Genomic DNA, 143,623 nt, shown 5'->3' on the forward strand with positions numbered 1-143,623 from the left:
TCCATGATTTCTTCTGAGGAATCGCTTTTGATTTGCGGTGGTTTTCCCAACTTAGTGTTTACAGTGTGAATATTTAAAATGCTAAAGATTTTATGTGCTATATTAGCAAGGCAGGATCAATTGATTTATACCAAGTGTTTGAAAGAAAGTAACAGAACAGTCAGAAAGTCAGCTGTGCTTTTCATATGGCTTTTATTCTTTGCATTGGTAAAAATTGAATCAGAATGACTGGAAGGAAATATGTCACAAATGAGATAATAATAAAAAAATCCCATTCATTAATGGATTATCTTGTTCTTTTTCAGCTTGGGAATCGTTCTGTGGGAAATTGCCACTCGTAAGAAGCCTTTTGAAGGTTTGAAAATAATCTTTGTTAAATCTGTTAGATTTAGATTTACTTGTATTTTCATCAACCAAGAAGTTTGCTTCAGTTTTGTTCACTGGAAAAGACAGGACCATGTAAAAAGGTTTAATTTTTTTATTTTTTAGAAATACAGATTTTTATAAAAACTTTTGAAAAGTATTTATACTGTCTTCAATATCCAGTAGAAAAGCTTTTACTTGAATCATGGTAGTTCAGCCTTTTTTATGTAATTGCTGAGAAACTTCTGACATGTTCCTGACAAATCATCTGTGTTTGAGTTTGGAAGGACAAACTTTACAGGTTCTTAAGCAGATCTGAGTCATGGCTGAGTCATTCCTTGGTCTTTATTGAAAAGTTTTTCTTTCTTCTTCCAGACTGCGGTGACAATGACAGAATCCTTTCTAAAAAAGTGTGTGAGGAGAAATATCAAGAGCCGCTCCCTGCTGATTGTCCTGAATCCCTGGGGGAGATGATCAATGCCTGCAGGGCTTATCAAAGCTCTCACAGGCCATCTGCTGGCGGTATGGAGCTGCTGTTTTTGCTCACTTCCTCTGTGGAGCCAATTTTTATAGCTGAACATTTAAAAGAGAGCAGAATAGCCTTGAACGTCTCTGTCTTTGTCTCTCTTGTCCTCTGCAGTGTTGGTGGATAAACTGCGAAGTGTGCTGGTCCAGTTCGAGAAACAGTGAAAGCCTTCAACAATGATCACTTTCTACAATGTTGTTCATGTGTTGTGTCATAATGATGTTCTTCTATTTCGACTGTAACTTAGTTTTTTGTTTTGTACTTTCCCTGTAGTTTTTAGTAGTTTTGTTTATTTTGTCTTGTAACTCTCAGTCAAATGTTTTTCTTTCTTCCACAGCGCCAACATGAGCATGTCATTGTAACTACATAACTGGTCACTTTAAATACTCTTTGGTTCTGAGGTTGACTAAAGCTTTTAACTCGATACTCGTGCAAAGAAAAACACTATGATACCACAGCAAAATCAAAATCAAATCAAATTTATTTGTATAGCACATTTCAGCAGCCAGGCACTCCATTCTATCAAAAAGGCTTTCCCACCTTTGCTTGCTCCTTCATCTGATTAATAATAAGTTAGTCAACTCTTGTTGATTTCGGTGGAGTTTTGGGGGGATTGGTGTTTGTCATCACTGCAGCTCTTTTCCCAGGAAAAGCTTTTTTAAGGATGACCTCTGCCTTTTTTCTCTCCTTCTCCAAACTCCTGAACTGCTCGTAACACTCATCCAGGTAGAAGTGAATCTGGAAAGCAGGTCATTCTTGATTCATCATCAGTGAAGCCGTCAGAGCTGAGGCCATGCCATGATAGGTGCTCTCCCCTCTGTGGTTCTTCATGTCGCTGATGAAGGAGCTGAATGCTGCAGCATCATTTAGTGGGCCTCATGCCGTTCATGTCCATGTGCGGCCCTCGGTTTTCACAGGGCAATGTGGATCTGGAGCTGAGGTTTGAGTTCATGGCCATGCTGGAGTATCTTCTGAAGTCATTCAGAGAATACGGAAGAGGCGTAAACTGCTGCATGTTTCCTGCACTGATCATGATGTTCTCTCCGTCACGTCTCTGGGACTGCATGTTTCCCTGGAAATCAAAGTATGGATTTTGTGAGAAGCGCTGTTTCTCTCCCTCTGCCATGTGTGTATTGGTTTGCTGCCTTCTAGAGAAGCCTTCTCCTGTAAATCCAAAGTGCTTTACATCAAATCAAACATAGAAACACAATGCAACATAGAATCAACAATCAAAACACAACATTACGTCAAGTACCATCAATAAATTGTAATTGATTACATTTCAAAGACAATCCTAATTCTAAACAGGTGGATTTTTAGTCGAGATTTAAAACAAGTCAGTGTTTCAGCTGTTTTACAGTTTTCTGGAAGTTTGTTCCAAATTTGTGGTGCATAGATGCTAAATACCGCTTCTCCTTGTTTGGTTCTGGTTCTGGGGATGCAGAGCAGAACCAGAACCAGAAGACCTGAGAGTTCTGGAAGGTTGATACAACAGCAGCAGATCTTTAATGTATTGTGGTGCTAAACCTTTCAGTGATTTATAAACTAACAACAGTATTTTAAAATCTATTCTTTGAGCTGTAGGGAGCCAGTGGAGGGACTTTGAAACTGGTGTTATGTGCTCTATCTTCCTGGTTTTAGTGAGAACGGCAGCAGCAGCATTCTGGATCAGCTGCAGCTGTTTGATTGATTTGTTGGCCAGACCTGTGAAGACGCCGTTACAATAATCAATGCGACTGAAGATAAACGCATGGATGAGTTTCTCTAGATCTGGCTGAGACATTAGTCCTTTAATCCTGGAAATGTTCTCAGGTGATAGAAGGCCGACTCTTTACCTTAAAGAAGCAACCTTTCTGTAAGGCAGAGAGTTACATTATGATATTTCTGTATTGGCAGATCAAGACTGAAATTCGTTGCTCTTTACAGACGTTTCAAACATTATTAAAATAGAACTATTTCCACTGCGCTATTATGGCCACAACCGAGAAGCAGAAGTGCAGCACTCATTAGAAAAAATAGTATTTAAAATGTGCTGCTTCTCGTTATTGCAAAGCAAGAGAAGAGGTTAAACTTAGAAGGTGTTTATGTCTCTGATTTAGTTGTAGTTATTATTATTTTTTTATATCTGTAGTGTGTTCATGTGTTCTTCCATTTTTGTGTCACTGTACTAAATTGTCTCACTAATGAACAAATAAAAGATTCTTCTATTCTAAACATAGATGTAATTCATGAAAAAATATTTCAAAGTGTAGACAAGGATCAGACGGCTGCTTCACTAAACCAGGATAGTGGATTAAGTTAGGATTTTCCAGATATCTTGGCTTAATTCATTCTTGATTCAGTTTCACAAAAGCAGTAACAAATAAGTTACCATGGCGATTTATCCTGAACAGCAAGCCTGCTTGCTGTACAGCTGCTCCAGACCAGGCTAGGTAGTTAGCCTGCTCCAGACCAGCTTTATTATGAAAGGATGAGGTTGATTTATCAACCAGTGATTTGTAGAACATGGTTAGTTGTGGTTCATAAAAGGCATTCAGACGTTCAGTTTTAATTTTCTGCATCAATCTTTATTTAGCTTTTTTAGTTGACCTTCCTATGTGACAATAATTTGAAGACAGAATTTGTGTTCCAATCTTCACCCCTGGTCTCCTTTGGAGTTTTATTGGAAAAATAGCATGATGGTAGGTTATGTGGTTTCTAATATGACATGGGCAAAAACCCAGGGCAGGATATTGTGGGGGGCAGCTTCCACCCCCATAATCTGTTCCTTAATAGGCCCCCATATGTTCAGGGGATTGGACAAATGGGTTGTAAAGAAACAAAGATAGGCAATCAAGTCAAGCCATGCAGGTAGCATAATTTACTTACTTTACGGATTAATTTTAATCTAACTTAAAATAACGTTCACAATGTAAATTAATTTTATTTTTGACATATAATTAAGTTTCAATTACACAACACTAGTTAAAACAAGATCTTATTTACATCACAAACATCCGATTTGTTGCCATCGTTTTATAAGCTCAGTTATAGTTTATTCTTTGTCTTTTGATTGCTGTTAACCGTTTTGTTTTGATTGACGGCCCTGGACAGGTCACTAATCCATCCCAGTGAGAAGCAACTCATTCTTTCTAATGCAGATTTCAAAGACAAACAGAGGTGGAACTGAAAAGCAAGTTGAAGGGACAAAACTCTTCCTGCTTCAGGTATCTTGCCTCTGGATGCGTCTTACTGTATATGTGGTTACCGAAGAGAAAGCTGACTTTTGTCCTGTTTGTCTTTTGTAACTTCGGCATTAGATTTGTTCTAATTATAAGCAGCTCGAATGTTTTCACCTGGTTTAGAGCCACCGGTGGACTGAACAAATTCTCTGGACAGGAAGACCTCATTTCCTCCGCAGACTTAAATGAATTATATGGCTGCAAGTTTCAACGCATCTGCGTCATTTATTTTAGCAATTACATTTTCTCGAGGGATGACAATATTCTTATTTCTCAAGACGTAGAGTCAAGGCAGCTGGGCAGACATTGAATTATGAACGACTAATTATTATGCAGCTGTTTAGTCTCTGGTCTTTTCGGTCAAAGACAAAAATCTAGAAGATGTTTATGGTTCATAAAAGGCATTCAGGCATTCAGTCTTCATTTTTCACGGTAGCTGACCTTGACCTTGAGGGGGGCGGCATGAGCATCACCCCCTCTATCTGGCCCTCTGAATGTCAGCAGTGCCTAATGTTTTGTATGTATCAGGAGGAAAAAGCCAGAAGTGAAGATATCGTGGTTTCTTTCCTACATGGTGATCCACTAGATACCTGCTGATTTATGTTATCAATGCATTTATTTAATTGTGTTTACCTGCCAACTTTCTTTTTAATGTTGGGTTTGTTTGTACTGTGATTTATGTTGCAAAAAATATATTTTAAAAAATTTATAATTTTGAATTAAAAAAAAAAATTCTTGCACTCTTAAGAGCTTTACTCTGAAAGGATGAGGTTGATTTATTAGCCAGTGATGTGACTCATAACAGTCTGTTGATGTTACCTAGAGCTTCACATTAAAGAGCATGCCAGTGTTACTTCAAGTAAATGCTCCATTAAAGCACTTCAGTCATTTTAGTGCAAACCACGCTGTATTACTGGTAAAAGCTCAGCTTGACATTTTTGAAATGAGGTTCTCTGAAGTTTTTGTGGAAAAAACTACACCAGTAGTGTCACACTTATTTTTGTTTTGGGCCAAATTAAGATCATGATTGCTCTTAAAGGGCCGATTGCGCCAGAATGTGTTGATAAAATCTTACAACTAAATAATATTAAACATCTTTTCAGTTTCTCCAGGATTTTGTGATTCTTTTTGTGATTTTTTTTCCAACAAAAATCAAAGTCTTTGTGGTACTAATTTGGAAACATTTGTGATATTTCTGCTTATTTATGACAGTAAATGCAACTTTTTATTACTCGCTGTATAGATCATGGATTATAATTTTTCATCAATTAAGACTAAAGCAGCTGTTTAGTACAAGTAAGAAATTTTTTGACAATTTTGATAAAAATCTGTAATAAACTCCCAATTATAAGTGCAAGAAAGGGTGGGGATTTGTTGATTTTACATAAATTTCCACAGTAATTCTCAAGAAACTGGAGGGACTGATTGTTATCATTTGGCAGTAAATAGTTAAAAACTGCGTTAATTTGATTGATAACATATTTAAGCACAGTTAGTGTGTAGTCTAGAATCTAGAAGGCCACATAAAAAGCTGTAGCGGGCCAGATTTGGCCCACAGGCCTTGAGTTTAACACATATGATCTACAGTGAACAGATGTACGTGTCTGTAGGTAAGTAAATTAAAAAGGAAAGACTGTGAATTGATATCAAACAAAGTGAAGAAGGACTACAGAAGCGCTGCAAATTTACCACCTATTAGAAATAAACAGAACCACTGTGGTGCAGATGATTTTTTTCTAATTTGCTGCGCAACATGAAAACAGGACACAATATTCCATCATTTGATTTGCATCTCATATAAATAGTTCCTCGGAAATGATTCAGTAAATTGATTTTAAATGTAAAAATAGGGACAGGCTTATGTAATCAGTCTGAAGCAGGTTTATTTTCAGGCCTCACCTTCAGTTCTCACCGCTCTCAGGAAACTATACTAACATGGTTTTCTCAACAACATTTGCCAGTCCCATTTTTTTTTTAATCACTGGTGTAAGACACAAACACCATTCATTATGTTATTGGTGTGCTCTGCATCCTACAGTGTCATTAATGCGGCAAACAACAAGTTATAAAACATGTAGATTTTTCTCATCTACATGTCACCGTCAAAATGAGGAACATTTAGAATTATGGAAAAACAGTCACATTCTATTCTATTCTATTCTATTCTATTCTATTCTATTCTATTCTATTCTATTCTATTCTATTCTATTCTATTCTATTCTATTCTATTCTGTTTCACTGTTATATGTTATTTTTTGAGATACAAGCCTAGTTGATGTTGTTGGTCATGTTCTATATATTCTGGATTTCTTGATCCCACAGATCAGATAATACCAGTGAACAGGTCTTGGTGTGGCTAATGAAGAGGAATTCACCTGTGCAAAACTTGCACAAAGAAAATTACTCTTTCTGATAAAGAGTAATTTATGCTATCAAATTATTTCTGTCAATCTTTTAAAAAAACATAATATGTGAATAGGAACCTTTAGTAGTGCTCAGTGTTTGTATGGATATAATGTAATATAGTCTTATTAGCCATAATTCAGAAGATGAAAACTAAAACACAGAAATGAGCTTTCTACCAAGTTCACCCTGAGATCAGAGTGCAATGCTCAGAAAAACAGCAACATTTTTCCATATCCTAATGGGCTGCATGGTCATGGTGCCGTAGGTGATTGCACTGTTGCCATGCAGCGAAACGCTCCTGAATTTAAAACCCTGGCAGGTTTGTTTTTGATTGAAGTTTGCATGTTCTCCGATTAAAAACATTTCACAAATTTAATACAGAGTAAAGCACGGAGCTCGATGAATAACTTAAAATGCAAGCTGACAAGAGCAACATAGAAACTAGAACATTTCTGAAGAGATATGCCAAACCTCCACACAAACATGGAGGTGTGAGGAAAGACAGGCGTCCATGCGACCAACCTCCACTGATTGCATGGAGGGCCTTCACGTTGGCAATGGCATGAAGGCCAATCTATGCCCGGCTCGGCCTTTGAGCCGACCCACACCCAGGTGGTACTAACCTGGGTCACTATCCAAACCCAGGTTTTGCTAAAACCTTTAGCATTAATTACTTGATTAATTGGTCTCTCTAAATTGTCCTAAGGTGTGAATGGGTGTGTGCAAGGATACGTGTGTTAGATGATGGATGGATGAATATTTGTTAAAAGTGTCTGACAGTAGAATATGAAACAGAGAATCTGTAAAAAGACCTCTGGCTCTGCTACTGTCCAGAAACAACCAATCAGAACCAAAAGATAAACTTTTGGTTCTGATTGGTTTCTAATGCACAGAATGTGTCTCAGCACATTCAACACATTAGACCACTAATGTACTGCAGCTACGCAATTGGCAGAAAAACACCCTAATATTACATCATCATCATTGTTTATAATGATGTAGAAAACAAAACGTTGTGGCGCGCTGAGAGTGTCTAGCGTGGCGCAATTTGAACTGTTTGGAGTGTTTGACACATCTAGCGCATCCAACACTCCACATAGACTTTGAATATCAACCAGACTCGCCTGACGCTCAAAATGTATTTGGTGTGAATGCACCAGTAGAATGTTCAGTTCCACTGGTAACCATGACATAAGCAGTGATGACATCACTCTTTGATGCATCAAACAAATCTCTCTCTTAAGTGCAGCACACAGACTGTTTTTTTTTTCAGACCTGTTCCTGTTTCAGACTTATAAGTTATAAGTTATGAATCTTCTACAGGAGCATTGTTAAAATTATTTGAAGCAGCCCAGTACAGCTGAGAGAGACTCACCTGGTATAAAGTTAATTTTTCGCTACTGGAATTACATTTATTAATTTAATTAAAGTATATCATGAATATGTGTGTATGTACTCCATCTTAAGTTCAGAGCATACCAGTTTTTTGTTGCTTTTGCCACCACTAGATGATATACATATAAGATATAACATAAACAGCACCATTCAGAGATGCAATGAGTTTATAGCAGTTGTTCCACCATTTCTGTAGTTCTGACTTTCTGCCATCACTGTGGTTCTTTAGAGCAGCTCAGATAGACAGACTAAATCATATGTCTATTTTGAGTCTAATTGACACTGTTTTGTGTCAGACTTTTGATTTGAGTTGAATTTGGCTCATTTTTGGTTAATTATGTCACCACAGTTACTGGAAATGCCAACAAAAGTAATAGCTCCCCTCATGGGATTGAGCTGCTTGCTTTGATATGTACAGTATATTGTGAGGGGTCACGCAGCGGTACGAGCTGCATTAATGGTAGTAGAAAGTGGCAGTTATTTTGTGATGTAGAAGAATAGGTGTCTGCCATAGCAATGCATAGGGAGAGCAGTGACTGACTTGCTACGCATTTAGATGAATTTTAGTGCAATTCATTGTGTTTTCTTTTTTCTCTAGCGGATCCTTTGTATTTGCGGGTTTCTGGTACACCTGTAATTTCCTACGCACAAACAACAACAAAGCCTCTTCTTTTGAACCCAGGAGGGGTTCATTTTTGTTTACAAAAGCAAGACGATTTGATGGAAAGCTGGAAAGGACGGTTATTGTGTTCAGATTGAGCTAAAAGGAGTTTAGCACTATTAAACAGCTTTAACAGTAAAGCTGTTCAAACTTAAAATAGCATCTTGATGCTAAACGTGTCACAGCAGCACAGACGTCCCCGACGCTGATGTCAGGGTCCACATTTCTAAAACATTTGTTCAAAGGAGTTCCTGAAACACATGAGAGCTGATGTCAAGCACACTGCATCAATCTGATGGATGAATAACCTAAATAACAGATTTAAAACAATATTTATCCAATAATTTCCTTATGCATTGCTATGGGCAGGCCCCAATAAAAGATCCATAAAATATTAACCATACATTTGTCATTGTTGGCTCAGCTTACCTGAGAGTTATAATATAAATTCAGAAAACATGTAGTAACTGTCATACCTAGGATTGAGATTAGCTATCTAGACAGAATGATATCAACATGGCTCAACAATGGAGATGGAGATAAGCACTGCAATTCACAAAACCCCTTAAAGTTACGTCAGAGTTCCTGATCATCCTTTGACATTTCCTATTTTCTCTTTATTACCTTGTTGTTTTGCCCCTCTGCAGTGAGTATACATCACTGGGTTAATTAACAAACACAGATAAGACAAAGAGCAGGCCTGTTAACACCTGCCATTGGAAATTGTGCTTATCTGCCCTGCATTTGACTCAATCCTAGATAAGAACTTGACAGAGTTCAGTGTGGCCCATAAAAACATGGCCACCAGGTTGAAGATCCAAATTAACCCCGTCAGACAAACCTCATTGAGGGCCAATAAAGCAGGGCGTTTGCTGGTGCATTACAACTATGGATCCTGCTTGGTGGACTGACTTTATGTTTATCTAAAAGTTATTTCATCTGTTCATTTATATTAATCTGCATGAATGTCTATTAAGCTCTGATGTGTTTTATAAGAGCAAAATATGTATCTGTAGGAGTACTGATATATGTGTTGGTATGCATTCATTTATAGTTGTTTTTTATATATGGATTTGTGTGTAAGAGATAAAGAAGGAAAGAAAGGAAAAAGAAAGAAAGAAGGAAAGAAAGGAAGAAAGAAAGAAAGAAGATAGATTATATTGAAGGAGGATTATCTTGTTCAAGGTTGAATTATTGAAGTGGAGTGAGGTTGTTAAAAGCTGAGCAAAAGCAGCTTGTGTGTTCCATCCCACCTCTTCAAAGAAGCCCACTAATCCAAGGAATGATAGGAGTGAGGATTCAGTTTGTAAAATGTCCTAAAGTTGAGCAGCAGTAGTCACTCGTTTCCAAAGTGGACTAAGAGTGGAAATATTGTTCAGTTTTAACTGGAAACCTCTTAAGAAGTTCCTTATGCTCTCACTCTGGAGAAATTCTGCTGGGTTCATCTGGCTGGTTCCTTCTGTCATGTCAGAGAGACGGAGGTGGCAAGTGAATTTGAAATTACATATATATATATATATATATATATATATATATATTAAAAAAAACAACTTACAAAAACCAAAGGGCGCCAGGGCAGAAGAAAAAGTAATCCACAACGAAATAGCCAATAAGGAGAAATGAGGAGTACCTATTAAACGGGAATGTAACGGAAGGATCCAGCGAAAGGTAAATGAAAGAGGTGTGATTAAATACTGGGAGAGTAAATGTTAGAACAATAGACCTGAACTGATGAGGTTGCAGGTGTGAGGAGAGAGAGAGAGAGAGAGAGAGAGAGAACCTAACAGGGACAAAAACACAACAATAGAGCAGACTAATCACCAGCAATCTAAGATGCTTAATGGAAATTTACTCTTGGTGATATGAGCATTTCATTTAATTTATTGTTTATTTAATATGAACATATACAGAAATATAGATCAAAACAATCTAATGTCTGCATCACAGTGTGTATGGTTAGTTCACAACACTCATCCCTAGATGGACCTTTATTAAATTAGAGGGCAACTGACCATATTGTTTTTTGTATTTGTTATCAGTGCTTGATGTTAAATGTGTTAATGGGAAACATTTAAGTTTGACTAAAAATAAAACAGAAGAAAAACCATAGAGGGGCAAGAACCTTTTCAAAACACTGTAAATCTCTTGACTTTATTGTTTCCCTCAAACCTTACTATTATTTGTGAGCAATAAAAAGGTTTGTTCAGAAAGGTTAAGCAGTAGAAAGGTTTTATTCTGGGTTACAAATACTGAGGGTAATGCTGAAGGATCACCTAATGAGCTGTGTAATACAGATGGAAACAATCTGGAAAATATCCCTATCATTATACATGGCACAATGAGAGAGTACAATGATATAAGTATTATGTTTAGCACACACATTGTAATTTAATCACATATGTCAGAAATAATCTTATTTTTATTTCTCAGAATATTTATAAGGACTTTTCCATTCCAAGCGATGACTTTTTCCAGAGTTGCACTTAGTAAATCACTGCAATAAACCAAATCCTCTTATCTGAGAGGCGGTAGTTGTCTTTTGCTTCCTTTTATCTCCTCTCTGTTTTCATTTCATTATGACACTTAGATAAACTACCAGTCCCAATATTTAGAAAAGGGACATTTAGATCATCATATCACAGAGCCACAGCTGGAACCTGGGAGGTCTTTTGTAAGAACCGCTCTGTTACAGTCCTACAGCTACAGCCAAAAGCATTTTCACTGACACAAATGATGTGTTTTGTACCATCGATTTGTATTTAACATTTTTACTGTATCCAAAAACCAAAATATTTTATGTATTGTTATCTGTAAAATATAAAGTTGATATGAAGAGTCAATATTTACGGTTTCATTTCGGAATGTTCCATTCAGGCTTTTCTCATCCTCTATTTCGGTTCAAGCCATTTAAGCATTTGCGCTTTTTACAGCTCAGATTTGCACACTATCTGTTAGAAACAAATTAAACGCACTCCCATGTATGAATGAAATGTCAGTAGCTCTACAGATGTTTGAAGTCCGGAGAAGAAGCAGCTGCAGCCTTTGGTAGCCATTGTTTCCTTGATGCCGCACCATTAGAGGAGACCCTCCAGAATGAACCCCAGAAGCATTGTGAAGCAGCTCCTGCTGTTTTTTTTTTTTCATATTTCTGGTATTGTATGTAATTTAAAATGCTGAGGACAGATATTTTGGTGATCTACCATCTTTTTAGCGTCTGTTTGAATACCTGCTTTACTGCATTGTTGAATAACTTCTATGAAACTGTTGGCATACACCATATTATTTCCCCCAATCTATCTTGTGTATCTTGAGGCTAGCAGTGCCATCAAGCAAACCTCCAAACTCCAAACATCTACAGTAAAGTCAACAGAAATCACAACAAATCACTAAAAGTGCAGAAAACCATGAACTGCTAATCAGTTCACTAGTTAATGTTGGTAAAACATATGTAGGCCAGTTGTGACTCACTGGGAAGAGGAGGAGTTGTTTTGCATTCATAAATTTAGTCAACCACAACTTTATGCAGTGTCAACACAGACATGTGTGACCGGTGATGTGATCTATCTTCTCCAACACAGCGGTGTATTGGCTCCAGAGCAGTAAAGTCAATCATCCAGTCTGTAATTCTTTTAACCTTATCACTGTTTCTCAGAAGCAGTTTATCCTGGAAAACGAGACTTTACCTTACTTGCTTTCATAGTTAGCGAGGTCTATGCAGAACTTTAGTCATTTTGGCGCCCTCGTCAAGATTGTGGTTTGGCGTCCTCATCCCCCCACAACCTTAATGTCAGAGGATGGGGGGGAAGCAGCTTTATGTACTAAAGATTTTATTTTGAGTTGCAGAGGTTTGATGATGTTGGAAACTGCTGCGGGAAAAAAAAGCAACAGCATCTTTCAGTAGTTTTCCAGAGCTCCAAATGTTTTTCTTTTAATTCCGAAGAAGATTTTTACCAGTTGTCAGTTTCTGGCAGCAAGATCACAGCATCAGCCGTCCAGGCAGGGACGCACCTTTTTACAACCCCTCCCCAAAAACTGGCCCATTTCACAACTCCTGGGCAAATGTTAGTGATTTGGTAAAATTTAAAACTTCAACTGAGTCCACGCCTCAGGAAGCAATCGTTTCTCACCAGCTGAGAATCCAGACATCCTGGTTCTCACCAGGATGTTGGATTCTGTTGCTCCACCAGCTTTTTAGGAATTGGCAACAAAGGATAGAGCATTAGAAATACTGTTTGCATCATTTATGATTTACAGGTATAGAGCAGTTTCTAGCTCTATTCTTCACTGTCCTGCTTCAAATCTTGAAACGGGACCTTCTATGTCCTTCTGCATGGAATTTCTTGTTTTCTCAGAGCATATGTGGGTTTTCACTGGATATTCAGGCAGCCCAAAAACTTGGGTCAATTAATCATTCTCAACAGCTCTTAGCAGTGACTCTGTTCTTGTTTGCCTTGTGTGTCTCTGTGAGGCCCAGTGACAGCAGCAGCAGGACGTAGTCAGCTTTTCTGGTAATGCACTTAAAAAAGAAACCAGGGTGAGTCAACTAAAAAAATGGAGCTAATTTGTTACAAGTAATCAAATTAAATATATAAAGTAAATATACAAAGTTTCTTAAGTTGTTGTGTTAAACAAAAGTACGGTAAGTAGATTAAATTTGACAAATTTGATGTGAAATTAACTCAATTTTTTTAAGTTGAAGCACCATTCTCTTTTTGATTCATTGATCCATTATTGTGTTTTACCAAATAAGAAATTAGTGTCACATAATTCGGCCCATCTTAGAGGACCATATCCTTTCATTTTTTAAAGCTGAGAGGATCCTGAGTAATGTATGTAACATGGGTAGAGATTAAACAAATGTTCTCAAACAGGCTGCAAAAATAAAACTACAAAGGTCTTAGATATACAGAAAAAAGTGTTTATTTAGAAACTGAGTAATCAAATACTGCAACTATAGGGAGAATGAATTTATAATCATCTGTAAATGTTTCAGGAATTCAAGAAGACGTGAGAACAGTTAACTATGACTGAAGGCCATGTTTCAGACAAATTAGTTATTGAAAGTTTGTCTAATTTATTCTCAGTTATTTTTCTTTTTTTTTTTTAACAAAGTAAGGAACACTATTTACACCTTTTCTAACATGCAATTTGTAGCGTGTGATAGCAACTGCGTTGAATCTCTTTTCTCAGTAAGTTTGACAGAATTTTTAAAATGTGTTTAACATATTATTACTCCTCAGCACAGCTCAGAGCAGACAGACAAGTTGCGTCTGAACCTTTCCAATTCAGACGCAACTTTGTCTTGACACGTCAGTCTCCCATCGTGCACTTGCCTCCTCGGGAACGCGCAGCGCCTGGATCAAGGCGTGCGTCCAGGCTCATTAGTCAGGTACAGACTGGAAACAAAGTGTCTCCCTGCGAAGCTCCTCCTGAGTGGAGAACCCCAAGCACGGCGGGAGATGTGCCATCGAGGTCTCTGTTCACCTGACCACGCAGACAGAGTGTGCTCTGTGGGGGCGCAGGAGGTGAGGCTCACAGCTGTTACCGGACAGAATGGCAGCGCTGCGAAATCACAACAACACGACTTTATGGAACGGATCCTCGGTGGAGCAGAATGATGTTGACGTGCCAGCGGATGGGTCTCCGACTTTGCGCATCCTCATCTCCGCCGTCTACTCGGTCGTGTGCGCCGCGGGACTCCTGGGGAACCTGCTGGTGTTCTTCCTGATGAAAGCGCGCAGGGGCCGGAGAAAGAGACCCAGTATCAACCTGTTCATCCTGAACCTGGCGGTGACGGACTTCCAGTTTGTGCTCACTTTGCCGTTCTGGGCGGTGGACATAGCTCTGGATTTCAGCTGGCCGTTTGGAAACGCCATGTGCAAAATCGTTCTCACAGTGACGGTGATGAACATGTACGCCAGCGTGTTTTTCCTCACAGCCATGAGCGTCACTCGGTACTGGTCCGTGGCTTCGGCCCTGAAGGACAGGACCCGGCAGCGGGTGTGCCCAGTGCACTGGGTGATTCCCGGACTGTGGCTCTGCGCCATGACGGCCTCTTTGCCAACCGCCGTGTTCTCCACGGTAAGAAGGGTGGCAGGGGTGAGACTCTGTCTCATGGGCTTCCCGGACGGCAAACCCTGGCTTTTGCTTCACCACCTTCAAAAGGTTTTGGTAGGTTTTGTGTTCCCCATGCTGATAGTGACGGTGTGCTACCTGTTGCTGCTGCGCTTCGTACGTCTGCACAGCATGAACAACAACAATCAGGTGAAGCGGAGCGCCAAGGTGACCCGTTCGGTCACCATCGTGGTCCTCTCCTTCTTCATCTGCTGGATGCCGAACCACGCCATCACCTTCTGGGGCGTTCTGGTGAAACTGAATGTGGTCAACTGGGATAGAGCTTATTACATGGTGCACACGTACCTCCATCCAGTCACCGTGTGCCTGGCGCACACCAACAGCTGCCTGAACCCGGTTTTGTACTGCCTCATGCGCAGGGAGTTCAGGAAGAAGATAAAAGATATGTTCTGGAGAATTTCCTCTCCCTCGGGGAGGAACGCATGTCATCTGCAGCCGTTCTCCAGAACAACCAGAGAGCCGGACGACACACAGACTGCCATCCCGCTGAACAACCTAGAGACGGCTTTTACGGACCAGTGCGACACGGATGCGTTATAACAGGAAAACAGCACCAGACGTTATTTTCACTGTCCGATTTATAGAGATCCCAATTCCTCTACGAGTATTAGTGTGTGTTCAACAAACTGTGTATAAATGCTGTAGTTTGTAATGTCCTTATGTTTGAAGCGTCTGTGCTCTTCCTAATGTAAATGTAGCTCAGTGCTGCTCTGCATGGTGTATTTTGATCAACTTGGATTAATTATATAGAGGATTCTTTAACCGCCTGTCTTTGTTTTCTCCGGTCCACTGATGGAACTGAGTTGCTCATGTTGTCTGATTTTAAAGAGCTGTATGAGTTAAGGCTCTTTCTTACGAAAACCACATTCATTCTGCAGCATTCGTAATAAATCTATATCATCTCTCTCTCTCTACCTGTTGCTGCTGCTGCGCTTTGTACGTCTGCTCAGCAGACTCTATCTATCTATCTATCTATCTATCTATCTATCTATCTATCTATCTATCTATCTATCTATCTATCTATCTATCTATCTATCTATCTATCTATCTATCTATCTATCTATCTATCTATCTATCTATCTATCTATCTATCTATCTATCTATCTATCTATCTATCTATCTCTCTCTCTCTCTCTCTCTCTCTCTATATATATATATATATATATATATATATATATATATATATATATATATATATATATATATATATATATATATATATATATATATAGTCTATCTTGATAAAATCTATAGTATCTTCCATATCTTTCTGCTCCTGTACAATGTTGTCCAGCATTTACCATAAGTTTTTTGATCTAATGATCTAATGATCTAAGATAAAGTTAACTTGTCACCTCCACATGCTAAACTGGTATTTATGGGTTACATAATTAACTCTACCACATTAGTCTGAGATGGCAAACAGAACACATAACAGAAACAATATGATTAGGTGAAATAACCTGCCTGATTTTATCCTTTAGTTGTCTCCTGTGATTTGTCTCTCTCCTTAGGTAAGCAGAGCAATGACTGCAATTTTCTTTTCTCTTTGGAGAAACAAAAGTGTAACTCAGACCAACATGCATGTAGCAAGAGCAGAAAGGAAATCTCTTCTTTACGCAGAACCTGGAACCATTCAAACAGCGACCGCCTTGGGGGTTTGAGGAAACAGAGCATCAAAGCCCCCAACCCCTTAAAATAAAAGACCCAAAAAAACAGGAGAATGGAGCCAGCGGTATGTTCAAGGTTAAATAAAGTTTTTTCAAGCAGTTGACTTAAACTTGGAGATAAACATCTCTTTACAGAGAAGCTTGAAAGAACATTACATATGAAAGAACTCATGCAGTTACTCACGTCAAAAGCTCAGCCAATAGCTTTCTGTTAGAGAGGGACAGTTAATAAACAGTGAAGATTTTTGGTACATGACTAAATTTAAATACCAAAATACTTTATTGATCCAAAAAGGAAATTAAATTGCACAGTAACTCCTATTAATTCAAATTCTTCATAGAGTTATTGTAGATAGTGATAGCTGTTGGCAGGAGAGCTCTCCTGTAGCAGTCTGTATTACGGTGAATTTGAAGAAGCCTCTGACTGAAGACACTCTGTTGTCCTAAGGTAGTCTCATGAAGAAGATAGTCAGTGTTGTCCATAATTTTCTTGATTTTATGAAGAATCCTTCTTTGCATCATCATCTCCAGAGGTTCTACAGTCGTCTCCAGAACAAAACCAGAACAGAACCAGCGTTCTTTATCAGGCTGTTGAGCCTTTTTAGGTCCCTGGTTCTGATGCTGCTGCCCCATCAGAAGGCAGCAGTAGAGACGTCGCTCTCAACTACAGACTGATAGAAGGGCTGCATCAACTTGGTGTAAACATTTAAGGGTCTTAGCAAGAAGTCCAGTCTGCTCTGAACCTTCTTATAGATCAGCGGTCTCAAACTCCAGTCCTCGAGGGCCGCAGTCCTGCAACTTTTAGATGTGCCTCTGCTGCACCACACCTGAATAGAATAATTAGGTCATTATCAAGGCTCTGGAGAACTGACCTACACAATGAGGAGGTAATTAAGCCATTTCATTCCAGCGTTTTGTACCTGTGGCACATCTAAAAACTGCAGGACAGCGGCCCTCGAGGACTGGCGTTCGAGACCAGTCCTCGAGGACTGCTTCACTGTTGCATCTCCAGTCTGTTGTCCAGATGAACACCGAAGTATTTATTCATTCAGCATCTATGCACCACAAATTTGGAACAAACTTCCAGAAAACTGTAAAACAGCTGAAACACTGACTTTCTTTAAATCTCGACTAAAACCCCACTTGTTTAGGATTGTATAATCAATTACAAATTTAATGATGGAACTTGACTTAATGTAATGTTTTGATTGTTGATTCTATGTTGCATTGTGTTTCTATGTTTGATATGATGTAAAGCACTTTGAAATGCCTTGCTGCTGAAATGTGCTATACCAGTGTTTCTCAATTCCAGTCCTGGGGGCCCCCCTGCCCTGCATGTTTTAGGTGTTTCCTTCTGCCACACACCTGGATTGAATCTTGTGGGTGATTAACAGGCTCCTGCAGTTCTTGGTGGCTGCAGAAGATGTCATGCAATCATTTGAATCAGCTGTTCTGGTGTAGAGGCACATCTAAAACATGCAGAGCAGGGGGGCCCCGAGGACTGGAATTGAGAAGCACTGTGCTATACAAATAAAATTTTATTTGATTCGAAGTATTTAGGAACCTCAACCGCCTTTACTCCTTCTCTCATGATGGCGATAGGATTTGATCTAATCCTATTCCTTCTGAAATCTGTAATACTCTCATTTGTTTTGTTCACATTCAAGATGAGATGGCTGTTGCCATATGCTGCTCTTTGGTCCAGTATTTTAGCTCTTGAAATACCAATCAGCTGCTCCTAGTTGTAAAAACAACTATTGTCGCCATGATTATGCATAAGCTGTCGGGAAGTATCCTTCCAGCCGAACATCATCCAGAACCAGAGGTAATAACTGTTCAAACACACAATGCCTCAACCAAAAGATCTACAACAAAAGTCTACAATAGGAACAAATCAAAAGCAATTTAATAGAACTACTCCAACATGAGCGGCACAATTCTAGAAATTAATAGGTAACTACAAAACAACCAATTGCCTTCAAAGATTCAATGAAGGCAATTGAATCTTTTGTTATCTCATAAATACCTCATCCCCAAAAAGCTTACTTTGTTCTGAAACTCGAGTTGGAAGTATCAAGCTTATAAGATATAATTAGAAATAATCAGACTAATAGAAGAACTCACAAACAAAGAAATTATCACTAATGAGGCCACTAAGTTAACATAAAACACTGGCCCTACTGTCTATTCAGTCCCCTGCACTGCAAATGTTGCTGACATTGGCAATCCTATCAAGTCTCCAATAATGTAAACATGCAATGTTTAGGGCTCTAGGTGTGAGTATCTGTGTAACTGCTAGGGGAGACGAGTCAAGGCAGCATTGTAGATGTTGAGAAGCTGGAAGATTAGGTAATGCCCCTGTTACTAGAGTTAAGATGTACCAGATGTTCTGCTTCACACCATTTCCTCCTCCTTCCTCTCGGAACAATCAACGGTAGAAAACCGTTCCTGTCGGACCTATTTTTGCGTCGAACTCTTACTTCCGGCAGATCACTTAGTCGCAAAGGTGAAAGTAGCAGTTTTACTTGTTTAATTTTTTCTCCTTGTTTAAATTTTCTGACTGACACCGCAGGGCATGGATCCTCTGGGAGTGCAGAACTCGGGAACTAACTTTAAACAACCAAAGCCCTATCCTGGACGGGTTTTTAAGCAGTTGGCTATTATTAAACAGAGGAGCTAACCGGTTGGCTAGCAATTAAAGACACTCGTTGCCTAGAATCACCAACCCTGTGGCGGTTCGCTCTCTGTGGGCTACTTAAGTTTTAGAATCTTTACTAAGTAAACGTCTCTCTGTAAAGAAGGAGCAAGCAATTCCATGTGGTCGCATTGGTTTATTATGATATTTTAATGGGAGGCGGCTTCCTTTGGAGGACTTCACACCAGGGGCGCGAGCTGAGAAGAGGAAGGCGAACTTCGCTGTCTGTTGGGCTCCCATGGAGTCTTTGGCCGGCTACGTTTATAAGGCAGCCAGCGAGGGTCGGGTCCTGACACTGGCCGCACTTCTACTCAACCACTCTGAGGTGGAGATTCGGTTCCTCCTGAGCTATGTGTCTCATCTGGCCGGCCAAAGGTCCACTCCTCTTATCATCGCAGCACGGAACGGACACGACAATGTGGTGCGTCTTCTCCTGGACCACTACAGAGTGGACACGGAACAGACCGGCACCGTCCGGTTCGACGGGTAGGTCCGTCAGACCAGGAACACATTTACAATTTATTTAAAACAGGGACAATGTACAATATACATGCATTACTGTATACAGGTTGTAGCTGTGATGGTATTTTGTAATGTTAGGAAAGATTAGATGTGATTTTTTTAAAAAGCATCCATATTTTCATTTGAGATCCCGAAGTTGACATTGAATGGCAGAACAGAAACCATGAGGACAAAGGACTTGTCAACAGTGGAGAGGAAAAACTGTCTTTTAACAGGTCATGACTGACTAGGGGTTTGAGAAGAAAGAGCAGATACACAAAAAAGTGATAGAAGAGCTGATTCAGAACTAAAAGATCTGCCTTCTGCTCTACTTTTAGAGCAATAGGCCACTGTGGTGGGTTGGCCAATAAATCTTTGAGTAAAGCCAGTTGAGTCTAAAATAACGTTTAAAACTACATTTAGCTTATCTCAGTGTCAACATGAATGTTAAAATCCCTCACTGTGATGCCCTTATTAGTATTTAACACTAAATCAGATAAAATCATCTAAGCTTTGATATAAAGATTAGTTTGAGATTACTACACTACTGAGACCCACTGTTGCTTCTCTGGAAGCTGAAACCCAGCTGGCTCATCCAGCTGACCACACCCACTATGTCACATGTGCCAAAGACTCTGTCGTGTATTATGTGACTTCTTCTGCTTCCTTTAATTCAGGGGTCTCAAACTCCAGTCCTGCAGTTTTTAGATGTGCCACAGGTACAAAACACTGGAATGAAATGGCTTACTTACCTCCACCTTGTGTAGACCAGTTCTCCAGAGCCTTAATTATTCTATTCAGGTGTGGTGCAGCAGAGACACATCTAAAAGTTGCAGGACTGCGGCCCTCGAGGACTGGAGTTTGAGACCCCTGCTTTAATTCTATTTATGTTGAGCCAGTTTGCCAGGAAGATGACAGGAATGCATATTAAATAGTCAACAATTTAAATGTTCAACAATTTAGTTTAGTCAATTTCAGTTTGACTAAACTAATTCACATACTGCATGGTTGCCAGTGTCCAGCCTAAGAAACCTTCAGGTCACATAAAAGCCTGGGTACATTAACAACATCCTGAGTTAGTGACGGTTTGTGGGGATAAGTTGTTAGAAATCCAAGATGTACGGCAGTGATATTCCAAACACATTTAGACCAAGCTTCTATATAAATCTGGAGCAGTAATATTTTGTATAGTTAAAAAAAAACAGCTACCGAAATAAAATGTTTCTCTGATGTAATTGTTGTGGAAATTATTCAGATAATTTATTCAGTACTAAATTGATCAATTTAAAACCATAAATAAAGTTACATTGAATTCTTACTAAGACATAACACACATATATCCACAGGATTCTTTTCATTGAACTATTTGAGCAGCAATGTTGGTTTTGATGCCAAACAAATAGTTTTTTTTTTTTTGTTTTATAAGATTTGTTTTGTTTTGAAAAAATGGAAGGAAAACCTTAAACTCCCACATTACATCTGCACCTCTTTAGTACTTTGGTTCATTCAGCAAAAAATATTTCTAAGTAACATGCAAGACTGCCTGTAAACATGAATGGGAAAAGGATCCATGATCGAGAGGAAAATGTTATTTAAAGCTTCAGTGTGTAACAAAAAATATATTTTTTTACAGATTTGGTAAAACTATTACTACATCTTGACACTTTGATATAAATATAATGTAATAATACTATGAAAGAGCTGCACAGTGGCGTAGTTGGTCACACTATTGCCTTGCAGCAGGAGGTCCTGGGTTCAATTCCCGGCCCAGGATCTTTCTGCGTGGTATTTGGTTGTTCTCCCTGTGCGTGTTTTTGGACTTCCTCCCACAAGTCCAAAAACACGACTGTCAGGTTAATTCGTCTCTTATAGTTCTAGACTCAGAAATTGGGATTGGCATCCCCAGGTACAAAAACACAAGGATAAAAATGGCTAACAGCAGCTAATAACTTTGACTACCAGAGTACGGAAACTATTATAATCCCAATTATTCAACAATGTTTTGTGTTGAAGGAACAGTAAATATGATTAGGACATGAATTTTCCTGTGATACTTTGTTGTTGAATATTTGTCTTACCATTAAAATGCAAAACGTTAGATACAAAATAAACAAGTAGAAAAAAATGCAGCAATTTCTGAATAACAAAATAGTAAAAGGTATTAAAAAGTACTGAACGTGGGTGCGGCGATGGCACAGGGTGCAGAGTGATCAGTCCATGTACGGAGGCCGGAGTCCTGGACGCGGCCGTCACAGGTTCCAGTTCCGGCCCCAGGAGTGTGGCTGCATGTCTTCCCCCACTGTCACAACCTGCTTTTCTTTCAATCTACAGTAAGATAAAGACCACTAGAGCCAAAAAAACAAAAACAACTTCAAAAAACTTAAAGAAATGAACTTAAAGTACAAACTAAATTAATTGTAAATATTAAATAACAAGAATTAATAATTATCATGAATTAGTTATTTTGAACAAACAAATTTACTCATATTTTAGTCCAGCTCCTAAAAGACTTTTCACATTCAATCACATGTTAGCAAATGTATTAATTTGAGACTCCCTGTATATTATTTGATGATAAATCACCCAGACTTTGAATTTGAAGAGGATGCACAGATTTGTCGTAAATCATCTGACTCTGTGCTGTTGGAGATGCTGCCACTTTTTTTTATCAGCCACCTGTTAATTCGTACCTGCCAGGCTGCCCTTCTCCTGATAGTTGATTGGGCTATAAAAAGGCACAATATGCCTGGAAAAGACATAACACTGCCCCTTTAAATGATGCTGCTCAGAAAGCCTTCTGCTGGGACCAGGCCTGTCATGATATTTAATCCAGTCTCTTATGTGTTTCAGCTACATCATTGATGGGGCCACAGCGCTGTGGTGTGCAGCCGGAGCCGGACACTTTGTGGTGGTTCACCTCCTGGTGAGCCATGGCGCTAACGTCAACCACACAACCATTACCAACTCCACGCCCCTCCGGGCTGCCTGCTTTGATGGCCGACTGGACATCGTCCGGTACCTGGTGGAACACAACGCCGACATCAGCATCACCAACAAGTTCAACAACACCTGCTTGATGATCGCTTCCTACAGGGGCCATGTGGACGTGGTTAAGTTCTTGTTGGAGCGGGGTGCCGATGTCAATGCCAAAGCTCACTGCGGGGCCACGGCCCTGCACTTCGCAGCAGAGGCAGGCCATCTAGAAATTGTGAAAGCGCTGATGGACTCGCAGGCTGCCATGGCGATGAATGGACATGGCATGACGCCGTTAAAGGTAGCTGCAGAGAGCTGTAAAGCTGATGTGGTGGAGCTGTTGATGGGTCATGATGACTGCGACGCTCCCAGTCGCATCGAAGCCTTGGAGCTGCTGGGGGCGTCTTTTGCCAATGACCGGGAGAACTATGACATCCAGAAAACATACCACTACCTTCACATGGCCATGACAGAGCGCTACCATGACCCTGACAACATCATTGTGAAGGACTTGATGCCACCCATTGAAGCTTACGGGGGGCGTAGTGAGTGTAGAACGCTCCAGCAGCTGGAAGCCATCCGGGTGGACAGGGATGCCTTGCACATGGAGGGGCTCATGATTCGGGAACGCATCATGGGCTCAGACAACATTGACTTGTCACATCCCATCATTTACCGAGGAGCGGTCTGTGCAGACAACATGGAGTTTGATCAGTGTATCAAACTGTGGCTTCATGCCCTTCGACTCCGGCAAAAGGGGAACCGCAACACGCACAAAGATTTGCTGCGCTTCGCCCAGGTATTCTCCCAGATGGTGCACCTGAAGGAGGTGGTGTTGGCCTCGGCAGTGGAGCAGGTCCTCAGCTGCAGTGTTCTGGAGATTCAGCGCAGCATGGCTCGAGTTGACACAGCGGCTGAATCCGAGCTGACGCAGGCCATGGAAAATTATGAATCCAATATTTTTACTTTTCTTTATTTGGCCTGCATCTCCACTAAGACGAACTGCAGTGATGAGGAGCAAGCCAAGATTAACAAGCACATTTACGACCTGATCCAGCTGGATCCACGGACAAGTGAAGGCTCCTCGCTGCTCCACCTGGCCATCAGCTCCAGCACACCTGTTGATGATTTTCACACCAATGACGTGTGCAGCTTCCCTAATGCCAAGGTGACCAAGCTGTTGCTGGACTGTGGTGCTCAGGTAAATGCAGTGGATAATGAAGGAAACACTCCCCTCCACGTTATTGTCCAGTACAATCGACCAATCAGTGACTTCCTCACTCTACACGCCATCATCATCAACTTGGTGGAGGCCGGGGCCCACACAGATATGACCAACAAGCAGAAGAAGACTCCGCTGGACAAAAGTACCACAGGTGTGTCTGAGATCCTGCTGAAGACCCAGATGAAAATGAGCCTTAAGTGCCTGGCAGCGCGTGCTGTCCGACAGCACCAGATCACTTATCGCAACCAGATTCCCAAAACTCTGGAAGAGTTTGTGGAGTTCCACTGAACTCGGATCAGAAAACTCCACAGAGTTAGGGCCACATCTGTTGTTTCTTTCAAAGAATTGATTCACAAGGTGCTGAAAGCAGTTCACCAGTAAAGCTTTTTAAAGCATTTATATGTTGATTAAAAAAATATTTTTTATAAAGGTTTTTGCAGACTTACACCTGCAGAAACAGGCTGTCCTGGTTGATGTGCGTAGATTTGCTTCTACGGCTCTTTTTTTTTTTTTTTGCAATAAACCAGAGAAATTCCCTTTAAGTTCTGCAGAGATTTTCTGACGGTTTTGGTGAATGTGTATTTTTAAAATTCAGAGAAGACAGCGGTAGTCTGTTTTATGCTTTCATCCTTTGCGTTATGTCGTATATGCCAGGTTACTGTGAAAAGGTTGTCAGACAAAATGAACGAGTGCCTGTGAAGAAATGCACAGCCAGCCTAGCTTGGATTCCCTGTATTCATCTAATGAATTGTATTTTTTAGAATGAAAACCATTTTATTGGATTTATTTAAAGAACTTTCTTAATCTGCTCAGAAAAAAGAAACTTGAACAGAATTAGGCCGTTTGGTCAAACTATTGGACATGTTCAAGAAAATGGTTTTTTTTTTTTTTTTTTTTTTTTTTTACACCTATTTGCACGATTTTAGATATTTCATTTAAATGTCATTTGAAACAAAGTTTTTGGTTTTCTATTTCTCTGACTCATCAATGCATTGAACAGAATTTTAAAGATTTTTAAGGGGTCATTCTGTGGGGTGGCATGAGCCAGGGGTCAGGTTTATGACCCGGTTATGTTTTGTATTCTGCTCTATGAGTGGATGTGTGTATTCTCTGTAAAATCATCCACACACACACAATGCACCTTCTGGATATGCCCTGGTTATGCATTTATGAGGCATGTTGTCTCTAAAGACTTTCTCAAAGTTTTGACTGTGTTGGAAATGTCAGACACTCCCAACCACTGTCTAAAAACACTATTGGCAATGACCAAATGCCCCCTGGTGGCCATTTTAGAATTAGCAGCTCCTTGCAAATGAAATCCTTAACTTGCTGCTCTGCATGTTTGGCAAATTATGGCCATTTTTTTTATCTTGCTAACTTTTATGTTTGTAAATTATTGCATGAGGGTGATTGGTGCTGTAATATTTTTTCCCCTTGGTATTATTGGTAAATTATCAATAAAAACCAGTTTAAGTTGATCATGTTTTGAATGTGGCCTAATTCTTGGTACTGGATTTGTTCTGATTCCTTTCATATTGAGTGTATTTATTCTAATCTTTATTATGTGGCAAAATGAACGTCAAAGTTTTCTAAAAGTTACTGATACACAGCAAAGACGCAAACAATCAACCCCTGGTTTCTATAATAGCTCAGAACTAGAATGTTGTCTTTGGTGGGACAACCTTTGGTTTAGAAGTTCCTCTACTGGAATAATATCTTTAGTGATTAAAAATAAAACAAATAAGTTATTCTTACTGTATTTTCTTTAACAGATAAAAGTGAATTCCATGTGTATTATAATATAGAAACAAGAAATTTTTTCCACCTGCACTGTGAATGAATAGTTTTACTTGAAAGTGATCAAAGGTCAGAGTGATGAAGAAATAAATATTTTCTTGGCAGCTATAAAACTATTAAGTGCTGTTTAATGCAGTCAAGTTTTTCTTCCCAGATGGGTTGCATGTTGAGGAATTCTTGTTGCTTTCAGCCTGGGAGGCCTGACAGAACAGCAAAAAAAAGTTCAACGTTGTAAATGGTTTTATAGGAGTACCTTGCAAATTTTTCCGTAAAGTTTCATGAAAATATATTCAATTATTTATTATTTTTGCACTTTCCACAAGTGTTGCACAAAAATTCCACATGTTCTACACATTGTAATGATCACCCAAACAATTTGAAAAGACTTGACTTGTATTTTGAAGTAAAAAGGAAGGAGAGAGTTGGGTTGGGAAGGGGTGCTCATATGCACATTTCTGATCCAGTAGCATTCCAAGACTCAACCACAGGGATCAATCTTTACGTTGGGTTAAAAAAACAGAAAAGAAATCAACATGTGTACTTCTTTTGTTGTTTGGATGAACGCTCTCATGTCATTCCTGCTGCTGTCTGTTGTTTGGTGGACATTGTGAATCGCCTTCATAGGAGCTGATGGGCCAATAGATTTTTCTTTGTAGTCCAGTATAAAGCTTGTGGTGGAAAACTGAATCGCATTTTGAGTAAGCTGACGGCAGTATGCTGTTTGAGATTAGATATGAAGTGTGGGACTTGGCTGTTTAGTTCTCTGTCTGTACTGTACATGCACATGTACTACTTACATGTTCCAATGTAAGTAGTCTGGCCAAAGCTTTTTGAATAGCTTGGAGGTGTGAAGGAGATGATTTATCCAAGCCAGTAGACATGGCATTGTAATAATCTAAACACAATGACATGTATGGATTACTCATCATTATGATGTGACTGTGTGTTGTAACTGTTTTTAAATGTCTTCCCTCTGTCTGTATGCTGCTGGTTTCAGACATGTCTCTCTTGGAAAAGAGGTTTTTTGATCTCAATGGGACAAACCTGGTTTACTGATCTAATTATTATTAGATCAGTAAACAGTGAAAAATCATATAAGGATCAAATTTTGAACCAAAATCTATCTCATATCTCAAAATCTCATGTTTTGTTCATCTAGTTGCGCTGAAAAAAGGAAACTTATGCCTCATCAACCTATAACGCTGTTTGATAAGACTGATATTTTATTGACAAATTATTTTCCTGCAACGTGAAACAACAAACATCTGAAGTGATTCCATACTTGTTGGGGTGTGCACTACCACACTGAGGACTGTCATGGTTTTATAGTTTTCTGCATGTCTGCTAAACAGACTAAGAATCTTCAGCGTCAAAGACAAGAATAAAACACACACATTTAACATGTTTTTTTATTCAATCAACTGCTTTATATCCAGGAGTAATGCCCCGATCCTTGCTGTTCATTAAGGTTTGTACTTTATACAGATAAAATGAATAATAAAAATAGTTTTAAACAATATTCAATATTTAATGCCTTGATGATTTGCTTTGGTTTAAATAGCAGTGGGTAATGACAGGAATCCTAAGTTCAGGAGGAGAGCGCTTCAGTTTCCAACAAAACTCAAGTCAACATCCAAACAAGCCTCCAAATAGTACATGTAGTCAAATAGATTTGGGGTTTAGCTCATATAATACAATTCTTTACACATTCCTGGCAGCTATTAAATAAAATACAAATAAATATGCTTTTAGACATTCATTTAGATTTAGAGCCATGTAAAAACAGCAAAGAATACCTGGACAGAGTGTTATACAGAGTGGTGTGAGATGACCTGACATGGAGAAAAAAAGTCCAAATTATCCATGATATTTTGACTTTTACCATAATTTAGGAGTAAATTTAGTTTGTTTTACATATAGATCAGTAGGAACATGTCTTGTATATTGAGCTCTGTCAATGACTCTACCTGTGTATAATGCAAGCTGTGTTAAAGAAACCTGCATACCTCTGTCTAACTGCAGTAGTTTCTCTCAAAATGAGAATAGTGCATCAGTCTTATGAAATATACATCACTATTTCCATTGACTGGCTGAGGTGCTGGTAAATGAATAGTTATACTCAATATGAACTGAGTACTTTATGTCTTCAACTGCAAGCAGAATCTTAATTGTTTCACCTCAGTTTGATGGAAACAGTTTGCAGCGTTCGTCAGCGATGAACAGAACATCAGGGTCCGTCAGTAACAGGTCAAAGTTCGGTTTGAAGTGCAGACTGAAACTCATCAAACTGCCTTATAGCTGCTTCTCTGCATTCCCGTTGGTGACGGGCTGCTCCTCCTCTTCCTGACGTCTCCGTCTTTTGAAGAATCCAAGCTGTCAAAAAAATCATGGTAAGTTGTTAATGTGTACCCTAACCACAGGCGGTGGCAACCTGTTTGGAGCCCTGGGCGATCAGCCCTACTGGCGCTTTACACTAGAGCCACAGCCACCCATTCACACTCAAATGCCCACAGATTAATACACCAGTATGCAGATCAGTAGGCAACTTGGGGTTAAGTGCCTTGCCCAGCGGCACATCAACATGTGACAGGAAGAAACTGGAATCAAAACCTCCTTGACGACCACTCTACCACAGTCACCCTGGAATAAAAACTTTGGAATCGTAACTTTGTGAAATTAGACAAATGAGTAATTTTTCACTTTTTGTTAATATTTCACAGATGCTTTAGATAATCTTATTTGCTACTTTGTATAATAGAGCCCAGATAAAGTGGTGTGGGCTGACAGTAGGTTTGTGTACCTTCCATAAGCCCAGAATGACGAAGCAGAGCAGCAGCAGACCTCCCAGGGAGCTGCCCAGGATGATCCAGATGGGGATGGAACTGGGTCCCTCTTTTCTCAGATCCAGGACGGTCTACATTAAAGCAACAGTCACAAATCATTTCCCGGCTGAATCTGATCGTCCTTGTGCTGTTTCTGATATTGACATCTGAAGAGGCACACATGCATGTGTGTCTTAAGACACAACAGATGTTTTTGCAGGAGAAGCTAACGTGCACTTCTTTTAATCTTAGACTTGACTAAATTACACCTTCCTTTTCAGTTTAAATATAACATGAGCTGAATCTTCATGCTCTAAGAATCTAAGCTGTATCTGTTTGCTGCTGTTAACAGTAAAAGTTTCTACACACAGCAGATACAGATAAAGGAATAGTTGTGGTTTAGTGTCGTTACTTCTAACTTTGTTCTCAAAAGAGTAGAAATAGCAGCAAAGATTGTGCCATTCAATTATTTAAATGCAATTTTATCAGCTGACATGTGTAAAAAGAATCAAGATTTTAAAATATTGTCTTAATGGAAAATGTTTCTGTCATATTCACATTGTTTAGCTTGAAAGCAGCTTTTATGAGAGTTTAGACCACGAAAGGGTTTGTGACAGAAACAGAGAATTAAACAGAAGAACAAAGGAAAGGTTTACAAAAAGATATTCATAGTGCATGATCTCATGATTCACAGACAATTGTTTTTAATGTCATTAATTGTTTTGATAAATGAATGAGAGCTAATTTGTAGTTGTGTTGAGCTTAGATAAGAATATTTAGGTGCTAAACTTTGAACATAAGTTCATTCATTTTGGAACTAGTTCAAGAAATGTGAACATGCATGATTTAAATATATATGTAGGTCAACTAGTTAGTTAGTAGAAGTCAGCACAGTGTTGTACCTGTCGAACAAGGACATCCTCCTGAAGAAACATTGGATTGGTTTTCTCTAGCTGTATTCTGGTAACAGTCAGCAGCTCTAAGGATCTGAAACTCACCTGTAATTTAAGTGGATGTCAAACACAGAAAGTTAGTTTGTTAGAGAGGAGAATGTTTTGTGTCTGTAAATTCTCAAACTGGTTCATGAAGCTGGCAGTGACTTTATGGTACTTCGATGAACTCTAAAGTTACCACATAAACTCCAACAGAGCACCCATGGAATTTGACTGAAAAAGCGATTCACATCATTCAAAAGAACTTTACCAATCCCAAATGGAATGAATGGATGCACAGCCAATGAATGAATGCAACTTTTAGGTGCTATCATGCTATCAAGATCTCAGAGATGCGTCCAACATTTTTTTTGTTGAATCAAAACACGAAGAACCTCGGCATTTCAAGGTAAAGAGAGACTTGACTCATACCTGCCAAGTCTCCCATTTTGGCCAAATAACTACAGTATTTTAGGCCTGTTTCCCACTGTGCTCCCATATTTGTATTTTCCCTGAAAACCTCTCACCCTCCACAAGGTACACAGTACATTAAGATTCTGACAATTTGGGTTCTTGAAAGGACGTCCTGTTGTACCTTAGAATATCTGCATCACCCTTCTTAACTTTAAAATGAAGGTTAGAGTGACATCTCTTGGTAACTCTAGGGAACTGCAATTCCTTCAGAATTCTTAAAAATCATCACACAAACATTTGCAGGAAATCTCCACCCAGGTTCAGCACTAATAACTGAGAGTGAATGTAGAAGTTCCTTGTTTTGTTATTTTTCAAATCATTTGTTTTGATGGACCTGTAGGTAATTTTAAAAAACAAGTCCTGCCAGGACATTCATTTATTCTGCCTCAATAAGCAGTGAACCAACTTCAGTTGTATGAGAGTAAAACAAACATGGTAACTTACAGCCTGCAGAGTCGGTAGCTGAAGTCTCCCTCTGAATGTGAGCTTCAGCGCCTTGGAGGGCGACAGGCTGAGCATGCAGTGAAGCGGTATGCTCACACTGTTACTGGAGTTCTGCACAAAATGCACACAGAAGCAAATACAGAAAGAATAAAAACTATTTCATGGATGGTTTCTCCATTTATAAGGAAATAAACAAGAAATGTTCACTCTTACCAGCTGAGACAGATGAGTCAGATCCTCTGGTTTATGCAGAGCAGTGGTTTTAATAAGAGGCAGCATGCAGCTGGAATTAGTTCCCTGCTGAGAAAACAAAAAACATCAAATGTCACCAGTAAAGTGTAAGCAGTGTTTCAACTATAACTAAATTTGCTTTTCTGGACAATTTTTTTTAAAGGTTTTATTGGCTCTATTGGCCTTTATTTGATTGACAGGAAAGTCGATAATGAGAGAAGGGGGAAGGCATGCGACAAAGACCACCAGGCTGGGAATCGAACCTACGACAGCTGCGTTAGGGACTGAGGCCTGCTTGTGTGGGTTGTGCTTAACCGCTGCCCTGCGGAGACCCATTCCGGATATTTTTAATTATACTCTTTCTTGATGTTGATGCTTCTTTATTCTTGTATTTATTGTAAAAGTTCATCTTTAATGAATGTAAATGCTTGTATGAAAAGATCTCCACTCTTCTGATTGTTATTTTGATCGAAGAGAAAAAGATTTTGGCACTGGAAGTTCTTTTATCATTTAGAACAGGGAGAATGTCTTCCTATATGTGAAAAAATCTGCCAGACAGACTACTACTTTTTAAAATTCTATATTCAGAAATTATTGACTTAAAACATTTGTCTCGCTGAAAAATTACTCTGGAGTTAAGTTTCAAGTGTGTTAAGACTTACTACGCTTTTTGTGTTTTAGCAGTGCAGGTGTTATAATGACACAAAGCAGTGAAATATATATTAAATATATAACATAAATTACCTCTTCGATGCTGTAATCTGTAATGTCCACCAACTGGTTGCCCTCCTGGGTCACAGCCCAGATATCAGTTTGTAACATGATGTTCTTTACAAAGAAAATTCCCAGGTTCTGAACCTGTGAAGAGTAAATTATACATAATGTACATTTATACAAAAGAGGTTGCCATTCCACAAGTGAGCATTAATGTCATATTCAATTTGAGTGATTTATCTTAACTAGTTTATATTATACAACAAATAACTCTAAAGTGCACTCAAATTCTTCAAAAATATTGGGTGCATAAGTTTTATTTATGTGAATTTCTGCTTAAGGCTTAAACTCAGACACACTTACTCACTAATATTTGACTTAATTTTCCTTGGCAACTAGGACGATGATGACAGAAACAAGCTTCTTGTATGATGTTAGCCAGCCTATTGCTGGCAGAACTTGTAGCGTTCATCAAAACTGATTGGTCTGTTTTCAGGTACGTGGCTTTTGAGAACTCCTAAGCGATTTTTGTTGTGTTTGCTGTTATTCTTATTAATTTTCATGTCCAAGATTTTGAAGGTAGTTCTGTTCAGTGTTCCACGCGGCCATTCGTCAGTCACACTGATGTTTAAACAGACATTCAACACAGTGCTACCACCATGCTTGATTGTTAACATGGTATTCTAAGGTTTAAAAGCTTCAGGTTGAAACCCACAAACATACTTAATCTTTGCTCTTAAGTCGAGTTTGAAAGTTATTTACTTTTTCAGCGACAATGACCTTCCAGCAGTTGCGACTTCATGTCCTGAGGGTGACCGTTTTGATTTCCTTCCAAACTTTGGAGAAGTTCTTAATAGGTTTTAGATATATTACTTATATCTAGGGACAAGTGCTGCAAAGTAACTTATGCTATAAGAAGCATGACACAAGCATGGGATTGCTGTTTTATTCAGTTTAGTTATGTTAAAGTGTGTCTGTCCCTTTCAAATAAACCTAATTAAACGTAAAAGTGCTGACACATCTAAATACCTTGAAAATTGAAAATACCAATTATTCAATTCAGTGAACATAGAACCAACAGTTACTTAGAAATGGTTTCAAAAGACCATTAAAACTTAACAAAACCTAAAAAACTTTTGTTTCTTCAATTCAAAGAGTGCAGTCAAAGTAATACTCCTGTTGCTGACAAAGAGCTTCGTCTTACCAGCTTCAGTCAATCATGATAGTTTAGGGAACATGCCGGCTCTGCCCGACTCAACAGTAAAAGGATTTGGAGACTGTGAAGCAGATAGTTTTTAGTGTCTGTTTCAATGTTCTGTTGCTCACAAGTCACTGATTTTATTTTCACATTTCCAGTAATTCTGGATAATTTGGTGTTAGACACATGGCCACAATGAACATGAACAATGCAAACATCCAAACCTCATGAATTTACACTAAAAAACTATGAGAGCTCTTTGTTCAACTGCATAAATATTTTCTCTTCATAGCTCATTAATCAGCATTAACTTGCATTAAATGTGAGGTTGAAGGTCGGGAAGGTGGAGTCTGGTTCTTCTCTGGAAGAGTAAAACCCAGATCTGATCTCAAAACGGTGAGGATTGGGGTCTCTGTCAGTAGAAACAAAGGAATTCAGCCTTAACAATGCGTTATTATGCCAGTACACACACACACACGCCCGCACGCACACCCACACACCTACACACACACACACGCACACACACACATGCACACACGCAAACACACATAACTTTAGTTTCATACGGTGAAAGAGCTTTTAAATGACATTTTCAAATGGGTAGAATTTTTTTTTCCAAAATACTATTTAAATAAATTACCTGATAAACTAACATTCATGTCAGGTTCACCATTCTTTTACTTTTAAATGGCTAAATTCCAAAAGACCCACCTAGTGAAGAGAAGGTCAGCTTGATATTTTAAAGGGAGGATGATGTTATTGGTGTTGTCATCTGGGTATCCATCGTCTCCCTCGCTGATTGACACATGGAAACATTTCAAAACATTTGAGATGAGTTAGCCTTCACGTTGTGGTGTAAAGGTTTATGTAATTAATTTCAGTTTATTCATTAAACTCAGCTTATTTATGTAGCGCCAATTCACATCTCAAGGCACTTTACCGAGAAAAAAAAAAAAAAAAGTCAAGTCAATTCAACAATAATTCTAGTTATCAAAAAATTCAGTCAAATTCAGTTTAACATTCAAACTGGAGAAAAGAAGTTTTCCATCTAAGGAAGTTCAGTGGACTGCATCAAGTCATTGGGCTGCAGCATTTACTCTTCCTGGATGAGGATGTAGCGATAACAAATATACACTTGCATTGTGTTGATGACTTTATAGCGATCAGTCATTGGTGCAAAGAATGCATGTGACAGGAAAAACTCCCCTTATGGGAAGAATCAGAACATGGGGAAAGAAGGCGGTGAATAGACATAATATAAAGTCAGGTAAGCAGAGCGGCTGAATATTGAGTGTAAGTTGCTGAACTACAAGGCAATTCTTTTATGAATATAATATACAATAATTCTGGAATCAGTAATGTGACTCAGGTTTTGAGCAATTCATTCAGGACTCGCACAACCTGCTAGTTAGAGGTTGCTCTAACCTCTAACTAGCAGGTTAGAGCAACTGAATATATTCCTTCATTAAACATCCTTTTACAGCCTTGATCAACATCTGGCCACCTCGGAATTAAACTCTAGATTTATGACAGGATGGAGCAACATTCAGCTATTTCTATATCAATCCTAGTGTATAGTTTCTCTAGCAAAACTAGATCACTAAATGTTTAAACTGTTGTATTAACATTTAGCCAAAAATACCTAATACAAAGGGGTTTGTATGATGGGATGTAGACTTTCAATAAAATATTAACAATTATTAGAATTATAATATAAATATTGCATTTTTTTAAATAATGCAAATTTACTTTTGATAAGTAAAACTAACATATTGCTACAATGATAAACATCAGAAATAACAAGTTTCTCACCTAGTCGTTACCATGGTGACTTGTGCCGAATGAAGAAAGATGGAACGGCTGAACTCCAACTCCAGATGAAACGTTACCTGGATCACAGCAGGAAAACAAAACTGTCACAACCTGCACAGCCCATCGTCCCATCTCCCTTACAGACATTTACTGAGCCAACATGTGAAGGTGACTTAGATAATAGGTAATATACAGATGCTAATCTGTATCTGGCCAAAAGATGTCTCACTTGATATGTAGATTGTATATTATTACTCTAGACCAATGGAAAAAGGTGGTGTAACAAATCAATCAAATAATCTTCTACATTGACCTTCCCAACAAAGATCTAATCTCTGCAAATATATTTTACCTTATATCTGACTTAATATTTGGCACGTGGACAAAATACTAAGGCTGTTCCAAATTAATATGCTAGTGATCAGTGAACAAGTTTGTTTGAAAATTAATCTTCATGTACGGCTGGGCCCACTGCCACCGTTTCTGCTTGTGAGCTCTGGTTAGGGGCACAATAGTAGGTTCACAAATCTCTGGATGATCCTCCACCTTGAAGTTCTTCCAGAGGCTCCAGCAGCTTCAATTAACTGTTTGCTGCTTTGTAAGGGCATTTTAACAGCTGCTCTCTTAATCCGATGAATTTGTCTAACAGAAACCTTCCTCATTCTGCCTTGATCTGTACAAACCCATCTTTGTTCTGAATCAGCACAAATCTCTTCACAGTACAATAACGCTTCAGTTTTCCTTTAAATATCTAATGTTTTCATACCTCGTCACATGGCACTACACTATCTGATGATTTTTGTCAGCAGGGAGATCCTTTCTCTTTCCCATATTGCTTCAAACCTGTGGCCTGCTTAATAATGTGGAACATCCTTCTTAAGTAGATTTCCTTTAATTGAGCTCACCAGACAAACTAATCAACCAGCTCTCTGAAATGAATCAAAGAGCCCTGACACACAATATCATCTGTAAATTTAATAGCACAACAAAAAAATTTAATCTTTATGACACTTTAATCCAATTTGCATAATAATTTGGAACACGGTGTAATTTCACTGTATAGTAGCTGATGGTAATGGGAAGTTTGGCTCTTTTCAGCTTTTGTGGCAAACTTTTGTTACCAAAGGGCTCTTAGGTTTTTATAACCTGTAGCCACATATTTTAGTTTAACTTGGTGAATATGAATGTTTTGTAACAAATCCTTTTACATTTTGTGTTTTTATGAGAAGCCTTGTACCTGCCTAATTGTACCTATTACTCCTGTTAAGAAAGCAGGCATTTGGTGTTTATTTAACATGAGATACATAACATGCAGCTGCTATTGACCCTGATCCATGATTAGAGCAGACATAAGCAGACATAATGGAAGGCAGTGTTTTATAAGTCAAAGTAAATCTAAATCTCTCTGAAATAAATAAAAAGCATTGATATATACAAGGAATGTAATTGATGCCACAGAGAAAAAGTTGTTTTTTTTGTATATAAATTCAATTCAAATTCTATTTTAAAAAATATGACTTAAATTTAAATCAAAAAAAGTTTACAAGTTATATTTAAGTTATACACTACGTGTTACCATAACATGCTTCTACAAAACCAGGATGGACAGTCTTGATGCTAGCAGGTAGGGGAAGCTAACATAAGCTCAGTAAATTAAGCAGATGTCCATATAGTGTAAGATTTATTTGAATGATATAATGGCCATGCCATCTAGTTTCCCAGTAGAAAGTGGTCAGCACTTCAGCTTCAGCTTCTCTCCAATTTAAAAAAGTCGCACTTTTATTACCAGACTTTCTGATGAGAAAGGCTTAAATGAAAGTCTTCTATATTTAACCCACCTGCGACAATGATTTCATGAATGGAGCACTGATGTTACAGCTTCTCTGTGAGGCCGTCCTGTTCTCAGTGGAACATTCAATCTGGATATCTGATTGGTCCTGTGGGACAGGATGCACGTCATTCTGAGACACAAAGCCACTTTAATTCCCATACACAGAAAGACATTTGAGTACCTTGACTAAGAGACTTGAGAAGAGAAGGTTAGGGGATGTGGAGATGTCGAGTGACGTTCTGAATGCGTTCTCCCCTTGGTTCTGAAGCTCAGCAAACACAATCATCTTCCTCCGTCCAGTCTCAACAACAAACATTTTCTCTTCATGCTCCTTTCGATGGCTGCAGAGTGAGGAGGTGGCATGTTTCCTTGTGCTGCAGAACTGCCTTCAGGTGAAACAAATACATATTCTTTTCCAATAGGTCTTGATGTATGTTTACATTTTGAAAACAGGGTTAACTACACACAGAATATTTAACAGGTCAGTGTGACTGTGGAGGATGAGGTCAGGAGTGCAGGTATCCTCCTCACATCCATTCCAGAATGGCAGCTGCAGGAATGATAATGACAAACATTACTTACAATATCTAATATGAAAAATAACAAAGCACACAACCTTCAGAAATATAATAATTAGGCTCAAGAACACTTCACATAAGCAAGAATAAAGATACAAAAAATTTATTTATCAGTGGAAGAATTGGAGGAAACATCCAATAACAAATTACATTTCTTGGTAAGATAGCGCTGTGAAAAAGTATTACACACCTTCAGATTGTAAGGTGTGTAATACTTACAATCTGAAGGTTTGTAAGTTTAGTTTTCCGTAAAACAGATTTGAATGTTTAGGAACATCTATTGTATTTTAAAATGAAACAAAGATAATCTGGGTAAAGACAAAAAGTTGATTTTAGATGAGCTAATTTATTAAGAGAAGAAATCTATCCAAAGCAATGCTATCTAAGACGGTGACAGAGCCTCAGAGGTGGGTGAGTTCCTCAGGTCTCGGGATGTTGTAGGGCTGTTGTGGATGACATGTCTCTTTAACATTGTGTGGCGGTTGGGAACTTGTTCTGCCTTTGACTAGCAGAACATGTTGGAGATCTCCCTTCATAATAACGGGGATTGGAGGGTGTGTCTAACAACAGCGGGATCCTTCCTTAGCGTACAGGAGATGAGAGCTGAGCCGATAGTGGATGAGGAGGAGCAGTGTGGTTTCTGTCATGACAGTTTTGCCAAAGGTTTTTGACAGTGTCCTACATGGGCACCTGTAGGGGGTTCTCCAGCAGTATGGAGAGAGGGGTCCTTTATTAAGAGACTGTTCCTGGTGCATGTATGATCACGACAGGGCTGATGCACCGTGACCCGGTTCCGGATAAACTGATGGCAAACGAGTGTGCGTACTAAACAATGCAGTCATGTTCAGTTTATTATATTATTCAAATTGGTGAAAAGTCCTTTGTCTAAGGAAACACAATAGAGTTACTGTTTTGGATCATGCAACATTATATATTGCATTTAGAAAGTTTTGACTAGAAAGCTCCCAAACTTCTGTTAATTTTTACTCTTGGAGTCATCCAGTGAAAGACCTGCTGGTGTCACGTGGATCGCATAGTCTAAGAATACTTAAAGCATCATAAACTGATTGTCGGACATCTTCCTTCAGAAGTTTCTTATCTGAAATATTTCGGGGTGACAAAAACAAACTCAAGAAATCTTTAAAGGAGAAAATACTTTTTCACAGCACAGCGCAAACACACACATTACACAAATATATGGGACATTCACCTCAGTTCGTAAGGTGGTTGGCCAGTCTGGGTCCAACACCGGCCCCTTGACCTGGCTCTGAAGTCCCGCCTCCACAGCAACCACTATAGGCCGCCCGAAATCTGTTATGTCCTGTTTATACAAATGGTGGTTTTGCTTTTATAGATTCACACCAAGCAAAACTTATTAGGTTGTGTATCTTATGTCAGAAGGATTTATTCTGACCTGCACAGAAAATTCAAGGCGCTCGCATTTCTGATTGCCAGTGTGCAGAAGAAGAGTTCTGGGCTGCTGCCGGAATGATTCATCCAGGACTGCCCAGGGGGAAAATCGCCTCTCATCAAAAACCAGACTGTACCAAACAGCTTAAGAATAAAGAAAATGAGAGGTGAAAGATAGTAGTAGTAAACATAGTGGTGATAGTAATTGTCACTGGTCATTTCATATCCAGGCTCTATACACAACAGTCAGGTTGTAAAGACTGTTGTCTCCTGAAGTAGATGTTTTATATTCCATTAAATGTTTTCAAGGAGATACAAGAGTCAGCCTTCTGCTCTCATTAATACCACCTTTACCAACTGCTTTACAAGACTAAAACAATAATATAATGTGGGAAACCATTTATCCAAACTGGAATGATTAAAACAATGTGGTTCATGTTGCCAGTTTACATTGTTACTCTTGGGTCTCTCCCAAAAAAGACACCAGAAGACAGGCACATTTTGTTGATTTTTAGTAGTGCACTGGCTAAACCAAACTTGTCCAGACTTGGTTCATACCAAGCCCCTGGTTCAGACCACAACTATAATTTGAAAATTACCTACAGCAGAATAAGTCAGCCAACAGAAAATGTGCAGGCGTCACTCACCAACTTCCTTTCTGTAATCTTTCTTGTTTTTTGTCATGCTGTCCAATCTCAGACAGACAACAACTGACATGCAAGTGACCTCCTTCCCACCACGCTGGCAGTTCTTATTAAAGATGTTGATCTTGTCCGGTTCAAAAGTCATTTTGGCTTCAATTCGCACTACGCCACGGGACCTGAACAGAAGGAACATTCTGTGCCCACATTTTATACTGGCAGGATGTTCGTCATAATTCTTTACTCAAAGGCTATTTAAACAACAAAACACAATGGAATAAATTATTGAATAAACTTATCACTTTCTGATAACCCTCTCCACAGTTATAAACTTTTTCCTACGTTGTCCCAATTCTCAGAACAGTCACAAGGAAGTTTGCATCATTAAAATGGTGAATCAAAAACTGCCAACAATCTTCAGCCTTACCAGATGATGACAGCAGCTCCAAGAGCTCCCACGGCCAAATCAACAAGCCCATCTCCATTGACGTCCAAAACTCCATGAAGACTTTGACCAAAGTACAGCAGACCTGCAGAAAAACCAGCTGCAGAAATACGCTGGAAGAGCAAAATGAAGATAAATCATAGATTGATTGACACAGAGCTCTTATGTCTGACAGAAAATATGAATTTCTTGTTCTCATGTCAGTGATAATTTCACAAAAACAACATGACTATTTTCTCTCAAAATCCTTGTTCTAACAGCTTAAAGAAGCAGAGATAGTTTTTTTTGTCACCCACAACTGCCTCTATTCAGGTACTTGAACATATTCACCAGCCTCATTTAGTGTTTTGCCTTTGTTTCTCTCATTCACACAAAATTATTTTCTCTTTTTACCAGAACATACCAATATGAGCTGTCTTACACCTCCTCCCTAGTCTTACTAAAGATCCCAATGTCATCCATAATTCCCTGGCTATCAGGTATTTTTCCATTGTATAAGCGGACAGTACAATTGACTGCCACATCCAGGACCCTTCAGCTGTAAGTTCATAGGTCAATGGAATGGTATGGTTCGGGTGGAGCTACTGGCATCACACAGCACAGTCAATTATTCATTTATTTATTAAGTTTACTTGATAGGGACAGACACACAGTAACATCGACAAACTGAACAAAACAGCAGTCTGAGCTTTTATAATCCAAAATACTACTAAGAAATGAAACAGCAGTATAACGTAGCAGAGAGTAGTATTAACAACATAAATAGAGTCATACACATGAAGCAGACATGGGGAAGATTGAGTGGGGGACAGAAAAACATAATTGTTTGTGACAAGCACCAGACACACTAATGCAATGAGGAATGCGCTGCACTAGCATGTTTCATACTTGACATATTAGCCGTTTGGGTTTAACCCTGCCTGACCAGTCAGAGTCCTATAGGTGGTTACACCAGACCAGACCTGAATACACCAGACCAGGAAATATCAAACCGAACCGAGCCCTGCTGTACTGCTCAGTGGAAATAAGCCAAAGGACTCCTGTCTGCTTTTGCTGTAAATTACAAACAATTTAGAGATTGTACATCTAAAGATATACAATATATGAAAAAAAAATTACTTAAGCCAGTTACCTGTTTGTAGTATGGTCCAATCATCTTGTTCTGGCTATGAAATATATAAATAGCTCCCTGATGGTCATCTTCTAGAGGAGCTCCCACCACAAGCTCCTTATAGCCATCTCCATTCATGTCAGCTATTTGTGCCAGTGCTGAACCCAGACGAGAGTTTTGAGAACGGTGGGGAACTTCAAGTACTCCATGAAATGTGAAGAATGCCTAAAGACATGACAGTTTGTTAGTTTTAACCGATGAAACTTTACATGTATCAGAAGGAAGTTCTAGAAATAAGTAAATACGTGCAGCATATTATAGATATAAGCCAAAGAACTCCAGCAGCATATTGTAGATACGCTGCACGTATTTACTTATTTCCATGATTGCTTTTAATGCTATATTAACGTTCAGTCATTTGTTTTTGCTGTTAGTGTTAAAAAGTCTTCCTGAAGAACTAGTTAACTGATAACTATCTATAAACCACATCTTTCACCAATGTAATCATTAACAGTTAACATTAAGCTACTTAAACAAAATTTTCTGAACAAGTTTTTAGGATGAGACCTGCACCTGAGATGACAGAGAGTATATATAAACCCTTCCTCTTTCCCAGCCTTGATTGTAATACATGGGTGCTGCAACCAAAAGAAAGTCAGTGTAGCCATTTCCATCAATGTCCATTGATAACAGCCCACTGCCAAAATATGAACCAATCTGTTGATAGAACACAAAAGAAATAAATTAAATGAAGGAATTGGAGTTTAGAATTTATAAAATATCAACAACATGTTAATTTAGGGGATGCAGATAAGCCAGGCCATCAACATGCAATCAATGTCTTTATTATAGGTATTGGTTACACATACTGCTTTGAGTATTTCATTATTAAAAATTCACAGAGTAATGTTTGCACTTGATATTTAATGCAGTAGATTTAATAGTAGAACCTGCAACGTGATATAGATCACAGGTTACATGTGTTAACCTGAAAATGTTTGTGGGTTGTGGGTTTCTGCTGAGACCACATGTGAAAAACTGAACTGGAGTTCTTTTGGATCTCTTGTCACTTATTCAGAGTTTGGAACACCGAACGCTAATCTCTTTATTTCTGTTTTAAGCTGTCATCTTGTGAGTGCACCTACATCTTAGAAATCTAGGTCCATCATCCAAGCGATGACTGTTTAATGGATTAGGAAACAATTGAGCAAAGATAATTGATTTTATAGTCAGCAAATTAATGAAATATTACTTAGACTAATCTTAAGACTTTGAAGTATTTCTGTCTGTGTGATTTTTGCATTTTATTGGTGATGAGATTTTTGGTCAATGTGAGTATCATGGCCATGCACATCAAATGATGTGTGTGTGCAGAAGACCTGCTGTCCCAGAAGTGCCTGCAGGATAGTGAGGTTTCCATTGTTCTTCAGGGTGAATATGATGACCTTGCCAGTGTGGTTGAATCTTGGCGCTCCAGCTATGTAAAGCTGAGAGCCACGAGATGAAATAACTGCATCTACCGAATAGCCTGAAATAAAAGTTGAATATAGTTTTATTTAATTCTCCACAGAGTACAGTCTGCTCTTCAATTCTATTCAATTCCACTTGATAGGATTCCAACACAAACCCTTCTGAAATCCAATATGTTCAAAACGTTAAAGGTTAATGAAATTCCACTAAAACAAGCAGCTCAACGTGTTTAATGTTACAAGATGTTTCCCAAAATGCAACTAAACATGCAATCTGTAATCAAGACTAGAAAGTCAAAATTATTAGACCACATAGTTTACAAGCTTCTTTAATTCTCACTAGACCTGCCTTTTGCTGTTAATATGGTAAACAGTAGTATACTACTATAAATACTTGCCTTATGAACGTTATTTATAAATCATTGTAATTTGTTTAGTGCAAAAACCTGAACTGCATAGAAGTTTGCCCATAAATTTGACTAAAAGCAATTAAGAATGATTAAAATTACCCAAATAAGCAGCGTGGTTCTTCAGAGCTTCTGGAAACTCATCTTTGTAAGAGGATTTTGGTGAAACAACTTTACCACGCTTAGTTTCCTTTAGCACTGCACCATTCCAATCATAGGCACCCACTGCTCCAAGCAGAACTCCATCCTAAAAAAATGTTTTTACACAGGATAACATGCAATTTGCATAAATTTTACTTTATAAAACACTGAACAAGAAAATGCTTGTCACAATATGAGCTACTTACATTGACTAAATGTGAAGAGAAACCAGCTTGAGCCATCTGCAGACCAAACCCCTTACCCTGACTGCTAATGCCTAAAATAAAATCAGAAAACAGGGATAAGAATCTTGTCTATACATTCTCCACATTGCTTCAGTCAAAATCTAAACTAAAGAAACTATCCCACTAACCTACCCTCCAAAGAGAAAATTCTTTCTCCAAGAGCGTCCACAATATCCTTCAGTGCAGACTCATCTGTGACCTTGAAGAAGTGCTCCTCATCAGGATCACTGGCGATGAACTTGATTTCTTTAAGAAATGCCTCAGGGTTTATTCCACGGCGATTGTAATAACCAAGAACCTGAACACACACATAGGTAGTGATGTCAGGGGAGGCAGGTGAGACTCATCACAGAAAAATAATATATAATAATATCATTTATATTGCTATTTTCATCATGTGCAACAGACTGGCGACCTGTCCAGGGTGTATCCCGCCTCTCGCCCGGAACATTACCTGGAGATAGGCACCAGCACCTCCCGACCGTTCTAGGGACAAGGTGGGGTCGGGAGGGACAATGGATGGATGGATGGATTTTCACCATATGGTTTGTACTATAAAGTATTTATTTTTCATTTAGCTTAACCAATTTTGATGATTTTATTTTTTTTTCTTCAAAATAATTTCCCGTTCAAATGCTTGGAAGCGAAGCCGGTGAGGCAGCAGTGAGCTGAGCCTCACCTAGGATTGATCAACCTCTGGCTAACTGCACTGGCTGCCACTCTATGAGAGCATGTTCCTCATCTCTGCACGCCGCCAAGAAAATGGCTAAAAAACATTTAATGTATGAACTGATTTTCTATCATTTAGATTATGTATATAATGTACAGTGTATTTGTCCCCAAATGTGTGTGTAAAGTGTTTCCTGTGCTGAGGAACGACCAGAAACGGCAAAGAACAGATTTGTGGTGAGGCAGGCAGTTTTTTTGCCTCATGGCAGGGGGCGCTCATGATCCCAGACATTGGTCTTGTGACTCCATGTCTGCAGAGTAAGAGACAGCGAGCTAGCCATACAGTAAATAAGTCAAATGCAGTGATATATTTATTGTTTTCTACATCTTTTCCGACGTCAACATGGATGACTAAATTTCTAGATTTAAACAGTTTCCTAAAAGGGATTTTCAATCAAAGCAGGGAATGATAACTAGAGGAAGACCAACACCGGGACTGAAAGGTTTGCTTCAGTCTGAGACAGAAGGGTACCCGCTCTTTTCATATGGATAGAAAAGACAGGCTTTCTGGATGTCCTGCTAGAAACGGCCCTTTCTGATTTCCTGGCCTTCTTTTCTCAACTTGTGTTGAGGATAGACTTGGTTTTGGATAAACTGATATTTTTGTGCAGAATGAGCGGGACGTGGACTACATTTATAGTAAAGGTAACATTTTTTGTTAAGTTTATTAATAAATGTATGTTTTTTGTGAGCTACAGTTTGAAAAGAATGCAGAAAAGAAACATAACCTGCAAACTGCTATGTTAAATTAGCTAATAGCGTGGTAGCTATAATCTACCACAGCAATCACTTATTAATAATCGCAAAATAAATATTAAGCCTAAAACCATACTACTGCAACAGACTGAATGTTCTTCTCTTTGTGTTTTTTGTGTTGAACCCTGAAACATAAAGTGGCGTTGTTGTCAGTTGCTAAGGCAACGAGTCTGCGTGTAGCTTGGCCGATACAAATAGCGAGAAAGAAGTGGTTTAGAGTTGTACTTTGGTTTTTCCTTTTGCCGTGGAGCACAAGACTAAATTAATAATACCTACATTTCCAAGTTGCACCAAATTAAACTTTTTATAAATCTCCTCAGCCATCCTGGCATGACTCATGAACAAGATCCTTAAAATGTTTCACTTGGGGCACAGACTAATCCCATCAGGGACGAAGCAGTCCACCTTCTGCTGGATGAAAATCATGAGCTCACACCTGAGTAGGGAATCATTCATATCTCAGCTTTAAAGATAAAAATGGGACTCACTGCAACGGCATACATGGTGATGTTTTCTTTCTTGCTTTGATTGACAACTTCCATCAGCTGAGGACTGTCATGTGATTCACCATCTGTGATAACTATCATCACCTTCTGAGCTCCCGGCCTGCCACCGCGCTGGAATGCCTCCAACCTGCAGTGAAGTGGAAAGATGTTTCATAGCTTCATTATATCCTAATACTGAACCATTCATTCATTCATTCATTCATTCATTCATTCATTCATTCATTCATTCATATTCTAGTTCCACCTAGTTTCCTTATGTGATCTCTAACTTAGGAAATATTGTAAACAAGAGATATTTGTCAAAGGTTGCACTTTGACAAATATCAAATTTTTGCTATATTTTGGCTGACCAATTAAATTCAGTTAAAATGCTACATAATTTAAGAATGTGCTGACAGGTGACTGTAAATTACTTTTCTAATATTTTGTGTCTCCTCATGTCATGTTTTGTTGACATGATAGTCGATGCTTTTATTTTGAAAGGGCTTGGAACGGTAAGGTGACTGACGCAAAACGGTAGAAGTAGCGCGGCCGTTGGGGCAGAGAAAGCTGACATGAACGAGTCGGAGTGAAGGGGAGATAGTTTGGGTGTGATTCAGGGTTACAATCGGTTGGTTGGCGCTTGGTTGATGAGGGAACAAGGTGAGTGTGTTGTGTGTATATATGTTTATTTTTCCTGTGAACGTGTATTTCTATATTGGGTGTGACGGTTGTTTTGACACTAGATGGTGCTGATTTTTATGGTCAACCGTCAGCAGTTGAAATACGTTGCATTTTATTTCATAACAGGGATTTTGGATTTTAATAAATACATTTATTGTAAAACATAATTTTAGCACAGAAGATAAAATATTTATATGTTAATGTCAGAACAACACTGTTTGAATACTAATGTTATTTTATTTGTATATTTTGTAGCTCTTACGGTGAGTTCACAATAAAAGGCTGTTCAATAAAGGACTGTGAACCATCAGTTTAAGAGACCATCTCATTCAACCGGGACGCTACAGTAAGAGCTTGACCCAAGCTGAGAAGAGCTTCACGCCGAGCTAAGAAGAAGTTCAATCATTCTCAGCACCAAGGTCCCAGTGAAAGCCACATTAAGGTTCCAGCTTCACGGCTCCAAGTAAGGTCTTCTGGGATTTGATGGTCAACGGTATAGCCCTGTCCTCAGCATGGAAGCATCTGAAAAGGAAACAGAGTACACAGAGGACCTACCTGTCAACGAGGAAGAGGAGCCTCCATGCTCTGTTCGTCAAAGGAAGCCCACAGAAAAAATGCGAGCATATCAGGAGGAGGAGGCCCACAAAAAGGAAAAACGTCTAATCAAAGTTTATGATCAGTGGAAAAGGCAAGTACGTACGGCACGAGAGCAATTAAAAGCAGACATAACAAACAGTCAAATTGCTTCACTCATGGACATCTTAGAAAAAGAAAGAGATGGCGTCATAAAATTATATACAGAAATAAGGGAAATCATTACTCCCTGCAGTGACACAAGGCGACTTATAGATGCATGCGAAGCAGTCACCAATGACATTATCAGAGTTGCATATGAAAGACTCTCAGGCATAGATGACTATGACAGTGGGAAAGTGAAGGCTCGTTTACGTGAACTTCTTAATCCAGACTATGCTCAATCCATTTACAGTTCTTCTATCACACACTTAAGTAAACGCTCAGCCACCAGTAATTCAAACTCTGCAAGGTCAGTAGTAGCTGTAAAGAGAGCAGAGGCTGCAGCAGAGTTGGCAGCCAAGGAAGCAGAGTATGAAGTGTTATTAGAAGAAGAAAAACAAAGAGAAAGGATTCAACTTTTGGAGGAAAGACAGAGAAAGGAGCTAGAATCTCAAAAACGTGAGTTAGAGAGATTAAAAGCTGAAAAAGAGTTAAAGGCTGCTCGAGCTAGATTAATAACTTATGACCAGGAGATAAAGAGTGAGAGCAGTGTTCATGTTGACAGTACCAGAGCAGCTCAGAAGGCTTCCATAGTTTCTCCTCCCATTCAAGTCCCTAAAAGCAACATTGTGTCCACCTCACCTCCACAAGCAGATGTTTTTTATTTAGCCCAAGCATTACAGGACAGTGTCACCATGAACAGACTGCCAATGCCTGAGCCCTCCACTTTCACAGGTGACCCAATAGAGTTCATCGAGTGGAAAGCTTCATTTGCTGCACTCATTGATAAAAGGAACATATCACCTGCAGACAAGCTGTACTACTTAAAGAAATATGTAGGGGGTTCAGCTCGACAAACACTTGATGGCATCTTCTACAGAAATGACAGTGATGCTTACCATGATGCATGGGAACGCCTCAACCAAAGGTATGGACATCCATTTATTGTACAAAAAGCGTACAGAGAAAGACTGGCAAAATGGCCAAAGATACAAACAAATGACTCTGCAGGATTTAGAGCATTTGCTGACTTCATTCAAACATGTCATGAAGCTATGCCACACATAGAAGGTTTAAGCATTCTCAATGATTGTGAGGAGAACCAAAAACTTGTTCAAAAATTACCTAACTGGGCAGCTGCAAGGTGGAATCGTCAGGCCACTCAGTACATGAAAGAAAATGGGAAGTTTCCAAGTTTAAGGCACTTTACTGAGTTCATGTCTTCTGAAGCTGAGATTGTGTGCAATCCTATCACGTCATTTCAGGCTCTCCACTCAACAGACGTCACCAAAACCACCATTAAAGTTTATCAGAAAGAAAAAAGGCCCACCTCCAGTGTTCTCCATACGCAGGTAGTAACAGAAACGGAAAGCACAAAACAAAGGTCAAATATTAAACCACCATGCATGCTCTGTCAAGACAACGGACACAAGCTTCACAGTTGTCCTCAGTTCAAAGGCAAATCACTTGAGGAACGAAGAAAATACATAAAAGATAAAAGACTTTGTTACGGTTGTCTCAAACCCGGACACAGCGCAAAAGACTGTCGTTACCGACTTGCATGTGAAATGTGCAAGAAAAAACACCCTACCTGTCTGCACGATTTTAACTATGACAGCAACAAATCACAGACAAACCAAATTCAAACGAATACAGAACAGGCTGCAACAACCCTGTCTCTCAATGCAGAAACCAATGAACAATGTGTAAGCACTTCTATGATTGTACCAGTATGGGTTTCTTCAGAGCAACAACCAGATGAAGAAAGGCTTGTTTATGCACTCTTGGACACCCAAAGTGATACAGTATTCATTGACCAAGATGTATCTAACAGTCTCAAAGCTAAGTCAACCCCAATAAGATTAAGACTCACCACAATGCTTGGTAAAGATGAAGTTGTGCCTTAGCGGCGTGTCTCAGGTCTCAAAGTGAGAGGCTACAACTCCTCAGAAATAATAGAACTCCCTCCTGCTTACACTAAAGACTGTATACCAGTTAACCGCTCTCACATTCCTTCCTGTGAAACGGCAAGGCAATGGGATCATCTAATGGTAATAGTGAATGAGATTCCACCACAGCTAGAATGTGAAGTTGGGCTTTTAATTGGCTACAACTGTTCCAAGGCATTAGCACCAAGGCAGGTCATCTTAGGAGGAGAAGGTGAACCCTATGCTGTCTACACAGCATTGGGCTGGAGTATTGTAGGCCCCACATCATCTCACAATGACTCTTTCAGCATATCTACTGTGTGCCACAGAGTTACAGTCAAAGAACTCCCTTTAATGACTCCCACTGATGCACTCAAGATTCTCGAGTCTGACTTTAAGGATGATAACAAGGATAACAAATCAGTGTCTCAAGATGATATTCTCTTTCTGAATACACTTAAAGAAGGAATTTATAAAAACAATGAAGGACATTATGAAATGCCACTTCCATTTAAGGAGAGACCTCTGTTACCAGACAATAAGCAAATGGCCACTGTGCCACTTCAAAGCCTCAAAAACAAACTGTCAAAAGACCAAAGATACAAGGAGCAATATGTAAAGTTTATGGGCGAAGTCATAGAGAAGGGTGATGCAGAGGAAGTTCAAAACGAAGCAAAAGAAGGAGAAAGGTGGTATATTCCCCATCACGGAATATATCATCCCCAAAAACCAGACAAACTCAGAGTAGTCTTTGACGCCTCAGCAAAATATAAAGGTAACAGTCTCAATGATCACTTGCTGTCAGGCCCAGATTTGCTGAACAATCTAAATGGTGTTCTAATCAGATTCAGACGGCATCAAGTTGCATTATTATGTGACATTGAAAAAATGTTCCATCAATTTCATGTGTATGAAGCAGATAGAGACTATTTAAGATTTTTGTGGTGGAAAAATGGCAACCTGAATACTGAGCCTCAAGAGTTTCGAATGAAGGTCCATCTTTTCGGTGCCACATCCTCACCAGGATGTGCCAATTATGGATTAAAACATCTTGCAAAAGAAAACGAGACACAGTTTCCCCTTGCATCTCAGTTCATAATGAAAGATTTCTATGTCGAGATGGTGTAACAAGTACTGCAAGCGTCAAGGAAGCTATTCAGCTCGCCCAGGAGGCTCAAACACTTTGTGCTTCAGGTGGCCTCAGACTACACAAGTTTGTAAGTAATGACAAAACAGTGTTAGAAAGCATTCCATCATCTGAACGTGCCTCTCCACAGCAAGCATGTGACCTAGCATTTAATGACTCCAAACTTGAAAGAGCGCTAGGCATTCACTGGCACATTGACTCAGACACACTGAGGTTTCGCTTTCGACCCAATGACCAACCTGCTACAAGGCGTGGCATTCTATCTATGGTTGCATCTTTGTACGACCCATTGGGATTCATCTCCCCCTTTGTACTCACAGGCAAAAGAGTGCTTCAAGAGACATGCAAACAAGGCACAGGCTGGGATGATCCCCTTCCCAGTGAACTAAAGCCAGTATGGGATAACTGGAAAGATGACTTGAAGAACTTGGAGAAAATTACAATGTCACGCTGTTATGTTCCTAAAGACTTTGGCCAAATAGTAAAAACCGAGCTTCATCATTTTTCTGATGCAAGTTCATATGGTTATGGTCAGTGTTCGTATTTAAGATATGTAAACAAAGATGATAAGGTGTATTGTGCTTTAGTTACAGCAAAGACCAGAGTTGCTCCTATTAAGGTAACAACAATACCAAGACTTGAACTAACGGCTGCTGTTGTTTCCATTATTGTAAGCAACATGTTAAAGGATGAGCTTGGATTGACACAGGTTGATGAGTATTTCTGGACGGACTCTAAGGTAGTTTTAGGCTACATTAATAATGAAGCGCGCCGTTTTCACACATTTGTCTCCAATCGAGTTCAAAAGATAAGGCTCAACAGCACCCCCCAGCAATGGAGATACATTTCTTCTGAGCAAAATCCAGCAGATATTGCCTCCAGAGGTTCAAGCGCAGGTGAACTCATCTCATCAGACTGGTTCAAAGGGCCACAGTTTCTGTGGGACAAAGAAATCCCTCCTGCTGCAAAGATCAACATGGACTTACCACTCGGAGATCCAGAAGTTAAAAGGGCACATGCGCTGAACACTTTCAAAACAGAGAAGAAAGGTTTGACAGACAAGTTAACAAAGTTTTCTTCTTGGTACAAATCCACTCAAGCTATTGCTCGACTGATTCGCTGTGCCAAGAGAGATAAAACAACAGGTCATAGCACAGCACAAGAAAGACGAAACGCTGAATGTGTCATTCTAAAAGATGTACAAGCAAATGAATATCCAGAGGAGATAAAGATGCTTAAACATGGAAAGGCACTTCCTCACAAAAGCAAGCTGTTTCAGATGGACACTTTTCTTGATAGTGATGGACTCCTTAAGGTGGGAGGAAGGCTAAAGCATGCTTCTTTCTCTTCCTCACTGAAACATCCAGTATTAGTTCCAAAGGGTCACCATGTCACTCAGCTATTAATTGCTCATTTCCACAGTAAGGTGCAACACCAAGGGAAAGGAATGACAATCAATGAGATCAGGTCAAATGGAATTTGGATTCCTGGCATCAACAGAGCTGTAACAAAATTTATACACCAATGTGTAAAGTGTCGCAGACTCAGAAGAGGAACAGAGGAACAAAGAATGTCTGATCTACCAAAGGTGCGTTTAGAGCCATCGCCACCATTCACATTTTGTGGAATGGACTGTTTTGGTCCCTTTCTAACCAAACAAGCTCGAAAGGTGCACAAGCGTTATGGACTTCTTTTCACTTGTCTTTGTTGCAGAGCAGTGCACATAGAAATGTTAGATGATATGACTACAGACGCATTTATCAATGCGCTCCGTTGTTTTATAGCCATAAGAGGAGCAGTCAGCGAGATAAAGTGTGATCAAGGAAGCAACTTTGTCGGAGCTAAAAATGAGCTGCAGGAAGCTTTACAACAAGTGGACACTAACCGCATTATCACATTTCTGGCCGAGAAGCAGTGTGACTTCAACATGCACACGCCTCATTCAAGCCATACAGGAGGTGTGTGGGAAAGGCAAATCAGGGGAAACATCCTGCGCTCGACGGCTTCACTTTCGTCAGGCAGGATGGATGACTCATCTTTAAGGACATTCTTTTATGAGGCAATGTCGATCGTGAACAGCAGACCTCTTACAGTGGATAACCTCAGTGACCCAAACAGTCCAGAGCCATTGACCCCAAATCATCTGCTCACCATGAAATCAAAGGCAGCCTTGCCCCCTCCAGGTAACTTCATCAAGGAAGACATTTATGCACGGAAAAGATGGCGGCAAGTGCAGTACCTATCAGAGCAGTTTTGGAAAAGGGAGTATCTATCCAACATCGCAACAAGGCAGAAATGGCATACTCCGAAGAGAAATCTGAAGGTTGGAGATGTTGTCATGGAGAAGATGGATGATTTACCTCGCAATGAATGGAGATTAGCACGTGTAATGGACGTAGTAACAGATAAAGATGGACTTGTAAGAAAAGTAAAGATTCGTTTTGGAGAACGGAAGATGGAGAATGGACAGTGTTCCCGTAAAGTTTCTATAGTGGAACGCCCAGTGCAGAAACTGATTCTATTATTAGAAACTGTTTAACTATAGTCTTAAGTTTAAGTTGCATTCTTTCCTATGTCTCGTGTTTTCATAGAGGTTAAAGGTTACAGGTAATTTTTTCTGAAGGAAATCATTATCGCCCTATTTGTTTAGTTAAGCTCTAATGATTTGGTGGGAGTGTAAATTACTTTTCTAATATTTTGTGTCTCCTCATGTCATGTTTTGTTGACATGATAGTCGATGCTTTTATTTTGAAAGGGCTTGGAACGGTAAGGTGACTGACGCAAAACGGTAGAAGTAGCGCGGCCGTTGGGGCAGAGAAAGCTGACATGAACGAGTCGGAGTGAAGGGGAGATAGTTTGGGTGTGATTCAGGGTTACAATCGGTTGGTTGGCGCTTGGTTGATGAGGGAACAAGGTGAGTGTGTTGTGTGTATATATGTTTATTTTTCCTGTGAACGTGTATTTCTATATTGGGTGTGACGGTTGTTTTGACACTAGATGGTGCTGATTTTTATGGTCAACCGTCAGCAGTTGAAATACGTTGCATTTTATTTCATAACAGGGATTTTGGATTTTAATAAATACATTTATTGTAAAACATAATTTTAGCACAGAAGATAAAATATTTATATGTTAATGTCAGAACAACACTGTTTGAATACTAATGTTATTTTATTTGTATATTTTGTAGCTCTTACGGTGAGTTCACAATAAAAGGCTGTTCAATAAAGGACTGTGAACCATCAGTTTAAGAGACCATCTCATTCAACCGGGACGCTACAGTGACTAGCTAGGATGATATGTGACGTTCCTTTGAAAAACATCAGGTGCTTGTCCAGTTTCAAATTAATTCAATTCAGTTTATTTGTAAAGCAAATATTGTGTTGAGGCAGTTAACAAAAACTCCTTGCAGTTCGATCATACATACGGTACAATTAATAAACAGTAGAGTAAGATCAGTTATGTAGCAACAGAGGAAAGGAAACAGGAAGGAACCTCCAACAGAACCAGAACCTGGTTCAGTATAAGAGGCCATCTACCACAACCAACTGGGGCTTTGAGAAGACGGAGAAAGTAACAATTTAACAGCAGGAGAGGGCAACCACTTAAAGGAATGAAATTCAGTCATATTCCATCAAAGAACAGTAGATACATTAGTTTAGCCATAAGTTTTAAAATAACTCTTAAAATTCAGAAATGACAGTGACAGGTAGTGATACATATTAATTTGATCGGCATTCTGTCATACCGTGCCACACTGATCCCCAGTGCTGTCCTGGTCTCCTCGCCACCTCGTTGGTCAATGTTCCTGGCAGCATCCAGCACATCCTCCACTGTGTGGTATTCACCCAAACTGAACTCATGGACGACTGTGGAGCCATACTGAATAACTCCCACCTACAATCAAATCACACTTCACTGAACTGTCTTTTAGATAAAGTGTTACTCACAGTAGTATATCCAAGACCAACGGACAGCATGTTATGAATTTATCTGCTCTTAAGAACATTTTAAACAACAAAAGTATTAATTTATACAACTAAAGCCTGAACACGTGATTAAGATATATTGCCATATGTGGTATGGTGAAGCTATTAATTCTGATTTTGAAGTAGAACCTAGTGTGTTTTGTCTCTGTTTTGTGTCTGGGTGTGCAACAGACAAACCTGTGTCTGACCTGGGCCAATGTAGAACTTCTGCAAGATGTTCATGATAAAGTTCTGCACCTCATACCAAGGGTAAATGGAGTTGGACCCATCCAGAACAATGACGATGTCCATAAATGTTTCACACCCTAGAGGATTGAAATGGACAGACAGCAAATTTAAAATGATATGTATGTAAGTGTGTGTTTGCGTTGGAGCGTGCATGTGTGTGTGTGTGTGTGTGTATGGATGCATTACTCTGTAGAGCTGGTGCAATAATCTGGGTGAGTTTGAAGTTCCGGTTGGTTTTGGTGCAGATTCCAGTGCTGTACAGAGAACTTCCACATTCATGGGACCAGAGAGGACCACAAGTCTAGGGACACATCAAATATATACATATATACAGACACACAGCAAAAATTCTAAATCATATAAAATGGGACAAAATGCTCAAACTGTGTGGACGTGGATTAGATTTTTTTTAAAATTAATTAGCTTAAAAGAAATTCAAAATTTCTGACTATGATGAGAAAAACATCTATATTGGTCCACGACATAACATCCCCCAAAATACATTTGTGGTTGTGACAAAATGAGAAAAAGTTCAAGAACTATGAAAACAAAAGGACGTTATATGTTTACAAAACACACCCCTCTTTTTCTTAATATCAGCTGCAAAGAAAGATCTAAATAATGTAATCATTTCATATTTCTTTGACAACATCATATGTATAATTTAACATGTTGAACACTGATAGGAACTAAACCTGACCAAATGCCAAAAGGGTCTGCCAAGGTATCATGACATCATGGAGTAAACAAATCGGACCAGCAGTGTGTTAGTGAACCCTGATTACTTCCACAGGTCTCTACCCTCCACAGAGATGTTTCTATTATGTTGGTACCAAAACTGTTTTTTACTACCTTTACTGTGTATGTTTTGAAATTTGTTCGGTGTAAAAAAGTTGTTCAAAAATGTATTATTTAAGTGAAATCAAATCAGTATGAACTCTCACCAAACACTTAGAGGTACATCAATAAAGTATCTTACTAACTTACGCAGCAAATCAGCCAATCACATGGCAGCAACTCATTGCTTTAAAGTTAATGTGTGGTGAAAACACCTCGCTGAAGAAAAAAAACAGTAATAAAACGAGGGATTAAAGTTCCAACTTTAATCCCTGATTAATCCCTGGTTAAAATCTTTGGGAAATACTTGGATTTTTGTTGAGATGGACAAAAATCCAAATGTTCCAACTTAAAACCGAGACTTAAAAATGTTAATTTAAATTAACTAATCATATGGATTTTAACTCATCTCCAGTTTTAACTCAATTAATCACGTTTTTTTTTTCTTTTCTTTTTTAACTTATTAAAGTCCTAAGCTGGAACAATTTTATTGTGTTTCTGGTACACCCATAAAATTGACAACCAAGTGATGCACACAAACAACAGCCATGGATGATAAAGTCATGTTTCTTTGCCTTTATTGTGTGTTTTTTGTGTTTTTTTTTTGTTGTTTTTTTAAATACACAAAACAAATTCCACTGGATAATTTCCAGTGGGCAAATTATCTTCTTTGCCCACTGGAAGAACATTTTTGCCTCAAAATAAATAAATAAAGAAAGAAACAGTCTGATTGGATGCTTAAAAACACTATTGCTGTATTCAAATGAACACAACAATAGTCTGAATGATCAGGGGCTCCTGAAACAATTGAAAGTTGAATGGCCGTAACTCTTCCCACCAATTTGATGGATGAAGAACCTGAATAACAGATTAAAAGCAATAAATATCTTTGTTGTTGAACAGGTCTGTTTATTCAAGAATTTTGCGGGGGAAAAAAAGGTTTTTGAATTGAAAATGGTGCTTATATTAGCTGCGGTTTTAAATTAAAATTTGTGTGGAAATAATTATTAACCCTGCAATTAATTCCCACCAGTAGTTCCAAACATCTTGTTGAATCTACCCTCCAGCTGTTTCTATTGAAGTGACTGATGAGAATGAGCCCATGCCAGTAATTGTTCCAAATCCCTCCAAGCAATATCTATTGGTAGGTGCTATAGGGACAGAAAGCTGTGACCAAACAGCATGATAAAGTCCTCCTCCATGTCTTCTGGTGAATCCCAGCTAACATGAATTGATTTCAAACTCAGTATGTTTTTTATAACTCACCACAAAACTGCTATCCTTGGAGTTGGAAGTCAGTGTCATTCCTAGTTTCATCTTGTCCTTCCTCTCTGTCACGTTGTCCAGAGAAAGTTTTCCTGATCAGAATCAAAACAATTTTTTATGTAAAAAAATTAAATGGAGCACACTCCATCACTACATTCAGCTCTCCTTGGTTATGTTGAGGCAATTAGGATTTTCTTTGGGTTAATCAGCTCCTTTCCTTTTTTCTACCTTGAGTGGAAACAAAATTGCATTTCGGACAAAAACATCACCCTTAAAACCTCTGTAGGAAAAACAACAACTTAAAGTAGAGTGCTGCCAGACAGCAAGGAGACTTTAACGAGGCCCCCTGCTGAGCAGTCCACAGACTGGAATGCCAGCTATTCCAAAAATTCATGTTTCTATCAGCATTGTGGTTATGGTAGGGCATCCACAGCTTGACTCAAACATCGACATGAATCATATGCATACAAAGAGTCACATTTTACAATGAGTACAGATTTGTTATTTTGACTGTGTTCCTTTAGAGGAGTATTTCCCAAAGATTTTCTGGGCCCCCCTATCGATAAAATCCGCCCCCCCCCAAAAAAATCAACTGGCACACACATCGTCCAACCAGACATAAACCTATATACATATTTTGTTTCCAAACTCCACTGAAGTTTATTTCACACTTCAGGTTGCAACAAAACAAACTACAAACCATCTTTACCATAAAGCATTTTGTGTAAACTGTTTTTTGTTAAATTTTTTTTAAAAACATTCATCCATTCCACCTCCTGCGCCCCCTCCCCCCCCCCCCTGCAACGGCACATTATCATAATCTGTTGATGATGATCTACTGGAGGTTTGCTCACCCAGGTCAAGACGGCTGCAGTTTGAAGAGCTTTTGATGTCCAGTGGACATTTATAAACATCGCCAGTTTGCAGTTGTCCTGTGTATTCAAAGGGAGCCCCGACCAGCAACCTGGAAAACACACACAGAACTGTTGGCCTCTCATGCCATATTAGAACTTCAGTCACGGTCTCTCAACACAGAATTACTGAATCAAATGTAATGCCCCAGTTTAAAGCAATTACAGAACAGATGAGAAACAAAGTTTTTTCGTTCCGTTAACCTGGAAAAGATTACAAACCAATTTCTTCAGGAGCAAAACAATTCATCCAGGAAGTCACTTAAGAACCCAGAACATCAAATAAATTATTGCAGGCCCCACTAACATACCGCTTGCATCCGACTTTTCAACAACCAGATTTCTACAGACACACAGTTTCTGACACGACAGTCTCTCTATGGGACGCCAGCAGGATCAAATACATGTGATTTGTCTTTGCGTTACTTTGACATGTATACCATATCCCTCCGTGGACTCGTGAGAGTGAGGCGATACGGCTTGTGTTCACATTGACGGGATTTCAAGCCGGCCCAGCAGTAAACTGAAAGCTCCTCCAGGAAGATTGTTGTTTCACGCTTTCACTTTTCTATGTACTTCTGAGGTCTCACTACGGGTAAGTATAGTATTTTTTGTGAGTAAAATTGTTTTGTATTTTCCTCCAAAGTGGACGTGCTTCACATGTCTGTCTTGGCCGGAGAATCAGAGATACAACCACACAGATTTGTTTGCGATATGCAAGACCCCATTGACTTTAACATGTTCTATTTTCTGTGTACGTCATCCTACCAAAATCCAGCAGACTGGATAGCAAAAGTAGAATTGGTGTGTTTCGGGGCCTGAGGTCTGTGTTCATAATTCAACAATAAGACACAGATTGGACAGAAATGGGCTCAAAAGGAGAGTTCTAAGGCCAAAACTACTACTGACCAAAAAATAAATAAAAAATGAAAAGGCCTGTCTCACATTTGTTACAAACATCTTGATGTTCCCAAAAACTCTATTGAAATGGTTCCCAAGATGGTCGTTGCAGGAGCTACCATCCTGCAACTTTTAGATTCATTCCTGCTCTAACACACCTGAAAGAAATTAATCATGCTAGTGAGTGTTCTGGATATATGATTCTGTGTCTTCAGGAAAGGACTTCAAGTTAGAGGCTTAGTTAGAGGCGTAAAAAAGGAATTGGACTTTATTGTTTGGGGCCACTCTCTGTGTTTGTCCCTTAAGGCCAGTGGTCCAGTGCTGAAATAGTCAAGTTGCAAGTTGCTATCAATTATTTGGGGTTGATAAACTGGACTGATGATTTTAACTTTGCTTTCTTGGTATTTGAGACGCTCCATCCCAGTAAAAGAGTTTGAGTGGAACATGAGGAACTTCACTTATTTGATATAAGTGTGCAATAGGAACGGCCAAATGAAGCATCATGAAGCAATGAAGCTTCCCAGCTCATTGCTTTGAATGAAGGTTCATCCACTCCTCACTAGTGACATTTGCTGCTGAAATCATGGTAGCCTGTCACTCAGATGGACATAATTCAAAAAATTTGTAAATGCAATATTGTCACAAAACTCATGTTTAGCAACAAGAGAGTCAATTATTTAACTTTAATCCTTTTAATTATTAAAATGATTTGTAGCCAAACTAATCCTGGTATATGTTGACTGTCAGTGGCTGTTTTCTTTTATGCCATCAACTTTGTTTTGACAATAAAGATATTTATTTTAGTGTATTGGGAGTGCAGGGTGCTTGTTGAGGCAGACAGCATTCTTCAAGTTTTGATTTGCCTCCTGAAAACTAAAATTTTTCAAAACATATTTTTAACTAGGATTTCTAGTTGGCTCTCTGATCCCTTAAAATCACTCATCAGGCCTGAATTTTACTCGTCCAACAGCTTTAAGTCTGTTTCTGCTGTACAAGACTGAGATGTCTGCTGTTCAAAATAATAGTGAAAATTTTCCAAAGGTGAGAATTTTGGAGGTCAAGAGGTTAATTATTTTTATTTGAGATTATTGTGAACGATCATCTCAAAGTATTCCCAGTTGTCAGAGATTTCCTTCTTGCTAGATCCATTTTAATCAAACTTCATCTGACATGCCCACGTTTTACTCGGTACGCGCCTCGAAGCCTGGCTTCAGATGTCCCATCACTACTGTCTTGCTTTGGCTACGTTAGATAGTCCACTGATCTGTCATCTGGACACGACTCTGTTTCTGCCTCTGGACTCCTGCCTTGTTTTTGCTCTAAACCAGTTTCTCTCATCCTGCAGAAGAACCAGTAACTAGAAGCCCCCAGAGGGCCTCCAGCCACTGCCTGGTCACCTCAGCCTCTCTGAGGAACTGGGAATCTGTTCCTCGTGGATTTTGAGAATGTTAGTGGCTTTCCTTTTCAGCTCTTGACTACATAAGATTTATTGAAGCCACTAACTAGTTTCTGTCCTCAGTGGTTCCTGGTATTGCTGTTGGTTATCTCCTGCCCCACACATTTCTATTCTCAATAAACCATTCACTGCTTCACTGTTGTGCTTTGTCTGAAATTTCAGGTCCTCAATTTCGATTGCTCTAGTATACCCATATAAGTGATGTCTTGCAGTGTACTGCCTTTTAACACACTACTGGAAGACTTGTTTTTCTTTTCTGCTCTCTAACATACATTCTTCTGCTGTACTATCACAGAGCCAGTAACATTACTATTAACTAGACATAACACCACATGTGGCTTTGAAGATTATTGTGGGAAAAGGGTTGAGTCACATTCCACAGGAGATGACATAGGAAAATGGTATGGGAGTTTTTGCTAATTTACCTCCTTCCTGCTAATGTGTCTTCTTTCCACATCAAAGGGGCAAAGTTAATAAAACCACATCTCAAAAAGCAGACAAAGTTCACAGCCAGCAGCAGTACAAACAGCAAAGGTTTAGCTCAACACTTTCAAAGGGGAGGCCAGCAGAGGCGCCAAGAGAGGATCAAAACTTGAGGGGAAAAATGCAAAAAGAAAAATTACATACTTTTAAATCAGAAATATTTTTTATATATAAAATCTAAAATGTTTCAACCATTATTATAGAATGTAAAGTAAAATAACTTATTCAAATGTTATTTGACAAGCTCATCTTTCTGATTGATTGTCTGTCAACTTTATTTGTTTATATGAAACAATGGGGCTGCACAGTGGCGCAGTTGGTAGAGCTGTTGCCTTGCAGCAAGAAGTCCTGGGTTCATTTCCCGGCCCGGGGTCTTTTTGCATGGAGTTTGCATGTTCTCCCTGTGCATGCATGGGTTCTCTCCAGGTTCTCCGGTTTCCTCCCACAGTCCAAAAACATGACTGTCAGGTTAATTGGTCTCTCTAAATTCTCCTTTGGTGTGAGTGTGTGTGTGAATGGTTGTGTGTCCTGTATGTCTCTGTGTTGCCCTGCGACAGACTGGCGACCTGTCCAGGGTGAACCCTGCCTCTCGGCCGGAACGTAGCTGGAGATAGACACCAGCAACCCTCCTGACCCCATTAGGGTCAAGGGTGAACAGAAAATGGATGGATGGATGGATGAAACAATGGCTGGATCATAAAGAAAACTGGAAACAAATGGGGGAGAGAGAGATTGGCTTGTTACTGCAACCAAGCTATGTCACTAGGGACAAAATTACGTTAGTTATTTATTTATTACGTAAAAATAAAATCTTTTGGGTTCACTGTTGTGAAGCAAACTGACAACCCATTTTCTGAATCAGTCACATGGTACGGCCCGTTTGTGAGGATTCAGACGTCACAACCTGCTTCAACAGATGCCTCCATATGCGCTTTATAAAAATCCTCCTGGATTACTGGACACACTGGACACGTCGAAAAAATGTTCTATTCAGGTAGGTAAACATTTAATGTGTCAATGTTTTGTTCTTGGTGAAGTTGGAATATCACATTGTCACTGCATTTGGCCTTAAATTGGGCATTTAACTATTTAAGACAATTAAAAAAATAAAATGTTTGGATTCTCTTCTGTTTTGAATAAAGTAAGAACAATAACTTACATTTCTGCTTTGAGCCTTTGGTTAAAATTGATGAGACATAACTGGGTTAAAAATGTACTTAATATTAAAATTGATTTGTCTAGTTAAAACATTTATCTACAAATTAAATATATTCACCTTAGGATTATACATTTTAACTATAAATTAATACTTTTTATCTTTAACTTAATATATATTAAATTTATACTCCCTTTTAACTGAAATTAGTGGACTAATGATTGCCATGTTGAAATTAAAAATGAAAAATTAAGCTAAAAGGAGACTTCTTGAACACAATAAATCCGTCTTTTAGGTTTAGTTTTAGCTCTGGGGTGGCAACAGTTGAACAGGGAGAAATGAGATGTTTCAAAAAGCTTAAATTTACAGGGAGGAAGTGACCGGGTTCTCTGACCTGGTTCCCAGACACTGGAGGAAGAGGCAGGCTATCGCAATGTGCTGGGGATTCTAATGAAATGGATAAGTAAGGGAGATGAACGAGGAGGAGGCGAGTCTTTCCACTGATCTGAGATCGGCAGATGTTTACAGCTGGGTGTCCAATGGCCTGTGCTTTCTCTTTTTCCTCAGGTAGAATCCAATGGCAGGTGGCTTTGCTGAAGAGTGTGCAGGCAGGCGAGCAAAAGATGGAACAGGTAAGTGTACACTTTACCTAAGACATGATAATATGCCGATCCAGGAGAATGAGCTCTGCTCAGACAACTAGACCAGGTGGAGGCAGTAAGCCTGGTTTGAATCTCTCTGAATGATGATCATCCAGTTTCTGTGGAAAAGGGCAGGACAACTGAAGACAAAGAAACTGAGGCCTGATCACCACTTGGCATGAGTAATATTTGGTCTGATTTATTGTTTGACAGTGAGAAAATGTGTTGCATCTTCTAATAATGTATGTAGCACGTCTGGTTTCAGCTGAACTTTTTCCGCACAGATTTTTATCGCGGCTTTATCTTGAGTAAGTGAATTCTGGATTTTGGCTATCTCATGGAGAAACAAGGCGTAAGAAATAAATTCTACCTAAGTTCATAAGTCCGGATTATGAAAGCCTCAGGAAGATTCGCTAAGGCAGGGATTACCTTAGGAAGAAGGAATTGATCTGTTAAAGTACCTATGAGTTAGAAATAGCAAAGCAGGTTGTTGGAGGCAATGAACAAGGAGGTGACTAATGTCCAGGCCAGCACACAGAAACAAATTATTCATATCAGATGTCAGTCCTCAGTTCCTGATGGTACTGCGGAAATTGTTTGTAGAAATTAATCAAGGTTCCTATAATACAAGTTTTAACCATTAAAAAATGACTTCAAAGCAATACATCAAAAAACAAAATGAGATTTTGAAAAAAATAAAAATCTATTTTTGCTGAAAACAAACTTGTCTATCACAAAGGAAGTGGAAAAATGACAATTTTCTTTGTGAGGAGGAAGGAATAAGATCATAGCTGGATGCTGGAATGCAAATGTAGCTCATTTTAGTAGGAAACTGGGACTGGAACAGATGGAAAAGTTAGAGCTCACCGTTCGCGCATGCAGCACTTCATCATGACATAAGGCTTAGCTGAACTCATGACATACTAATACTTTCCACTTGTTTACCTGAGATTTCAGAGCCATAAAGATGTTGCAAGCCTGGAGGACTGCAGCTCTGTCTAAAAATGTGGCAGTATTGCACAACATGCTGATAAACCTTTTCTCTATTTGTTTCCAGATCTCTTTGTTTTGATTCCAGGTTATGTGGAGGTACACAACAAAGGCCTTAATTTTATTTTAAAGAGAGCCGCTTTAGTCTTTGTTTGATAAACCCAAGATTCTCTTTTTCTTTAATAACTGAGCAATATAACAGTGTAATGACTGATTGTTGGTATGGTAACAGTGATCATTTTCTTGTGTGACGTATTTCAAAGTGTTTTTATAAGTAGCTTGGAGGACATTCCTGAACTTTTGTGTGGAAATGTCCCTGGATGGGTGTTTGAGGGTTTTACACTGTCCAATATACAATAGCTTGCAAAACTATTCACACCCCTTGAACTTGTCCATATTTTGTCATTACAAGCATAAAGATAGATTTTATGTGAAAGACCAACACTAAGTGATATACAATTGTGAAGTATCATACATGATCCAAAACTTTTTTTTTTTTACAAATAAACTGAAAAGTATTCAACACCCTTTTTTTTCTGAGTGCAACCAGTTGCCTTCATAAGTTGCCTGACTGCTAATGACTAAATAGATATGAACTATCCATATAATGGAAGTTGGGGGACTTTAGAAGACAAAGTTTGTAATGTAGTTCTGAAGAATTTGACTACAATCTGAACAGGTGAGCTGCACGATGCTCTCATGGTTCACGTCGATCTCCAGGCCCAGCAGCGTCTGTTATCCGTTTGTCCTGTTTTCACCCAACAGGTTTATCTGGATCAGTCTGTGTTCTTCTGAGAAACTGGAGGATCTCCCGGAACCCAGTCATGGAAATATCTTCAGTTATTAGCTATTACTTTCATATCTGGTCCCAGCTGGGATCAGTTCGTTCCATATGAGGAGACATTGTGGAGCAGCACAGGCCTAAGTTCTCTTAACAGAGGGAGAAAGGTAAAAGGCTGGACTGCTAACCTGCAAACCTCAACCTATATTGTATTTCTATGTATGAAAGTTGTTACTCTAATTTGGAGTTGGAAGATAGAACTTTGTTCCTTTTCCTCTGAGATGAGATAGAAATCAGAAGTGGAGATGTTTTTTTGACACGAGATTTATAAAATGAATGATTGAAATAAAACTTAAGCAGTTATTCAAATAAGATTGCTGAACATTTTCTGATTATTTCAGAACTTTTCATGTTGATTAGTAGAAGGAGATTGTTTATTCTTCGTCAGTATATTGTTTGGTGGCTACAAAAAAGGGTCACACACTAATGCAGGACCCCTCAGATCCAGGCCTGTTGGTGTTCTGCAGGTTTTAGCTCACCTGGGTCAAATAGTGAGGTCGTTTTCAGAGATGACAATTGATTGTGGTGTGTTGAACCAGGCACACATCTAGAGTTTCAGGTCACTTGGCTTCAAGGCCTGGATTTCAGGACCCTTGCTCTACTGCTCTGTTGAGCCATCTTTACCTTTGATTACAGCACAAAATTGTTGTGTCATTGTCTCAATAGGTTATTGAAATGTCACACAATTCATTTCCATTCAGGGCTGCATTCATTTTCCACCAAGATCTTGTATTTGCTGTCCCTGTATGTCGTTCACCAGGACATAATTACTCAGTTGATTTTGATTTTCTGACTTTGACCCTCTTCCCATCTGACCCTGAGAGCTGGAACTGCCCCACCAGTTAGATCGGACCCACACACCAGATCTTAGCCTGTCTGACCAAGTGTCCAATAAAATGGAGCTTGTTTAGTATCGGCGTCCATCCATGCCTGAATTGGACCACTTTGACAAGTCACTGGCCAGTGAAGTACTGCTTCAGACCTCCTCATGTAATACCACAGCTCCTCTCTGCACTCTGTCATACACCTTCTTTAAAGCTACAAAGATGCAACTTCCAGTTATTTAGAAATGACTGTCTCATGGATAAGGCATCAGCATGCCTAGAGGACTTAATTAAAAACTAAAATGGTGTTCAATCAATCAATGCAGCTCCATCTGGTCTCAGTACTTCTCCATCAAGATCCTAATAGCAAAGTCTGCATCTGTAATACTCTTAACATGAAACCATGAATGCACTCTCCTGACCTAAACCGATCTCCCTCTACTCTTTCCAGGAGCTTCATTGTGTGACTCATTCCTCTGCAACAGCCACATTTCTGTATGTAAATACAGGCACAAAGACATGGGTACACTGGCAGTGTATGGATGAAGAGAAATATAGGAAAATGCCCAGGAAACTTGAAACATGTCAGAATATTGGCTTTGAAATCTTCTTCTGTTTGATTGTGAATATTCAAATTTAGGGGGACTCTTACCATTGGCGCCCTCCTGCCTCATGCTGCTGAACTGTGTATCCAAACTGAGCCTCTATAGAACCATGGAAGATCTTGTAGTTCTTTGTGTCAAAGTTGAAGCAGAGCTGAAGATCTAAAACACAGGAAAAAGTCTGATTTCATAACACAGTCATATTTTGCACACTCAACAGATGAATTAACCAACACACGTTTCCAACACAGAATTGGGGATTAAATTGTGTCAAAAAATGTTCTCTTTGTTCCAGTTAATTGTGTTATTCAAGTATTTTATTGTGTTAGATTACATACATCAACATATTTGACATATACATTTGCTTGATAAATTTGATGCCATTTGACAAAATGTAAACTCTATTGCTGGTTTCATAATTGGTTACTTATGTGTTTGTGGTGTAAATTACTTTGAACTGCCTTGTTGAAATGTGCTACATGATAAATTTGCTCTTTTTGCTGTTACCTGTTTTACTCAGTGGTGTGAAAAGTGTTTGCCCTACCGATTTTTTATTTTTAACATGTTTGTCACATTTTAGTGACTCAGAACATCAAACCAATTTAAATATTAGAGAGAACACAAGTAAAAGACAAACTGCAGTTTTTAAAATGAAAATGTTTGTCACTAAGGGAGGAAACAAATCCAAACCTACATGGTCCTGTGTGAAAACCCCCCAAAACATTAGGGCAACTTTTCAGAATTACACAATTATAATTCAGCCTCATGGGATGGTTTATACTTGAATACTTTTGTTAGAATTTTCAGCAAAACAAATCCCCTACCAACACACTCAAATCCTCACATCTATTGATTGCACAAATATAGAAAGAACGCAAACAAACAAACAACAACAAAACAAATCTTAGTTGACTTTATGCTGAAATGTCTGGGAGTCTTTCACTATGGCATGAGAATGGTTGCCATATTTTGTAAAATGTGTTGGCAGAACCAAACACTACTTGTCTCTGTGGTTCAGCCTGGAGCTTTGAGACATTGGAGGGTTTTAAGGTCATGACTTCCAGGTCCTGAAGATGCAGAACAGCCCCTGACCATCACACTACCATCAATATGTTTTAATGTACACCACACACTTTGAAAAGCTCTGGTTTCTTAATTTTATTGTTACTGCTCTCATCAGTTTACATTTGTTTGACAATAACATTTTATACTGATTTTGACTAAATTCTGAATCCTGAGGAACATCTCATTCTAATTTGTATTAGTCTAATGGACACAGGTCCCGGTTTTGTCACGGCTGCAAACTGGACACTGAATACATGGAAGTGGATTGGTGATTGTATGCTGTTGGCAGAAACTAAAGCTAAAGAAAGACAGAAACTTAATTGTGTTTATAGGGATTAAAGAGCAAGAAACAGGGAATAATTACATGACTGCAGAAAACAAGACTGGATTCCATGAAATTAAACTATAAATAAAATAAGCTAAAAATAAATAAATAAATCCAAACTACAATGCAAAACACAAGAAAAAAATAATAATAAAAAAATCTAAAAAGCAGAGATGGTAGAGATAAATGACAACCTGGCAGGGATCAGAAGGGTTACAGACATCGGACAATAAACAAACAAACCCTGGAGAGTAACGGTGCTGACAGGTGTGCTGATTAACCCATGAACTGCACATATGGGTCAGTTGAGGACATTTGCTTTCATAGACACGAGATGCATGGATTTCAGTGAGTCTGGTAGATGATCCAGGTGACAAGCTTGTGTTGGGTAAGTAATTCTTCTTGGTTGGAATGGGTCGTTACTCGTGCTGCTGTTGCTTTTCTACCATCTCAAATCGACATGCTCGCCTCTGACAAAGTGTTTTAGTTTCTATACCAACACCTACAAGATACGTTCTTCTGTATTTTCCTGGATTCTCTGTAAACATGAGAGATGTATGTGTTAACTCCTACTGTGCAGAAGTTGGCAAATGAATCCCATTCTTAAGAAGAAAGCTTCTTGAAATGCACTGAGACGGTTTTATTACCCTACATGTAACTTTTCTTGAACCGGTGTTTGAATTTGCTACACTATTCAACATAACACCACATCACCATCTATTTTTTAGCTTTTATTTTGCTACCTTTCTTTTGCAGTATATACTGTGTGTGCTGTGGTTCATCACCTCCAACTTAAGAAATAAACCTCCTGCTCAGTCAGACTACTTGCCAGCACAGATGGCAATGATATAAATTTTTTTTTTTCTACTGCTGAGAGAAATAAAAGACACTGGAAAAGAGAAGAACTGTCAGAGTCTTTAGAATGATGGTTTCCTCACAGCTGAGAGTAATCGGTTTCTGTGTGAGCTGAACCTAGAATGATTTATCAGGTCTGTTGGCAGGAGACACAAGGTGCTTGCCAGAGTGTGGATGCAAGATTCTGATCCATGTCTGAGCGTCTCGTTTTGCTGCCACCGATCTGAGTATCTTGGATGATCCTCTGGCACTGACAGCAAATTCTTCACATTTTTCACAGAACTGAGCAGACTTTTCTTTTAGTCAGATGTTGCTCTTGGTGGAACAGTGTTCATTGGCTGTTTTGGTTTTTCTTCCTATTTATTTTTGTTGCTGTCATAAATGAAAACAGATTAATGATTAGCGGCCGTTGCAGACCAAGAATATGTTTGTAGACGTTACAATGTTTGTACTTTAAGGTGCAAAAATTCCAGTGTCTCAAATTGAAAGTCAGTATGATTCCAATTAGGCCAAAGATGGAAGTGATTATGAGAAGAAGTGAGCACACTGTCAGACGTGGCCTTGTGAGTCACTTCTTCAGCAGGCAGACAGATGGCTGGCTCAGAACCACCGCAGCTCCTGCTAATGTCACTTTCCTGGCAGGTAGAACAGGGCAAAGGCCGTTTGTCAGGCATTCTTATTTCCTGTTCAAAATGTTCAACAATAACACCATTATAACACTGAAAAATGTGGAAAACTCTAATATCGTTACAGTTGAAGATGATTGACCTTTCTGAAATTCAGTTGTGTTGAAGAAGCTACAGTTTTAACACGCTCTGCTTTATTGTTTCTTTGTCTTCGTTCCTTCTGAAAGGAAGAAAATGCCAGATTTTTCCTCTAGATAAGTAGCAGCAGTAGGTAATGTTCCATCTGGTCCAATCATCTCTGTTTGCTGTCAGTTGGCTAGCTAAAGAATGGCGAATGTGTTAAAAATCTTTGTTAAATTTACCTGAGAAACATTTGAATATTAGAGAGGCACCAGGTTGTTTTCAGTTAGCAGTTGTGTCTTTGAAATAAACAGTTTATTGGAGGTTTGGTTCTGTCACAGGACAGATAATCTGCCCATTTAACCAGATATCATGAGCTTAATGAGCCCAAAACCCCTGGACAGGTCGCCAATCTGGACGTTGGAGATAGACACCAGCATCCCTCCCAACCCCACTAAGGGACAAGGGTGTTAGAAAATGGATTGATGGATGAATTGCTACTCTCAGTATTTTCAATGCATGTTCTTGTCTCATGAGAGTTAGTTTGTAGCCATCTTGTCTGTGCAATATAATTTATTGTTGGCTCTTCAGCACAGTGCATTGAACATGCACACAAATATTATAACATAGTTTTAATTTAAAATTTTAATCATTATTGAGTGAGTAGATAATATATTTCATTAAATTGACATAAGAGCTAGAATTAAATGTTTACTTAAGTGTTCACTTCTTCCTACTCTTTTTCTAACAGAAAAGTCGTATTGAACTAATTGTGTTGTTCTTGGTTATTTATGCACACATTTTTCCTCCCTCCTTCTTTTTCTCCCCTAGTTACTGTTTTAATGACCAGAAAGCTTCTCACTTGATGAGGTATTAACCTAACCAAACCTGTAAAAACCAAATTAGTAACAGAATGTTAAAAAAAAAAACCCAGAACATTATGCGTCTCCTTAACTAATTCAGGGACAAACCTTTATATTGATTAAATGTAAATAGATGTAGTGTAGGGCTGCACAGTGGCGCAGTTGGTAGAGCTGTTGCCTTGCAGCAAGAAGGTCCTGGGTTCAATTCCCAGCCCGGGGTCTTTCTGCATGGAGTTTGCATGTTCTCCCTGTGCATGCATGGGTTCTCTCTGGGTTCTCCGGCTTCCTCCCACAGTCCAAAAACATGACTGTCAGGTTAATTGGTCTTTCTAAATTCTCCCTAGGTGTGAGTGTGTGTGTGAATGGTTGTGTGTCCTGTGTGTCTCTGTGTTGCCCTGCGACAGACTGGCGACCTGTCCAGGGTGACCCCGCCTCTTGCCCGGAACGTAGCTGGAGATAGACACCAGCAACCCTCCTGACCCCATTAGGGACAAGGTGAACAGAAAATAGATGGATGGATGAAAATTAAGTTTGAGTTGACACTAGAGTCAACATCTATGATTGTCTTACCATCCAAATTTCACTTTGATTCAAGCCTGATTACAGTACTCTCTATAACAGGGGTCCTTAAACGCTCTTCTAAGAAAAACTACAAATTGAGTAAATTTGATGACAAATCGTAAGTTACGGGTTTGAACAACAAGCTTGAAGGACCAACAAGATAGGAAGGAAAAACAAGATACAAGATACAAATTGAAAGCAGTGTTTATTTTTTTATTTGAACATTGACCAATGTTGACTTCTATAAATGTATTTCTTAAGTACCAAGCCATTACTTGGGTTTTGCCAAGTATAAACAATATTTATCTTGTTTGAAAAACGAAGAGCCAGGTGACACAAATGATCTGACAGATTCAACAAACTCCACTTTAGTTTCACTAAGGATTTAAAACGTCCAGATTCCAAATAACTGCTTTCCGTGTTTAACTGCCAGCTGCGGATCAGCAGGCAATAAGCACAGACAGTTGATGTGTCGGTGCACATGTATATTGATCAGTCTGAAAGCCACTACGACCCTCAGCGGAGATCACTGAGTCCACACTAATTCATCTGAGGGACATTTCACACTTCAATGTTTTAAAAGCATGATGCAATAAAAGACAAACAGGAAATGATCCTTAGTGGGAATTTCACGCCATAGAACATTGATTGAAACATTGATTGAAATATCAGAACAACCAGTGAAACCACTAAAACAACACAGCACTGCAGGAAGCGCTAATATCTTGAGAAACACGTTAACTGTTGGAAATATGAATGGTTTCAGTGGAGGTAGGCCAGGCATACTTATAAAATATACTGTTGGGAATAAAATGTTATATAACTGACATTATGAGATTCATGAATAAATGGTTAATAATTACTTCACTTGTTTTTTTTCCCTTACAGGCCATTATGTGTCTCACAAGAACGTTAATTTCTTAAGATAAAACAAGATTGCAGGAATTGTGATCTTCTGTAAAAATGTATTTCCCCCTTCACACTTTCCTGTTACTGTTACTTTTTTTTTGGTCACAGTTAAAAGTTTCAGATCCTCAAACAAACATTTATTTCAGACTAAAGTGAATAAAACAGAAAGCTTCAAATCAGGGTTTTAGTTACTATCCAAAAGTAATTCCCCCAACGTGGTAAATTATGTATTGACTATATTCTTTTAATAACTGAAGCCAATTTCACTCAAGCTCAATCAATGCCATATCTGCAAAATCAACAAATCTTACAAAGTTACACATTAAGGCCCTGATCCAGAGGAGACATTTGGATCCATAAATATCGGGGGTTGGCCACAAATAATTGAAATTTCACACAGTTGTAGTTTAGTTTTTAAGTAATTTAATCTTAAAACAATAAGGAAAATGTTGTCCTCTGAATAACTGAATGTTTTAGTGCAGCTTAAGTGATCTAGTCCAAAACATAGTAATTTTCTAAATGAAATAATTACTGCATTAATTACTGCATTATGTGATATTTCAAAACACAAGTGACAGTTTTAGTAACTATAAGAGAATGTATAAATAAAGTTATAATTTTTGTAGCTTATAGTTACTGAAATGTTTCTCATTGAGTGTTTCATAAATGTCTCCTCTCCTCATTTGGTTAGTTTCCTGTTTAGATCTCATGCCACCAAAGAGTTCCACTTTTCTGCTTTGTATCCTTTTCATGTATTATGGAAAGGATATATTTTTAAAGTAATCCAACTCTGACTTGACTTCCTGAAACTTTGTCAGATTAGAACCTCACTATGCTAAGCTCCATGTGGTTAGCAAAAAGATTTTTGCTAAGACCTCAAGATATTTGAATACAAATAATCCCCAAAAGTTGTTAAAATCAACTGGAGTAGTTTATACACCTTTCATTAGCAAGACATTTTAATTGGGCAGCATTTATCTGAGAATGAACAAAAATGGAAAGTTGTTGTTGCCAGCAACAACTTTCTACTTCATTGGCTTCAGTGGAAGTGGCTTCAGTGAAGCCACTGAAGACTGGCAACGGATTTTATTTCTGTTTATATAATATTTATTAACTTGTTTTCTCAATTTTTTGTGTTCTTGATTCTGACTTGTGAATTATCCAGGGATGCATAAATAGAAGGGATCTTCTCTGGTCATCTTCTAGAGGTTTTTGTACCTGATCCTTCTTTCGTTCTACATTGTCTACTTCACTCATTTATTAAGCACACACAGCCTGATAGTCAAGAGCATAGATATTAATAGATAGCTTAATTTCATTTTATAGTAAAGTCAGATAGGGACCATTTACTAATGCCCTTCCAGAGGCATGACTTGGTCCAGAAAAACTAATTTAGACCTGAGAGGAAATGACTTGACAGTATCTAAAGAAGGAGAGCGCTTCACTTTAAGATCTTCTCTTTGAAAGATGTCTTACTCCTTGAAAGGAGTTAAAAAAAATTATTTGAGATGTACATTAAACCCATGTAGACTAAAAACACACCTTTTTGGAGTTGCTTTTGAGACATAATCAATGAAACATTAATCAATAATCTGATATGCAATGATAGTACTTGATAAACTGTCATGCTTTAGTTGTTGACTGTGTTCTGTGACTTTGTGTTTTTGTTTTTATAAACTAAAGCACTTTGAACTGCCTTGTTGCTGAAATGTGCTTGTTACATGCAGTGGTGGCTGTAGAAGTCCCTCCTGCCCCCCAATCCAGGTTGCTGCTGAGCTCTGGCGGGTTAAGCAGGCCCAGCTGGTTTCAGTCTGCCTCTTGATTAGCAGAGTATAAGGCTAGCTGGGAAACTGACTTTCAGGGCTTCTTGGCCAATTGGGCAGCATGTGTGCTGTAGCTTTGTGGTGCTGCGATGGAGGATTTTTCTGCTAGAAACCCTGAATTTTGCTGTTATTCTCCCCTTTCTTTTCTTTTAGGTTCTCATTTTCACCTTTGAGACTTCTTCTGATCCCACTTAAAGAATAAACCTTGAACTTTACCCTCCTGGTTTTGTCTCTTCATCGTTTCCCTGGTTTATCTATTATTACAGCCCCCCTCCAAAGCCCCTAGACTGCCTTGGGGATGTAAGAGTGCTATACAAATAAAATGTGACTGATTGACTTTTACAGCCATTTATGTGTGATTGAATACTTTTTTGTAAAGTGCCTCAAGAAGACATTTGTTGTAAATTACTCGGGTACTAATAAAATAAATTGAACTGACTTTAATCAATAGAGTTCATTAACTTGAGATTACTTAATAACAGAAACTTTTCAGACCTCTTTATTAAGTTGATCTGGTGGGGGGGTTTTTTATCTCCAGACTAATCCACCTTCAAAAATTAATCCAAGAGTTGCGTGATGACATTTGGAGTAATCCAGCTCCGTGTTCATGATTCAACAAAAAGAAAAAGAAAAAAACTGGACAAAGATAACCTGAATGGAAGAGTACCAAGTCCAAAACCACTGCTGACCTATATATGTTGACACCAAAGAGTCAAACACTGAATGAAGAAAAACCTTAAATCAAGATTTTGGAGTGGCCTAGTTAAAGTACTGGCTTAAATCCAGTCAGGAGGCCGTAGTGCAACAGTTAATTGGTCATTCATGCTGTAGGGTAAGGCACAACCAGTTGTAAAGTTAAGGGAGCAATTACTGTTTCAGTCAGGATGGCATGGTTAGATTTTTTTCTCTTGTTAAATGAATTGATCATTTTAAAAGTTTGGATAGAATTGGATTATTTTTTGCCTGATAGAAATGACCTGTTTTATTTTCTGAGACATTAAAGAATGAAGAAACAAAAACAGAAGAAATTCTGTTGAGGTCAATTCAATTAAAAAATACTTTAGAATTCTCCAAATTGCTTTAAAGTTTCCTAACAGATGGTGACAGCTGTGGGCAGGAAGGAGCTCCTGTAGCCGTCAGTGTTACAGCAAGCGTAAAAAAGCCCCTGAATCTCTTGCATGAGATTCATCAATGGGATGCTCAGAGTGGTTCACCATGTTCCTTGATATGTTACACATCTTTCTTTAAACAATCATCTCCAGAGACTCCAGAACAGTCTGCAGTGCAGAACTAGCACTCTTTATCAGCTGTTTGAGCTTTTCTTTAAGTCCTTTGCTCTGATGCTGTAATAGTGGAAAACACACTTAGAGAAGATGTACAACATCATGCTGCAAACACTGGAGAAGCCGAGTTTCAGGGATACAGTCTGCACTGTCCCTTCTTGTAAACGACTTCATGGTTATGTCTCCAGCCCAGTCTGCTGTCCAGGTGAATGTGGGTTTTTTTTAGACCACCAACTGCTCTTCAGGATGAAAATAATGTTTGACACATTCTGGTTTCACCTACAATTATCTGCTGTGTTTTGTTCACATTCAAGATGAGATGATTTTTTTTCCCCCACCATGAGTTAAAACTGTCCACCAGCTCTCTGTACTCAGCTTCCTGTTCATCTTTGATAAACCTGTCAGCTGCTGAATCATCTGAGTATTTCTGTAGACATCAGGACTCTGACTGTTGGAGATCTGAGGTGAGCAGTGTGTAAAGGAATGGCGAGAGTACAGTTCCCTGTGGTGCTCCGGTGCTGCTGACCTCCTGCTTACACACACACAGTTCTTCAGTCTCATAAACTGGAGTCTGTCTGTTTAGTTCTAATTGATGCTGCACCTTGAAATGTGGAATGTTTGAGACAGATTACTTGGTAGATGAAAGGAAGCTCGGCTAATTTGCTAAATGCTTTAAAATACTGTCCCTCATATGTAACTGACATCTTGGAGAGATTTCAAATGCATGCCTCAAATGTTTCAATTTGACATGTCCTTAAAAACACCTGCAGCACTTGTTTGAAATGAGCTCTGCATCATGCATCATGTGTTGCATGCTCACTCACCTGGCCACAGGGTGCACATCCACAGCACAAGAACGTGGTGGCAATCCATGAGTTGCTCTCAAAGACAAACAGTGAAGAACGGAGTGAGAATACGCACGTCTCATCCCAGGGTGGACTGTTCACTATGCTGCTCTGATGTGGGACAGACGGGGCGGAACAGAGAGGAAGAGAAGGAGGAGGCGCTCCAAGTAGTAAACGGACCTCCTCCTGACTCATGTGTCTGCCGGGCTCACGCCGACAAGTTCTCTAAATGGCCTTACTCTTTACCTCCTCTCTTTCAAAAATTTGCTTTAATGTCTGTGGTGCTGCAAAAACAGGAAACTCCTCCAACTGTCTGTGATTCAGCTCACTGTGCTTAAGACCAGATGTGCTTTAATGTAACCTGTTAAAGAACTTTTTTTTCTTGCTCAGTGTGTGAACAGTAGGCTACACACTCTGAAGGTCTGGTTTTCTTATCAACTCCCTAAAAACCCAATTTGAAAAAAAAAAAAATCCAGTTTGTATTTTTTATTCCCCTTTTTGAAAGACATGAAAAATAAATAGATGTTTAAGTTCAGTGCGATGCAAAATATCACTGTGCCAGTTAACCTAGACTGTACTTTAATGAAATGTGTGAAGTATTTCTTATGTGCAATGGAATCCATACACTCAGAAGAAGTGGGCTTAGTGTCTTCTCTGAACTGGACAACTATTATGTAAAATTCACTTTTTGCATGTTTCTGTCCTTCCCTTTGGGTATCTGGTGCTTCTTAAAAAAATAAAAAATCCAGCCATCAAGTAAATGTTCAGCTGGTGTCTACAAAATGACCTGTTTCCATCTGCCACTGTCTGGTCGGTTGTGGCAGATGGACTGAGCCAGGTTCTGGTTCTCCTGGAGGTTTCTTCCTGTTAAAGAGGAGAATTTACTTCCCACTGTCGCTACATGAATGCTCAGCATGACGGATTGCTGAAAAGTCAATAAGACAAAGCAAGCAACAAGTTTGGTCTTGTTTGCTATGTTTGTTAGTCAATGACTTGATGCTCTCCTGGATTTCCTTAGATAAAAACCTTTTAAACTCCTTTCAGTAATGAACTGGACTTACTTTACTGCTTGATAGGATCAGTTGGAATGTACACACCATTGAATTAAAAAGATTTTCTTGTAAAGTACCTCAAGCCAGCATTTGTTGTGAATTGGTGCTACATACAAATTTCAATTGAAACTGGAAAAGCACCTGATATTTTTCCAAAGAAACTTATGTTACATTTCATCCTAGCTTGTCAAATGTCAGCACATTCTGACATAATGTAAGCAGTATCCATATCTTTACTATATTATTGTTATATTAATATTATATTTTGGTAACAATTTATTTATTCATAACTGAGGATACCACCATAATTTTATGTTCCTTATGAGAAATTAGGATAAATAAAAAAATATTATGTCTTGTCTTATTTGCTTCCATAAAACAGCATGCTGCATGTGAGGTGATGTAGATGATGTAGGCCACTTAAGGCTTTTAGAAACTGAGGCCTAGTGGCAGCCTGTTGTTTGCTTAAAATGTCAAAGCAGAATTTGCAAAACATCTCGATACAAGTCATGAGGTTTACTGGGCATCAGGAATGTCTTTGCTTCTCTCAGTGGTTGACTTGCTTGTAGACTGGTCTTGTTTGTCAAAGGCCACCAACTTCTTTTTCCTTTCCAGTTTCTGCAAATACAACACATAAAACTGATTACAAACACATGTATAGCTTATAAGCTGAATTCTGTGGCTAACAGATGTATACTTTGGTTTTATGTAAACTTTTACTACTTATTTAGTAATTACATATTACTTCCACCATTTCACAGTTCAACAGGCATCACTCAGGTCACACTCATGCTGCCTGACATATGCAATGATACATTTTCAGTTTTCTCAGTCACTTTAGTGCTTTTCTCAGAACAGAATTGAAATTCTCAAAACTACTTGATCAATCTTTAATTCACTGCGTCACTTGTGTACATCAAAAAAAGCCATTTCTGTGAACAAGTTGCAAATGCTTTTGTACATCCATGCAAGTCATTATTTCAATTCAACAAAGTTGTCCACAGCAGCCACTCGGTCCACTCAGTCTCATCACCCTCTCTGGTACAACCAACCACAGCGGAGTCATCTGAGAACTTCTCAGTGCAATAACTTAAGTCGCATGTATAGAGCGTGAAGAGAAAGGGAGAGTGAACAGTTCCTTGTGGAGCTCCTGTGTTGCTGACAACACTGTCTGACACACGATGTCGCAGGCGCAAGAACTGTGGTCTGCCAGTTAGATAGTCCACAATCCAGGACACAAGGTGGGGGATCCACCCGCATCGCCGTCAGTTTCTCACCCAGTAGAGCTGGACGGATGGTGTTGAATGCACTTGAGAAGTCAAAGAACATAATTCTCACAGTGCTCGCCGGCTGGTCGTAGCTAACAGAACTAATTCCTGCTGCTGCCGGTACTGAATATGAAACCACCAATCAAACTAGACCAAACAAGACCCTAAACAGCTATTACCAGACTGGATACAGAACGGTAGAACTGCTTACCGGATCACACAGTCCAACCAGAAGTAGCTTCCAAAAATTCTGTAGAACTTTTGAATCTTGTCTCCTTCTTCCAGTAGAACATTTATGTGCCCTTATTACAATTCAGTTTTCCAGAAGTATTATTCCAGGCTGGTTTCTTTCACTCATTTCAACTTTAACATCCTCTATCTTTCACAACCTTAGAGAAAACCCACCCCAGGCTGCCAAAGATTCATTTATGAAGCTGAAGGTAGCAAAACACCATCTGCGATGGCCAACTGTCCTCTTCCTCTGTTTGGTCCTCATCATCATTACCTCTTGTGATTTCTAGATTCCCATTGAATTCAGCATGCTCTTGTTCAATTTGAAAAGGTTTAAAGATGTTATTCATTGCTCTTTAGGCTCGATGGAGCGAGCACAGTCGGACCTAAAGATGTAATTTACCCAGAATGCCTTGCAGCGTGAACAACATGACAACATTCATGTGACAATATTTTATCGCAATTTAGAAAAACTAAACAACCTGCAGTATTATTACTGTATTTTTTTTTACATATAAAATAAATAGTCTATTGCTACAACTAATCATGAATCTGTTTAAGAAGTCTTTGTTTCTGAATAAAACTTTCAGCAGAAAATAAAGAACTATAACATTTTTAATTAGTTTCTTTTAAGTTGTTCAATTCCATATATGTGTATTAAGTGTAATTTTAATGTTGTGACATAACACATATAATGGTCTCACCGGTTTAGTTGCTTGTTCCCTGGGGTACCGGTCAAGGTGTTGTCGAATGGCCAACATCTTTTTCCAGTCACTCAACCACCGCTCTCGGGAGAACTCAGATTTATAGGCTGGACGTTTCTGGCACCAGATCTGACAGTGGAAGGACAGATTGGGAGGGGTCAATAGGCAGAGGGAAGAAGAGGAAGAGGAGCGCGAGAAAGCCAAATACAACTTCTAAAGACCTACATTGTGCCCTCAACATTTCACTCCAGGCGACTGAGTGGTTTGTACGAGCAAAACTGACAAAGGGTCTAACAGGTGATAGACAGTTTTTATCCACAAAGTGCCTAAACCCCATTGCCGCCGGCTAAACAGCAAAAAAATGCTGGAAGGAACATCAGACTTGCAGCGCTGGAAGTTTTTTTAAATGCTACCAGAGCTAATTGCTGCCCCCACCGGTACTGAATATGTACTTGCTTACCGATCACACAGTCCCACCACAAATATGTGCTTTTCTTTTTTCCATTTATGATGTTGAAGGTGGCAGCAGCACCAAAACACCAACTCCATCATTATTACTCATTGTGTTTTCTACATTCCCATTGATTTCAAAGCACTCTGGTTCATTCTGAAAAGACTTAAAGACATTATCCATCGTTATTTTGGCTAGAAAGACCCAAAGCAACCGGACCTTTAAACGTCATTTCTGCAAGATGCATCGCAGTGTGACCAACATGGCAATGTTCACGTGACAATATTTTTTTTTTACAATTCAGAAAAACTAAACAACCTAAATATTTCTCAAATAAAGTCTATTATTACAAATAATCAGGTCTCCTTTTAGGAATTCTTTGTTTCTGGATAAAACTTTCAGACATAATAATAGTGTGGTCTCACCGGTTTAGTTGCTTGTTTCTTGGGGTTCCGAGACATGTGTTGTAGCACGCGTTCTGTCTTCATCCAGTCACCCAACCAATTCTCTCGGGAGAACACTGACTTTCGGGGTACGCGTCGTTGGTACATGGCCTGATTTTTCCCACGGATACCTACAAGATCCTGTTTCGTTTTGCCAGCCTTCAATCTGAGGATACAGAAAAGGTTTAACAAAAGTGTTTTTTTGTTTCCTATTTGTTCTCTAATGTCCCCAAAAAACTAACCTAAAGAAAAAAAAACATCGGGTATCACCTGTATATAAGGTTATGAAGAAATTTCATTTACAGTACATAGTTGACCTGTTCTGGATTTTATATAGCCCATTAGTGGACTTTTTACATGTTCAGCCATTCATATTATACACTTTTTTGCCAAAAGTGTTTGCCCACCCATCCAAATGATCAAAATCTGTGTCTATGACTTCCATGGCCACATATTTTATCTTCTAGATACATAATGACAAATAAAATATATTATGTCTTGTCTTATTTGCTTCCATGAAGTAAATAACACTTGGTGTGATGTCTCATTTGCTGCATGTGATGTGATGTAGATGATGTAAGCCCCTTAAGGGTTTTAGAAACTGAGGCCTAGTGGCAGCATGTTGTTTATTTAAAATGTCAAAGCAGAATTTGCAAAACATCTCCATATAAGTTGTGAGCTTTACTTGTCTCTAGGAATTTCTTTGCTTCTCTCAGTGGTTGACTTGTCAAAGGGCACCATCTTCTCTTTCCTTTCCAGTTTCTGCAAACACAAAACATAGAACTGTTTACAAACACATGTATAGCTTATAAGCTGAATTCTGTGGCTAACACAATGGTTACCAAATTCTGGGGCGCGCCCCCTAGTGGGTGCATTGCCTTTGCCGGTGGGGTGGAAAAATCGGAATGGATGAATAATAAAAGAAAAGAGTTACACAAAAATATTTCCCTGTAAAGATGGCTTGTAGTTTTGTTGCAAGCTGAAGTGTAAAATAATCTTGAGTGAAGTTTGAAAACAAAATATGTGCATAGGTTCATGTCTGGTTGAACGATGTGTGTGCCCAGTTGATTTTTTTATTTGTAATCCATTGGGGGGGGGGCAGAAAATCTTTGGGAAACACTGGGCTAAAAGATGTATACTTTGGTTTTATGTAGACTTTTACAATTTTTTTAGGAATTAGGTATTTCTTCCACCATTTCACAGTTCGACAGGCATCACTCAGGTCACACTGGTGCTGCCTGACATATGCTATGATACATTTACAGTTTTGTTGGTCGCTTTTCTGGTGTTCTTTTTTTCTCATCTAACAAAAGGGCATCACCTCCCACGGCTGCAGCCTCAGACACATGTCTTCCCATATAGTATTTGTGTTCTTTTGGATGGGCTGTAGAAGAATGTCAGTTTCCTCCTGGGAAAGGTCAGTGGGCTACTGTGGCTCTGTGGGTAGAGTTGTTGTCTTGTGATCGGAAAGTCATATGTTTGATTCCTGCTTCCTCCTGCCACATGTTGGTGTGCCTCTGGGCAAGACACTTAACCCCAAATTACCTACCCTTCTGCATATCGGTGTATAAATGTGTGAGCATTTGTGAGTGTGAATGGGTAAAGTATTTTGAGTGGTCAAAATGATTGGAAAAGTGCTATATGAGTTCAGTAAATTTACCATTTATCTAGGGGACTAATAAAGGTATTCTTGATTCTTGATATGCCAAGCGTATTTTCTATACATTTTTATTTAATGTTTTTTTTTTATCTGTCCTGAACTGGTAAATTGCTGCCAGGTGAATCCTGGCTTACTCCTACATCGGTAAATATGTGTAATAGTAGATCAACGAGTTTTCTGAAATAGTTCAGAGGTAAGAACCATCAGCTGGCAAGTACACAGTGCATGTAGCCAGAGCACAACACAATGTTACATTGCTGACAGTGGAAGGACAAAGATTGGGACAGGGTTAGTAGTGAGAGAGAAGAAGAAGAGCGAGGCTCCTGCACACTGCATGTACACTTATCCTTGTGATTGTCTTATGTTCCTATTTTTACTCTGAGATTTTTTGTGCTATGCATTGCTCTTTTTTTTCTTTTTTGAATCAAAATGACCTGACCTATCAACACATTACAACAGCAGCATGAATGTGAATCTTGTCCAGTCTCTTGCAATTGATCTTCCACAATTACAATTTACAATACATGTAAACTTTAGTCATGGTTTACAACAGAACGTCCCTCCAAAGCACACTGTTATATTGGCAACATAACTAATCAATTTGACTGTATTATCCAAACACAATGAAACAAGAATTTGCCATTCTGAGGCACTGACAGGTTCACATTTTTACCATTGAGAGATAAACTGCAGATTTTAAAAAAGAAACTGGATATTGCAGGTAATCCATGCTGTTTCTTTACTAATTATTTTGAGAAATACACTTACTGTTTTGCCAATTAATTTATTTTTAGTTGATCCAAGATTAGTTGAACATATTGGCCTAAATATATTGCAATTTTCCTATTAACCAAAAATTTAGTGACATGCCAAAACTCAGAAATATATATCTTTTCTCATATTTTTCATCCATGGAGGTCGCCATTTTTTCACCTGATGGGTTGATGACATTGTTGGGACCGTTCTGTACTGGAATCTACAGAGTAAACACAGGAAGGCTAACTTTACCTGAGCTATTTATCATGTTGTGCTTGACTGGTGTAATTTTAGATAATGCCATACTGTGTCACTGTTGGCTGAATTTAAAAAAAATATTGCGGTCAGTCTGGAACATTTCCCACATGGAAAAAAAAAAAGAAGAGCGATCAACCAGTTTTCTGAAATAGTTCAGAGGTACAAACCTTCAAGTGGAAAGTACATGTCCTGACAGTGGAAGGACAGATTGGGATGGGATCAATAGGCAGAGGGAAGAAGAGGAAGAGGAGCGCGAGAAAGCCAAATACAACTTCTAAAGACCTACATTGTGCCCTCAACATTTCACTCCAGGCGACTGAGTGGTTTGTAGGAGCAAAACTGACAAAGGGTCTAACAGGTGATAGACAGTTTTTATCCACAAAGTGCCTAAACCCCATTGCCGCCGGCTAAACAGCAAAAGAATGCTGGAAGGAACATCAGACTTGCAGCGCTGGAAGTTTTTTTAAATGTTACCAGAGCTAATTGCTGCCCCCACCGGTACTGAATATGTACTTGCTTACCGATCACACAGTCCCACCACAAATATGTGCTTTTCTTTTTTCCATTTATGATGTTGAAGGTGGTAGCAGCACCAAAACACCAACTCCATCATTATTACTCATTGTGTTTTCTACATTCCCATTGATTTCAAAGCACTCTGGTTCATTCTGAAAAGACTTAAAGACATTACCCATCGTTATTTTGGCTAGAAAGACCCAAAGCAACCGGACCTTTAAACGTCATTTCTGCAAGATGCATCGCAGTGTGACCAACATGGCAATGTTCATGTGACAATATTTTTTTTTACAATTCAGAAAAACTAAACAACCTAAATATTTCTCAAATAAAGTCTATTATTACAAATAATCAGGTCTCCTTTTAGGAATTCTTTGTTTCTGGATAAAACTTTCAGACATAATAATAGTGTGGTCTCACCGGTTTAGTTGCTTGTTTCTTGGGGTACCGAGACATGTGTTGTAACAAGTGTTCTGTCTTCTTCCAGTCACCCAACCAATTCTCTCGGGAGAACACTGACTTTCGGGGTACGAGTTGTTGGTACATGGCCTGATTTTTCCCACGGATACCTACAAGATCCTGTTTCGTTTTGCCAGCCTTCAATCTGAGGATACAGAAAAGGTTTAACAAAAGTGTTCTTTTGTTTACTATTTGTTCTCTAATGTCCCCAAAAAACTAACCTAAAGAAAAAAAAGCATTGGGTATCACCTGTATATAAGTTTATGAAGACATTTCATTTACAGTAAATCCTTGACCTGTTCTGGATTCTATATAGCCCATTAGTGGACTTTTTACATGTTCAGCCATTCATATTATACACTTTTTTGCCAAAAGTGTTTGCCCACCCATCCAAATGATTAAAATCTGTTTCTATGACTTCCATGGCCACATAAGTATAAAATGAAGCACCTAGGCATGCAGATTGTTTTTACAAACACTGGTGACAGAACAGGTTGTTCTCAGGAGCTCAGTGAGTGTGGAACTTGTGATGGGATGCCAGCTGTGCAGCAAATCCAGTTGTGAAATTTCCTCATTCCTAAATATTCCACAGTCAAATGTCAGTTGTATTATAAGAAAATGGAAGTGTGTGGGAAAGAGAGCAACTCAGCCATGAAGTAGTAAGTCACATAAACTAAAGGAGAGAGGTCAGCGAATGCCAACAAGGTCAGCAACCCTCTGCATATTCAATCACTACAGACCTCCAAACTTCATGTGACCTTCAGATTAGCTCAAGAACAGTGTTCACAGAGCTTCATGGAATGGGTTTCCTTTGTGGAACAAAGGCATCCTAGTCAAACATCACCAAGTGCATTGCAAAGCGTTGGATGCAGTGGTGTAAAACCTGCCGCCACTGGACTCTAGAGTAGTGGAGGCATTCTTTGGAGTGAATAATCGCACTTCTCCTTCTGGAAATCTGATAGACAAGTCTGGGTTTGGTGGTGGCTGGACAACAGTAGTTGTCTGACTCCATTGTGTCAAGTGTAAAGTTTGGTGGACGGTGGATTATGGTGTGAGGTTGTTATTTAGGAGCTTGGTTTGGCCCCTTAGTTCTAGTGAAAGGAACTCTGAATAGTTCAGCAAACCAAGATATTTTGGACAATTCCATGCTCCCAACTTTGTGGGAACAGTTTGGAGCTGGTCCCTTCCTCTTACAACGTGACTGTACATCAGGGCACAAAGAAATGGATGGAGAGTCTGGTGTGGAGAGAATCAAGACTTTATAATTGTCTATTCATTCTTGACTGCTAAACAAGCCTCCTGTCTCTAGATGATGAGCAGCATTGTTCAAATTAATCAATAGGCTACCCGTTTAGTAGTAGAAGAGGTAGTGTACAACTCAGCTGAGAACTCCGTTAAGACCAGTTGTTCCTCCGTGAGGATACAAGTCAAAAGTTTAGAAACATTTCTACCGCCATAGAGAAGAGATGGAGAAACAGTGAAAAGAAAAACCGCGGCAGAGGTTAGTAAAACAAGTAGGACGGAGTTTTAGTGCCCGACTAAGATTTTGTATTAAACTACAAAAAAAAGTCAGAATATCACAAGAATAAAGTCATATTACGAGAATAGATACTACCAGTTGTTAAAAGGCAAGATTCTTATTAAAACTTTATTTTAAATAAGAAAAAGGTTTGATAGTGTGATCAAGATATGACGTGGCCAGCTCAGCAAGTCGTTCTTTGAAATAACAGTTCTTTAAATAGTTGTTTATTATTTAAAGCGTATTAATAGATCAGATTTGTTTCTGACCTGTTAAGATTAAATATGTCCTTTATTTGTAACACCAAAACCAACTATAACTTTGCAAGTCCCTCTGTGTTCCTCATTTTAGCACAGTGTGGTGTTGAATTTTCATAACTTTTTTTTTTACTTTATTCTGGTATCATTACAACTTTGATGTCATTTAAAGCAAAAAAAAAAAAAAAGCAACACAAAAAAACTTAGTCTGGCCTTAACTCAGAATTAAGAATGTAACAGCTCTCAGAAAAAGCTCAAGACATAGATAAAGCCTATTTTCTGTGAATGTAAAATATCCACTTTTCATCTCTTCTGATAAGTTGTAATAAGCAGTATTGTTGCGAATTTTGCACAAAAAATGTTTAAAACTATATACCTTTACAAGCTGAAAAAGCTGTGAAAATAACAAATTTTTATTGTAAAAATGTACGTCAAAGTTGATCATTTGCACTTTTTCTCTATTGAGAATCTGAAAGACTGAGCAGTCTTGAGTTAATAATCTGAACTTGGAAATTGTTTATAAACTTAAAACAATAAATTGAGCGACTATCTCTCATTTCAGTTTTTTTGATAATCAGGTCATTTAATAGTGGAGCCAGTAGGTAGTGTAGATAAATTATTAAATATTATCAGATTTTGATAATATTTCTGATAAAAGAAATGTTATCTGCATGTTATCAGAAATAATATGTGCACATCTACATATATTTCAATTTCCACAGCGGTCGGGGGCCGTGGAAAAAGTGATTTATCCCTGGGGGCGGCATGACAGAAAATAATTGGGAAACATTGAAGCAGGTGAGTGAATACTTTTGGCAATATAGTGTATGTGGTATCCATTTCTTTATTATATTCTTGTTCATTCATTCATTCTGTATTCATTTATAATTAAGCATACCACCGTAATTTTATCTTCTAGATACATAATGAGAAATAAAATATATTATGTCTTGTCTTATTTGCTTCCATGAAATAAATAACACTTGTTGTGATGTCTCATATGAGGTGATGTAGATAATGTAAGCTCCTTAAGGGTTTTAGAAACTGAGGCCTAGTGGCAGCATGTTGTTTGTTTAAAATGTCAAAGCAGAATTTGCAAAACATCTCAATATAAGTTGTGAGCTTTACTGGGCATCAGGAATTTCTTTGCTTCTCTCAGTGCTTGACGTGCTTCTAGACTGGTCTTCTTCGGCAAAGGTCACCATCTTCTTTTTCCTTTCCAGTTTCTGCAAACACAAAACATAGAACTGATTACAAACACATGTATAGCTTATAAGCTGAATTCTGTGGCTAACACAGTGGTTCCCAAAGTCTGGGGCGCGCCCCCTAGGTGGGCGCATTGCCATTGCTGGTGGGGTGCAAAAAACAGAATGGATGAATAACAAAAGAAAACAGTTACACAAAAGTATTCCACTGTAAAGATGGCTTGTAGTTTTGTTGCAACATGAAGCTGGAAGTTTTTTAAAATGCTACCAGAGCTAATTGCTGCCCCCACCGGTACTGAATGTGTATGACCAAACCGACACCGGACCCTAAACAGCTGTTACTGGACCAGACATTGAGCTGTAGAGCTACTTGGTTACGGATCACACAGTCCCACCACAGATATGTGCCTTTCATTTATGACGTTGAAGGTAGCAGTAGCACCAAAACACCAGCTCCATCATCATTACTCCTTGTGTTTTCTACATTCCCATTGATTTCAATGCTCTCTGGTTTATTCTGAAAAGACTTAAAGATATTACCCATCGCTATTTTGGCTAGAAGGACCCAAAGCATTCGGACCTTTAAACGGACCTTTAAACGTCATTTACCCAGAATACATTGCAGTGTGACAAACATGGCAGCGGTCATGTGACAATATTTTCTTACAATTCAGAAAAACTAAACAACCTAAATATTTCTCAAATAAAGTCTATCATTACAAATAATCATGTATGCTTTTAGGAATTGTTACAGCCCCTGGCCTTAAGAGGTTGTATGGGCCCTTTTCTTTTGTTATGCAGGATCAGCTGTGCAGGCACACCTTTCTGATTGGCTGCCTGGAGTTGCAGGAGAGCAGCCACCCCATTGGATCAGCAAAGCCAATCAGACGTTTATGAGGCCCAAATGCACCATATAAAAGACACCTGAAATCATTCCTCCAGTGGGGCAGCTAGCAGGAAGAGGTTTTGTTAAGCTGACCCCCACCTTTGGTGTTTGAAAACTCCTTTGGGCAGTTTGAACAGTTTTGTTCTTGATTCTTTTGCAAAGTAGTTTGAACCTGCTTTAGATAAACCTTGTACAGGCTAGAGGCTCGTGTTGGGAGGTTTGGTGCTCCCTTTTGTCCTTTCTTTTGGGTTGTTTTGAGTTACTTTAGACTGAGTTGTTTGAACATCTTTTTATTTTAATATGCACTTAATGATTCTTAAATTTGTTAGTCATTTTCTTTTGTTTCAATTGGGTTAAATTGTATTGTGTTTTGGTTTTGAGAGACCATCTTTTTGTAATAAATAATTTTACATTCCACTTTTTTCTCTGGACACATTTTTAAGTTATTGCCCCTGAACCTCTAGATCTTAGGGGCGTAACAGGAATACCTTGTTTTTGAGTAAAACTTTCAGACATAATAGTGTGGTCTCACCGGTTTAGCTCCTTGTTCCTTGGAGAACTGGGACAAGTGTTGTAGCAAGCGCTCTGTCTTCATCCAGTCACCCAACAAACTCTCTCGGGAGTACACTGACTTTCGGCATAAGAGTCGTTGGTACATGGCCTGATTTTCCTCACTGATAGCCATAAGATCCTGCTTCCTTTTGCTTTCATTCAAACTGAGGATACAGAAAAAGTTTAACAAAAGTGTTATTTTGTTTCCTATTTGTTCTCTAATGTCCCCAAAAAACTAACCAAAAGAAAAAAAGCATCGGATATCACCTGTATATAAGGTTATGAAGAGATCTCACTTACAGCAAGTCATTGGCCTGTTCTGGATTCTATATAGCCCATTAATGGACTTTTTACATATACACCAATTTGTATTATACACTATATTGCCAAAAGTATTTGCCCACCCATCCAAATGATCAAAATCAGGTGTTCCAATGACTTCCATGGCTTCATGTGACCTTCAGATTAGCTCAAAAACAGTGTTCACAGAGCTTCATGGAATGGGTTTCCATGGTGGAGCAGGAGCATCCTAGTCAAACATCACCAAGTGCATTGCAAAGCGTTGGATGCAGTGGTGTAAAACACACCGCCACTGGACTCTAAAGCAGTGGAGGCATTCTTTGGAGTGAATAATCGCACTTCTCCTTCTGGAAATCTGATAGACAAGTCTGGGTTTGGTGGTTGCTAGATAACGGTACTTGTCTGACTGCATTGTGCCAAGTGTAAAGTTTGGTGGACGGTGGATTATGGTGTGGGGTTGTTATTCAGGACATGGGCTTGGCCCCTCTTCCAACATTACTGTGCACCAGAGCACAAAACAAGATCCATAAAGACATGGATGGAGAGTCTTGTGTAGATTAACTTGACTGGCCCTCAAGAGTCCTGACCTCAACCCTATAAAACACCTTTCGGGTGAATTAGAACAGAGACTGAGAGCCAGGCCTTCTCGCCCAACATCAGTATGTGACCTCACTATGCACTTCTGATAGAATGGTAACGATCCCCATAAACACTCCTAAACAGCATTCCAAAAAGAGTTGAAGCTGATCTAGCAGCAAAGGGTGGACCAACGTCATATTGAACCTTGTGGATCAGGAATGGGATGTCACTTAAACTCATATGTGAGTCATGGCAGGTGAGCAAATACTTTTGGCAATATAGTGTAGTTACATTGATATCAATTTCCACTTAATATATTAGATGTGCTTGTGTAAAAGAAATATTTTAGTAAAGAATGAAATAATTGAAGAATAGCAAAGCCTCTCATGACATCAACTGTCAAGTAACTCATAACATAAAGGTGACTCATAAATTAGTTTCTTTTATATTATATCAAAACCAAAAAGTCTAACCTTTTACAGCTGTATTCATTCCTGTGGTTCACTGCGCTTTTGACGTTAGCCATCCTGGAAGCCAAACGACGATTTTCTTTCATCCTGGTAGCCAAAAGACGATTGTTTTTCATCCTGGAAGCCAAAAGACGATTGTCTTCCATCATGGAACCCCAAGCACGATTGTCTCTCTTGGCAGCAGACAGTCGTCGAGCCTTCACCAAGTTAAAAACCAGAAATTTAACATGGGAACATTTTAAAACCAATTTTTAAATTTCCAGCCTGTAAAAGGGATTTACAGGTAGTTAATAGAATCCTGTCTGCATTATATGTATATATATATATATATATATATATATATATATATATATATATATATATATATATATATATATATATATATATATGATTTGCTTTGCCTTAAATTACCTTTTCTTTCTAAATAATTTGTAGGATACTGTACAGTTAGTCAGAAAACTGTCACATATAGTTAGCTTTATGACTTGTTGCATCTATGTTTGTGTGTCTGCTTGCTGACCTGCAATGTCTTCATTTTACACTGGGAACCTCGAGATGTGAGCAATCTCCTGGTGTCCACTACAGGGTGGGCAAATTGCACCTGTGCAGGTAGAAGCAAAGACAACCAAATTTAACCTGGTTTGTAGGAGGTGTTGTGGATCACCTGTTGCTCGCCTGGTGACTTTAGTGAGTGGTTGATGAGGTTGATGACCGCTATAAGCTTGTATGTTTTTTCGTCTTTGATCACTGTTTAAACCTGCAGATCTGTTTTTAATGCTGCTTTTGGACACAAATGTCTGTTATCCACTGATGTTCTGCCTTCGATTTTTAATGATATTGAGGAAAATAAAATCATCTTAATTGCAGCTTGGATTTAAGTTTTGGTCAGCTGGCATGACCTTGTTTGACAGTCACTAATAGCAGGGTTATTCTCCACTGTGTCTTGTATTGCTTAAGGGGCATGAAATGTCAAGACGTTCTCTAGCTTTAGTAGCTCAAACTAACAACTACTGTTTCTCACACTGATCCAGGTTCTGCTGTAGGTTTTTTCCTGTTAAAGGAGAGTTTTCTTTTGCATTTCTACAGGAGAAATTGTTGCAAAGTTAATGATGGATGCAGTTGACTGTCCACTATCTGTATGTGCTAGGTTTGGAAAAATGGTTGCTTCAAAGCTTATGACTCAATGTAGTTGGTTAGGTTTCCAGACAGAAAAGATTTTCCTAATTTACATAACATACATAACTTGACTGTGGGGTCATTTAATAGCTAGCAAAAACTGAAATGTATGTAATTTACTTTAAATGTATCTATATGGGGTTTCAAGAATACCAGCTGGGTACAAACCAGCTTGGTACGAACTCAAGATTCAGCTCCCAGATCAAGAGGGCTAAAATTAATATCTATGCCTGTCTGTCTGTCTATTTGTACTTTTATTGAACGCACCAAGTTACAAAAAAATTACAGCAATGTAATAAACAATAAACAGTCAAAGGAGTGGGTAGAAGTATAAACTTATTAAAACCCAACCCTTCTCCAGGAACATGTTTGTAAGTGTTGTATCAGTATACCTTCAATCTACTTTCAAGTTCCTGCTTAGTACAATACATTCAATAATACACTAATAACAGCTCTTACTACAAAAATAATGACAATATTGACTCTTACAATGCTCTGTAATAACAACATAATACATCAAGATAGTTTCTCATATTTAGTGCAAACTATTTCCTTATACAAAAGTTTGAATTATTTAATGTTTGTATGTTGTTTTAATTCCTGTTCCATAGTGTCACACCAAAGACTGAAACGCAAAAACTTCTTGTGGTTATGATCTTACAAACTTTGAATTTGAAGATTAAACAAACTTTCCGAAAGAAGAAAGGAAAGAAATAAACACATCCAAACTATTTGGATTATTTCTGAGTTACTGAGTTACTTAGTACAATATGGTGTACTAAAGTCACATCTGACAGTTTTGATGGTGTCATTTTTGTGTTGGTAGTCTGAATGGATAATAAAGGGCCATTTTCATGTGTAGTTCCATCTCAATCTTACACATTGAGATGGAACTCGATGTGTAAGAGTTCCACATTGAACAGAAATAAACTATGGAGGACCATAACTGACATAATAAGAAATAATATAAGAAAAACAAGCTTAAATATATATTTATGCCTTTATTTTTGTCCGTTTTGGTCCTCCACAATAAACATGCAGTGAATTAATCGATTTTCAATCAGTTTTGTAACAAAGAGTTATATAAACACGTTTTCACTGAAGCTCTTTAAATGTGTATATATTTGAAATTTGAAATTGACATTTGTATATATACACAAATGTCAATTTGACCAGAAATATTTGCTGGTCTATTTTGTATACAGGCGCCCATTGCGAGGGAACTCAAAAGTATTGTGAGGTAGCGCAAATAAAAAAAATGTTCTCCATAGGAGGCTCAGTAGATTAGAAAGTTTGCATCTTTCAGTAGAGCAAATAATCAAAGGTAAGAAGAAATGGACAACGTAATATTTATAACAGTCAAATAAAGAAACAGAGGTACACAACAGAAACATCATTAAATAAATACATTTGATGTAATTACATAAATATTAATATAAACCGAGGTACATTACCCTTAATATAAAAAAGTAATCAAATTAAACCTCTTGCTACAGCCTTTTCCCATCATCCTACCTTGTCGAGGTGAGCTGAAAAGCGTCTGAACTCCCATTTATGCTGCAGGAAATGGCTGGCGACAGGATTAAAGGGCCGGTAGCACTTGTACATGTCGATGTTAATTTAACCTCTCATCGTTGAAGCTGTCTGTACTGGTTGTGTGTTGACACATTGTTGCCTAGAAACGTTATTCACCCCCCGCACAGCTCTCCCCATGCCACCAGATCAGTTTGGCTATAGAGCTTTGGAACGTGACGTCACTGCTCTAGGCGGAGGTATCTGAGCGCCATCTTGTTTGGCCACACACATAACCGAGAAAAGAACATAACCGACTCTCACAGATATTTTTGAATTTTTTAATATTTTAAGTTACTTAAAATTATTTAGCAATGGTACAAACTTGCTGCATTATTGGATGTAATATCCGATCACACGACTGAAACGGTAAAAAGATGGAAAACGGACTTTCGTTTCACTTTTTTCCTGCCTGTAAACAACGCAAGGAGGCTAGGCTAACGGAGCTTACGAAAAGGAGACGAATGTCTTGGGTATCAGCGGTGAGACGTACTGATGTTTCGTTCTCCAACATCCCAAGATATCTACAAGTTTGCTCCAGACCTGTTCATTCTGGTGAGTGTCTAAATTCGCTTTGTTGGTGTTGTGTCATAATCTTTTGCTATGATTTTGTCCGGGTGATTCATGTTAAGTTACATTGAGTTCATTTAAGTGGGTCAACCTTGTTTAGCTCGGGCTTATATTTTTTATGTAGCATAGTCCGAGTTTTGTCAGTGAACATCGAGGTTATGCTATTATTGTGAAGTAAACTATTTAAGTTTTCTAGTGTTATCAAATTTACAGTATTAATACTGATGTGTGTTCTGATATGTCCTCTTCAAGGCAAACCGACGTATTAGCTCAATCCAGACTGAATCGGGCCTCTGCGAGGTAAACGCCACAACATCGGACCGACATGCGCGTCAATTAAAGAGGTGATACAGCAAGACCATGGTGGATCAACAAGTTACAGAGACTGTTTTTATGATTTACCCCAGAGGAGGTAAATCATGAAAACACAGTAGCGGAGGCTATGGAAGAGGAGCGAGTTGGAGAGTCTAAGGAGGAAACCCCAGGAGAAGAGCTCAGCAAGGCTGCACACTCTGAAGAGGAACATGAACCATTTGTGTTGAAATATGTGTTCAGTTGGAAGTGGCTGTTTTCTCTCTTTTAATAATTTAATGTGGTAAACATTCATGGAACGTTTGATTCAAGCACTTCAAGTTGCATGTAAACGGGTGATGAAATGAATCACATTTCAAGTAAAAATTTGATATTTAAAATATTTCAGGTAATAAACATGCATGTAATGAAAGATTCTGTTTTTAAATAAACATTTTATGTGATTAATCAATTATATAATCAGACATTTTGCAGTAAACATTTAATTTAACAGGCAAACCAGATGAAAGAGCCCATCTTTAAACATTTCATGTGTAATTAATTAGTTCAGAGTAAACAATAAAGGTGACAAGTAAAAGTTATGAAATAGATCACACTTTAAGTAAGTATTTTTTGTATTTAACATATTTCAGGGAAGAAGTGAACATGTAATAAAATAGATCCTGTCCTAGAATTGTATGTAATTGAACATTACAGGTAATAAATGTGATGATCATCTAAGGACATTTTATGGACATTTGTTTTTTTTAAAATACTTTTTAAATACAAAATTAGATAAAAAATAAAAAAGGGGTCAAAATGTAATAAAGATGAGTGCTTCACAGTCTAATAGATAAAAGTCACACTGGTTTTGAGTTAATGGGACAAACGATTTGGAAGCTATTGAAGAAAACATTTAATATTAAAATTATTTAAAATATTGAATATGGCTTAAAATGTTAATAGAGGATAGTGTGCCTTGTGTAATAGCATAAATTACCACTTTTTGTATCAGTTGGTCACAAGGCATTTATTTACAGGAGTTAGGTTCAGAAATTGACGGTCCCCAAGTGAACCTCCTAGGGCTTGAGGAGGGAGCGGTAGAGAACAACTGGCCAGAATTAGCGTTCAGAAATCGGATCAACCTTGAGCTAAGCGTCACTTATTCCGTGGAACGCGGATATCCAATATCCAACCTGGAAACAACTTCACTGCGGTCGGTAACACAATGAAAAGGCCGGAATAAAGTTTCTTTTGGTCTGTGGTCTTTAAAGATGGCGCCGAGCGACTGCTAGATGTAAACGTCATATGCAGTGACTTGGTTTTAAAGCCCTATTAATTGGGGCCTGCCATAGCAATGCATAGGGAGGCATCTATTGTTCTACACCTAATAGAACGTCTCTTCATTCTAATTATCTACTTTTCTTCCATTACCATTAGGTTCATCCCGGCAGTGCATTAGCCTGTTATCTAAAATAAGCTTTTACCAATTTTTCATACTTATTAGCCATGTCTACTATACTGACTGGAGGAAGTAAATGTCAGACAACATTTTATTTTTCTTAATGTCAGACTTCATGCTAGTGACGCCCCACATGCTACTGACAGCATTTAGGCTAACATTAGCATTTTTGGCTAATTTTAGCTTATACACTAATTGTAACATACTGAATGGCATATGTCCATGTTACTCAACATGCTTGTGATTCTCCACATGTTTTTAAGTACAGTGTAGCTTTTTTTTTTTTTGCATTGATGATAGCATCAGAACGCTGGGTCTAAACCGATGGGCACACTTTGGCACGTCCCGTTTAAATTTCTTCAGAAATGTTCTAGTTATTACTGTGATATTTTCTTTGCACTGCTCACAAAAAACAACACATATGCTCATCATTCATACATTTAAGGCTGTAAAAGTAGACTTTTCACTCAATCTGCACTTTATTTTCCCAAATACTTGTTTCAATGGAAAATATTCTATGGTCATTGTTATCCTTCACTGTGTTATGAGTTGACTTTTTATTTATTTATTAAAATTGTCACTTTGTCATGACAGCATAGTATGACACAGATAATATGTAAAACAACAAAAAAAAAATTGTGGAAAACACAATTTAAGAAAGAGTTGAAAAATTTAAACTTTGATCGGGTATAGGTTTTTGTATCTGTTCCATAAATATTGAGAGGTTTTAACTTTTCTCTATTTTAGACCACTCAGCTTCCAGAGTTTCAGGGGTCTTTGCCTCCAGCGGGCCGCCAGACAAAGTGGAAGTAAATGATTCTGCTTTTCTTCAGGACTTCTGTAGGTGTTTCTATTTTCTTTTTTTTTTAAATGATTTTAGATTGATTTTCAGTAACCAGGACTATTACTGTTAACTATTTTTGCCTATTGATAAATAGATCTTGGCCAAACTGTTTGAAAGTTATTGGCATCAGAAACAACTTAGCTGTTTTAAGAAAGAAATAAGAAGCTATAACGCACAAATCACTTTGCCTAAGCAGCAACTATAGAATTGCTTACGTTTTGTTGCTTTTTGTTTGTTTTACTTTTGTCTGTTAGGATCCAGCTGTTGTCAAACAGCTGTGAGGATCCTATGGAATTGATGAATAAAATCCTCAGCTGAATGAACCCAGGATCATCTTAGAAAAAAAAATTATCTGACATTTATGTGTTAAGGGCAGAACTTAAAAGATTCAACATGGAGGAATGCTGTAGAAGTAAAAATATTTATGTTGACACCTTGTGTAGAAATGAAGAATGTGTGGAAAGCAGGGCCCCAGAACCAAGTCTTATTCATAGGAAAGACAAATATGTTACATGCTTCAAGATGTTAGAATATGTTCTCATCTTAACTTGTCTTTAAGTTATTTTGTGTTATATGTTCATGCATTCTAATTTACGTTGAAAGGTACAGTTGTAAGTTCTGCATCCTGTCACTTTCTGTTTATGTGCATGTTGTACTGCTGTTGTCCACTGGGGGCAGTGAGAGCAAGTTCGTGTGTGTAGACTGCATTGTTCTAATAAAACAAAGAAGTGAAGACGTTGTTAACTGGAACGTTGGCAATAAAGTGAACACAGCTATCTAACAAAAGAAGTGTGGTTCATTGTCAAACATGAGTACTGAACAAGAAAACCCAACAGGTTATGGGCCCAGGCACCGCACGGGAGGACGATGGGACAGACTAGTTTTCAACGGAGACGAAAACAACTACGAACTTTGGGAGGTAAAGTTCCTCGCTTACTTAAGAACGCTAGGCCTAAAAGACACCATCCTATCTACCGCGGACCCAGACGAAGAAAAAAACGCGGAATGTTACGCGGAACTAATCCAGGTCCTCGATGATAAAAGCCTGTCGTTGGTGATGAGAGATGCCGCCGACGATGGGAAGAAAGCTCTGCAGATACTACGCGGACATTACGCCAGCCAGGGTAAGCCCAGGATCATCGCCCTTTACACAGAGCTCACGTCCTTACTAAAGGAACCCGGCGAAACAGTGACAGATTATGTTTTACGTGCTGAAAAAGCGATAACGTCTCTGAGAAATGCAAAAGAGGTTATTAGTGACGGACTAATAATAGCAATGATTCTGAAGGGACTCCCAGAATCATACAAACCTTTTGCTATTCACACAACACAGAGCACTGAAGATTTGACGTTCGCTCAGTTTAAGAGCAGACTTCGAAGCTATGAAGAGACAGAAAAGTTTGAAAGCAAACCGAAGTCAGATAATGTAATGAAAGTGGACATGACAACAATAAACTGCTACAACTGTGGACAGCGCGGGCACATGGCGAGAGACTGCCGCCAAAAGACCCGCGCCAAAATGGTGCAGCTACCACAGAAGCACAACCCACAGTGACGAGACATGCAGAAGAAGATCGAACGGAAAGATGATGCCAAGCAGACTTCAGACATGCAGGACAACCATGAGGAGGACCAGACCATGGTATTCAAAGTCAGCGGAATCTTCTGTCTGACAACATCAGACTTAATGGAATAATGGTGGACTGTGGAGCCACATCACACATTATCACTGATGAAGAGCTGTTCACAAGAATTGACAAGACTTTTGACCCAAGTAGACATTACATGGAACTGGCAGATGGAAAGAAGATGAACAATGTTGCACTGAAGCGTGGTGATGCACAGATTGAACTGTTGAACTCAAAGGGGAGGTATGTTAAAGTTACTCTGAAAAATGCTTTATTCATCCCATCCTACCCACAGAGCATATTTTCTGTGACATCAGCTACAGCCAATGGAGCCAGTGTAACATTCACAGATGGGCAGAATGAACTGCTGAGTAAAGATGGTACTGTGTTCCCTATTGAGGCTCATGAGAAACTGTATTACCTCAGAATGAAAAGCAATAATGAAGGATGCATTGAGGAAAACTTAAATGACATGATGAGCAGAGATAAAGTGAAGCTAGCTTGTGATCTGAAAACATGGCATGAAATATTAGGACATTGTAACATGGCTGATGTTATGAAATTACAAAATGTGGTGGAGGGAATGAAAGTCACTGACAACAGTAAAATGGAGTGTAACATCTGTACAGAAGGAAATTTATCAACAGCAGAAACAAAGAGTCAGATGTTAAAACGAGCAAGCCACTAGAGTTGGTTCATACTGACCTATCAGGACCTATTGACCCTACAGGCTTAGAAGGACACAGATATGCGATTTCCTTTACTGATGACTTCTCAGGATCTATTGCAGTCTATTTTCTGAAAAACAAAAGTGATGTGACTAAGGCAACAAAGCAGTTTCTGGCAGACTGTGCACCCTATGGTAATGTTAAGTGTCTTAGGTCAGACAATGGTACCGAGTACACATGTAATGATTTTCAAACACTACTCAGAGATAAAGGCATTAGACATGAAACGTCGTCACCATACTCCCCACACCAAAACGGAAAAGCAGAGAGACAGTGGAGAACGCTCTTTGAAATGGGAAGGTGTATGTTATCAGAAAAGGGCTTACCTAAAGAACTGTGGCCATATGCTGTTCAGTGTGCTGCCCACATTCGCAACAGATGTTATAATAACAGAACCAAAAACACCCCATATTTCTTGATGACAGGAAGAAAGCCCAATCTTTCAAACATGTGGGTATTTGGATCAGAGTGTTACTCATACAACAACCACCACAAGAAATTAGACTCAAGAGGGGAAAGGGACTGTTTTTAGGGTACAGCAAGAACAGCCCAGCTTATTTGGTGTACCACCCACAGGCGAGAAAAGTTTCCAGACACAGGCTAGTAAGGTTCATCAAAGAAAGTGGTGTTGACCAACAGACACAGACAGATATTTGGGATGAAGGGATCCAGGATCATAGATACACGATGCAGGCAAACAGACATGATGTAACACCCTTAACCCAGGATGTTACCCAAAATGTCACCCCAAGTGACAAAGAGGAACTTACTATTCAAGGAACTCAAAATGCAGAATTTTCAGATGATCTCACTAGGAGTGAAATTGATGGTGATCAAACTCAAAACGAAGCAAAGAGATCGTTATCCAAAAAGAGAGAAAAGACCCCCAAAATACCTTGAAGATTACCAATTAGATCCTAAGACTAAAGATGCAACACAAATAACTGTTGATCATTGTTACAGGGCTGTGCTTGGTATCCCTCAAACATTCAGTGAGGCTCAGAAGTCACCACAGGCAGACAGATGGAGACAGGCAATGAGGGACGAAATTGACTCTCTTAAAGAAAACGAAACATTTGAACTGAGCGTTCTACCAGAGGGTAGGAACACAGTTGGAGGGAAGTGGGTATATACACTCAAAGAAAAGGAAGGAAAAGAGATTTTCAAAGCTAGGTATGTAGCAAAAGGCTACAGCCAAACAGAAGGTATAGACTACCATGAAACCTTTGCTCCAACAGCTAACATAACATCAGTGCGAGCATTAATGCAGATAGCAGTTCAGAACAACCTTAAAGTACATCAGATGGATGTCAAAACAGCTTTCTTGCATGCCCCAATTGACGAAGAAATTTACTTGGAACAGCCCGAGGGGTTTGAACAACAAACAAAAACAGGACAGAAATGTGTGTATAAATTAAAGAAATCTCTGTATGGATTAAAACAATCTGGAAGAAATTGGTACAAACTCCTGAATGATCATCTTGAACAAAACAACTTTGAAAGGAACCTAGTTGATCATTGTGTGTATAGAAAACAAACAGAAAATGACACGGTTATTGTGCTCATTTGGGTGGATGACTTGATCATTGCTGCTAACAGCATTGATGTTTTGGACAGTTTCAAAGAAACAATGAAATCAAAGTTCAACATGAAGGACTTAGGCAAAATATCACATTTTTTAGGCATTCATTTTGAACAAAAAGAAGATGAAATAAAAATGAGCCAAAAGAAGTACATCCTAAAAATGTTGGAAAAATATGGAATGTTGGACTGCAAACCAAGATCCACCCCATGCGAACTAAAACTTGATCACAAAGAAAATCGTGACTGCGATGAAACAAAAATAATGAATCCTACAGACTATCGTGAGATAGTAGGTAGTCTGATTTATGCCATGACCTGCACCAGACCAGACATCAGTTGGATAGTGAGCAAACTTTCCCAGACTTTAGCTAAACCTATGACAGAGGATTTAGTGAATGCTAAACATGTTTTGAGGTATCTGAAAGGTACTTGTGACTATGAACTAAGTTTCAAGAAAAACAATGAAGACTTGAACCTCATAGCCTACAGTGACTCTGACTGGGCATCCTCAGTAGAGGACAGGCAGCATCACAGGTTATTGTTTTAGTTTAACGTCACAAGGTCCAGCCATTTCCTGGAAATCCAAGAAACAACCAACTGTGGCTCTTTCCACCTGTGAGGCTGAATACATTGGGTTAACAGCTGCTACACAAGAAAGTCTACATTTAAGTCAACTCTTAAATGGTATTGATAGCAAAAAGTACAGCTGTACAACGCTTCATGGTGATAACCAAGGGGCCATTGCATTGTGTAAGAACCCTGTGAACAGACAGAGATCCAAACACATTGATGTGAAGTATCATTTTATACGTGATGCATTGAGAGAAGGGAAAATAAATGTGGTGTACTGCCCATCTGAAAATATGGTTGCTGATATCTTAACCAAACCTGCACCAAAAGCAAAATTCCTGAAATTCAAAGGATGGTTTTTTGGACATTAAGTATTTGAAGGTAAAGAAGATGAGAACAAGGGAGGGTGTTAGAATATGTTCTCATCTTAACTTGTCTTTAAGTTATTTTGTGTTATATGTTCATGCATTCTAATTTACGTTGAAAGGTACAGTTGTAAGTTCTGCATCCTGTCACTTTCTGTTTATGTGCATGTTGTACTGCTGTTGTCCACTGGGGGCAGTGAGAGCAAGTTCGTGTGTGTAGACTGCATTGTTCTAATAAAACAAAGAAGTGAAGACGTTGTTAACTGGAACGTTGGCAATAAAGTGAACACAGCTATCTAACAAAAGAAGTGTGGTTCATTGTCAAACATGAGTACTGAACAAGAAAACCCAACACAAGAAAACGCCACTACACTGAATCACAAAATACGTACTGAATGTGTTTGAAATGTATTTCAGGTCGATATGAGAGAGCTGCATTACTGACTCCGAGTCCACTGATCCAGTCACTCCGGCTCCACTCTTTTCTCTGATCCACTGTTCCGGGGTTTGGTTGCGTTGTCGCCAACAGCCATTTAGCTCCGTAGTGCTACTGGTGTGTTCCTGTCTACATTACTGTTAACTAGGATACCTGGACCTGGAATCTCTGGATTATCCCATTTGGTCGTGGAATTGTTGCTGTTTGTTCTGTTTCCGTTGAGTCCGCAGCGCTGACTGTTGGCTGTGACTGTTCCTTGGTGTTTTGAAGCGTTCCCCGGGATATGACTGTGATGGCTGCTGTCCATTGAACTGGGAGCACGTTGACTCCTCAGTTAAAACATTGGGGCAACTTGTCTTGATTATCATTTCTGGAAGTAAATCAACCTGTGAAGTGTACATGAGTATTTACTGGGAAGGGATCCTTAACTTGGTAAGTGGTAATGTTAGACTGTGCTGTCTCTGTTAGAGGAACTTTAGTTTTGTCCTTTAGAGAATGCTAGGCTGGTATCCCCGGAGTTAGCTCAGCAGGCTAGCTGCTGTCTTTGTCTGGAGACCTGGAAGCTAAGGGACAGGATTCCGTCATCGGACACGTTTTCCTGTGACCCGCTTGTTTCTTTTGACCCTACATGCATCTAACTCCAACTCAGTTATTCATTATTCGCTGAGGGTATTTAGGTGGACATGCAACTTGTGTTGTTGTTTGATTGAGAAAGTAGTCTTGGCATCAGTAAGTTCGAGTTGCAGGTATTTTAAAGTTTTCAGGTTGTTGTGGTGTTTATCAAGCTTCAAATGTGCCATGTTAGTTTGGTTTAGAGGGTAGTTATCTAAAGTATGACTGCTCTTTAATTGATCTAAGGAATACAAAGTCTAAAACTGCTTACACCGTACAGTCATTTGTCCGCAAATGATATTTATTGCTTTGGTTTTATGATCATACACAACAAACAATTTACATTAACGTGAATATTACCCGTGTCTGCAACATTGATCTCATGGGATCACATGTAGTTTGACATCTTGAAAGAATGATCCATCTACTAGGCGTAGGGTATTTGTGTCAAACCTGACAGTCATTACGGAAATTCTGTCACTCTATCTGAATAAGCTGCGTCCGATAATGGATGCCGTTAGCCCTGTAGCGGGCCATGATGGGCCTCATATTAGCAGCAGAAATTCTGACGAACACGTTCGCGTGACTCCGTACTAGACAGTCGATCTTAGTTGTTTATGCGTGAATGACGCTAACGTTGTTGTAATAAATCCGCTATGAGGTCACGTTTCAAAGCTCGTTAGCTTTGTGGTAATATGCGGTAAAGATGTGGGGCCGACGCGTCAGCTGCAGCTACTTAGCTGCACCAGGCTAACGGGAATTAGGCTGCTTTTCTCAGCGCTGCGTGATAACAATGTTTCATTTACAGTATCCCTAATTTCCAAAGTTTCGATACACCAATGATATGAGTTCAGTCCGCAGAGGAAATAATATACCAGTATTCAAAGATTGCCACTGTTGTGAATGACATAACATTCATGCCACAGACATTCTACCTCGGACTTTAATAATGCTGTGATTGCACATTACCACGATATTAATATCTCTCTCTCTCTGTCTCTCTTACTCTCGAGTGGTTAGAATAATTGTCATTTATTAGTCGGACCTTGTGCAGACAAATAACGCATCAGCTGAAATATCAAGCTAATCGAATTTTATTAAATGACTGTCTGACCAAAACTTCAACACTAATCTTCAACTGTGTTTTTCAACGGAATATTGCACATAAATAAATATATATTGACCGTTTTTGCAGAAATTTGACCACAAAGTCACAGTTATAAATTAGTGCAAAGAAATGTGGGAATCTGTTGATTTGAAACAGGAGGAACTAAGAAAAGAAGGACCTGATGAGGAAAACTCAAGTGACCCCTTCACAAGGGCCACAAAAATTTGACATGACCCCACAGTCATGACCACACTGACGAGGCATTCGAGGAAGTTTGATGTGCACTGAACGCGTTTGTTTGCTTTAAGCGTTCTCCTTTTCCAGAATACTGGATTTTATTAAAACAAGCATTTTTTTGTGTATGATTTTTCATCTTAAGATGTATTTTGTTTATGTGCTTCTAAGATTTGCATATTTTTTAAATAGCTGTGTATATATACTGTATGCTGGATATGAAAAGGATCAAAATGCCAGGAATCCTGTTTAAATGAGATAGATAAAAAAAAAAAAAAAAAAAAAAAAAAAAAATCCTGCAGGTTTATGTGAGTTTTTAAATAGCTGTGTATATATACTGTATGCTGGATATGAAAAGGATCAAAATGCCAGGAATCCTGTTTAAATGAGATAGATAAAAAAAAAAAAAAAAAAAAAAAAATCCTGCAGGTTTATGTGAGTTTTTTTTTCCACTAACCCCGCCCAGCGCCTCACCCCCAACACCTTTTAATTCAATGAAATAACTCGGACAATAAAATGACATTAGAAGACATAAACACTCTAGGGCCTCCTCATCCTCTTCTTCCTCTTTACTCCATCAGGCAGAGTCAGAAGGCTGAACACCCACACACACACAGGCTGTGAACACACCGCACTCACAGCACAGAGGATGGCTCAGAATCAAATGGCACCCAGAAATGTTTTACGTCAATATATCAGTAATAGCCATCTTGACTCTTACTATCTTAAATGTTTTTTTTTTTTTTTCCTTTTCAAATTCATTACTATTGAAGTTGTACATTTAAAAACTATTTTAAATGTTCAACTTGGTTTAACTTCTGTGTCTATTTCTGTTTCTCGTGTACACTGTTCACACATTCTTATTATATTCAGACTGCTAATTAGTCACTCTAATCACAGTTATGTTGTACAATGAACAATGATAATAAAGGCCCATGTATCGTTATGTGCTGGTTTTAGGCCTTTTTCTCACTGAGACATTAATGTAATATTTGATCAAATTGTGTTTTGACATCTTGTCAGGTACATCTTTTGTGACATTTGTATAAAAATATCAACAATTCAGAAGAAAAACCTCTGAAAGCAACTATCCTTATGCTGCCTCATAAGGATGTGGCATATTCTGTCTGGACAGATATTGTCTGAATGTCCTGGCCTTAGACAGAATATTATCTGTCTGAAGCCAAACAGATAATATTAAACACAAAGAGAGACAATCCCAGAATTATTTTGTAACTACTTTCTGCTTGTTCCAGGTGAAAAGGGTCTCGTTGAAGCAGGCTGGACGATGCGGTCATTACTTCTGATCTGAGGATGAACAGCAGACTGGAGCTTTTCAAGGAGGCGCTCATCTGAGGTCTGAGATGGGTCAGCCCCAGTCTCTTCAGGTCAAGGTATCTGTTCCCTGAGTGTTTATGAACCTGATGAGACTGAAACAAGTCAAGATGTTTTTACATGACTCCTCCTGGTTTCTGAGAAATTACCTTTATCAAAGCATTCTGGAAAAGGTTTTATTTGCCTTGTATAACACGGTTAATAGACACTGCTAGTTTTAACAATGATTAACAAGTTTACTAAACTCAAAATGGATCTCAGAATAACTTCCCTCGCAAACTGACCCAGGGTGGGTGAGAGTTTTTAGTTAACTCATAATGGAGTTATGATCTTTAAGGTTATGAAGCATTGTAAATCTGACTCTTCATGATGCTCCCCTGATGCCTCCTATCCACTAACCCCGCCCAGCGCCTCACCCCCAACACCTTTTAATTCAATGAAATAACTCGGACAATAAAATGACATTAGAAGACATAAACACTCTGTGCCATCTGAAAATGATGCTTATCAACCAGCTGACACAAGAAAGCAATGCGTCTGAGATTTCTCACTCCATTTCTAACTAAGACTGAATCCTTCTTACGATCCACTTTGAATAACTGCAGCGCTGACAGGATTGTCAAGCAGAATCCCTGGAGGAGTTTCACCAGGAGTGGACTTGAACTATTTCATCCTGCCTGATGGATGCAGGGTTTACCCCAGTGTATACCCCAGCCTTTACTTGCGGTGCCAATATATCATGCGGCTCTATTCGTGTGATTTTGTCCTGGCTAAGTGGTGTAAAAAAAAGAAAAAAAAAAAACTGCTAACAGGAGCATAGTGTATAAGTGGATTTTATCTTTACCAGGGCTGGAGTATTCAAAAGTTTTTTCTTTTCTGTGAAAACTGCCAAACCATAAAGTATCCAGGGGAGACTGTATATTAATTCTCAGAGGAAACTTTCCTTTTATAATATTCTAGTCTGTGTGTGAGAAATGCTGAATTGGTTACTAGTTGGTCACGTTAAATGCCAACCTTCAATCTGTGATTTTTGTTCTTTTACAGGAGGCGATGTGGGAAACGGTGTGGAGGAGACACAGGCTGCAGCCCTGAGCAGGTGCACTGCTGTAGGGAGGAGCACGGCCCCCCCCCCTGCGGCCCTCTGTGGCCCTCTGGGACGCTTGAACTAAGATGTCCCTCAGCAGCAGCCCTGCAGGTGGGAAAGGTGTGGACTCCAATGCGGTGGACACTTACGACAGTGGTGACGAGTGGGATATTGGTGTTGGGAATCTGATCATTGACCTGGATGCTGATTTAGAAAAGGACAAGTTAGAGATGTCAAGCAGTAAAGAAGGAGGGGGCATGGCCGCCCCTCCAGGTGCTGTAGCTGCTTTACCTGACAACATAAAGTTTGTCAGTCCTGTTGCTGCCATGCAGAGCAAAGATGGCAAGTCCAAATCGAAGCGCAGTAAAAACTCCAAAGAAAGTGCAAAGACTCCAGATGGAACTAAGAAAGAGGCCCAAAGCAGGGCCCAGGGAGACATGGCACCCCAGAACACTAACTCTACCCTAACTAAGGGGACTGATAAGTCTGGTAAAGCCTCTCGTATTCCCCCTGCTGTCAAAAAGGACAAAGATGCGGCATGTGGAAAAACTAAAAAGGAGAAAATAGAAGCTGTAGCGACAAGAATGGTCAACACTGAGAAGGAGTCTGGTGTTGCTGTTCTGCCTCTTGGAGCCCCTCGTAACAGCTCCTTCGAGAATCAACAGAACCCAGAGTTAAACCCTGTGGACCAGTTTGGGAACCTGGCTCTGGACTCTGCAGGGATTGGCCAGGCTGTCGCCATGATGACAGAGCCGGAGGAGGTAGAGGACGCAGACTGCCGAAATCTGAAGAAAGTTGTCAGTAGTGAGAAGGTAATGCAGCATTCTGTTTCTTCCTGTGGAACTGTTGTAATATTGTCAAATAGACATCAAGTGGTTCCTGGTATCTAAAGTGCTTACATTTTGTTTAGGGAGCAAAATGTTAATAGAGAGCAGATGACTGAATTTGCTCAATATTAACACAATCTGCCGGTCAGGTTATTGTCCTGTTTCTCTGAGTTATTGCAACAGAAAACACCGACCTAAGCAATAACTTGGTTGTGTTACTGGGAGCCAAAGCCAGCATGCTGCTTCTCCATGTTTGGTTCTGGTTCTGGGATACAGAGCAGAACCAGAAGACCTCAGAGGTCTGGAAGGTTGATACAATAACAGCAGATCTTTAATGTATTATGGTGCCAAGCCGTTCAGTGATTTATAAACCAACCACAGTATTTTAAAGTCGATTTTCTCAACTTCAGTGGAAAGACTTTAGTACTGTGGTGATTTTTTTTTTTTTATATCTTCTGCTTTACAGTAGCTTTATGGTGTGCCAATCCTATATTAACATCGGATATTAGTCCGATATTAGACCAAAAACGAGTATTGGATCATATCGGCCTACATCTAAAATCTCAGTTAGGCATGCTGATAGAAGCACATCACTCCAGCATTTCTTATGTCCGTATGCAAACCCATTAGCTAATGATAAATGTGTCAGTTGTTGTCACACCTATTGTTGACTATTGTTCTCTGTTTGAATATCACTTTTCACAATTTTAACATTTCACACGACAAAATAAGTAATAATGATTTTTGCTGATATTGTATTGGATCGATATCGGTATCGGCCAGTACTCAAAGGTGCAATATTGATATCGTATCAGAAGTGAAAAAGTTGTATGGGGACTCTTGTAGGATTTCAGCTTGTGAAATCAGTTTTTCCCTTCAAATTATGCTGTAGTTTTTATATTTCATCTAAAAAGTGTCCTCATCTTTAGAGGGGGGACTCTTAAAATGTACAATTGAATTAATTGCGGCCATATGTCAACAGAAGTAACATTTTCAGTTCGAAACCGCTTTTTGCTGCTAAATTATTGAATAAATATACATATAAGCTCAAAATCAAATATATTGTTTTTAATCTGTTATTTATGTTCTTCAGCTGTCAGTTTGGTGCAAAGTTCTATTATGCATCTTCAGTTTTCCAGTGTTCCAGCAACGCCTGAACATTCCTGGATCTTCTTTAGAAATGTGACTGTTGATGCTCGCTGGTGTTAGTGTTGGGACGTCTGTGCTGCTGCTACATGTTTAGCGTTGAGATGCTATTTTAGGCTAAAATAGCTTCTCTGATAAGCTAACTCCTTTTAGCACAACTTGAACAGGACAGCAGTCTTTTCTAGTGTTTTATCAGATAGTTGTTGTTTTTTTAAGCAAAAATGAACCCCTTTATACCCTCCTTTGTTTAAAAAAAAACAAACAAAAAAAAGTCTTGGTTCCACAGACATTTTACATTACATTCCATTGGAACAGGACAGGAGCAGTGCATCTGCATTTGTTGGTAGCTAAAAAATGACATGGGCTGTAGAGGAATCAGATGGGACTTCTGGTGTATTATTTCTGATCTACTTTGTTCAGCAGTAATTAAATTAGTGATGTGTGTGTATAAATAATTTTTGGTCTGGTTATATATCTGCTGTCAATCCAGAGTTTCTTGGCCTGAAACCTAACAGCTTGTGAATGTGACTGACCGCAGGGCTTCTCTGTCCGCTTCTTCCTACAGATGGAATCTCCCTTCTCCACCTGTGCTCCTCCTCCTCTTCACCTCCTCGGTCCTCCTGCTAACAGCAACGACATCTCGTCCCCTTGTGAGCAAATCATGGTTCGCACGCGCTCCGTTGCAGTGAACACAGCAGAAGCAGCTCTGGCCACTGAGCCGGAATGTCTGGGACCCTGTGAGCCTGGCACCAGCGTCAACCTGGAAGGGATTGTGTGGCAGGAGACCGAAGATGGTGAGCAACCTAACATGAATAAAACGAATGACTCTGTCAATGGCTGTCTTTACAGCGAGTAATCATGTGGAGTTGTTGCATTAAATAACACGAAATTAAGAGTGCCACCATTGTTTGGTGTAAGAAGTGAATCACCCAACAGCACTTACACTGATGCATCTTTTTAAGAATGAAAATCAGATACAGGGTAGAAGGATAGATCATTTGATACATAACTGTGGATAATATTGTAATTCCTGGATTTTCAGTTGGATTCACAACTATTCCTATGATAGATGTTCCAGCAGAGTTTAGAAATTAGAACAGGAAGGTCAGATCTACAAGAAAACCAGAATTTGGTGAGTCTAGTTTCTGGTATAATACTTACTCTACATAATAATTGTACTGTGAATATCTAAAGATGACACTCCAATTGTATAGATATTACTGCAGTCGTTGAACATTAATGCATAGTTTCTACAGATTGAAAATAGGAAGCCAAGCAAATATTCAAAGATTTACAAGCCTTAATGTTGACCATGTTGGTAACTGAAAGAGGGGGTGTGGCAGGTGCAACGCCACACAAAGGGGTGGAATGATAAGACCCGCCTCCTGGCTCTGATTGGTTGTTTTCTAGGTAGTACTGGGAGAAGGCTGCAAATCTTATTTGTCTCATATCAAATTTTCACGACATAGTGATAGTTTCAACAAATATGTAAAAAAAAAATTGTTTTTATGAAAGATAGATACTTACGTGATTGTTTTTTTATAAAAAAAAAAAAGAAGAAGAACATTTTTGTTCTTTTTTTAAACAATTAAAACAAGTCATAGCCCTAGTCTTTAAACTGTCTGCATTAATTCCATTGTGATAGTTTAGTTACTGTCTTCTCCTTTCTGCAGGGATGCTAGTGGTTAATGTCACCTGGAGGAACAAGACATATGTTGGGACCCTGTTGGACTGCACAAGACACGACTGGGCCCCGCCGAGGTATGTAAACACATTCCAGTTCCAGTTCACTGGTTAGCAGCTTACTGAATTAGGAGATGCATAATGCCTTCTGCAGTGATCCATTTAAAAAACTAACCGTTTCTGACTACCCAAATCTCCTAGGGGTAGGATCAATATTGAGCTCATTAAGTTTTCATTTAATCAGAAAGTTTGTTTCTGAAAGTAAAGAAGAATGCATTTCCTAGATCGCAAAAATAACATAGTGTACGCGCGGGGCTGCACAGTGGCGCAGTTGGTAGAGCTGTTGCCTTGCAGCAAGAAGGTCCTGGGTTTGATTCAGGCCTGGGCTCTTTCTGCATGGAGTTTGCATGTTCTCCCTGTGCATGCATGTGTTCTCACCGGGTTCTCCACAGTCCAAAAACATGACTGTCAGGTTAATTGGTCTCTCTAAATTCTCCCAAGGTGTGAGTGTGTATATGCTTGGTTGTTTGTCCTGTATGTCTGTGTTGCCCTGCAACACACTGGCGACCTGTCCAGGGTGTAAGAAAATGGATGGAGGAATGGACATGGTGTACGCACATCCTTAAAACTTCTTAAATTTACTAAAAGATGTAGGTTGGCCAAAAATACTCTGATCACAGGTCTTAGATTTTGTTGTGGCAGGACAGTACTGTTTAATCTCATACCTTATATTTAGTTGTTTTTTTTTTTTTGTTCTTTTTTTCTTGTTGGACTTTTCAGTCACAAAAATTTGAATAATGCTCAGACATCATTGTTATATGAGTTGGTGAAACCTGAGGAATCCTGATAACTAGTTTTTAGACTGAACTTCATAAAGTAAAGAGAAGGTTGACCACACATGATACCGAATGGAGTCTAAATGCTTTTGCTGTTTGCCTACAGGTTTTGTGAGTCCCCCACCAGTGACATGGAGATGCGAAGTGGCCGTGGGCGGGGAAAAAGGATGCGTCCCAGCACCAACATGCCTTTGAATGACAACAGCAACTCATCAGACAGCAAAGGCAGTGGGAGCAAGACTCGTGGAGCTGCTGCAACCAGCAAAGGGCGACGGGGTGTGGTGGTGGGTTGTAGTGAAGATGCAAAGGCCAGCCCATCCTCTGCCAAGAGGAAAACTAAACCTGTGTCTGACATGGAACCTACCTCCAGCTCTGAGGACTCTAAAGCCTCAAAGCGCATGAGAACCAACTCTTCTGGTGTGGGGACCCTGGTCCCTGTTGTGAAAACAGAAGCCCTGGTCCCCCCACAACTGGAGCGGACTTGTCCTTCTCCTATACTTATCGACTGCCCCCATCCCAACTGCAACAAGAAATACAAACACATAAACGGGCTGAAGTACCACCAGGCTCGCGCCCATAATGACCACGATGTACGACTGGACCAGGATGGGGACAGTGAATATGGGGATGACTCTGTACCCCAGCATGACCCAACTTCCTGTAATGGTGCTGCGTTCTCTCCTGCCCGCTCCAATACTCCCAAAGGACGGGGCTTCGATGCCCCTTCTCCCTCATCAGGAAAGCAGACATTGAAGGGAAAAAAGAAGGCAGGGGACGGGGAGCCTGAGGCCACCGATGGCGGTGAGGAGGGGGGATGTTTAACTGATGAGGCCAGCAATGATGGAGTGGATGACAGAAAGGCCAGAAGAATGTCAGTCAACAGCAAACCTGATAAATCAAGTCAGAAAAGTGTGAAGATGGGCCGACCGTTGCCCCTTGGAGTTGCATCATCATACTCTCCTCAGGCACCGTCTCCTGCGTTGAGCTCAGTGGTACAGTCTGTACCCAGCAGCCCCCAGCTGAAAAACAGCCAAACTAAACCCTCTCCACTCTCTGACCCTTCCTGCAGCCCCACCCTCGGGAAAGACAAGAAAAAGAAAGACAAGAAGAAGAGGGACAGTTGGAAGGAGGAGGATAGTCCTGTAGCAATGAACAAGATAGGGCGGCTGGAGGAGGGAAAAAGTCCGTATTCTGAGACAACAGATAGTTTGCTTAATGGCTGCATGGAAGCTCACCAGAGCCGTTTGGCAAGCATCAAAGCCGAGGCTGACAAGGTCTACAGTTTCTCCGACAATGCTCCAAGTCCGTCCATCGGCGTCGCAAGCAGGATAGAGTCTGGCTTAGCAACACCGTTGCACCAGAACGGTGCTGACAATGTGTCTGTGAAGACCAGCAGCCCAGCTTACTCTGACATTTCTGATGCAGGCGAAGATGGAGAAGGGAAGACAGAAGGCGTGAAGGTCAAACCAGATCCTGATCAGGGGCCGCGCGAAGGTGCCAAGAAAACACTGTTTCCTTCTCAGGCTCCCAGTAAGGAGTCGCCATACTACCCCAACTATGACTCCTACTACTCACCAAGCTACCCAAACCCCAGCCCAGGAGCAGTACCAGGAGCAACTGCTCATATGGATGCAACACAGGTGAAGGTGAAGAAGGAGGAAGACTTGGAGGTGGCAGAGGAGGGCAAACTTAAGGTGGAGCCTCCGGAGGAGAGGAAGGCAGAACTGGGTCCTCAGCAGCCATCAGTCATCCAACCGCGCTCCAACATGTACTCCCAACCTCTGTATTACAACCAGTACTATGTGCCCCCCTACTCCTATGCCTCTGATCCTGCCTACCATAACCACCTGCTGGCCTCTAACCCTGCTTACCGTCAGCAGTATGAGGAGAGGCAGCGGCAATCTGACAAGAAGCTGGAAGGCAAAGACCGTGACTCCATTGGTAGAGATGAGTGGAAGCAGAAGACCTCAGGCCCCCCTTCAGTCTCTGGCGCCCCCGGCCTCACAGATCTGGGGTCTAAAGGGTTGGTCACCCCGGCCAAATCTAAAGATCCTGCAGCAGCTTCAGAACAGGCCAAGTCGGTCATTATGGCTAAAGGAGAGGAGATGAAGCTCCCCAGCACCCAGGCTGAAGGGCTCAAGATGAAACTTCATGAAACGAGTCACCATGGGAAAGAAGAGGCCAAACCAGGGGTAGAACTAGGCAGACCAACAGGTGTGGACTCCACCATGTGGTACAGACAGGTAATGCATTTCTGCATGTTGTGTTCTGAGTTTTAGAAGAAGGTTTCAGGAAATACTGTACAAGTTAGGCTGCAGTATTTGTTTATATAATGCAATGGAACAATTGTATCATTTCATTTTAATAGCTGCAGGTTTCCTAAATGCTGGGGGAAACTGTTTCATTCTAATTGTTTGGCAACTTTGAAATTGACATTACTGATGGTTCCTCACTTGAGTATTAAGTTGTTATTTTTGAGAACATTCCATATATCAGAACAGATTATGTATTGAAGTTAATTTTAGATTCACACATAACATACTATTATAAATATTAATATTAAAAGTGGAACTTTAGCAATATTTTCTATTGAATAAATTGCAATGTCTGTAATTAGTTGCATTTTGATGTCAACAGAACATTTTCAAATCAAAAATGGTTTAAATAGAGTAGAATAAGAGCTAAACAACAAATACATGTTATTATTATTATTATTATTATTATTAATCTGTTATTTAGGTTCTTCAACAGTCAGATTGCTACAAAGTGCTATTCTAGCCTTTCATGTTTCAAGTATTCCAGGAACTCCTGAACAAATCCTTTAGAAAATGTGACGGTTGATGTCGATGTTAGCATTGGGACATTTGTGCTGCTGCTACCAGTTTGGCATTGAGATGCTATTTTTGCCCAGAACAGCTTCTCTGATGGGCTAATGTCTTTTAGCACAACATGAATTGGACGGAGGTCTTTTCCAGCGTCCCATCTGATCGCTTTTTGAAGCAAAAAGGAACCAAGAGAAGCAGCTTCATCATCTGTCACTGGAATGTTTGCAGGTGGTGCTTGTGCGTCAAATTTATAGGTGGTAGGTGGAACCTATATATTTACATAAAAGCTGGAACCTGTATATTTAAAAAAAAAAAAAAATCACACACTTTAAACATGATAAAATCTTTGTCATCAATTAATTGAAATTAGCACATTGTGAACTCACTCAATAGTAGGTTCTGACCCTTGTGGGTGTGGCTAACCCTAACCCGCAGTAACCATTTGGGGGCCACCTGTTGATCTTTCAACAGGTGAGTATAAAGTATGGACTAAAAATAAAGTGAGACTTTGACATCACAACAAAAGTGGCATGATATTTTGATGCCGTTCAGCAGTGTAACCCAATACACCTGCACCATGTATAGTAATGGAGGCCAATTATGTTTGAAACACAAACTTCAATATCAGTGTTCCACAAAAAGGGCTTAAGTTCACAATTAAACCCATCTGAAACATGGTTTTCAAACTGGTGGCACACATGGCAAGTAGAGAAAGTGACAGCAGCTCCAGTAATGAGCATTAGTCCTCCCAGATAGCAGCTTTAGTTCGTTCTGTCAAAAAAATGGTACTTTTCTCAGGTTTTCTTTTTATTCCCAGGAGCCAGACTCTCGCCTGTGGCCCTACGTGTATCCCAGTAAATACTCAGAAGCTGCAAGACAGCAAGAAGAAGAAAGGTGGAAAGATGAGAGGGAGCGAGACAGGAAGGCCAAGGAGGACAGGCCGCGGGTGAAGGAGAGCCTTCAGAAGGATGAGGTGAAAGAAGGGGTGGAGGGCAGAATGCCGCTGCCCCCAGAGGAGCACCAAGGTGGAGCGAAGGAGGTCCGCGTCCCCCACATGCAGTTCTCCTCCCCGCTGGCCCAGCATCAGGGCTACATGTCCTACATGCAGGGGCCTTATGGCTACAGCCAGGGCTTTGATCCCAGCCACCCCGGCTACAGAGGCATGCCTGCAGTCATGATGCAGAACTACCCAGGTAATGTTGGTTCATGTTAGTTATCTGAATAACGGGGCGTCGTTTTGGCACTGTTTTTGTTTTTCACCCTCTGACTTGCTTCTGAAAAATTGAACACTAAATCAGTTCTTGCCAAAAGTGTTTTTTTTTATTTTTTTATTTTGCCAAAATCTCTTTTGGCACAAAAATGATTTTATTTTATGAAGTTGATAAAATTCTTGTTCTCCCTACTGTAGTTGGAAAGCAGTCTCACAGTGGCACTTTGCTTACTTTGTCCTCAGCTTCATACCTGCAGGCCGGTTACCCTTTTTCTTCATATGGAGGGAAAGTGGCAGGAGGGGAGGACGGGGAGAAACCATCCAGGTCAAGTCCAACTGTGAAGCCGCCCAGCGAGGCCAAAGCTCTGGACCTGCTGCAGCAGCATGTCAGCCACTACAAAAGCAAATCTCCCTCCGTTCAAGACAACAAAACGGCGCAGGAACGAGAACGAGACTGGGAACGGGACAGGGAGCGTGAGAGAGAGGGCGCTCGGCCTCGGTCTTCTCCTTCACATCGCGTCATTCCTCCCCATCATCACCTGGGATACCCTCTGCTGTCAGGACAGTATGACCTGTCCTACGCTGCGGGTGAGATCCGCATGCTGCCACGCAGAACGAATGTGTCAAACATTTCACATAACAACCTGATAATCAAGTTTTGAATAAACTTCCTAACAGGGGGAGATTCTCTTCTCCTGATGCTTTGCAGACCTTCTTGCTCAAGACTTTTACACCTTAAAAATCTGTTGATAGGAATCATTATCTCTTTGAAAATCAAGGAAGTTAAAATATGTTCCAATCTCTCATTCACCCCTTAGTAAAACAGAAATGGTTCTCCAAACCCTGTTTCACCATTTCCATCCATGCATGCATATGCTTATTCTTAATTTCCAGATCTACTGGTCCAGGTCTTACATCAGTGATGTAGAAGTCTGATATGATGTCACATGAGAGTTCAGACTGCAGACACTCTTGAGAACTGTCAGAATTAGTTCCACATATGGAAGAAGCACAGATTGGATTTTATTTTGGAATTGGTCCATTCAGACTGCAAGGCAGATGTTCTACTTTTCAGCCATTTTTCCAGTATAATGCAGACACTGTTTGAACCTTCTGATTACTATAAGTACCCAGTGGCATCAGGACAGACGGTGAGTACAGTCCCTGAAAGAATGAGAGGGTTAGGGTTGGATGTCTTCCCATTATAACTTCAGAGAAGAGGTTAAAGGTCACCTCCACCTGAGAGCATCTTGTTACATCACCAGACATTGATTCCCAGGTTGATCAGAGCCATTTGCAGGCATCTTCACCTTCCCTCAGTGACTGGCTCAGGAGTTTGATGCTGAATGTTTCTGATGTCTGGTATTTCCCTCCAGGTCTCTCCTCTTCAGCCATCGTTGCAAGTCAGCAAGCGTCGGCCCCATCCATGTACCCCCCTCCACGGAGGTGAAACTGGTGAGATCCAAACCGGCCTCCTTACGATTCCTGATTTTATTCACACAGCAGCAGAAACACAGTTCTGTGGCAGTCTTCAGTAACAGATTCTTTGGCCTCACAAAGACGAATGAACGGAATCACAAAGTTTCTGAATGAATCCCTCTAAACTGCACAGCTCATTTTAGATTTTGTTCCTTTAGACAGGAATTGGTTTTCTAAAGTGCACAATTGCAGTTCTGCTTTTGTACCTCATGATATTTTACTTTTTAAAAATTTTGCAGCGAATGCTATATTTTTTTCCTCCTAATTTATATACATTTTATTAAAATGGCATGCTACAACTGTCTTAGTTTTCAGTGGAATAATCTTTACTGACATTACTCCAGTCAAGCCCTTTTTTTTATAATAACTGAACAACTCTTTGCAGGTTTTCTCTGGTATTTTGATTATTTTTCCTTAAAACGCTGCACTGGCTTCCTGTCTGTAAAATTTGAAATATTACTATGAATGGTGTTGTACTGAAATCCACTTCAGAGCTGATGAACTCTGTTCAGTTGCTGTAGCTCTGGAGCTACAGACCTGGACTACATTGTTAATGGTCACTAAAATAACTTGAAACTGGCAGAAGTAATGATGAATAAAATTTTACTGAAAATGAAAAAGTAGCTCAACAGAAGGGAACCAACAATTTACCTGCTAGAAAATCCAGCAATGTTGTATCTATTGCAATAAATACAAGACATAATAAAGTGGTGAAAAAATATTTTCAAAATCCATTTAATCTATTTTAGCAACACGTTATGGGCTTTTTGTCACTGCAGTCAAAGGCTCACAAATGCAAACAATGCTCTTTAAAAAAACTAAACCCATAGAAACGAAGCAGCTTACCTACATTAAACAGATACAAGACAATAGTTACTGTGTAACTTTAATCAGCTCACAGTAACTTATTTAGTATTATTTGTATTTAGTATTTTAAACGTATTCATTGCTACTCTCATGGAACAAACAGTAAAGAAAATGGTGAAAGTCTCATTCCTGAGAATATTTATGCTTTTTGGGTTTCGTAAAAACCATTGTAGATTTTATTGTTGTAATGATGAATCAAAACTCTTTTGACCATCATAGAAATGATTAATGGAAACCTGAGATCCTCAGAAACCAATAACTCTTTGAAATGAGTCGTTTTGGTGTTTATTTCTTTTCATGCGGTTGTTTTGTTTTGTTTTTTTTGCTAACTCTCTGCAGGTAGTTTTGATTGGCTGAGCTCCGCCCATCCTGGTTATGTGACTGGATCACATGAAAGCATCTTTCTCTTGTGACATCACTTCATGTTCCACATCCAGCGGACTCCCTGCTGGACCGGACCAAAACTGTTCCGCTGGTTCTGGGCGGTTCAGCCGCCTCCACACTGTGGTTCTCAGACAGGGGGCGCTGTGGAGCTGCCAGGTGGAAACAGAGACACGCTGATGGTGAAGCGTGACTGGAGGAGGTGTGATGGACGGTCGGCGTCGTTCTGTCGTCTCACCGGTTCATGTTTTCCTCTCATCCTCATACATGTCAAAGTCCTCTCACTCCCCACTCTGAACGCCGTCATCACTTCTTCACCTGGATGCATCATGGAAAAAAAAGGACTCACTGAGGACATCCAGAGGCTGGCTGAGGAGACGTGTGTAAATGTAATGTAGCGTGTGCGAGTGCGTGCATGTGTGTGTGTAAATATTGTACAGAGGAATTATTTTAAAGAGTCTGTTGGATGATGTTGAATTTCTTACTCTTCTTTTTTGTCTGTTAGCTTCTGTTTTTCTACTGTTGTTGATCTGGTATTAAACCTGTAGCTGTTGGAAAGCTGCCTGACCTCGGCGTCATTTCTTCCCCCAGAACGCCGGTACAGTAAGACGCCTTTCTAATGCCTTCAGCTGCGACACAGCAGCACTAGTCTGGACCCGCTGCACAGCAAATCACAACAGAAATGTTGGTGTGAGATGAAGGGAGACTGAAGTGAGCAGTCAATACGGTTGAATTTTTTTTTCAGGCATATTTGACCTCAGTCTGGTCATGACTTTTTAAAAATTAATTTTATTTTTAACTACAACATAATGAACATAAATGTGGTGGACTTAATAAGAACTATAACCAAACTAATTACAATCCTGACAAAAAACAAAACAAAACACAATTCAGATATTTAAGACTGGACTCCCATGAGAATTTGACGCTCTGTTGGCTGTAGTTGGTCTGAAGCATCCTCTGCTGTGTGATCCCTCTGCTGGTCCAGTTGTTCAGTTGGATTCTCAGGCTTTCAATCGTGAGAAGAGCCCATCTGTGAGAAGGCCTTATCTTCATAGTCTTCGTCTGTAGTTGTATTTTGTGTCCCCAGCTTCAATCTGGCTTCCTTAAAAATAAAGTTGCAGCTTTTTTTCCCCTCCTGAGATTAATCTCAGTGAAAAAAAGCTGCAACTGCTGGTTTGAGTGTTTTCTAAACAAAATGTCTGCTACAAGTTAAACAGTCAAGACTGAAACAATCAACCCAGTGTGACTTTTGTCCAGCGAAGGCTCAGAATGTTTCAAATGTAAAGTTCATGCTTGCTGTACGGACATCTTACTGGAATACTGTAGTATCAATGAGATGATAAAAGTTAAGACCAGACAGAGTAATTTAATATTAGCTCAAAGCTACGTAACATTTTGAAGTTTGATAATACCTGCAGTGCAACTCAGTGCCTTGTTCCCGTCATACTGCACTCATTGCAGCATGTTATGTATCAGAAAATGTTTTAAAAACAAAAGTTCTGCACCTTAGCCCAAGAAACTAAAACATTCTTGCCCACATTAATTCATTTGATTGTATAAGTTAGCCTTTTGAGTGACCAGGTCTTAAGTCACTTATCCATCTTTTTTAAACAATCCTTTGGTAAGTTAACTGTGTGGTTCTCACTCTGAGCTCACGTCAAGTGAAATAAACATGTAGTACCTTAAAGACCAGCAGGGGGCGCCTGCCCACCACTAGTGGTCCCGGGACCACAGTTTGAGAAAGACGGGTCTAGATTGTTCTGTGAAGGTTAATTTACAATCTGAGTAAAAACTCAGAGGCTGAATCCTTTTTTTCCCCAACAGTGATGCATATCAAAAACTGGCTTCTGCTAATTTGGCTTACAGCTGATGAAAATCAACATTCAGTTTCTGAGAAAATTACAATAGTGATCAACAGACAATGCATCATCTGTGCATGGTTGGTCCCATAAGACCAAAGTCAGTGCAGCATCTACTAGGAGAGTTTAGAGCACTTCATGCTTGTTCTGCTGACAAGCTTTGTACGGTTGCTGATTTTGTTTTCCAGCTGGACCTGCTTGGAAATGGACTGGATTAAGTCCAAAGGACCCAAAGCGCTACACACTGTGTTCAGTGTGAAAACACTGTGAAAGAGAGTCATTCACCCATTCACACAGCGAGGCCGTCCGACCGACCGAGGCAAGGCTGGTGCATGTGCTTCTTTTGTGTCTTCTGTTATTTGTGGAAAGATAACATATCTGGACTTCTCACCTCTCTGCTGTGTCTCAGTCCAGTGTGTCTTATTAGAATAAGTCAGTAAATACCTAGCCTGGTAAAATCCCAGCCCCTTGTGCTACACTTTGCTTCGTATCATGCTGAAAGAGGGAACGTTTTTCCAGTGGAATTGCACAGGAAGGCAATGGAGAAAAATGTGGTCCTAAGAGTACAACAACTTTCAGCGAAAACAGGAAACGAAAACAAAAATGTTTGAAACGGGAGCGAAGTATTGGTGTGACAGATTTCTTTTCATCTCAATTTACATCAAAGGTCACTGACAAAATGAAGGCTTGTTCACTGCGTCCCATTGGTTCAGTGAAAGACATAATTTAGCTACAGCGTACACAGACACTAAACTGTACTGACCCCAGAAGAGTAAAAATAAATGCTTTAAGACTGTAATGTTTTGCAATTTTACCTGTAAGTAAATATTCAATCCAAATCAAAGCAAGAACAAACTTTGTCTCATTAACACAAGTTATGTGACAAATGCTCAATAGAATCCACAACAGTCTCCTTCACTAAAACATACATAATTACAGCCTGCAGTGTTGTCATGGTGTTAAGGCTAAGAAGGAAGTGTGTCCTTTCACATCAACATGTAACGGACCAGTCCGCCCCCTCTGACCTCACGGAGACGCTGACATTGTCGCAGCATGTTCAGGATCCCCTGAAAGCGTTTGTCCACTTTCATCTGGGTGAACTCACGTATGTCCTCGTCCACGACAAAAAACTGTCCTGCAGGTACAGAAAAGAAAGAGAAAACTAATCAGTGTCTTTGTTTGGATGCGTCACAAGCTTTCCCAGAATCATCTGGAGAGTTTCCATGAAAACAACAAAGGAGAAACAATTCAGTCAACTGAGGTAATGTATGCAGATTTCCTCATCCACAGCTGCTTAGGGGCGTACGGCCTGCAGGATACCTTTTGTATCTTTGGTTTCCTGGACCTTGAAGCGCTGCTGCAACTTGCGTGAATGATTATTAAGAGCCTTCAGTGGCTGACAGAGGATCCTGTACTTGGCTGCTACAGCAGTGTTGATGCCTTCCACCACAGCATTGAGCTGCTCATATGAAACACGTCCTTTCATGTAACTGAAAAACAAACAGGCATATAGACAGTCATGCAAAAGATATATATATATAAAAAAAACTAAAGAAACAGTTCTGGACAAATGAACTCAGAAGTACATTGTTGAACACACAAAATCAGCTCTGGGGACAAATGAGATGTTAACATGATGCATCATAAAATACAGATGGAAGTTGATCTCATCTCTTGCTACAAACACTAGAACCTGAGCTTCCTCAACTACAGTCTGCTCCATCCCTTCTTTTGGACAGTTTCACTGTTGTGCCTCCAGTCCAGTCAGCTGCTCAGATAAACACAGAGGTCTTCACTCTCTCCTCCAAGTATACAAGTTCTTGTCTTTTTCTTAAACACCGGATGACTATATTTCTGCTGATTATCTTCTACTGCAAGTGTGCAAAGTGTGTACAGCGTAAAAAAAGAGAGCGAGTGCAGTCCCATGTGGTGCTGCTGGTCACTTGGTTCCACTAAAGACCCTACAGGCTCAGACTGTGGTCTGTTAGTCAGGCAGTCACTGATCCCGGTGATTCTTGAGGCCTCCACCTGTGTCTTCTGGAGTTTCTGGCAAAGTAAATTAGGCTGAATTGTGTTACACACACTATAAAGAACATGTTATTCAAAGCGGTTTGACAAGATGACAGTCTGTAGAAGCAGATATATGATGCCATCTTCGACTCCGTGTAGTTAGTTTGCATCAAAACCAAGTATTGGAAGGAAGCCTTATTTATGTAATTATAAGCTAACTTTCCAAGTCATTTTTTAAAATATTTATTTTGATAGAATACTACACCATAATTATATCACAAGATTTTGTCACGGAAAACTAGAATTTAAAAAAACCGACTTACTGAGGGATGCTCTCATATTCCTGTGTAGTGATATAATCCATCTCTTTCACTAAGTTCCTGCTGATCTTCTTAGTCTTTTCGGCCTGGGCTGGCTGATCATCGGCTGGTTTGTTGTCCCTGCAAACCAAATATAATAATTCTCAATCATTCAAAGCTGCACAACAGACCCTTGTGGTGTTTCTTCTACCATTATTCAAGGCGGGCACCCCGTCCTGCCAACGAGGCTGCCACAGTTAAATCAGGGCTAATGCACACCCTTGAAAATTAACACTGCCGTCAGATATTACAGTCCTACAGGCTTTGCAAGCTAAGCATTGTTCATTTATTTTTTAAAGAGTCTCTTTGGTGAAACAGTTAAGACTTTGTAGCTGGTGTAAGTATTGTTAAGATCTGTCTTCCAAAAATACATAATTATGTCAGATTACTTTCAAAATTCCAGTCAACTTTGAACATTTTTAACTAAAATAAACTGAGTTTTCTGGGGGAAACCCTGAAACGTTGAATTATTGTAATGAAATACAGAATGCTATGGTCAATTAAGAGTTGGTGTCCCCCTTCACGATGTTAAAGTAGGACAGTATCTATTTTTACTACTGATGATTACTGCATTTCCGGGGGTCTTTTTGTGGGCTCTAGTGTCCCTTATATGACAGTAGGCTGACAGGAAAGGGAGAAGGAGAGGGGGGAAGACATGTGGCAAATGTCAGCTGGATCCAGGAATCGAACCCACGACGGCTGCGTAAAGGACTTAGGGCCTCCAAATGTGGGTTGCGCTGTCCCCTAAGCCACCACAGCACACCCCATGATTACTGCATTTTTACGATTTCTAAAATATTGAAGCCCTCAATAATATAAAAAGGTTTGTTTTTTTTAAAGAGAAAACAAAAAACATTTTCTAGACTGTAGATGCTTCTTTTTCTTATTGTCACAAAACAAATAAATATCAAACTATACAGATAAATGGCAACAATGAAAATGATAAAATAACCCGTACACAATATATCAATGGCTCTTCATATAAACAAAACAAGAATTTCACCATCTTCTTACTTGACTGGACTTTTTCTTTTAGGAATGTGTGCGGGAAAGTTGTCCTTCATGTGCTGAACACTCTCCAGATCATTTTGAAATAACTTCTCAAGTTCCTGAAAGCCATAAAAGCATGTTTTTAATTACATCATAACAGAGGCACAAGATGAAAAACAATTAACTTATTTCTGAAACTCTCTTGTGAATTCTGAATACCACCCACTGCTCATTCAGCATAAACTTTACCTTTAACTGCTTTAGTTGCTCTTTCTGCTGGTCGACACGTTTTTCAAACTCCTCCAGAATTCTTCCAAGTCCCAATACTTCTTGTCCCAGTTTCTTTATCTTCTGCTGGGGCAAGTCTAAATGTGGAGAGGAAAAAGCCCAGTCATAATTTCAAACATAGTTTTACGTAGTTACTACTAACCAGAACACACTGCCATACCAGCAGCAGACAGATCCAGAATGCACTGCAAGGATGAGAGTTTATTCTGAAAGTGTTGGCAGATTTCTTCCAGGTCAGCCATTGTCCTAGAACACAGACACTTTAAAATTATTCACAATGAAAATAAAGAACAAAGGAAAATGTACAGGGAACAAATGCCAACACAAAAGCCCAAACTGTGAAACCTGTTGAGAAACAGATTGTATGATAAGGAGACATTTTTCTTCTAGTTACACTGAACACTGAACGTATGTAGGCTGCTGTTCAGTATATGACCATACTTTCAACAACCTCACATTTTTGAAAGAGAAATACATTTTTAATGTATTAAAAATTTTCTAATTTCCCGTGAAGCCAAGTTTTAGGTTTTCCATTAGCTGTAATTATCAAAAATGAATAGAAATAAACACTCCGGTTTCGTGTAGAATAAATTGACTTTTACTTTGAAAGGTGAATTATCGAAATAAATTGCCTTTTCGATTAAGCAGTTTATAGTCTGAGCTGTGCATACAATTAGATTATATCTGGCCTTAACAGGTTTCCATTCAAACTCATTGATAACAAGATGCGAGGCGAACATTTGTGAAAAGGTCTTTTGCTAGTGATGATTTTGTGGCGTCTTCAGTATCATTCTAACATCTTCTAAGGACCCTATAGTCTCACCGGAGAACTTTGCTTTAATTTCATTTGAACACCAGCTAGCTGAAAATTGAAAACAAAGAATGAACTCGACCTTTCAAGAGTTAGTACAAAACTGTATTGAATGTGGGTTCATCTGCTCTAAACGGAACTTAAAGTAAGCAAATCTCCGGACAAAAAACGATAAAGTTTACGTGTGTCGTTAAAAGAAAAAAATCCTAATAAAACCCATACTTACACACACCACACACTTCCAAATAAAACAGACATAAACAGATATTTCCCGGTTTATTTGAAAGCTAGCTCAGGTGATACGTCAAATGTTAGCGCATGCGCTGTGGAACTGTTGCGTTCAAAAACACTGGGTAAAATTATATTACGCATTCTAAACAGTTTATTTTTACAATACAAAAAATGCTTCAGACTAGAAAGCAAAAATGTTTATTATTATTATTATTATTATTATTATTATTATTATTATTATTATTATTATTATTATTATTATTATTATTATTATTATTATTATTATGAACAACAACAATAATAATAATAATAAATAATAATAATCCATCCATCCATCCATCCATCCATCCATCCATCCATCCATCCATCCATCCATCCATCCATCCATCCATCCATCCATTTTCTAATCACCCTTCGTCCCTAATGGGGTCGGGAGGGTTGCTGGTTCCTATCCCCAGCTAACGTTCCGGGCGAGAGGCGGGGTACACCCTGGACAGGTCGCCAGTCTGTTGCAATAAAAGAATAATAATAATAATAATAATAATAATAATAATAATAATAATAATAATAATAATAATAATAATAATAATAATAATAATAATAATAATAATAATAATAATAATAATAAATATAAAAGGTGAAGGTAATTCTATCTATATAGCACATTTTCAGCAACAAGGTAATTAAAAGTGCTTTACAGGATTTAAAAGAAAATACAAGCAAAATAAACCAAAGGAAAGAGCAAAAGAAGAAAAAGAGTCTAATGATGTTGATCCAAAGTATATAAACTAGATACCTAGATACTCCTGCTCAGGTACGGTTGCTGGATAGGTATAAGTATCCTCTGCTCTAAATTTGTAAAAGTAAGGTGTACTTCACAGTTTCTAAGTAATAATAAAAAAAAAAACAAACCTAAACGTAATAAAAAACCTAAATGTTCCTGTTCTGGAAGAATGTTTTTCTGGATTCTAAGTTTGTTCTAGTTCCTTTTCTGGGTTAAACGTAACAACAATAACAACAGCAACAACAACAGCAACAGCAACAACAGTAATAACAATAACAACAACAATAATAATAATAATAATAATAATAATAATAATAATAATAATAATAATAATAATAATAATAATAATAATAATAATACTTTATTGACCCCCAAAAGAGGGGACATTTTGTTTGTCCCTGCATAGTACTCAATAAAAAATAAAAATAAATAAAGTAATTTAAAAAAACACACAACAATAATAAATAACAATGCACAGTTATAGTTTTAAGGATACACACATGCTGCTCTGTACATTACTAAATAAATAATGAACATTTAAAACGCACAGCTCTTGAGACTGTATATGAATTATAAAGTCTGATGGCTTCGGACAGAAAGCCATCAGACTGATGTTCTTTAGCACATCTGGGCTGCAGTAATCTTTGGCTATGTCTGCTCCTCAGGCTGTCCACCAGGCTGTAGAGGGGGTGAAAGGCATTATCCTTCATAGCTCTGATCTTCTTCGGCATTCTGCCTCTCATCACCTCTTCCAGTGGAACCAGCTTGATTCCCACAACTGACTCAGCCTTTCTAATCAGTTTAAGTCTGTTTAAGACTTTCACCTTCATTGCACCACTGCATTGAAGATGGAACTAGCCACTGATGACTGACAGAACATGAAGAGCGTCCTACTGCAGATGTTAAAAGACCTGAGCTTCCACAGAAAATAGAGTCTGTTCATGACCATTTTGTAGAGCACATCGGTGTTCCCTTCCAGTCTAGTGAAGCAAGTCCTTGTAAGATTGAACCTGCCCCTGAGATGGAGATTAGGAGCAAATGTGATTTATTACTGCAGAAACTGACAACCATTTCCTTGCCAGAAGCAGAAGTTTGCTCTCTCTGCACCATATCACGAAATTGTCCAGCAATGTCCTGTACTCCACCTTCTGTCCCCCTTCACACACCCCATGATGGCCTGCACCCCATAAAAGGCAGAGAGACTCTAGATTAGAGGAGCAGGGGAATTTTTTGGCTTTGTCCCTCCGTTTGGTCTCTAAATGTTGACTCACTTCATCTCTAAAGTTTGGGTTTGCCTAATCTGCAAATATGTGTGAATTACTTCATAAATATTTTAACTGATTTAAATAGGTCTTACAGAGTCTTCCACACATGCAACCCCAAAAATATACATCGGGTTCTGTGTAGAGAAGTGTTTTTGTTGGTCCTTAAATTTGTGTGATCCATTTTTGTTTGGTAGAAAATACAACTTTGTTCCAGAAAGACTCTCAAATGGAAGAGAAGCTCTTCAACTCATATTGGCAGAGTTTTCAAAATTACTAAAGAAGTGATTTTATACTTTCTAAAACAAACATAAATAAATCATAAAACATATTTTTGTTGCCATGCAGTTTTCAAATGTTGACACTTGATGTCAGTGTTGCATTGTTTCAATCTTGTGTCTGTATGCAAGTAACCATATCAACGAGAGCACTGTGTTGAAGAGTAATAATTTAAACTACATTTATGTGCAATAGATAAAACATATTTTAACGTTTTAAGCCCAATAACACTTTCTCCTTTCTCACATTGTTGCTGTCAAAACCTTGTGATAATTAAAAATATTATTACCTTATTGCCCTAAAGCTAACATCTGGGGTTAAGTCAGGGTTTCCTATCGTTCTATCGGTTTCACAAAAGCAATCACACATCCGTTACCATGGTAATTTATATTAGAAAACTTCTGGCCCAGGAGCAGGCTAACAGCAAGGCTCAACCAGTCAGTAGCCACTTATTTAGGTGTATTTAAACTTGGATTTGTGTTTTTATCCTGTCCCATCTGCAAAATGAGACTTCCTTTGATATTGCTCCAGTTTGGTCCAACATCCATCAATTCTCAGAAAGATGAATTTGGCCAAAAGGACTCAGCAGACGCCTTTACCACTGAGGAGTTCAATAGATTAAAATCAGTGGTGAGGGTATAGGTTGTCACGGCAGCCCATCTCTATTCCCCCCAGAGGCGTCTGGCTGCAGCAAGCCATTCCTCCGATGAGCTGCAGAGGTGAGCTCCGATGCTTCTGCTGTTTCCTGGGGGAAATGTTGGTTTAATAGAGAATGACCAAAGAGCTGCCCTCATCAAACCTTTCCCTGAGCCTCCCCAGGCTCTGTGTACCTCAAAGCCTCAATCAGCCTCAGCTGACATGGAGCCTAATTGCTCACCATCCCATCTTTCCATGTCGTCCTGCTGTCTTTATCGTAGCCAGACTGATTATATTTATGCTCCTAACTGGCTAACAACTCCACAGGCTGTTCTTCATCTCAGGCCTCAGCCTCAGCCTTTTCCTTACCACAGTGCCGCAGAGCTCAAGCCTCTTCTCTGCACTCCAAAAGCTAAGGCTTCCCTCTGAGATCCAGAACCCAGGCACTACCTGCCGCCTTCCCTGGTGTCTGTACACCAATACCTCCTCTTGCTCCTTACACTCATCACCAGCTCATTCTGCAACAGCTCTCTGATCACCTGCAGAAGTTAGTGGTTTTCTCCTGCAGAGCCGCTAACTTCACCTCAGAATCTGCTGCAAAATCTCACAGCAGAAGAAGGTTGAGGGTCTTCGCTCTGCCCCAATAAAACTATTGTGGATTTTTCTTTTCACCTCTAGCACTGAATAGACTCCTTCAGTGCTACCTCCTATGAATCCTTCAGTTCTGCCTCTCAAGGCTCATTTGGTGCTAAAATATACTGTAGTTCTGGCAGAGGCACAGATGAGGCAGTGAGGGAGGCCGAGGTGGCAAGTGGTGATTAGTGATAGCAGCGTTTCTGTCACTAATGAGCTGTGACTACTGGCTTGACTTGGTGGGATGCTAGCATGCCATGTAGCTGCATCCTGACTCTAGCATGGGTCCTGGTTGGTTTGATTGTAGCCTTTTGCTGCGGGATCAGGCACTGCTGATGCAAAGAGCATGGAGAGTGTAGATGAGGATCACCAGGAAGTGGGAAACAGCAGGGGAAATTTATTTTTTAAATGCTGACAGTGTGGTAATGTCATAACTTCCTATATATGCATTTTTTCAGGTGTGTCTAGATAATTTAGGAACTTTGTAAGGTCTTAGTCTTTTGTGAAAGTTTGATAATATATACATGCCCATATGAACTCATTAGAAGATAAAAAATAGGTTCTTATTAATTGATATTAATTGCATTGGACAAAGGAAACTCATATTATTTTGTTTTATTAAACACAGTGATAAATATTATCTGTACATTGGATTGTAGCTTGTCTCTAAATTTTTAGTTGCCTTAGTTTTATTGAATCATTTCTTCATTTTTAGCCAGTCATCCAAATGTTCATAAATAAACCCATAATATGTTATGATGTTATTTTGCTCACTGTGTTTTTTTTTCTTTTACCATCCTTACTTTTTATATAACAAACTTTAAATGACCAATAGGTACAAACAGTGCTGTGTTAATTAAATAGATTTGACAAATGCACTATGCAGAACAGCTGAACAAATCAAACAAGCGTTTCCTTCTATCCTCACACGGCTGAAGTCGGCACCCAGAAGTAATATAAAACGTCCATCTCCTCACACCCAGAATCTGTGTGTTGGTGTAAACATGCCCAGAGTGTGTCAGCTCTCTTGTTGCAGTAGCAGTTAATAAGGTTTGTCAGGAAGAAGCTATATTGATCGGCTCAGTTAAATGCTCATTTAAGTGTCCCACAGGCCCAATCACCACGCTGGTAACGGTCTGTTGCTCTATTTGGAACTGTGCTCTTGTTTAGGTGAACTTGTTTGGGTATCTGCTGATTAGATTTTTGTATTTTATTCTGACCATTGGATGTGTGTGGGCATGTGTGTGTGTGTGTGTGTGTGAGAGAGAGAGAGAGAGAGAGAGATTAAAAAGAAAGAGGAATTAAATATATTTAATAAATGTTTCCAGTCAGGCTGCAGGCTCAGCCATGCTTCAGACTGATGTACTGCAGTATGCCCGTCTGTTGCTTTCTCCCTTATTTTTTTTTTTCTGTACTTCTGCTTTCATCTCATGTATACAGAACAACTTGCTGACTTGCCTGCTGCTCACACTGAGCAACTTGTGACGGTGGAACTAACAAGCAGCCATTGTGCATGATGTTGTCCAGCCAGCTTGGTCTGGTTTTAAAAGCTATATTTACTGGAGACCAAATATTTATTAAGATCTCCAGGTTCAAGGATGACAACCTCTGTCTTCTCTAAAGTTATAACCAGAATATTTAGCCAAATAAGCCGTCATGTATTTAAGATGTCTCTTTTAAAGAATAATGAGAAAATACTGTGTATTCAACACTGAGAGTATTGGGTGGATTAAAAATTTCCTGTTTGAGACAAACATCAGCAGACTGAGATACCAACATCTGCAATGAGAAACAGTTTGGTCTGCAGAAACAGAGAAAAGGTCCTCAGAAAATAAAATGCAGTAGTAATGCAATGACAAAAAAAGAAGAGGCAAACATGGAGAAAAATAAAACGCAAGTGATTTCAAAATAAAAATCGATAAAATTTGACAATAAAAATAAGAACACTGTAATATATTGTTTCTGTATTACAGGTAATTTCACTCTCATGGCGTTTTAAATAAGGTGTCAGACTATTGCGTTGAATTTCAGAAAACAGGCAGTGTAGGAGAATTGTAGCAAACCCTCAGAGAAGTCGACTCCACGCATCACGTTCCACTGGAAACATTTCTGCAGGGACTGGGAGGCAGCGATAAGGAGAGCAAAGGCAGGACAGATGAGAGCAGAACAGGGCTGTTCCTCTGAGGTTGGAAAAAACCTATATCAGGTTTTTACAAAACAAAATATGAAACTTGAGCATCTGCTCTGAAATCTGCTCTATGATTTGTGAAGAGTGAATTATTTAGTAGTCTGAAAGCTCCTTAAAGACCGAGGGGAATTGTGAGTCATGTAAATGGAATACTAGCTCACCTAGCGACATACACTGATGCAAAGGCCTAAATGAAGTCACTTTTATGCCACATATTGTTTTATATTAACAGAAACTCTGGTTGGTTTTAATATGCAGTAGTGTTTATGACTCGGGCCATAATTTGATTTGTAATGTGTGGGGAGGACCTTTCATCTCTGAGCCAAAATCATTTAAACACTTAAATTAATGGATTCAACCAGCATCAGCTGCTGTTTGAATTAAAGAGGTTGGAAAAGCTGTGCAGCAATTAACCAGAACAGATGGAAAACAGACTGCGCTGCGTTTGGGTCAGAACTGGCAGGGCAACACAAAACCAGCAGAATCAGAATCAAAATCAGCCATGTCTGTTTAGAGACCAGTTTAACCAATCACTGGCAAGACCAGCCGATTGAAACATGTCTCTTATTCTGTCATTATTTAAAGCAATAAAGCAACTTTCTCCCAAACAGATACTGTAGTTTTAGGGTCACTGGTTTGATTAGCTACAAATCATCCAAAATGCAAACAAATGTTGATTTCTTTCACCTTCACTCTGGTTCAGCCATTTTTACAGTTGAAACCAAAAGAAGTACACCAAGATCGATTCAATTGGCTAAATTCCACAATAATGAGAATGTGAATATGTCAAAAATGTATTTATTAGAAGTTTACATACATCTCCTCTATTTTGTAGCATTGCCTTGTATAAAACCTTTTGGGTTGCTGGACTTCTGACAGGACTCGGATCATGGCTTTGTGATGGCCTCAACAAAACATTGACTTTCTTGCCCTTCAGCCACTCTGTAACAAAGTTACAAACTGTCCCTTTGTCCATCTGGAAAACAAATGTTCACTCTATATTTAACTTCTTGGCTGATGTCCTGTACATGTTGCTTCAATATACATTCCATTAATTTATAAATAACATGTTAATATTACATCATTTCTGTTCAAAATGCTTGTGGGTTGATTTTTGTTAAGGAACAAATAGGAATTGCCTTGTAATCTGTATTTTCCACTCAAAAATCTACACAAGTTCAAATATGTTAATGAGTCAATTAAGTCAACAGATAGTTGTTTTTTTTTTATCTCATCTGTGTGATTCAGGATCTTCAGAGTAGAATCTGTTGTCACTCCTATTCATGCAAAGAAGGCAGCAGTGTTAGTATCATGATTTTATGAACACAGTTCAGCCTGAACCGCCATGTGAGAAGCTCCAACAGATACAGATGGATTCCACCAAAACCTCCTGAATTATTCACCAGCTGACTGATAGCAGTTTGTGTGACAGAGGGATTGTGTGTCGGAGAGGGTGGTCACCAGCTCTGGATTACCACAGGGGACCTTCACCATTTCTCTTCAGCCTGTACAACTCCCACTTCCAGTCAGTGAGGAGTCGATTTCTATCTACAATAGTTTTTTGTTTTTTTTTTACCTTTGGATCCATTTTTCTGCACCTGGAAATTATCTCATTCCTCACCCCCAACAACAAAAGCAGGATATTTATTACTAAAATATTTATATTTTTAAATATGAGGTATTTAAAAATAAAAAAAGCCTTGAAAATAGATTATGAACAAACTACAAACCAGCTTTTTTAATCTTTGTCAAATACTGAGTGCTCAGGGGGAAATAGATTATTTTTTTTTTTTTGTATAATTCTTCATGAGCTTTGCAGAAAGAAATTCACAGTTTACTAACAACAGCACAATCATTATAATTGAAACTTTCTGGATTAGCGGCAGAGAGAGATTGACAGGGTTTGATCTCATGTCACCAAAAATTTATTCTGGATTTAATTTTTAAATGTTTATTGTTATAACTCTAAAGAAATCAGTGTATATGTCAGAGGAAGAGAATGCTGGACTTGACGATGTTTCATTCTTGAGCAAAATTTCCAGAAGTTGCAAAACAGTAACAGGTTAGTATAAACAGCAGTCAGATCCAGGAAGGAGACAACTTCTCTGTGTCTCAGATATGAACATGGTTTTATGCAAAATGTGTGAATTAACCAGACAGCAAAAGCCAAATATACAATAAAGTCTATTCTATTCTATTTAAGGAAACCCAGCAGATTGAATCGAGTCACTGACTTGCAGCATTTACTCAATGTTAAATTTTCTCTTAAAAATGAAAAAAAAAAAAAAAAACCTGTTTAACTTCTACAAAAAAAGTATATAAAAAAGACAGTCGGTAATGTTAAAATCTGTAACTTTATTGCCGTACATAATTGCTAGCATGACTGGAAAGGAAACACGCTAGCATTAAAGTTTTTTCTTTTCTAACATAATTGTTCCAGACCTTCTGTTTGACTTGCAATAGTGCGGCTTAATTCAAGGCAGAGTGCATGTGCTTGAGTAGAGTACATGCCGACGGTTCAGATCAATCTCATAATGGAAATGTGTGGTGCATTAAGAAGAGGAGAATTTGATAATGACACCAGACTGCTGATCAGGTGAAATCCTATTCCACACGTTTAGAAGGTTTTAAAAAATTACACATATTTGCTTGTTGTATTAGGAACTAAGTAAATAACGATTTACCATAGTTACTGGAAAGCTTTTCTGGCTCAGCAAATTATCTACAGAGTTAAAAAAAAAAATAAAAAATACAGACCCATTGAATAAATTAGAATATTATTGAAAAGTCCTTTTATTTTAAGAACTTTATCACAAAGTCAAACATAATGTAGATTAATTACACACAAATGGACGTTTGAAAGCCGTTATTTCTGTTACAATGACAATTTTCCACTTAAAGCTGATACAAATAGACATATAAAGTTAGAATATTACATCAGACCAATCAATAAATATCTTTAATACAGAAATGTGAGCTTAATGAAAAGTACGTTTCATACCTGCTTTTGGGATATTGTTTTCAAAAGGTCCTTTTAATCTAACAACCCTCATTAGAGCGGATATTCTAATTTATTGAATATGACTATACATAAAAACAAATTAATAAAATTGACTGGATTTCTCAGCTTCATATCTAGCAGAACATATATTTTCCAACAGTAAAATCTGTGCTTAATCATGTAAATTACACATCAATTAATAAAGTGCTAAAAAAGAATAGATCTGAGTGATGCTATAAACTAGCAGAGCTAGTAAAATGGTGAATTTTGATGCCTGGCTGTATGCAACAAGCTGTAGTTTTGAATCAATTGGTTTCCAACATTTTTCCTTTCAGTTTATTCTGATAATCCTACAGATTTACAGAAATGTCCATGTGAAGCACCAGTACTTGTTGCACTTGAAAGTTAACTTAAATCTTCAACAAAATGTGTGTTAAACAGATACCAACAGTAAAACGAGATCGTTCTTGTGATCTGTGTTTGTGACAGAAAAATGGAAATGTTCAGTCTGCTTCATCAGAAGTACCTTATTAAAAAAAAAAAAACTTTAATCTGATAAATTAGCCTCCTTGGAATGTGCCAGCTGTATTCATGTTCATATGTGCACTTGCTATATTGGTGGTAAGAAAAAAGCTGGCTGGAACTGAATGATTGGGTCAGTACTCCATCTGTGGTTCCAGGTAAGCTTGTTACCATGGCAGCAGGAAGACAGTATGTGGTCAGTGCTGCTAGTTGCACAAAATCCTGGTCTATGGTTCGTGTATGAAGTTCTTCGAAGAGACATAAGGTATTCACTCGGTCAGTTTTGGGAATACAGCACTCCGCACTTTTTAAAGTGAAATATAAAGTGCAACGTGCAATGACTTGTGGGATTTGGAGTCACACACAGTGCTTTGTACTGAGTCAGGCATGCCAAGCTGCACACATTCATAACGTGGTTAATATCCTGACACTAAACTGAACAACATGCAAACAGTCTATCATATCAGCTTCAGTGTAAGAATCATGGCCAAAATGTTTCTTACATTTGGACAATGTGTACATATTATGTTTATTCATAATGTGTGCAACATTATACAGATTATGTATAAGGATTAAGCATATCGTTTCTCATGTATATACATTATGCACATGTTTACATTATGTGTAGAATGTCAAAAAGATTACTTCAAATTATAGTAATATCATGGTAAAGGGGGGAGATGGAAACTTTGTACATTTGTGTGCAAAAACTTTACTTTCCTGTACATCTCCAATGCCACGCTGCCAAAATGCAATGTGATCAGCAAAGTTGATATTTACTAATGGTTTCTCAATTTTAATATATGCATTGAGACTTTTCTGTTATGAAGGGTAAAAGTTGAGTTCACCAGGATCTCACTTTCATTTTTAAAATGAATTTTTATACAGAAAGAGTAGGTTTTTATTTTAAGACATTGCACTAGCAGACTTAGTGACTAAACTTCTGCCATCTTTAAGAACTATTCGATCATTTCCTTCATGAAGCTATGGAAACACCAGACTGAAGACAAATGTTATTTGAGTTTAGTGCATGTAATCTTTTTATTATTATGCATATAAAATGACAAAGTACCGGAATATTGAGTACTGAACACAACAGAGAGTGGAAAAATGAATTCTGATTAACATGTATGCACATACAGTGACGTCTATGACAGCATATCTCACAAATCACCAGACTACAAAAATGACTACTGTAGGTCAGGACTGAAAAAGCAATGCTGCAATAATCTATGCATGTGGGCAGAACAATTTATTAAAAAATGCTTTTAAAAAATCCAGACTAGGGCAATATTGTTGACAAACTTACCTCTAGTTTGATACAATGTGTAGTTCTACATGAGTTGTATGCTTTGAGTTCATGTAAAAAAAAAAAAAAAAAAATCCATAATATCTTTTGTATGAGTGTTAGGTTCTTTTTGTTCTACCTAATTTCCAGGATTATTTAAGGTAGTTTGGCTTTTATTAAGTGAAACAGATGTAGAGCAGATGTGAGTCGTTATCCTGCTGCACATGTTGATTTGATTGGGGTCTTGTATGAGAGTTTTGTTCCTTTGCCTCCGGGGTTACATTTGAACCTTTTTCTCATCCCAATATGTCCAGATAAACTGGTGTGGATTTCATCAGAGCCAAAAGCTTCTTCTGAATGTCTTTAATGATGAGGCGCTGCTGTGGCTCCCTTTGCCAGCAGCCCAGCATGATGTCATAGACTTCCTTTGGACAGACTCGTGGGCGCTCTAGTACCCTGCCCTGGGTAATGCATTCAATAACCTGAAAAGGACAAAAAGGTTGAAAAAACAAAGAGAAATGCAAGAAAAAGAAAATCCAAATGTATCTAATATAACTGTATATATGGTACCTCATTGTTGGCGAGCTGAAACCACGGCTGTTTGCCATATGTGAAGATCTCCCACAGAATAACTCCAAAGCTCCAGACATCACTCTCTGTGGTGAACTTCCTGTACATGATGCTCTCTGGAGGCATCCAACGAATGGGAAGCATGGTGTGACCTCCAACCTAAACAAGTAGGTTTATGAACATGAGAAGTGCCAAGCAAAAATTACTTTTTGATTTAATTAACTTATATGATGTGTGTTTAAAAAGACCAGTTTAACCCCCCCACACTATTTATAGGTTCTTTCATTTTAGGTTATTTGATTAAATATATCAAAGTGACTAAGAGTGGTGGCGAATATTCAAGTGTGTTCTTACCCTGTAGTAATCTGTGCTGTAAATGTCTCTGGACATGCCAAAATCTCCTATTTTCACCAGAAGGCCATTCCCCACCAAACAATTCCGTGTTGCGAGATCACGATGGACAAAGTGCTGGGATGCCAGGTAGATCATCCCCCCTGCGATCTGACTCGCTATGTGAAGCATCTGGGACAGACCCAGCTCCCCGTTGGTCTGAAGAGGCTGCCCATCTACTAGGATTGTGGCATCTGGTCCATGGGCTCTGAGGGGACAGTTCCACCGTTATAAATCTTTTCATTGTTACTCAGGCTTAAGATTTGGAGTTTCTTACAATTTGAATCATTTTTAGAATGTAATGCAAATCTAAAAGCATCAGATACAATAAAAATGATTTATACCAACAACAGAAACTTTTTTTTATACATTCAAATGCAATAATCAAATAATAGTAATAATACTTAAATTGATAACAGGAATAATAATGTTTTTTAATTAATTTACATTATAATATAAACATAATTACATTAACATGTAGCTGAACAGGCTCAAAACGGAACATTTAGTTTTCCAAATGTTTCACTTTCTTTCAAAGGCAGAAAAAAGCAAATGGTTGTTCTTATCATTTTTACCATAGTAGCATAAACAACTTCTATAAGCTACATAATTATGTCCACAAGAATTCTCATTATAGCTCAGAGTTTAGTAGACTGCATCACTGACCTGAGAAACTTGTTGAGATCTCCGTGCTTCATGTATTCAAAAACCATGATAAGAGGGTCTCCATCCACACACACGCCATAGAACTTGACAATGTGTTCGTGCTGCAGGTTGGTCAGCAGCTCTGCCTCATGCTGGAAATCCTTCCTAGCTGCAAGTGTGGGGTCCTTTAGAGTCTGGAAACAGCAAGAGATGTAGCATTTCTAAAATAATCAGTGTGAGTTTTACCACAGTGTTAACTATGAGCAGACTGAGCAATGAAAAATAAATATATGGTCACTTATTTAAACAGAATTCTCTGGAGAGCAAGAAAATAAGAAATTTGCCAAAAAGCCAGAGGACGCTGTGGAAATAATACGATGGACAAAGTTCTTATTGGCACATCAACAACCCACGACCCAGAGAACAGACATTTAACCTGGTCAAAGACAAAAAAAGTCTAATCACAATGCTTAATACATGAAATGTACAAGACCTTAAAAGACAAAAGTAAATTTAAAGTGCACTTAGATCATTTTTTTGTTTTATCTAAGACATGTTCAATATATAATAATTAATAGTAAAAAAAAGAATTTAATGGAGTTGTCTAGTTGTGAACATGTCAATTGTAAACTTGACTAGTTTTGCTAATTGCTCAGAGAGCAAACATCTGTAGGTTTGTTTCCAAAACACTCCAGACTGTCCTGGTTTCAGAAAGTTAAGCTCCACTGACGCTGCAACACACACACAGGTCTTACCTTTACAGCTACCAGCATTTTATCCTTGGTTGGACTTAAGTTATAACATTCAGCCAGGAAGACCTTTCCAAAGGCACCTTCACCGAGCTCCCTCTTCAAAATGATATCCCGACGTTTAATATGTTGAACATCTGAGAATGATAGAAGGTAACAGAGTACACTGCCTATAAAATGGTTTTTGACATATTAAGTGAATGTTTGTAGCTGTATATTCTCATCTGTGCACAGGCAAAGCATCCATGCATCTCATTTTGAAATGCAAATGTGACCACTCTGTCTTTTGGTGGTATTTGGTGTATACAGTATACTTGACATTTGTTGAACACTGACATGTTCAAGCAGAACCACTAAATGGTATTTTGAACTTAACTTAAGAGCACATTCATTTAAAAAATATATTTTTACATCAGAGGTTTAAGTGGAATAAAATCAGTGCTTAATAGCCAAAGGCTCAGACTCGTAAAACAAAGGACTGTTTTTTTTCCAGGCTACTATTTACTTCGCTGCATATGTTTTGAAGAGTTTTCTATTTACTCCAAGTTGGATGTTTTATGAGATTAAAACTGTTCTTAATCCACATTGACAACATTGGCTGCCAAGTCTGAACAGTAAACATGTTTGCTATAAATGTACATTGTTACAAACAAGATAATGAGCCAGTAACAATTGAGTAAGATAATATCAAACTTCTTAATGAACAGAACGAGAACTGCTTTTATTCTGATAAGCTGGAAGTGTTTTTGCAGTGATGCAGCTAGCTTACCAGAAATAGAATAAGATGTAATGGTACAATAGCTTGCAAAAGTATTCACACTCCTTGAACTTTTTCTTGTTTTGAGGTTAATCTTCCAGCAAGACAACCACCTTAAACATAAAGCCAGGGCTATAGTGGAATAGGTTAAAACAAAACATATTCATGTGTCAGAGTGACTCAGTCAAAGTCCAGAAATAAACTCAATCGAAAATGTCATAAAGATAAAATTTTTTTGGGGCGTGCTGTGGTGGCATAGGGGATAGCGCGACCCACGTTTGGAGGCCTTCAGTCCTCGACGTGGTGGTCGCGGGTTCGATTCCTGGACCCGGCCGACGTTTGCTGCATGTCTTCCCCCATCTCCTTGTGTTATTAAATTTACAATTATTATGCTGTGCATAATAATTTGGAACAGTATTGTGTGTCAGGGCTCTTTGAATCACTATAATTCATTTCAGAGAGCTGGTTGATTAGTTTGTCTGGTGAGCTCAATTAAAGGAAATCTACTTAAGAAGGATGTTCCACATTATTAAACAGGCCACAGGTTTCAAGCAATATGGGAAAGAGAAAGGATCTCTCTGCTGACAAAAATTATCAGATAGTGTAGTGCCGTGTGACAAGGTATGAAAACATTAAATATTTAGGTGGAGGATCCTCCAGAGGCTTGCGGTGCATGAACCTACTATTGGGCCACCACTAACCAGAGCTTACAAGCAGAAACGGTGGCAGTGGGCCCAGCTGTACATGAAGATTAATTTTCAAACAGACTTGTTCACTGATGACTGCTGTGGAACCCTGGATGCTCCAGATGGACACAGTAGTGGATTGGTGGTGGATGGCCACCACATCCCAACACGGCTGTAACATCAGCAAGGAGGTAGTGGAGTCATTATTTGGGTCTACTACTCTCTGCCAAAGACCCTCCATATACACTCCACCACCTGAAGCTTTCACTCTCCCTGAAGCGGCTTCCAACAGGACAGAAAATCCACTGGCATGTTCTGTGGCCCTGGGATGTAGGCTGCCCTGAGGCAGGCAAAGACTAGAGCTGCCCAGGTCAGAAGCCGATGAGTCAAGCACAACACTTGATCTGATCCAGCCCTGGTGGTTGACCTGAAAACCGACAGGGGTATTGTTTGACCTGACCAGCACTTGCTTGTCTTTCAAGCCTGGAAGAAAACTCAGAAAAGCCAAAATAAAAGGATTGTCTCCTGTGGAGGAGTCAAACTGCTTTTCTCCATGTTCACCTGCAAGCCCAGGCATCCCACATGTCTGAGCACTAACCGAGTGTCTCGGACCACCTGGTCCCATGTTGCTGCACAAACAAGCCTCCAGATATGGGAGGATCTTCAGTCCTTGTGTCTGCAGAGGAGAGAGAGCCTCTGCAATGTATCAGGTGAATATCAATAAGCAGATAGGAGAACAGTTGTAAACACAGAATCTACCAGGTTGGCAAAAACCACAACTGCACTCAACACATGTGAAGAACAAAAGGAGCTGAGTGATGGGTGTCATGAGACTACGTAGTCTCTTGGGTCACCGGCAGGTTACAGGTGACTTTGTTGTGGTTAACACTCGACCTGCGCATGTGCAAGAATGATCTGGCAGTCAGTGGGGCTGAAATAGAACTGCAGTTTACAAACGCTCTCCAGCTAGTTGGACAGAACTTGAGCTGTTTTGTAAAGAAGAATGATCAGAAATTTCAGTCAGTAGACATACAAAGCTGGTAGACAAACCCTAAAGACTTGCAGCTGGAGTTGCACCCAAAGGTGGATTCACAAAGTATTGACTCAGGGAGACTGAATACTTTTACAACCGGCACTTTTCAATGTATTATTTTAAACAAAATGTTCTGAATCATGTTTAATTTTCTTTCTACTTCACAATTGCATACCACTTTGTGTTGGTCTTGCACATAAAATTCCAATGAAATATATTTGTTTGGAAAAGTCACTGTAAGTTATGCTTATTTTGCCCTTAAGCTAAAGTTATCAGTAAAATGTTGCTACAAACCACCAGCTGGTATGAAGTAGTAGCTTCCTTTCACTCCTGATAACATGAGATAAAAAGTGGCAACAAGAGACAAAGTCTCCAGTCTTTAAGGCACAAATCTGAATCAAGTGTGAAGTGACAGTATGACCCAAGTCCAAATTTTCAACACTAGTCTCAAGATCAATTTCTTGTTCAGGCTGCATGTGTTCTGATTAAAAATGCTTTATGAGGCCTTTACTCACAAGTGGTTGGTTTGGTGCCGTTGTGTCCATGTCTGAAGTACTGTGGATTCTCTATAATGGGGATCCTGGACATGCCAATCACCACGGAATCTAACCCAACATCCAGAGCACAGGGGCTTATAACGCCATGATTTACATGATGGAGCGGACTGGCAGAGTTTTCTTCCCCACTCATCACTGCTCCTGGGCCTGGAGAGAAACAGAGAGGAAGGATTTCATTTGGTATTGAAGCCATAATGAGACTATTGAGATATTAGCCCAGCTTTGGCTTCCATGTTTTTACAGGTCCTGTTTTTACCTTATAGGCAGCTTAAACCAAGCATTTTATTAAATCTGTTTGTAGCAATTGAATATCTAATTTTCATCTTTCTCCCTTTGACTAATACTTACCATTCAGTTTAAAAAGCAATTCTAACAAATGCTAACCAAAAACTAAAAATAGAATTTGAAAAAGGTTGCAATAAATTCTCTGTCATGTACTCAAATGGAGGTCTGATGTAATGACAGATGTTGCATGCAGTGGTTCAAGCTGCTGCTGAGCTCTTGCAGCTTCAGGAGGCACCGCTGGTTTCACTCTGCCTCTTAATGAGCAGAGTAGAAAGCTGGGTGTGCAACTGATCTCCGGACCTTTTCGCCATTGGGCAGCATGTGTGTTGCAGCTTTTTGGTGCTTTCATGGTAGTTAGTGGGTTGGGTGGAAGGAAAATGGGTCCTTGGTGATAATCCAGGGTTTCGAATAAAAGATCTTCCAGCAGCTAACCTGGTGAGTGACACTGGACAGCTCACCATCACTAACAAGACCCCACTCAGCTACAGCTGGAACAACCAGTTGTCTACAACTCTTAGACTTTACTCCTCAAAAGCATGGGGAGCTCACTCTGCATTAAAGGAAGATGTGCTCATCCAGTTTCCTGCAACACACTAACCACCACCAAAAAGCTGCAACACACATGCTGCCCAAGAGGCCCAGAGATCAGTTTCACACCCAGTTTTCTACTGTGCTCCTTGAGGCCAGGAGGAACCAGCTGTGTCTGCTTATGTAGCAGGAGCTCAGCAGCAACCTGAAATAGAGAGACATGCATGCAGTCACCACTGTATGCAACAGCAGACAAAAAAGAAAGTATGTTCAGGTAAATATCGGGTTTTAGCTGTTTGACAGAAGACATTTCCAAAGAAACGCTTAAATATATGTAAAAAAATAAATATACAATAAACAAAATTCATATTTATTTAGTATTCATTTAATTCAGAATGTTTAATAGTGAAGTTACAAGAAAAGCAACATTTTATTAACAGTTCAAAACCAACTTTCAATTTTTTTCTATTAACACATATTATTGATGACCTCCTCGTGAAATGGACAATGCTCACCTTTAATGACAAATTTGGAACGTCGTCCATACTTGTTGATCAGAACAAAGAGAACCACGAGGATTACACAGGCGAACACTGCCAAACCTACAGCCATGGAGACCTGCAGGAACAATGCCAGTTCTAAATCCACGAGTCAAATTCATGTGGATTTGAGTCAGGCCCACATAAAATTCTTGATGTTAATGTGAGCATGAAAAATAAAATTGAGAAGCCAAAACTAACTTTTAAATATAACAGCAATTACTTTTAATCAGTTACATTTATTTGAGTAACTTTTTTGAAAACAACAACAACAAAAAAATCTTTGAGGAGTAGAATTACTTGATTGCACTTTTTGAAAAATACTTCTATGAATTATCACTACTCTTTTTGAGGAGAATTTCTGGATACTATGGCCACTTAACTTCAATGAATGAAGAACAAACATTTTTCAAAACTGCATCAAATACGCACACTAACATATAATTTATTGTAAAGTGAGAATTCAGTTATGAACACAAACTTTGCTGTTCTGATGTGAGTGTCCTGGGTCTAAAGTTCTGGGTCTGCACTTCCTTTCAGTCATTTCTCCCAAATCCATTTGTTTGAGCAGCTTTATTAATACAGCAACTTGGCCAAAGTGAGTCACAACGTATGTGATGACAGGTAGCAGTAAAGAAATTGATACCTAACATCCAAATTTAACTTTTTGAAAAATTGTCTTGATCAATATGTTTTACGATGTCAAAATTTTGAGGTCTTGACTCTTTCCCTAGTGGCAGTTATTTAAAGCATTTCAAAGTTTGAGGTAACGATGTTTTACTTCTGTAACTCACCCCAAAAGGATCTTCCAAAGGTTTGTGAGTCTCTGCAGTTGGAGTTCCTGGAAAGAAATGCAAAGTTTTCTGCTCAGAACTTCACCAAAAACACTAATAAACCAACAGTGTTAGATCAAGATAGAACTGCATTTATCTCTATACATTCAAATGGAATGAAAACTGACTCTTTTTTTTCTCTTTTTTACAGAGACCTCAGAGGTTGTTTCTGGAATCTTCTACAGCTCCAAATTTTCCACTGACAAAACTGAGACCTTGACTCTCCTCTATCCTGTTTGAGCAATTGGTATTTCTTGGTCTTCTTTTGTTCTTTCTTTTTGATGGAGCTGTGTCTCTGTTGGTTATAACCTTGCCTGTCTTGGATAACATTCAACCACATTTTGATGCCTTTTCTATTTATCCTGTTTACGTTGAGGAGTGTGTCTAAATATTACTACTTCTTACTATACAGCTAGATGTGATCCATCCACAGATGGCCAATCGCAGCTTCATTTTCAAAAGTAAACGATGTTATTACCGAGGGGCTCAGGGCTATATACTGATATGTATAAAGGACAGGATTAAGACATCCTCCCTAAGCAACTTTGTTCAACAAACCAGGGACAATGTTGTAATGACGTGTATTTTCCAGCATGACATAGCATTGTGCCACAAGGCAAAAGGGAGAACAAAGTGGCTTAGTAATCAGAACATTAATGCTTTGAACCTGGAAATCAATGAAATCAATGAGATTTTAATCTGCTAAACTGTCAAAATTAAAAAGTGAACTGACTGTTCACCTACAAGCCTGGTACAATTAGATGTTTTGTTTTCATTTAACAAATAACTTAGTGTCTGACACAAAATGAGACATGCATTCTTAATCAGAAAGATCAGGAAACAATGTGTAAGGAGAGACAGTTTTGAAAATAATTTATCTGCCAGGCCAAAATGATGGTATGGAGAACAGTTGGGAAAAAGAAACAAACTCTCTACGTCAACCAAGTACACCACTGAAACTACCTTAGTTTTGACATGGCTTAGAAGTTTGTGCCAAAAACATAATATAGTAGGATTAACATTAGAAGGTACTTACCATAATCATAATCTGAATCCATTGAAGAAGCAAATAGATAAGACAAATGCAAACTGTAAGGCAGTGTACATACTCTACAAATATTTACATCAAGACAACAAAATGAGCTCTAAGACATTCTCATACCACCCTGATCAGTGAACATACAAGCAATTACATGTTATAAATTCTTTGAGGAGGTGAATTGGTTAAGACTGGTTAGTAATTTTAATTTTCTTTTAAAGAGAGATATCGCACTGCTTGTAATGGGAGCTGTAAAGTTGACAGGTGACTAAAGTGAAGTGACTTGCAAAAGTAGCAAAAAGTATCAGAGTTAAGAGGTCTTCTATAATAAAAAGATCAGATCCCATCAGCTGGATCGACTGGATATTTTGGTGCTTCTCTAGGTCACATACATGGTAGCAATACAGCATGTGCTTTTTCTTAGGTTCAATACATTTTATGAAGTATTACTCTTCTAAAGATTTAGTAGTAATTACTAATTACAATTAAATCAGATATTTACATTCATGCACATATTCACACACTGATGATGACAAGCTACTGGTTTGTAGCCTTATCTGGCCTGGGGCACTTTGACAAAGGTGAGATTGTAGTTTCATGCCATTTTGACCACCAGCAGGCAAGGTGGATCAGGTGTCTTGCCCAAGGACACAACGACAGAGAGGGGAGAAGTGGGAATTGAACCAGCAGCCCACCGACTCCAAGCCAAACTCCTACTGTCGTCGCCCCAGTTATCTGCCATTTCATAAACACTCAAAATGTGTGCTACTTTAGAATTCAGTTACCTTGGTAACTGTTACATTTACATAACAAATTGATGTTATGCACAATCAAGTTGAGTGACTGTACATATGTCAATGTTATAGGAATGCAAATACATAAATTGTATTAAGTTCCCTGCCATAATGACAACAGGCATGAGCTCTGGATGTTAACGGCTTACCAGGAGGGGGCATTTCGAGGAAGTGTCCATACACTGTCCTGTTGACCTCACCAAGATAGTTGGTTGCTTTCAAAGTGTAGTTGCCATTATTGTAGTGCGTTGGGTTTTTAAAAAGAAGGCAACCCTCCAAGTCATCATTGTAAATATCCATATCTTGGCGGATGTACTCATTGTGGGAAATTTCCTGAGAATAGAATAGAACAGAATAGAATAGAATAGAATAGAATAGAATAGAATAGAATAGAATAGAATAGATTTACTTAGAGAAGACCACATCCACCATAAAGACATTGCGGAGAGAAAACATGCCAGGAGCTCTTATGTGATCGGATACATTGAAGTCTGCAGGAGTACTGTTCAGTTTCTCATGGGGTGAGTGTCAGAACTTTTACTGTTTTTAAAACGCATTGCACTAGATCATGTTTGATTAAATGTCTTCAAGACTTGCATCGTAATATGATTGATTTGATCAGCCTTGTCTGGTTCACTGCACCCTGCATGTGACCTGTCCTGGAAATATGCACAAAAATCACTTACAGCCACATCTGGGCCTGCCCTCCCCTTTGATGAGGTGTTATGACTGCACTGAGTGCACAATATGACCTCACGGTCATACCAGTTGGTCCTTGCCTGACCAGTGGTGCGCACCACACTGACTAACTGCATCTAGTAGCTAAAACACCTAAAATATTATTTACTATCTAATTATTCCAGTAACGTTCAAGGTTCACAGATGATTCCGTGGTAAATAATCTGTGAACCTAGGTATGACAATAAGATCTGTCATACCTTATCTTCATGAAACCCTCACAACGTAGTAGAAAAATGGGACAAGAATATCATCTAAAATTATATATTTTTTGCTAGGTGAGCCAGAGAAAGCTCTCAAGACAAATACTTTTATTTGACTTGACAGTGTTTGTCTTCACACCTTCTCAGATATTCCAGTTCACAGTCAATCGTGGGTAGTGGGGTTATTGCAAAGTAATGTAAATGAACAGCCTTTGTTGACACTTCTATACTTTTTGTTAAACATATTTCTAGACAGAATCTTTGCTTAGATAAGAAGTCAAACTGGATGAACACAACAGTAGTGTTTTATTCCCAGATACTTTTTTCCACTTATCTGAGATGGAAGTAAACACAGACATTCCTCTCCCCAATGATACTCCACAACTGACTGAGAGACCTCAGAGCATTACTATGCTAGAAGGGACGCACAAGGGTCACCACACACTGTACATTCTTAGTAAGATCATTCCAGTGGTCTATTAAATAGATAATAACTCTTTTACAATAAAATCCGTCATACCTTATTTTCGTGAAACCATCTTAAGCTTGGATGAGGTGAACCCCGAACAGTAAATTCTATACATGTGTCATGGCGCCGTTCTGGCTCCTTAAGCTTCTCAATGGACGGAGGAACTTCATGAAGAGACACAGGAAAAGAAGACCAGTGTTGAATTTAATTCACACAAAGCTTTTGAAGTCATTTACACTCCTAATATAACATTCACTTTCCTTCGTTTCTTAATTTATTTATGAATGTAAAGAATGATTTCAACAGGGACCATACACTGGACACAACAGTTTTTGCTACTGATTTGAAAGGTTCCTGTTCTGGTCACTGTTTTGGACAGTGTGTCCTGAAAACCCTGTCAAGACAAAACACAGTGAAAAACACATGCTTCCTGTCTTTAAAACTCCACATGTTGAGAGCTTGCTTAATGAGGATAATACAACTTTGAGCCACTGAAAATCTCAACTCAAGATAATTCAAAAATAAATTATGGTACTTCCCAGATGTTTTTCACTGCAAACTTTTCACTGATAGAAATCCAAGCTGTTGAGGCAAATGCCTTTATTCATTTTCAGGAATAGGCTACAGAAATAATTTCTGGAATCGTTGAATTTCCTCATAATAAATTCTATACAGTGATATGACTTGGAACGTCTTTTGGTCAAATATGATATACTAATTCAAATGTGAGTTTTGAATGCAAACTAATAAATAGATTATACAAAAAAACATGTTTTTAATCAGTCTATCCCATGTAGCAATTTGAACTTCCAATTCCACTTACTCATAGCAGTTACATAGTTTGTCCCCAGTCAACTCTGATAAATATTGACTTATTCACACAACTCTCAACAGTGTTGGATCCTCGATCTGATCTCTGTGCCTGTTTTATGTGTGTCAACTTACAGTGAACGATAAGGTGAACAGAAGCATTAGCGAAGCCTACGATGTTGTTGGCGGTGCAATTTAGCCAGAAATTGTTGTCCTCCCTTTTCACATTGGCCAGTGTTATGGTGATGGAGTGAATACTGTTGTTATATACTTTATCCTGAAGGGACAGCAGAAAACAAGAACACCAGCAGGTTGATAAAAGCAACGAACCTCTGATGCATTCAGGATCCACAGCGTGCTCACATTCATGCAGCGCTGACTGAATCAAAGCTATATATATAAAATCATGTCTGGATAAATGTCATCAAAGTGCAAATGTTCTGAGAGGTTCAATGACTGATGTTCCGGTAGGAGTTTTGTGTATCAGACTCTTTAGTGAAAACAGGTCGAAAAGTCAAAGTGAGTTTTATGCTTTTCCTGTTTAATTTCATCCTGGATGGAGGTAATCATATAATATCAAATATTACAAATCACGTATCATACTTCGATACAATATTGACGTTTGCAGAAATGCACTCTGTTTGAATTGATGAGAAAAAAAGTAAAACAAAATTTAAGGTCAGTAACGATTAGAGAGATTATGAGCCAAAATGTACAGGCAGAAGAACACACTTAAGCTCTTTAACATAAATAACAGTACTGACATTTTACAAAGAAAATAAAAAAACCTCAACCGTTTTAATATTAAAACATTTTTTTATTTTTTAAGTTAATCAAACCTGTTTTGTACATTTTGTCACATTCACACCTACGCCATCTGTGCCCCTAATAAGATTAGTAATAAACCACGCGGCAGGGGTTCCTGAAATGGGCGACATGGGCAACCTCCCAAGGTGGCATCTATTGGGGGGTGGCATTTCATTACTGTTTTAATTACTTTAAACATAAATGAATGGGCGTGCTGTGGTGACATAAATGAAAATGTATAATGCAGAGCTGGAGATTCAAACCTCCTGTCGTTTTTAGTGTTGACGTGTAA

General features: G+C 39.0%; 8 protein-coding genes and 1 long non-coding RNA gene across 17 annotated transcripts in view; 5 read left to right on the top strand and 4 right to left on the bottom strand.

Annotated features, from left to right (window-relative positions):
* LOC122835206 (mixed lineage kinase domain-like protein) overlaps positions 1-1,289 on the top strand; it is a 9,152-nt gene extending 7,863 nt beyond the window's left edge. For both annotated transcript variants that reach the window (XM_044124052.1, XM_044124051.1), the window contains exons 9-11: positions 306-355; positions 739-885; positions 1,004-1,289. In XM_044124052.1, the coding sequence (XP_043979987.1) occupies positions 306-355; positions 739-885; positions 1,004-1,053 (247 nt within the window). In that variant the 3' untranslated portion in view covers positions 1,054-1,289. The remainder of the gene's footprint in view (positions 1-305; positions 356-738; positions 886-1,003) is intronic.
* A 12,649-nt stretch (positions 1,290-13,938) lies between these two features.
* Positions 13,939-15,288, top strand: LOC122835208 (relaxin-3 receptor 1-like). The gene has a single exon (XM_044124054.1). The coding sequence runs from the start codon at positions 14,126-14,128 to the stop codon at positions 15,245-15,247; it is 1,122 nt and encodes a 373-aa protein (XP_043979989.1). The 5' UTR covers positions 13,939-14,125; the 3' UTR covers positions 15,248-15,288.
* A 3,497-nt stretch (positions 15,289-18,785) lies between these two features.
* Positions 18,786-25,249, top strand: fem1b (fem-1 homolog b). Of its 2 annotated transcripts, none has more exons than XM_044124056.1 (2): positions 18,786-19,562; positions 22,424-25,249. In XM_044124056.1, the coding sequence occupies exons 1-2, from the start codon at positions 19,423-19,425 to the stop codon at positions 24,057-24,059; spliced, it is 1,776 nt and encodes a 591-aa protein (XP_043979991.1). In that variant the 5' UTR covers positions 18,786-19,422; the 3' UTR covers positions 24,060-25,249. The 2 variants fall into 2 exon arrangements, with proteins under 2 accessions (XP_043979991.1, XP_043979990.1); XM_044124055.1 differs by having other exon boundaries at positions 18,788-19,558.
* Positions 25,250-26,969: 1,720 nt separating this feature from the next.
* LOC122835210 (integrin alpha-11-like) lies at positions 26,970-73,547 on the bottom strand. Of its 2 annotated transcripts, none has more exons than XM_044124059.1 (30): positions 73,316-73,547; positions 64,112-64,223; positions 56,112-56,221; positions 55,258-55,349; positions 53,341-53,455; positions 53,104-53,231; positions 52,686-52,834; positions 44,447-44,591; positions 42,606-42,771; positions 42,435-42,505; positions 42,190-42,334; positions 41,591-41,739; positions 40,785-40,928; positions 40,233-40,436; positions 39,083-39,213; positions 38,662-38,834; positions 38,019-38,158; positions 37,815-37,925; positions 36,494-36,576; positions 36,208-36,412; positions 36,034-36,132; positions 34,196-34,272; positions 33,095-33,178; positions 32,699-32,795; positions 31,216-31,329; positions 30,454-30,537; positions 30,241-30,351; positions 29,293-29,388; positions 28,369-28,482; positions 26,970-27,941 (listed from the first exon to the last, which is right to left on the bottom strand). In XM_044124059.1, the coding sequence occupies exons 1-30, from the start codon at positions 73,362-73,364 to the stop codon at positions 27,861-27,863; spliced, it is 3,579 nt and encodes a 1,192-aa protein (XP_043979994.1). In that variant the 5' UTR covers positions 73,365-73,547; the 3' UTR covers positions 26,970-27,860. The 2 variants fall into 2 exon arrangements, with proteins under 2 accessions (XP_043979994.1, XP_043979993.1); XM_044124058.1 differs by having other exon boundaries at positions 30,454-30,540; positions 73,316-73,546.
* A 1,338-nt stretch (positions 73,548-74,885) lies between these two features.
* On the bottom strand, positions 74,886-89,764 carry si:ch211-284k5.2. 3 transcript variants are annotated; one of them, XM_044124060.1, is made up of 10 exons: positions 89,594-89,762; positions 87,423-87,503; positions 86,906-87,099; positions 85,534-85,717; positions 84,039-84,136; positions 81,096-81,279; positions 78,171-78,247; positions 77,468-77,651; positions 76,592-76,720; positions 74,886-75,006 (listed from the first exon to the last, which is right to left on the bottom strand). In XM_044124060.1, the coding sequence occupies exons 1-10, from the start codon at positions 89,684-89,686 to the stop codon at positions 74,905-74,907; spliced, it is 1,326 nt and encodes a 441-aa protein (XP_043979995.1). In that variant the 5' UTR covers positions 89,687-89,762; the 3' UTR covers positions 74,886-74,904. The 3 variants fall into 3 exon arrangements, with proteins under 3 accessions (XP_043979995.1, XP_043979996.1, XP_043979997.1); XM_044124061.1 differs by lacking the exon at positions 76,592-76,720 and having other exon boundaries at positions 89,594-89,763; XM_044124062.1 differs by lacking the exons at positions 77,468-77,651; positions 78,171-78,247 and having other exon boundaries at positions 89,594-89,764.
* A 118-nt stretch (positions 89,765-89,882) lies between these two features.
* Positions 89,883-91,252, top strand: LOC122835212. The gene is made up of 2 exons (XR_006371284.1): positions 89,883-90,205; positions 90,473-91,252. It is a non-coding gene; the product is annotated as an uncharacterized LOC122835212 (long non-coding RNA).
* A 6,832-nt stretch (positions 91,253-98,084) lies between these two features.
* znf609a (zinc finger protein 609a) lies at positions 98,085-114,313 on the top strand. The gene is made up of 10 exons (XM_044124063.1): positions 98,085-98,560; positions 101,339-101,476; positions 102,462-103,313; positions 105,040-105,268; positions 106,148-106,235; positions 107,100-109,236; positions 110,636-111,011; positions 111,272-111,616; positions 112,405-112,483; positions 113,714-114,313. The coding sequence occupies exons 3-9, from the start codon at positions 102,588-102,590 to the stop codon at positions 112,476-112,478; spliced, it is 3,975 nt and encodes a 1,324-aa protein (XP_043979998.1). The 5' UTR covers positions 98,085-98,560; positions 101,339-101,476; positions 102,462-102,587; the 3' UTR covers positions 112,479-112,483; positions 113,714-114,313.
* A 1,478-nt stretch (positions 114,314-115,791) lies between these two features.
* ska1 (spindle and kinetochore associated complex subunit 1) lies at positions 115,792-121,121 on the bottom strand. 2 transcript variants are annotated; one of them, XM_044124065.1, is made up of 7 exons: positions 121,103-121,121; positions 119,425-119,510; positions 119,226-119,341; positions 119,001-119,095; positions 117,951-118,067; positions 116,938-117,107; positions 115,792-116,752 (listed from the first exon to the last, which is right to left on the bottom strand). In XM_044124065.1, the coding sequence occupies exons 2-7, from the start codon at positions 119,504-119,506 to the stop codon at positions 116,604-116,606; spliced, it is 729 nt and encodes a 242-aa protein (XP_043980000.1). In that variant the 5' UTR covers positions 119,507-119,510; positions 121,103-121,121; the 3' UTR covers positions 115,792-116,603. The 2 variants fall into 2 exon arrangements, with proteins under 2 accessions (XP_043980000.1, XP_043979999.1); XM_044124064.1 differs by lacking the exon at positions 121,103-121,121 and adding an exon at positions 120,302-120,394.
* A 9,524-nt stretch (positions 121,122-130,645) lies between these two features.
* Positions 130,646-143,623, bottom strand: part of LOC122835215 (NT-3 growth factor receptor-like) — a 33,340-nt gene continuing 20,362 nt past the window's right edge. For 2 of the 3 annotated variants that reach the window (XM_044124067.1, XM_044124066.1), the window contains 12 exons: positions 142,660-142,801; positions 141,766-141,878; positions 140,454-140,637; positions 139,508-139,519; positions 138,433-138,479; positions 137,615-137,717; positions 136,245-136,433; positions 133,260-133,390; positions 132,526-132,698; positions 131,824-132,067; positions 131,470-131,628; positions 130,646-131,381 (listed from right to left, as the gene is read on the bottom strand). In XM_044124067.1, coding sequence (XP_043980002.1) covers positions 131,196-131,381; positions 131,470-131,628; positions 131,824-132,067; positions 132,526-132,698; positions 133,260-133,390; positions 136,245-136,433; positions 137,615-137,717; positions 138,433-138,479; positions 139,508-139,519; positions 140,454-140,637; positions 141,766-141,878; positions 142,660-142,801 — 1,683 coding nt within the window. In that variant the 3' untranslated portion in view covers positions 130,646-131,195. The remainder of the gene's footprint in view (positions 131,382-131,469; positions 131,629-131,823; positions 132,068-132,525; positions 132,699-133,259; positions 133,391-136,244; positions 136,434-137,614; positions 137,718-138,432; positions 138,480-139,507; positions 139,520-140,453; positions 140,638-141,765; positions 141,879-142,659; positions 142,802-143,623) is intronic. The other variant, XM_044124068.1, reaches the window with a different exon arrangement.

Source organism: Gambusia affinis, linkage group LG08 (assembly GCF_019740435.1).
Source record: "Gambusia affinis linkage group LG08, SWU_Gaff_1.0, whole genome shotgun sequence".
Taxonomy (NCBI): domain Eukaryota; kingdom Metazoa; phylum Chordata; class Actinopteri; order Cyprinodontiformes; family Poeciliidae; genus Gambusia; species Gambusia affinis.

What these genes read in the sequence shown, in the direction of transcription:
- LOC122835208 (XM_044124054.1), top strand. Translation starts at nt 14,126, where the DNA reads ATGGCAGCGCTGCGAAATCACAACAACACGACTTTATGGAACGGATCC.
- fem1b (XM_044124055.1), top strand. Translation starts at nt 19,311, where the DNA reads ATGGAGTCTTTGGCCGGCTACGTTTATAAGGCAGCCAGCGAGGGTCGG. An exon ending in GGCACCGTCCGGTTCGACGG is followed by an intron (nt 19,559 to 22,423) that starts GTAGGTCCGTCA and finishes TATGTGTTTCAG; the next exon opens with CTACATCATTGATGGGGCCA.
- LOC122835210 (XM_044124058.1), bottom strand. Translation starts at nt 73,364, where the DNA reads ATGGATTGCCACCACGTTCTTGTGCTGTGGATGTGCACCCTGTGGCCA. An exon ending in GAACCACGCTGCTTATTTGG is followed by an intron (nt 41,740 to 42,189) that starts GTAATTTTAATC and finishes CTTTTATTTCAG; the next exon opens with GCTATTCGGTAGATGCAGTT. An exon ending in GCCTTGAATTTTCTGTGCAG is followed by an intron (nt 37,926 to 38,018) that starts GTCAGAATAAAT and finishes TTGTATAAACAG; the next exon opens with GACATAACAGATTTCGGGCG.
- si:ch211-284k5.2 (XM_044124060.1), bottom strand. Translation starts at nt 89,686, where the DNA reads ATGTACAAGTGCTACCGGCCCTTTAATCCTGTCGCCAGCCATTTCCTG. An exon ending in TTTCAGCTCACCTCGACAAG is followed by an intron (nt 87,504 to 89,593) that starts GTAGGATGATGG and finishes CTACCTGCACAG; the next exon opens with GTGCAATTTGCCCACCCTGT. An exon ending in AAAGAAATTCCTGATGCCCA is followed by an intron (nt 81,280 to 84,038) that starts GTAAAGCTCACA and finishes CTGTATCCTCAG; the next exon opens with ATTGAAGGCTGGCAAAACGA.
- znf609a (XM_044124063.1), top strand. Translation starts at nt 102,588, where the DNA reads ATGTCCCTCAGCAGCAGCCCTGCAGGTGGGAAAGGTGTGGACTCCAAT. An exon ending in GTGGCAGGAGACCGAAGATG is followed by an intron (nt 105,269 to 106,147) that starts GTGAGCAACCTA and finishes TCCTTTCTGCAG; the next exon opens with GGATGCTAGTGGTTAATGTC. An exon ending in TGACCTGTCCTACGCTGCGG is followed by an intron (nt 111,617 to 112,404) that starts GTGAGATCCGCA and finishes ATTTCCCTCCAG; the next exon opens with GTCTCTCCTCTTCAGCCATC.
- ska1 (XM_044124064.1), bottom strand. Translation starts at nt 120,333, where the DNA reads ATGTCTGTTTTATTTGGAAGTGTGTGGTGTGT. An exon ending in AGCAACTAAAGCAGTTAAAG is followed by an intron (nt 119,096 to 119,225) that starts GTAAAGTTTATG and finishes TATGGCTTTCAG; the next exon opens with GAACTTGAGAAGTTATTTCA. An exon ending in GAATATGAGAGCATCCCTCA is followed by an intron (nt 117,108 to 117,950) that starts GTAAGTCGGTTT and finishes TTTGTTTTTCAG; the next exon opens with TTACATGAAAGGACGTGTTT.